This window comes from Molossus molossus, unplaced genomic scaffold (assembly GCF_014108415.1).
Source record: "Molossus molossus isolate mMolMol1 unplaced genomic scaffold, mMolMol1.p scaffold_m16_p_8, whole genome shotgun sequence".
Taxonomy (NCBI): Eukaryota; Metazoa; Chordata; class Mammalia; order Chiroptera; family Molossidae; genus Molossus; species Molossus molossus.
Window position 1 is genome coordinate 44,627,340 of NW_023425402.1, and position 144,179 is coordinate 44,771,518.

General features: G+C 36.1%; 1 protein-coding gene across 5 annotated transcripts; it reads right to left on the minus strand.

Moving 5' to 3' along the window:
* Positions 1-14,943: 14,943 nt before the first annotated feature.
* On the minus strand, positions 14,944-100,019 carry IBTK (inhibitor of Bruton tyrosine kinase). 5 transcript variants are annotated; one of them, XM_036248271.1, is made up of 29 exons: positions 99,771-100,019; positions 91,171-91,863; positions 87,830-87,926; positions 86,488-86,612; positions 82,997-83,107; positions 81,884-82,054; positions 79,947-80,064; positions 79,681-79,861; positions 77,319-77,442; positions 72,468-72,645; positions 69,577-69,751; positions 67,796-68,395; positions 66,860-66,946; positions 65,470-65,552; positions 65,357-65,394; positions 64,822-64,918; positions 58,200-58,301; positions 55,269-55,386; positions 51,298-51,358; positions 50,686-50,810; positions 48,753-48,865; positions 45,189-45,337; positions 42,780-42,943; positions 41,767-41,859; positions 40,989-41,132; positions 27,565-27,714; positions 17,783-17,854; positions 17,249-17,381; positions 14,944-16,463 (listed from the first exon to the last, which is right to left on the minus strand). In XM_036248271.1, the coding sequence occupies exons 2-29, from the start codon at positions 91,489-91,491 to the stop codon at positions 16,332-16,334; spliced, it is 4,062 nt and encodes a 1,353-aa protein (XP_036104164.1). In that variant the 5' UTR covers positions 91,492-91,863; positions 99,771-100,019; the 3' UTR covers positions 14,944-16,331. The 5 variants fall into 5 exon arrangements, with proteins under 5 accessions (XP_036104164.1, XP_036104162.1, XP_036104163.1 ...); XM_036248269.1 differs by having other exon boundaries at positions 15,180-16,463; positions 69,577-69,754; XM_036248270.1 differs by lacking the exon at positions 99,771-100,019 and adding an exon at positions 92,941-92,955 and having other exon boundaries at positions 15,180-16,463; positions 69,577-69,754.
* Positions 100,020-144,179: the final 44,160 nt, after the last annotated feature.

The following is a 144,179-nucleotide window of genomic DNA, read 5'->3' on the forward strand; positions in this document are numbered from 1 at the left end:
AACCTGCCTCTTCCCTATCTTGAGAAGTGAACAAGAGAACTGCTTGGTCAGGGAACTTTTTAAGCCCAAATACTTCAATGCATTGACATAGCTTTGTTGGGGGATTACATCGAGATTACGTTAGAAGTTCTTCTTTCTTGTTCAAAGGAAGAAGCAAGGACGGTGTCCATAAAGCACATTGACTGGTCACTACCTGTGGTTTGATTCCATCTAAGTGTAACCTTAACAATCCTTGGTGAATCAGTATTTTGGCTCTATAAAAAGAAATATAGTACTTGGCAGTCACTTCCTAATTGAAAACATACAAGAAATGCATGGTAAAGGAAAGAAGGTAAAACTGGGGATTCCTTCGGAAAGGAAAGTGCCTGTTTTCTCTTTGTCCTTTGACCCTTGCTCGAGTTCCACTGTGCGCATCCTGCAGCCCCCACTGTGAAGACCTCTGTGAGCTGGGTCTGTCCCTCTCCCAGAGCGCTCTGCACAGTCTCTGCATTCTACCTGCCTCTGGACCGCACACCTGGGATTTGGTGATGTCACACCGCAGCACCCACGGCTCAGATTCCCTGCCGCCAAACCCTCCAGTCTGTCTAATCCCTGGGTAGCTCGTTCCTTTCTCCAATTTGGCCTCCTTCTCAGGATTGGATCTCTGCCTAGGTTTCTCTTTAATTTTGCCAGTTAGTTTCCCTTTTAGTAGACTCTTCACCCTCAAAGACAGGCTGCTACATCCTGAGCATGAGTTAATGGAGGAGGAGCCCCTGATGGTTCTGCCTCACCTCCCCACCCTGCCCTCGCATCCAAACGTGGGTAGGTCCCCTGGGATCGTGGCTCTCGTTTGCCAGCTCCAAGAGCTCCACATCTGTCTGTGCCGCTATTTCCTCACTTAGCTGGAGGATTGTGGCAATAGCCCCTCCCTCCCACATGCGCTTTTTTTTATAGAGCTTTGTATTGTTAAATTATAGACTCACAGGAAGTTGCAAAAATGGTACAGAGTCCCATGGAGCCTTCAATCAATTTCCACAAATGATGATAGCAAAAGTATAGCTGTAGTATATCACAATTATAGGACAATACATAGTGATATAGCACACTATCAAAACCAGGAAACTGACGGTAGTATGTTACTGTTAACTAGACTACAGACCTTACTCAGTTTTCACCACTTTTTAACATCTATTCCTTTGTGTGTGCATATAAGTCTTTGCAGTTTTATACTCTGTATAAACTTGTGTAACAACTGCCACAATCAAGATGCAGAACTGACCCATTGCCACCACTAAAGAGCTCCCCGTGCGGCCTGTGCCTGCGCCACCTCTCCCTCCACACCGAGTCCAGTCTCTTCTCCATCTCTGTTCTTCTGTCATTTTCAGAAAGTTATATACATTACATCATAAAATGTAATCTTTCAAGATGGACTTTTTTTTCATTAAGCAGCAGACCCTCAAGGTGAACCCAGCTTGTTGCTTGTATCAACAGTGCGCTCCTTTCTGTGGATGAGTAGGACCCCATTGTGTAGGCGCCCGGCCACGCAGCTGAGCCCAGGATGGCAGCGGCCGCTGCGCGGTCTTGGAGACAGCAGTGGCCCAAAGACTGAGAACTACTCATCCATACTGTAGGACATTTGGGTTCAAGGAGATTTAAGTTGCTTCCAGTATTTTGCTGTTACACTACGAACATTTCTATACAGGTTTTGTGTGATCCTACACGTTCATTTCTCCTAGATGAATGCCCAAGGGTGCAGTTGCTGGGTGACAGGGTAAAAGCATATTTAGTTTCATGCGGAAACTGCTGAACTAGTTCCCAGAGTGGCTGCACCGTTTTACATTCCCACCGGCAACTGAGAGGCCCAGCTTCTCCATGTCCTCCCTCACTGGCAGTTGGTATTATCGCTATTTTTCATTTTAGCTGTTCTAGTCATTGTGAAATGATATCTCCCTGTGGTTTTAATCAGTATTTTTCTAATGACTGATGATGTTGAACATGGTTTAATGTGCTTATTTGCCATCCATATCTCCTCTATGGTAAAATATCAGCTAATACTTTTTTCCCATTTTATAATTGTTCTTTTTTATAAATGTTGTTCCTTGTATATTCTCCATATAGTCCCTAGCTTGTCGCTCATCCTCCTGACAGGGTCTTTCACAGCACAAAAGTGTTTCAATCTAGCGGTTATTTTCTTTTACAGATTTTGATGTCATGCTTAAGAACTCTGCACCTGTAGAAACTAAGAACATATTTATGTGTGCTTGAATCTGCACGACGAACTGAAATGACTCATAATCCAATTAAAGCATGGGAGCCTCTGGGGGGACCAGGAGGACGTGGATGGGTAGGAGTCACGACTTCTTATCTTTTTATAGTTTCAGTTTTCAACTATGTGAGAAATACAGCATAGGCTTTGAGTTAGATCAGAGTTTCAGTACAGGCTCTACAGATTAGTTGTTAGAGTTTTTGGAAAGTTATTAATTCAGTTTTCTCATCCATAAAATTAAATGTAAAAATAGAAAAAATATCCCAAGGATTCTTATGAAGATTAAATGAGATAATGTATGTGAAAATACTCATTTAATAAATAATGGATCAATTATAGGATTGAATTAGAATCATGAACAAAGCAAAATGTTTATTTTAATATGAAACAGCTCAAACTTTTCCTATTGCTTCACAGTTGTCTTTGGTGACAGGCTGCTCAGTTTTTCTAGGCTTGTTACATTCTCCTGAGGAATTGCAACTAGTGATTTCTGCTTCTCCAATTAATGCTATTTTGATGAGCATTTTTAATGCTCATAATAAGCTGTGTTCTTTACATAACCTAGCAATCTCTGAAATTCTCATGAGATAGGAATTATTATCACTGATGTACAGGTAAGAACCGAGGGCTTAGAGGGGTAAAAGGATTTGCTAATTTGTCTAATTCCAGAGCTTTTATATCTAGCTTTGATGTTAGTGTGATCCAGATGTTTTCCACAGAACTCCAGTCCCTAGGAATATTGCTTAAAAAAGAAAGAAAAAAAAGAAAGAAAGAAATTCATTAGTTAAGTAAATTTAATGTACATTTTTAAAAAGCATGTTGTAAACGCCCTTCTTCAGAGTTTGCAATGTATATCAGCAAAGTAAAGGTCCTGAAAAGTCCTATAGTCTTTAACTCAGCATTTCCCAAACTAACTTAATCACAGGGCTTTTTAGAACTATATAGCTATCAGCACAAGTCAGAATTGGCATTCCATAAACATTTCAGGGGCACTCGTACTGAGCATACATTCTGCCCTGTTTTAAAATGCTTGATATTTCTGTACTATCTAATCCTAATATGAGTGATACCTAAGTGCTACAGTTTCACAAGAACTCTAAAAAAACTTATGTGGCATGATAGCATCTTACCATTGAAAGTAATAATCCTATGGCAAACTTAGTGAATTATACATACTGTATATGCCTTTGGTTTCTGAAGATAAATAACCCTAGAGTAGTAGCAAGTTTACATCAACAACTCTAAGAGCAAATGATTTTAAAAGGACATACATCTCCTTCCTAATAAGCCTGATTTCCCCCTTGAATGGTACACTATTAAAATGTTTCAGATAAAAGTTTAAGTTAAGGTTCTTGGGGGGGCTCTATTTAACTAATCAAAATAAATGTTAACATGCAATCAAGGAATAAATCTATTTTTCTTAAATCTCAGTCACTACCTTTAATTCCAGTACTTCTTTGCTGTTATCTCTTCTTATAGGCTCTTTGAAAATACTATATTATTTTCTGCCACTCTCAGCTCAGGTGTCTGGAGGGACTACCCTTTCCATCCCCTGCCCTTCATTCTACCCTCTTGAATAGTAGCTATTCAAACACATTCTTGGTGGTGAGTGTGATGTTGATGGTAATGGTCTTAGATACATAGTTATGGGCATACATCTAACATGAAATCATACTAAATGCCTCACTTTCTATAAGTTTTCCTTTTGTGATGTTGGTGAAATGAGTCCAGTACACTCTTTAATAGTAACAGCAGCTGGGTAATGAGCCAGCCGAGGCTGCCCCCGCAATGCTGTTCTCAGAAGGTGGAGGAAAATTATCTTTTCATTCCAGCTTGCTGTTATTTCTATTCTCCTTGGACTGGAAATGAAAGGAGTATTAGAGTTATAAACCGTGAATGTTTCTCTATTTTTATTGATAAGTGCAATTAGTAATTTGTTTCAAAATTATTTTTAAAATCTTTAAATGACTTCATTGGAGTTAGGGACATAGGTTAACAAAAACTACTTTAAAGACACAATAGCAATACATTCGTTTTCTCTAAAAACTAATTACAATGAAAAATAAGTTTTATTTCCTCTGTTATGCAAGAAATGAAGAATTGAGTTACAATAACTAGTACAATACTTTGATTATTTTTAATAGAATCGTCTATGATTTTCCTCCTATAGAATACTTTAAAAGATGTCTACTAAGACATCTAATAGTGTCAGGAATACGCTGTCATGAACTGAACTTAAGATACTTTGATATTATCATTATTATTATTAAATATTTTTTCCATTGAGGGTGGATATTACTTCTTCTTTGTCCTAAACTACTAAAAGTATACAAAATACACTTTCATAATATTCTAGAACACATTGTTTCCCAGAACTTTAAGACTGGATCATTAGAGAAAGTTATACTCTCCAGTAGAGCAAAGTTTGGCTTGATTTGAAGTTTGTCACTTAAAGAACAAAACAACTTTATTTTGCCTCTGACTTTTTAAGCTTATTTGGCTCACAATAAAAAGAAAAAGGGAAAACTAAATTGATACATATATTTTGTGAAATTCTGTTTAAATGTTTACCCACCTAGCAACTTCAGAGGTCTTCATATAGAACACAAAATATACCTTTCAGTTCTTAAGCTTACAATTGTGATACAATTCACAACTTAAAATGCTAAACTAATATGCCCTCTGTTGCTATGAATCTGAAAGACAGTGCCTCACTTGGAGACTTTCATTACATTAAGCATGGAAATTTGAACTGGGGAACCCCCAGTCACCCATGAAGAAGCTCTAATTTCTAATTTTGGAATACCGTTAGAGTTCACATATTCTTAAAATGCAAGCCTCAAAATAGTGATTGCAACAAACCTGAGACTCAAATGGAACACAAAATTAAAACCAATTTAAAGAAGGCTTAACTTTGTCCAGCCAGTGTGACTCAGTGGTTGAGTGTCGACCCATGCACCCAGAGGTCATCAGTTTGACTCCTGATCGGGGCACATGCCCAGGTTGTGGGCCCGATCCCCAGCAGGGGGCATGCAGGAGGCGGCCAGTCTATGTTCTCTCTCATCGATGTTTCTATCTCTCTCTCCCTCTCACTTCCTCTCTATCTAAAATCAACAAAGGAAAAATAAATAAATAAATAAATAAATAAATAAATAAATAATAAATAAATAAATAAAATGGTTTAACTTTAATATAAAATCAACCCCAAGCATTCATAAATTTTAACTTATTTCATTAACTTCCTGCTTTGGATTTATGTTATTTACTGACTGCCCATATAGGAGGACCCAGCAATTAATGTTTATTAGAAAAGGGTTTATTCAAGTGCTTATCTACTGCTATAACTATATGGAATATATTGGTAATGTATCAGAATACACAATTTACTTGTCTCTTTATATCACACATGATTATATGATTCAAAAGTTTTCTTTTTTTTGGCACATGCCCCTAGCGGGAACCGAACCCAGGACTCTCTGGTCCACAGACCAACACTCCAACCGCTGAGCCAAACCGGCCAGGACAAGTTTGCTTTTATTTTAACAAGACTAAAAAGTACTTGTTTTCAGGGCTATGAAACAAGATTCAGTATATGTAAATAATCTAAATGTGTGTTACATTCCACCAGATTTTGCCTTAAAATATCTGACAGTTCTAGTGTAGAGTGAAGATAAAGGCTTTATACTTGTACATTTTCTTAAACTGGGTCTGATTTTATGAAGGAAACTTGGCTTAATAATTACAGCTTTCGCCCCGGCCAGTTTGGCTCAGTGGTTAGAGCGTCGGCCCGTGAACCAGAGAGTGCTAGGTTTGGTTCCCACTAAGGGCACGTACCTCGATTGCAGTTTGTCCCCGACCCCACCTGGGGTCATGTGGGTGGCAACCAATCTATGTGTCTCTCTCACGTCCATGTTTCTCTCTCTTTCTTCTTCACTCTCTCCCTCCTGCTCTATCTGAAGATACATGCAAAAATGTCCTTGGGTGAAGATAAAAAAAAAAAAATAATAATAATAATAATAATTAGAGCTTTCACATGTTAACTAAGTTCAGGGTCCTTGTTTTATACAGTCCAAAGTTTTAATATTAAACACAAGCTAAATCAATATACTAAGCAAAAACTGTTTGGTTCTCTTTTTTATAAAGCCATCTACTTACTACGTCTCTTATAATTTTATAATTTTTAAATGATATAAAAGTAACACATTTGCAGAGTTTAGAAGTCAAACCATGCTACGAGTTGTGCCAAAATAGTTGCCCTGACCCCAGCTCAGACATCACTTTTAGCTCTTTTAACTGTTCCTTTTTTTCACTTCAATTTATTTTTAAACCACTTTATTGAAGTATGACTGACATGTAAAAAGCTGTATGTATTTAATGTATACAACGTGATGAGCCAAAGTTTTCTCCTGCCCCCTTTATTAGTAGTATGTGTGTGTGCGTGCACGTGTTAACACAAGATCTACCCATTTGGAAAATTTTAAGCATAACATCTATACTGTTAGCTATAAGCACTATGTTGTAAAGTCGATCTCCAGAACTTATTTATGCAAGATAAGTAAGTTCTGGCTCATTCCAGCCAACTGGGGAAGGAGCATGCACACAAAATCCCTGCAGGGAAAGTGAGGTCATGCTTTGTGAGCTGCAACCTGGAGGCATCCCAGTGAGTGGGATGTTACTGTGGCTTGTCAGGTATGACCTTTGTCATGTTGGGGTATGTTCCCTCTAGACTCACCTTGTTGAGTTTTACCATAAATGGAGGTTGAATTTTATCAAATTCTTTTTCTGCATGTATTGAAATTATATCGTTTTTATCCTTCCTTTTGTTGATGTGGTGTATCACACTGACTGATTTTCACATGTTGAACCATCCTTGCATCCCTAGAGTAAATGCCACTTGATCATGGTGTATGCTCCTTTTAATGTATCGTTGAATTTATTTTGCTATTTTGTTGAGAATGTTTGCATCTAAGTTCACCAGGGATGTGGGCCTATAATTTTTTTTTTCTGTGGTGTCTTTGTCTGGTTCTGGTAACAGGGTAACACTGGTCTCATAAAATGAGTTAGAAGTGTTCCCCCCTTTTCTACTTTTTTGAAGTGTTTGAGAAGGATTGGTATTAATTCTTCCTTGACTATTTGGTAGAATTCACCAGTGAAGCCCTCTGGTCCTGGACTTTAGCTTATTGGGAAATTACTCCTTACTAGTAATCAGTCTGTTCAGATTTTCTATTCCATCATGATTCAGTCTTAGAACTTTGTATGTTTCTAGAAATCTATCCACTTCTTCTAGATTGTCCAATATGTTGGCACATAATTGTTCACAGTAGTCTCTATAATCCTTTGTATTTCGATGTTATCAGCTGTAACACCTCCTCTTTCATTTCTGATTTTGAGTTTTCGTTTTCCTTGAGAAGTCTAGCTAAAGGTTTGTCTATTTTATCTTTTATAAACACACCCACCTTAGTTCCACTGAACTTTTGTATTATGTTTTTATCTCTATTACATTTACTTCTAATCTTTATTTCCTTCTTTCTACCAATTTTGGACTTTGTTGTTCTTTTTCTAGTTCCTTAATGAATAAAGTTAAGCTGTTTGAGACTGTTCTAATTTCTTGAAGTAGGCATTTGTCCCTCTTGGAACTGCTTTTGTTGCATCCCATTCATTTTAATGTTTTCACTTCCATTTTCATTTGTTTCAAGGAATATTTTAATGTATCTTGAGCTCTTTGAATCATTGGTTGTTTGGTAGCATGTTGCTTGATCTTTACATATATGTGAATTTCCCAGTTTTCTTATTGTATTTGATTTCTACTTCATAAAATGGTGGTTGGAAAAGATGCATGATATGATTTCAGTATTTGTAAATTTATTAGGAATTGTTTTGTGGTCCAACATATACTCTATTCTAGAGAATGTTCCACGTGCACTTAAAAAGAATGTGTATTCTGTTGCTCTTAGATGGAATGTTCCATACTAATCTTTTAATTCCATCTAATCTAACATGTCTTTTAAGGCCAATATTTCCTTATTGATTTTTTTCTGGCTGATCTATGAAAAAACTTTTATTTTCTTAACAGTGAATTATAATTAGGACTAGTGAATTTTAGGGCACCTATGGAAATTTCAAAATAATTTTTTAAGTCTTACTAAATATTTTAGATTTAAAAAGTTAGCAATTTATGCCCTGGCTGGTGTGGTTCAGTGGTTGGAGTGTCAGATCGTGCACTGAGGGATCATGAACTCAATTCCTGGTCAAGGGCACATACCTGGGTTGCAGGTTTGATCCTTAGCTCCAGTCTGGCACGTTCCGGAGGCAACCAATCAAGATGTCTCTCTCACATCGTGTCTCTCTCTCCCTCTCACACACACACACACACACACACACACACACACACCTCTCTCTCTTCCCTCCCTCCCTTCCACTCTCTAAAAATCAATGGAAAAAATATCCTCTGGTGAGGATTAACAACAAAAACAAAAAGTTAGCAATTTACAAATACCTCCCTTTTGCTACCAATTAATGAAAAGCCCCTGATTTGTTAATAAACACAATTTAAGGCTTTTAAACTTAATATACCAAGTATGTTTTTCATTCTCTTCCAATTACCAATCCTCTCTGTGGTATAAAAAATAACTCCACCTAGATTATCAAACCTAAAATAGCTTTTCTTTCACCTCAAAATATCTGTCCTCAGTACTATGGCTTTTCAAATTTAGCATGCATCAGAATCACCTGGAGGGCTTATAAAAAAACGGATTGTGGGGCTCCATTCCCCAATTTTCAGATTCAGTAGAATTGCGGTAAAGTTGATACTTTTCATTTCTCACCAGTTCTCAGTGATATTGATATTGCTAATCTAGAGGCCAAACTGAGAACCACTTACCTATGATCATCTTCAATTTCTGCTCTTAATTTCAGAAGAAATAAATAGCACTTGCCTCCTTACCAACAAGTTTTAGTTCATAGTCTTGACTCCATCTCATCCCCATTCTGCAATTATTTCCTCTGTTCTCAGCATCTCTATTCTCTATATGCACTGATTTCTCATTTTCTGCTTTCTTGATATGTAGCCCTTCACTTTTTCAAACACAAAACAAACGCCCCACGTAACTACCATTTTTGTCTCATGTATGTACATGTTTACTGCCAAATTTCTAGGTAAAATGTTCTTGAACCAAAACCTCTACATTTTCAGTCTTTTCTTCATTATTCAAGATTATATCTGATTCAGAGTCCCAGCAGGAAATAGCAATCTTAACCTGGGTAAATTATTAATGGACTCTTTAGAAAAGCATGGGCAGGATTTAGGGAAACTCTAATGGATAATTGCAGTAAGCTAGGCTAGAAATAATGGGAGATCCTTTGCCATTCCTAGATATAAGTGGGTGCGGGAAAACAACATTCACCAAAATCTGAGGAGAGAGTACTGTGTGGAGAGCAAGCTGCCTGATAGGAGTTGTGACCTTTCTGGGAGGAGTGCAAGCCCATAGCAACACTATAGACAGGTGGGAGCAGAAAAAAGATGCTTTCTTTTTCCTCCTGTCAATATGCCAGTATTATGCTAGAGCTCCAAACTGGCTAAAGTGACCAGAGCCAGGGGAAAATGAGCTGGTTAATAACATCCTCAAGTTCAACCTCATGAGACACAGTAGTGGGGAGAATAGAGATGGATCTGAGGTACAAATAGGAGATATCCAGCACAATCTAGCCCTGTTGTTCTTCAGCATCTATTCTTGCCCTTTATTTAGGTGAAAAACTGAACATAGGAATCTGTATACATAGTCCTATAAATTACTATTTCATAAGAGATTGATGTCAATTCATTCCTCATGGACACATGGAACATTCTCCAGGATAGACCATAATTTAGATGATAAAACACATCTCAATACATTTATATGGATTAAATCAATATAAAATAAGTTCTTCAAATTTAACAAAACTAAATTAGAAATCAACAACAAAAGGATATTTGGCAAAATTCCCAAATATTTGGAAATTAAACAATATACCTTTTTTTTTTTAATCCTCACCCGAAGACATTTTTTCATTTTTTGTTCAGATAGAGTGGGGAGGGAGAGAGAGAGAGAAACATCAACGTGAAAGGGACACATTGAGTGGTTGCCACCTGCACGACCCAACCAGGACCGGGGACAAACTGCAACCGAGGTACATGCCCTTAATGGGAACTGAACCCGGGTCTCTCTGGACTGCAGGCCGACACTCTACCGCTGAGCCAAACTGGCCAGGGCTAAATAATATACTTTTAAATAATCCATAGTTCAAAGAAGAAATAAAAGGGAAATTAGAAAATAGTTTGAACTGAATAAAAATGAAAATACAACATACAGAAACTTATGGAATGTAGCTAAAGCAGTGCTTAATGGCAAATTTATAGCTTTGGAAAGAAGAAAGATCTTAAAATCAATAAACTAAACCATTAGAAAAAGAACAGCAAATTAAAGCTAAAGCAAGCAGGGAAAAAATGAAGTAATAAAGATCAGGGTTGAAACCAATGAAAAAGAAAGCAGAAAGACAATAAGGAAAAATCCAAGGGGACCCCAAAATTGATTCTTTAAATAGATCAAAAATTGATTAGATCAAGGAGAAAGGAGAGAAAACAGAGATTACCAAAATCAAGACTGAAAGTGGGGACCTCACTACCTACCTTATATAAATTAAAAGGACTAGAAGAAAATACTATGAACAACTTTATGCCAACAAAATAGACAACTTAGATAAATTGGAAAAATTCCTAGAGATAGAAATTTTTGAAACTGACTCAAGAATATAGAAAATGCCCCCAGGTCAATGTGGTTCAATGAACAGAGCATCAGCCTGCATGCTGAAGGGTTGCAGGTTTTATTCCCAGTCAAGGGCAATGTACCTGGGTTGTAGGTTCAATCCCCAGACCCAGTCAGGGCACATGGTCATGGCACGTGTGAGAGGCAACCAATCAATCTGTCTCTCTCTCACATCAATGTCTCTCTCACTCTCCTTCCGCCTCCCTTCCTCCCACTTCTAAAAATTAATGGAGCCCTGGCCGGTTTGGCTCAGCGGTTAGAGCGTCGGCCTGCGGTCCTGAGAGACCCGGGTTCGGTTCCCGCTAAGGGCACGTACCTCGGTTGCAGTTTGTCCCCGGCCCTGGTTGGGTTGTGCGGGTGGCAGCCACTCGATGTGTTCCTTTCACATCGATGTTTCTCTCTCTCTCTCCCTTCCTCTCTCTCCCTCCCACTCTACCTGAACAAAAAATGGAAAAATGTCCTCGGGTGAGGATTAAAAATTAATGGAAATATCCTCAGGTGAGGATTAACAACAATCAAAAAAAAGAATATAGAAAACTCAATAGACCTGTAACATATAAAAAAATATAAATTGAATAATTAAAAATCTTTCCATAGAAAAAGCCCATACAGGTATCAGATGGGTACTAGACTTATCAGTGATCGCTTCATAACATTATACAACTGTCTAATCACTATGTTGTACACCTAAAATATAATATTGTATATCAATAGTAATTGGGAAAGAAAAAATACCCAGATGACTTCACTGCTTAATTCTATCAAACACTTAAGAAATAAGTGTTATTATTATTAAGAAATAATAGCAATCATTTATAAACATTTCCAGAAAAGAGAGATGAGAACATTTCTCAACTCATTCTATAAAACCATTGTTATACTGATTGCAAAGCCAGAAAAAGAAAATCACAGACCAATATCCCTCATGAATTATAGTAAAAATACTCAATGAAATAAAATCAAGCCCCTTTCTGCATTTCTTGACCTACTTGTAAATCACTGAGCTATATAATTTTGTCTTATGTACTTATCTGTGTTTATGATTCAAGATTTTAAGATTTAAATACACATATACAAAAAAGAAAAGAATGCTTAGTCCATGTCTTCAAAATATACTTAATTTAGTGAAAGATAAAGACAAATAGAAAAATATAAATAATGGCAGAACATGACAAGTACTTTAAAAGGTATAAAGTGTTAAGAGGAAATAATATAATTAATCTACGTATACTACTGTTTGTTTTATTTTTGAGGGGATATGAGAAGAAAAAGACAAAAACTTTATAAAGGAAATATAATTTGGGGTACCATAATCATAAGTAGGTAAAATTTCAATAGGTAGAGAAAAAAGATTTAGGTAGATTTGCATGAGCAAAGCTGGAAGTCTGTTTGGGAGAAATATATGGTCAAGTTTGACACTGCCAGTACATTTATAGATAGAAAAAAGCACTTGAAGGCCAAGCTGAAGATGTATGAACTAAATTAAGGTATAGAGGAGTAATTTAAGTTTTCAGAGCAAGAAAAAGACAAGCCATATGCTTTGGGGGTATTATTTTGGTAGATAATAAGTTTAATGGACTGGACCAGGGAGACAGAAAAAGGGGTCGCAGCAATTAAGGGACTGACACAATGGTTTTCAACCTTTCATGAGTTAGTGAGATCAATGTATTTGCCTTTTCCAATCTCAGCTTTTCAAGTTTCCAGAGGCTATATGACATGTGATATCAAGACAGTGAATGCAGAGGCACATATAAGAATCTAAGTCCTCTACCAAACCAGGCAGTAAAGACCTAAATCTGATGCATGAATTATGTAATTTTACATTGATATGAGAGAGAAACATCGATTGGCTGCCTCCTGCACGCCCCCTATTGGGGATCAAGGCGGCAACCCAGGCATGTGCCCTGACCGGGAATCAAACTGGCAACCTTTTGGTGCATGGGACAATGCTCAGCCAACTGAGCCACACTGGCCAAAACTAAAAAAATTATTTTCATTAAAATGTTATTTGTTAGCATGTGATGGTTTATGATTTTTATATGAATTAAATTTTTAAAATTTGTTCTAATTTTGACTACATTAAATTTGGATACGTGTGATCCATATGGACAAAAGTTCTTCGGGGTCCTCAATAATTTTTATCACTATAAGGGGTCCTGAAACCAAAAGATTTGAGAGCTTCTGAAAATAATTAAAGACACTAAACATAATAGTAATAAGAATGAAATGGTAAAGATAAAAAATCCAAAAGTTCAGCCTGAGTGACTTGGGAGAAAGACAGATTAAGAGATAGGGAAATAAAAATATCAGAGTTTGGCCCTGGCCAGTGTGGCTCAGTAGGATGTCATCTGGTGCACCAGGAGGTTGCTGGTTCAATTCCTGGTCAGGCCACATGCCCGGGCTGTGGGCTCAATCCCTGGCAGGGAGAATGCAGAAGGCAGCCAATCAAGGTTGCACTCTCACATTGATGTTTCTCTCTCCCTCTTTCTCTAAAAACCAATGAACTATTCTTTAAAAAAAAAGACAACAAAAAAAAAAACTCAGTAAACTTTAGGGAAAAAAAAAAAGAGTTTGGGGTGGCAAGAATTCAGTTTTGACACAAATGAAATGCCAGTCAAGCAGCCAAGTGGACATGACATGAAATACATATGGGCTAAGACACAATGTGAGAGTCGTATGTGTAGGAAAGACCAGCTTGTTTTGTTGTCTTGGATCACTTGCCCCAGTTCCTCGTAGGAAAAGGTTGTAGTTTAGTTTCTTCTGAAAACATCTCTTATACTGCCAATTCTGGAAGCTTTGGGGTTAATTTAATTTTACTAAGTGCTTTTTAAATATTTTCTTAGTCTTGGCTATATTTCTGTAGACATGAGCAATTTCTAAGAGGCAGTCTGGTGTAGTGTAGGTAAACCAGACTAAAGACAGACATTATCATTCTCATTACTCACTTTCTCTGGAGTTCATGTTCTCCAATTTATAAGATGAAGGGGAATATGCAAAGATAATCTGTAAGGATTCTTTGGACCTAAATTTTTACAAAACAGCTACCAACCCCCTTGTCATGAACAAACACATATCCCCCAGCCTCCAAGAGTTATAAAACCTACCCAGATATTACCCAGCAATACCTTTCTCAACTAACTGCATCTGTTGTTGTTCCTATGTAAAGGAACAACAGTTGTAAAAGCTACCTCTTCAGAACTTTAAAACAAGTCATGAGTCTTGTATTTTGTCAACAAATTTTACTGTAACTGAGTGGTTGATTTTTTAAATTTTAAGCACATTCTGCTCTAATACCTACTTCCTACCCCTAACTCCGCAACTAACCATCCCCATTCCAGGCTAAAGAGTTCTATGACTGTTTTTGCTTTACCTTATAAACCTCTCCTCTGCATCCCACTGATCCTTTAAGTTGCCCATTGCTTAGATTTTCTTCAATTCTATTAAGTCTTTCTTGAAGTCATGGGATTAAAGATGAATTAATAACTGCAGGTAGGATAATGTCATTGTTGGGGGGGGGGCATTATTTTCCCAGACTTTTTGGTGGCAATGTATCAGACTGCTATCTCCATGGAACTGTTTATGAATTATAGTTTATAGCAGTACTTATCTTACATTTTACTGGCAAAATAATTTTTTTCTAATTAAATTCAATAGGCTATCCCACTACATAAAACTGGCCATAAAATGCAACTGCTGACAGGTTTGTTGAGACCTAACCTAAAGCCCCACAGACTGGTCAGCCTTTATCCCTCCTTCACATCTCATTCAACAAGGGCCCTTTACGACGGGTGCCCAGGCAGCATGAAGTGCACCATGAAAATCATCATCGCTTCATAGCATCTTTATACGTTAAAGATGTCAGTATACATGGAAGAATCAAAGCTTCATATAAATCACTCAGAAGGCCTCTTTACTGCAGCATCAATAAAACAAAATTCATTTCTTTTAAATCCACTCGAACACATAATATAAAACTTTTTCATAGGTGCACTTTAGGGAAACTGACCTTTTCTTAAGTAGTCTAGGAATAGATACAGCATTCCCTTAAAACAAATACTGACAATAGTAAATAGCAATTCCTCTTATAATAGATGCTAATATAGTAGAAGATATCAAACACACATTAGCAGTGATCAAAGATTAATTTTTATTGCACATTTGCTTACATTTTTGCTTCTTTCAGGTGGAGCTAAACCTCAAGTACTGAGTTAGTTTCGGCCATAATTCCATCATCTGAATTACAGCAGTGAATTTCTTGCATGTTCCCCTAAGCTCATGTCCCAGAAAGCATAATATTAACTTTCACAATCTGTCTAGGTACTGGAGCACAGATTTAACATCTTTTAAAAATTTAATCACTCAAGAATAAACCAAACAGCATACTGTAAAGAAAGCAAACAATGTTTATGTCTATTCATATAATCCAGGCTCAAAGAATTTCTGATAACATAATATTGTAAAGGTAACTATAAACCCATCTTCTAAAGTATTTAATTCTTGTAACGTATAATTGAGCATTTATTTCACAAAATTTTAACACTTTGGAAAACTGATTCTCTCACAATTCGGTTTTTGTAAGGTCTCCCCTCCCCACCAAGAAACAACCCACAATGACTCCAAATCTTATAAAGGAACTATTATCTTGGACTAAGCTGTTCAGAGGTGTTCATATTTCCTTTTCACTACTCCACAGTTTAATGCAAATGAAGAATATGCTATCTAAGCAGAAATAATATGGCATTTAAGCAGTTCAAGCTTTAAACAGATTAGAACATAGCTTGATGAAAAAAGACGTAAGAATGGATCATTACTGTAGTAAACACAAAATTTTGGCCATTAATGGATCAAAGGTAATGGCTAATAGTCCTACTTTAAGCTCATCAATGTTATATCAAAAAAGAAGTGACAACAGATATTTGGCAAAAATGTTCTAAATTATTTAACCCAAGTTTTAAAATGGGAAATTATTTTTAATGCATCACTCTTAAATTTTATGCTTCAATCACTCATGTTTTCCTGTTTAGACCTATTCTGAAGAAATTATTCTATTTAAAGTTAATCTAGTTTTTCCTCTCATACACTTTTACATAAAATTACTAAAATCACAAGTCTAAGAAATTTCTTTTTAATCATACAAATGTTTTATGTTTAAACTGCAGTACAGAAATTAGATCTTTCTTACTCTATCTAGAATGATCTGTTACCAATTTGTAAGAACTCTTTTCCATAGCTTTTCTTTATCTCAATCACGATTTATGAAAAACACATCTCAAGTCCACAGCAAACTAGCATCCATGCTTATTCCACACAGGTACTGCCAGTGGTCCCTGTGGGGTTCTTTCAACAATGACAAACTCATCGGGGTTGCCAAATGCCTCATAGAAAACCAATAAATCTTGTATTGCATGTTCCTCAATCTGAAAGGAAGGAAGAAAACAAAGGGAAGACTTGATTTACTTGTTTAATTATCAATTAAGCAGGATTATATTAGCTTTCCAATTTCCTTCTGTGGAACTACCTACCACTTTCTATGAATACAATATAGTGGAATTAAATTAGGTATCCTACTATCCCCTTGGCAAGTAGAAGGCCTGAGGTCTGAGCTAGGATAATCAGACACCCACCTTTCCTTGAATTTTAATCTTGAGCAGAAGAAAAAAGAAACTGAAAATAGTTATTGGAATCAATCCATTCCAGTAGCTTCATTCTGTGAGATAATTTCTGTTACTGTACAGGTCTTTGAACTCTTGCTTCTAAGGTTTCTAGGGCAACTACAGTTCTTTGGTCTTTCAGCTTAAGTCTAAGTAATTTTAATATCCCTCAAATAAATTTTCTTTTCCTTAGGTAAGCAGAATTGGTGTGTGTTGCTTTAAGAACTCTTAATGGATCTTACTGAACTTCTCAGGCAGGTGTAATATGCTAGATAGGGCCAAGTTCTCTATAGGTCCCTTTTAAAACAGTTCAAAGAATCACAAGGGCTAAAAATATTCGCTTTATCATCATAAGTTATTAGTACTAAATTAATTATGCTGAATAGCTCAATACTTAAATTGTTGAATCTCAGTTTACTGTAATACTGCATTTACATTTTAATCTGACAAATCTATGCACCTCCACAAAGCAAACTAACATAATTTTCTAATGATCTAAGAATAAAAGGTAGTGCTTCCCTAAGTTAAACCCACATAGGCATGTTCTTTACCTGAATCAGAGCCAAGGGTTTTTCTCTGCTTCTGATAAGTGCTGCTTCCTGTTGTAGTTCCTCTTCTACAATCGATGCAAAAGTGACTGGCGCCACCACAGGAGGAGCAGCCAGTGAAGAAGATAACCAGGGACTGAAAGAAGTATAATAATAATGAGTTTTCATACATCTTCCTGAAGTTTTGCACACAATATCTCCTATGAAATACCCTTTAACAGTGTCACATTTTTTCCCGGTGATCTACAACATAAGGGGCCTAGAAGCTTTTGCATTCCATTTACAGAATGATGAGGTGAGAAATAGAAAAAAAGAGATCCAATATTTTATTTGGATCAGTGCTGTAGGAAAAACACCAAAAAGTGGGATGGGGCAGAAGCAATATAACAACAGCAAGGTAACTCAAACTAGAGCACAGAGTATTCAGATAATACATTCTATTCAATATCATACTATTCCCCATTTCTTAATATTCTCTTTCAGTGCTAAGCAATAGCCTACCTTTGGAGGTCCGAAAGCTAATCAATTAACCCTTACTTGTGACTGTCTAGAAGTGGTGCATCTGAAATATGGTTGCCTTCTGGTCCTGGGGTACCATGAGTAGAGCATCTGCAAAACAAATGCCAAACTGAAGATTAAAGCTTCTAGTCACATTAGTAAAATTGCTTATTAATATAAATAGGAAAAATTGTAATCTCCTCACTCAGGGACAAATTAATATGTGCAGTCAGACTTACCTTTTAAATTATAAGAAAAGGAAAAAAATATGTATGTACTTATAAAATCTTGTGTATAAAATACCATAAGGGAAGATCTTGCAAGAAATGGTCTATTTTTTTAAAAAATACTGTTCATAAAGCCATTTAGTTATAATGTTGATGAGATGCCACAGGAACTTAACTCTTGTTTTTATCAAAACCCTATGGTGAAATTGGTTTTCATTATACCTCTTTTCTCTTAAAGTTGCAGAACCTATCAATGATATTAATTGATGATGTTAAATGAGTACTTATTGTATATAAAAAACAGATAATAAGCAGCCAAATTTTTTGAGCGACTAATACATAGTCTAAAATTTGTGACTAAAATATAGTAAATATTTTGACAATCTAGGTATTATGGATAGGACAGAAATATAAGACATGCTCTCTATCTTCTAATTACAAACTAGATGAGAAAACAACATATAAAATGGCATATAATACAACAGAAAAGAATTTAAGATAGTATCTAGCAAATTGAGCTCTACTGACCATAAGGACTCCAAAAATGAAAATGATTTGGTCATTTGAGAGGGCTTCAAGCAGAAAGAGGTGTAGGATGAGAATAGGAAACATGCCTGTAAGGGGAAAATTAATAAAAGTATTATAGAGATGGGCGTAATTGTGGAATTTTAGAGTGAGAAAGGGACCTCAAGATTATTCTAGATTAATCAAATGCCCTCTTTCAGCAAAGAGCAAACATAGGCCTAGTCAGCTTTAACAACAAAGTCCGAGAGTGAACAAACAGGGCCTAAAATACTGACTTCCTGATTCATTTATGCTCATCTATTGGATATGTGGCAGCACTATGGGTTTCCAGCTGAAAATCTGGCTGATTAAAACTCAGTCCCCTCCTCCCCCCAAATATACTGGTAGGAATATTTTTAAATATATTTAAGCAATGATAAACAACCTGAGAGTATACAACTGATATCTGTACCAATATGTATAAAGTGGATTCACATTAAGAAATTAACATAATAGGGAAGAAGGTATATGCTATTGGTTTCACTGAGGAAATATTAAAACCAAGAAGTGACGTTGAGAGGATTTTGGTCGTACAAATACATGAACAGGTAAAAGCAGGCTGTTCTCATCAATAAACAGAAGAGTATGGAAGAGATTAACAGGGAAATAAAAGTTAAAATGAAACAGAAAGGCCACAGTGCAAAATGCACTGAAAGCTAAAATATTTAGACCTAATGTGTGGGAAAAGTTATTAAGAATATTTCTGTATACTTACCTCATTTAATCTCTGCAGTACTCTGTGAAGAGAGCATGCATTGTTTCCCTTTTACTGATTAGGAAACTAAGTCTCAGAGTATTATATAATTTGCCTGATTCACAAACTGGGTAAGTGGCAGACACAGAACTCAAATCCAGGCCCTTTTCACTCAGAGTAGTGTGTTTTCCAGTATTTCTTTATCACTAGTATTGCCCTTAGTCTAGAAAACATTCCACTACAAATATCTTCTCTTTCTTTAAGGACTGACTCAAATATCACCTCCTCTATGCTCCTACAACACAATTACTCTTAACAGAGTTTCACACACTGTATTATTGTTTACGCATCTGTTTCAACTACTAGACTAGTCTCTCAAGGTATAAGACTGTGTGTTTCATTCATCTTTGTATCTCACTGCCGAGCAGAACACTTGAAACATAGCTGTTTGTGAAAAAATAATTAGGGAATAAATAACAAGCAGAAAGCCAAAGAATTTTAAGAACGTGATAAAGTAAAAGCAGAAGTTTGTTTTGTTTTGTTTTAAAATTCCTTACTCCTTTGAATTACTGGTAACTGTTTTCTTCCAGATGTAGGTCAAATGAAGTAAAAACAGGTATAGTTATAAGGTTCTTAGTTTTAATGAAATTCTGTGACTTGAAACCTGTTGGATACCTGACCTATGACATTCAAAGTAAGTCTCCAGGATGAAATAAAGATGACCAGGAGAAAAATAAAGCCAAAAAGATGAACTAGAATGCTGTTGGGTTAAGCATATGAGATGAGAATCTAGATTGAAATGGCTGTATAATAAATTTTAAAATTCTGCATTCTGATGGAATAGATAACTACCTTAGAGACTAAATGCAAATTCCCTTAAGTTCTGTGAAAGGACCTAAAGTCATTCTAAGGCTAGAGATTACAGGCTAACATAGAACACACATATAATGACTTAAGGGGTGCTCAAAAATCATCCCGATGTCCAGAGATTGGCTAAAGTGTTTTGAAATTGTCAAAGAAATGGAAAAAAAAATAGTAATGCAGAACCAATTATTACTTAATTGTTAAGAAGCAGCAGCTATAAGCTCTGTCTTAAAAAATGGCATGTCACTAGCTAACAGAACTGAATATTTAGGGTTAAAGTTAAGCAATCAGAGCTTAAATATAACAATTTATCTATGACACCTTTTTAAAATTTATTAAGTACTTTTATATACATTATTAAGCCTTATAATAAACCTACAGGGTAGGCATTCCTGTTTTTATTTCATATATGATGAAGCTGAGGTTCAGGAAGGTTCACAGAGGCCTACTGTATGTGTGAGACTAAAACTCAAATCTATTTCATACAATTATAATCCCAGAATTCTTCTGCTAATGATTTCTCAGTGGATAATCCAATTATGAATTTGCCCACCTTGCTATCAAAATTTCATCTTATAACTGTTAGATAAAACAGAGCTATGATTAAGCAGACATAAAAAAATATTCTAAACTGAGATAATACACATTATTAAGCTTAAAGTATTTGCAACACAGAAACAGACATCCCAATAGACAATCTGTATAAAATTTAGCCTTCTGAAAAGAAAACATAAATATTCCACAAAAATATTCTTTTAAATATTCTTTCAAACTGAAGAACATTACTCTTGCTGAATTTAGACTTTAATAACCAAATTGCTTTTTGTTCATATTGTTGACTTTTAGAAAAAGAATTTTGTACAAGCTTAACTATAAATATTTTTATATAAGATTAGAGCTGATATAACAATTTTTGTCTCACAAGTAGTTTTTCTTACTAATTAGAAACACATGACCACATGTTCCACTCAGAATTATATAAGGAGGTATTTAAGTGAAAGGAAGATGAAAAAAAAAAAACATTTAAAAATGAAAAAGAACATATAAGTAACAATGAAAAACAGAAATTGCATAAAACCTTTTTTTCAATATTTTAACACCCCCAAATAGCAATACCATTCTTGGATTTCCCTAGTCTTAGGAGAAAAACAATTATATTTTCTACCATTAAAACAAGAATGCATGATTGGTGGAATTTCCTGAGATAAACTGTCTCATCTCTTTCCCTCACCCCCAATTCCCTAAAGGACCATAAGCATTCCTGTCTTCTTGCTTCAATTCCCACTATTTCCTCTGTTTATACTGTCCCTTCTCCTCTCTTCTTTTAAAAATCCCATCCTATCTTCAAAAACTTGTGGCAATAAAATGTATCAATATTTTCTCTAATGTTATTTATATCGCCATAAAGATAATGATCAAATATTTGGGATTGAATACAAAATGTATTTATGAACTAATACTCAAGTTCTTCTTCAATGTTTGTATCCCAGTCATTTTCTCCTTCTCTGAACCACTCATCTGGCATTTAATCATATTGCTCTGTGACTTCTTTAATACTGTTAAATTGTACTGTAATTTCATTCTCGTTATTATTTTAACTTCCATGTGTGCATATTTAGACTTACCAACTGCATTTCAAACACATTTAAGGCTGGGCCTGTGTATTATACTTCTATATAAACCTGAGAGATCAGCAGAACGTTGTACATACATCAGGTGTCCCATAATTTAGTACATTAATAAATATTTCACTATATCTGTTATGGTTTATTATTTCCTTTTAAAAATGAAAATGCAAGCTGTTTTTTTCCTCAGATGATAAACAAACAGCTATTTAAAACATCAACTTCCACTTTATAGATGGCATAATAATATCATATACTACTTTAAAATTTCCAAAATAGTACAATAGCATATACCACTTTTCACAATTAAGAACCCTGATGTTATAGCACACTCTAGTGATCAACTATGAAACCACAGATCCTTAATATTTTAGGAGTTCCATGACAAATAAAAATATTTATCCTTGCCCTGGCTGGTATAACTCAGTTGGTGAGCATCATTCTGTGCACCAAAAATTTACAGGTTCAATTCCTGGTCAGGGCATATACCCAGGTTGAAGGTTCAATCCCCAATTGGGATGCATATGAGAGGCAACTAAATGATGTTTCTCTCTCCCTCTCTCTCTAGAATCAATAAAAACATATTTTAAAAATATATATTTATCCAAAGAAAATAAGAAATTTTAATGTATAGTTTTAATATTTAAAATATTTAAAAATTACAGAAATGAACTTAATGCTTCATACTTTAAAATTTACACATCTAAGGAATACCATTTAACTTGCTATATTAGAAACAAATATTACTTGAGACAGAGCTACACTTTATTTCATTTATATCCCATCATTTACCAAATACTCACTGAGCACCTACTACATGCTAGGAAACAGCCTAAGCACTGGTGGTGAACAAAGAGATCAATCTTCCTTGCTCTCACTAATCTATGCAGTTGAATATATAGACATTAAAATACTTGTAGTAGAAAACATTAAACAAAGAATCCCAGTAATAAAAAGTATAAGTGTGAAAACTATGATGAGTGAGAAATGCACTAAGAACATATAGAACAGGAAACTAACCCAGAAAGGGAAGTCAGACTTCTCCAAAGAATATGACTGATTAGAGATGGAAGGAGTCAGAGTCAAAGGGTAGGCAAGTCCAAAGAAGTAAATGGCATTTGAGAAACTAAGAGAAGGCCAAGATGGCTAGAATATAGAGGTCATGTTAAGCTAAAGAGGTTGGCAGGGGCCAGACTAGGTAGGCCTTGGAGACCATATAAGAATTCTAGCTTTTGCCCTGGCCAGTTTGGCTCAGCGGTTAGAGCGTTGGTCTGCGGTCCGGAGAGACCCGGGTTCGGTTCCCGCTAAGGGCACGTGCTTCGGTTGCAGTTTGTCCCTGGCCCTGGTTGGTCGTGCGGGTGGCAGCCACTCGATGTGTTCCTTTCACGTCGATGTTTCTCTCTCTCTCTCCCTTCCTCTCTCTCTCTCCCACTCTATCTGTACAAAAAATGGAAAAATATCCTCGGGTGAGGATAAAAAATAAATAAATAAATAAAATAAAATGCTTTAAAAAAAAAAAAAAAAAGAATTCTAGCTTTTATCCTAAAAGCAGTAAAATCTGCATTTTAAAGAGAACACACTGGCTCAATATATTGAAAGAAAAGAAGAACGGCTATGGCAGGACCAGTTAGGAGGCTCACTTGGATGACCAGGTGAAAAATCACAATAGTTTGAATGAGGGTGATAGCAGTGGAAATCAAGTTTAGTATACACATGAGAAATATTTAAGAGATAAAACTGGCTGTCCCAGTGACAGACTAAAAATTGGTGAGGAAGATAGACATGTCAGACTTGCAAACGCCATTTATTAAGGAAGAAAAATCAGGGGAAACGGGCTATTTAATATTTTGTCTGTATTTTTTGTTTGATTTTGGTTTTATGAGAGAGGTATAAGGAAAACATTAAGTTTGGATTTAAACATAAAGGCTAAAGTGTTTCTGAACATCCAAATAGGATGAAAATATCAAGAAGGCAGTTGGGTAATTAAGTATGAAGCTCAGATGATAGATGTAGGCAGGTGATGCACACTTTGAATCTTTAGTGTGTAGCTGATAACTGAATATAGAAGCTCATGAAATAGACAGCATAGAAATAATACAAAGTGAAATGAGAAGATGACCTGTAAATGAACTTCAAGTACAATGAATCATATTAAAAGTCCATGGTGTTGGCAATATGGAGGTCACTGATAAACTTAGGCTGAACTGTTTCAGTTTAGTAATCGGACTGGAAGCCAGAAAATATTATGAAGTGAGTGGGAGCTGACAGCTCTTTTGAGAAATCTGGCTGTGAAGGGAGTAGGGGATTGGTGACGATAGGCCAAATGCCAGAATAAACTGTGGGGGTTGAGTGAGGGATTGAGCACATGAGAGAGACCTGAGCATATTCAAAACCAGATGGCAAGAATTTAATTAAAAGGAAAGACTGAATATCTACAAAAGAGGGTTAATTCATAGTTTAAGAATTCTGAAGTGTAACGGGGTTAAGATACAAGCAAAGGTATAAATACTAGCCTTAGATCAAAAGGATAACTCTTCTACTGCAAATCAAAAAAGGAGGATAAGATGAATACAAATAGAGGCAGATTTGTGTCTCACAGTAGGAATAAAGAAGTTACATTTCATTCTACATGAAAACATGTTGTAGAGGACATCACTCATCGTACAACTTATAAAACCATTGATATTCTTATATTTTTCTTACATATAAAAGACTATATATACTATAGTCAGAGGATAATAAAATTTTCAAAAATTTTAATTATGTGTCTGAAATTGATGTACTTAATGAGAGATAATGTACATAATGACTATTTTTTTAAATGTTTTTATTGGTTTTTAAATAGAAAGGAAGAGGGATAGAAACATTGATGAGAGAGAAACATCAATTGGCTGCCTCCTGCACACCTCCTACTGGGAACTGAGCCTGAAACTCAGGCATGCACCCTGACCAGGAATCGAACCAGTAACCTCTTGGTGTATGGCTCAATCCACTGAGCCACAATGGCCCAGACATAATGACTATTTTTAATTTTTCAATTACAGTTCACATTCAATATTATTCTGTATTAGTTTCCAATCTATAGCATAGTGGTTAAAAAATCATGTACTTTACAGAGTGGTTTCCCAGCTGCTTAAAGTACTCTCCTGGCCCAATACATAGTTATTACAACACTATTAACTATATTTCCTGTGCTGTAATTTATATCTCTGTGACTATTCTGTAATTATCAATTTGTACTTCATAATCCCTTCGCTTTTTCCCCCCGACCCTCAACCCCTGCCCCTCTGTCAAAAGCCAGTCAGTTCTATCTGTCTGAGTCTGTTTCTGTTTTGTTTATTTTGTTCTTAGATTCCACATACAAGTGAAATAATATGGTATTTGTCAGTCTCTGTCTGACTTGACTTAACATAATACCTAGGGTATTATGCTGTGCAAAAGGTAATATTTCACTCTCTTTTTATAGCAGAGTAGCATTTCATTGTGTACATACACCACAGCTTTTTTATACACTCATCTATTGATAGGCACTTGGGTTGCTTCCATAGCTTGGCTATTGTAAATAATGCTGCAATGAACAGTGCATATATTCTTTTGAATTAGTATTTCAGATTTCTTTGGATATATACCCAGAAGTGGAATTGATAGATCATAAGGCAATTCCATTTATTTTTTGAGGAACCTCCACAGTGTTTTCCACAGTGGTTGTACCAATCTGCATTCCAATCAACAGTGCACTAGGGTTCCCTATTTTCCACATCCTTTGCCAACACTTGTTTGTTGATTTATTGATGACAGCCATTCTGATAGGTGTAAGGTGGTATCCATCTCATTGTGGCTTGGGTTTGCATTTCTCTGATGATTACTGATGTTAAGCAACTTTTCATGTTTACTGGCCATCTGTATGTCTTCTTTCAAAAAGTGTCTATTCAGGAACTTCTGCCTACTTTTTAACAGGGTTGTTTTTCTCATGTTGAGTTGTCTTGAGTTCTTTATAAATTTTGGACATTAACCCCTTATCAGATGCTTCATTGGTGAATATCTTCTCCCATTCAATGTCTTTTCATTTTGTTGATGGTTTCCTTTACAGTGCAAAAAATGTTTTAGTCTAATGTAGTCCCATTTGTTTATTTTTTTTTTCTTGTTTCCCTTGCCTGAGAAGATATGTCCAAAAAAATATTGCTAAGAGAAATGTCGGAGATTTTACTCCCTATATTTCCTTCTAGGAGTTTTATGGTTTCAGGTTTTACATTTAAGTCTTTAGCCATTTTGAATTTATTCTTCTGTATGTTTTAAGAAGGTGGTTTAGTTTAATTTTTGTGCATATATCTGTCCAATTTTCCCAACACCATTTATACAATAGACTGTCTTTTACCCCACTGTATGTTCTCTCTTCCTTCATCATAGATTAATTGACTATAAAGGCAGAGGTTTATTTCAGTTCCATTGATCTATGGGTCTATTTTTATGCCAGAAGCATACTGTTTTTATTACTAGAGCCTTGTAGTATAGTTTGATATCATATAGTGTAATACCTCCCACTTTGTTCTTCTTTTCCAAGACTTCTTTTGAAGTCTTTTGTGTTTCTATACAAATTTTTGAATTATTTATTCTTGTTCTGTAAAGTACGCCATTGGTATTTTAATAGGAATTGTGTTGACTCTACAGATTGCTTTGGGTAATATAGACATTTTAATGACATAAATTCTTCCTACCCATGAGCACAGTATATTCTTCCATTATTAGTATCTTCTTCAATGTCTTATAATTTTCTGAGTACAGGTCTGTTTTAGAACATTTGTTTATAATTATGTATGTAATAGATACAAAACACGTGTGTATGTGTACAAGTGGCACTGAAATGTAGTTAGACAAATATTTTTGTTGTCAAATTGAACAACACTAACCAGGCCGGTGTGGCTCAGTGGATGAACTGAGTGGCCCTGACTCGATTCTGGTCAGGGCACATGCCTGGATTGCAGGCTCAATCCTCAGTAGGGGGTGTGTAGAAGGCAGCTAATTGGTGAATGTCTTTCACATTGCTGTTTCTATATCTCCCTCCCTTCCTCTCTGTAAATAATAAAAAAAAAACCTCAAATATATGCTGAGTAAAAAAAAAAAGACTTTTTAAAAAGTAATACTGGCCCTGGCCGGTTTGGCTCAGCGGTTAGAGCGTCGGCCTGCGGTCTAGAGAGACCAGGGTTCGGTTCCCGCTAAGGGCATGTACCTCGGTTGCAGTTTGTCCCCGGCCCTGGTTGGTCGTGCGGGTGGCAGCCACTCAATGTGTCTCTTTCGCATCGACGTTTCTCTCTCTCTCTCTCTCTCTCTCTCTCTCTCTCTCTCTCTCTCTCTCGTCCTCTCTCTCCCTCCCACTCTATCTGAACAAAAAATGGAAAAATGTCCTCGGATGAGGATTAAAAAAAAAAAAGGTAATACTGAATGAATCCATTGATACAAAACTCTAGAATATACAAGCTAGTCTATACTGACAGAAGCAGGTTAGTAACTGCATGGGGAACAGGATGGGAAAGGGAGGAAGAGATTACAAAAGGGCATGAGAAAACTTCTGAGAATGACTTATATATATTCACTGTCTTGAATGTGGTTGGTGATAATAGTTTGATGGCTATATGCACACATGCCAAAACTCCACAAATTATATACTTTAAATATAAACAGTTTATTATAAGCCAATTATATCAAAATAAAGCTTTAAAAAAAAGACATGTTAATTCCAAATATAAAAGAATGTATAAAATTGACCTCGTAACTATTTAAAGATTATTTCAGAACATAAAACCCCATAGAACATTTTAAGGTAGAAAATGTGTAAATTTATCTTATTACCTTACAACTTTAGGAGCCTGGAGATTTTCAATTCCTTTAAAACAAGCTTTTTTATCATGATCTCCTGCACTATGCCCAGCAATAGATTTTTTTTCTTCTACTAAGAAATCCCAGAATGACTTGGATGAAAATGAATATAGAGAAGATGCCCTGTAAAAGACAACAGAGATCATGTTAAAACATTCAGTTTTTTTAAAGGTCATTGCTGGAAGTCACAGAGCACAATGGAGAGAATATAAACCTAAAATTTTACAATACTATATCATTCCAGTTTACAACAAAGTGTTGGATTTTTTGCTGTTAACTGTGGTGAACTAGTCAAAACTGTGTGATAAGAAAAACCAATAAATGTGTTAACACAGACACTGAATGATATAGCAGTGACATTAATAACAGCTATTACAACTGCCTCAGGGAATAATACAAACGATGCTCAACAAAATAAATAATTATGCTCAGCATAGGAAATGTTACTTCTGCTAAATAATGCTGATAATTTTATTTCTTGATTTGAATGCTGGTTTCACAAGATTGTTCACTTTGTGAAACTTCATCAATCTATACACATATAACTACATTTCTAAGTATATATGTGTTTCAATAAAAAGTCATTTAAAATTTAAACCTAACTTTATATGGACAGAATAGAGGAAATAAAATTTAAGTTGATCTAAATAATCTATAACATAAAATCAGTTAAACCCAACATAGGTGTAATACTTTGAGCATTAGTTAAGAGTGGAATGTATTTTAGAACAATATCCACCAAAAAAAAAAAGACAAAACATTAAAAATTACTATAAAGATTACTTTAGCTTCCAAAGTTTTCATACTTAGATTTTTATGGTATTAGAATCTTTTTATTTAGCAATCAATGTTTTACTTTACAATCAAGAATGTAAAAAGGATTTGCAGGGTGGTAGTCAGGATTAGGCAAACAGCCTCTGTTGCTAGACTGAGTTTAAATCTTGACTCTGACATATACCACCTTTGACCCTGGGAAGTTACTTAACCTCTGTGCTTCAGCTTCCTCATCAATAACATAGAGATACTAATACTATCTCCATCATAACAGTTATGAGGATCAAATGTTATTTTATATATTTAAAACAGTACCTGATTAAGAGAAATGCTATGTAAAGTCTGTTACTATACACAATTTTCACATTTAACAAAACGAACTTATTTTAAGAGAAAAAGAATAAAATGAGAACACAGAAGTTCTGACATGACGAAATATAATCAGTTAATAGGCTTACTATCTGGTTCCTTCCTATAGTCTAAGTTCTTTTTGAATTAATTTTTTCAAGTCACTCAAAGTTATTTTGTACACTGGAACTACACTGTACCCTCAGTATCATATTCGGAATCTGTAACATTAGTCAAAATTATGAACAATAATAATGTAAACAACTTCCTAGTCTAATTTTAATTGTTTTCCATTTTTTTATTTACTCAGGAAAAAAAAATGGCCATGTTAATAAGTGAACACAAACGCTAGATTCCCCAAAAAGTTAAATTCATATTTTGGAGATACCATAAAATCCACACCCAGATTAAGTTCATAAACTACACGGTGGGGCAAAAATAGGTTTACAGTTGTTCCTATGAACAATAATACAATAATAAACTTTCACGTACTCACAACTGTAAACCTACTTTTGCCCCACCCTGTATTTGTGGTACTCCATTAAAAAAAACAAAAAACAAAAAACAAAGTCTTCTAATTTCCATACCTTGTTTGAATAATTCATTTGTACCTGCCTCTGGTCAAACCATATTTGCAAAACACTTTTACATGCATCATCTCATTTAATCCTTACAATAATGATCTTGACACAGAAGTATTTTTATCACCACAAAAAAGTACAACCAAAGTTCAGGGATTTCAATGAACATAAAATCACCAGAGATAAGGCAGAACTGGGATAGAAACCCAATTCTTAATGATCACAAAATTCATACTTTGCCATCTAGTGTAGCACGGCCTTCAATAAGAAACCAAGACAACAACACTTCTTATAAAGTGCCAAAGATAAAGAAGAAAATAATGAAATAATGATGATTCACACTCTGTTTTGTTAACATATGAGCTAAGAATCCATTCATAACAGAATTAACTAAATTATCTTTTACCTAATTTCTACTTTACTCAATAAAGATTAAATGAACACAAACTGTTTCACAAAATTTTTCTCTTAAAAATACAGTAATACATGTTAAGGAAATCAGTTTTACAAGTTGAGTTATTATTTAGGTAAATAATAAGTACTAACATTTATGTATTTATTGTACGATATTGATAGTGCTGTGTTAAATGTGTTCCATATATTACCTCCTGTGAAAAAGGTACTGTGAAATCTTCACAATACCCTTGTGAAAAATGCACTGTTTTTAGCTCTATGGACAAGAAAAGTAAGACAAAGAAAGGTTAAATAACTGATCTAAATTCACATTGCTACCAAGTAACATACCCACGATTTTCTTTATTGATTTCAGAGAGAGAGGAAGGGAGAGGGAGAGACAGAAACATCTATGAGAGAGAACATCGACTGGCTGCCTCCTGCATGCCCCCCACTGGGGATAGGGCCCACAACCTGGGCATGTGCTGTAACCGGGAATTGAACCGGTGACCTCTGGGTGCATGGGTCAATGCTCAACCACTGAGCCACACCAGCTGGGCCAGATCTACGATTTAAATTCAGGCAAGGCTCACTCCAGAACTCCAGCTTAATCACTATACTCTACTGCTGTGTCCACATTTAAGTCATTTACCCTAAGTAAAATCTTAGCTTATTATGAGAGAAATTTTCTTTATAGATTTGTATCAGAAACATGACCAACTAAAGTATTCATGTTAAAAATACTTCATCAAAAGGAACTTAACTGACTTTGACTTTATGACAAAAATTTCCCCTAACACATATATAGAGAACATTTAAAAAAAAAAATTATGTACATATACAAAAGAACCACTCTCCATTTCTTTATCAGTTCCTTTCTCCTCTCAAAAGCATCTATACCTGAAGGTTTCTACTGGTAAACAAGGTAACTGTGGTTTCAAGTACACTGTATCATTAGTCATTTGGGAACATGCTGGCAAATACTCTTGCCAGAAAATCCACTGAAGGTATCCTACAAGTAATTCATGTCTCTAAACAAAGCAATTTCACAACCATGGGTATAAAAAGCCCATGTTGTCAGATTCACCCCTCTCACATAACTCAGGGATTTCTAGTTGTGGTGATCTGTACCTTAAAAGTTATTTTTTTCAAGTTCCTTATAACCTCTCCTTAAGAATAAATATAGGTAACAGTACTTACAAAAGATCAAACTCACATGTTCATTATAATGTACAGTAGTTACCTATAAAATGTCTTAACACCGATTTTTTCAAATGGATTCTATTATTCTCTCCATTGGTCATGCCATAATTTGAAAGTGTGTCTGATTTCCTAAAATTTTATTTTCCTAACTCATAAGCTCTGGCAATTTTCTATCTTAGCAGCCAGAGAAACTTCTCGGAGAAGCATGTGTAGATATTTGTAGCCACACACAAAAAATGATCAAGATTTGTTTCTCAGCTAAAGCTGCCCTGAAAATTTTGCTCTAAAAAGTTTAATAACTGAAATTAGTTTATAACTTATAGGCTAGCTCTAAATGGAATTTGGAAGAATTTACATTCATAAATCAAGCCAGGCCGCAAAAACTGCATTCTTCCATTGAAGATTTATTTATCCAAGTAAAACACTGGATAATGAAAAGTGGCCAACTCCCATACACACTTGGTGTTTTCACATTAGATTTAAAATTCAACTGGCTAGAATTTCATTCCAATGCAAGAACCAGTTATTTTTAATACTTAACTGCCACACCTAACTGCATACAGCAGGAGTATGACTATACACTGGGAAGCATATGGACTAGGTGAATGAATGTGTGAACAAACTAGTGAAAATCCTTATTATAACCAGGAGCAGACTTAGAGGGACAATATGAGATTTGCTAATGAATTGCACATTAACTTTAATATTAAATAACAAATAGAGTATAAAAACATCCAAAAAATAAAATTGCATTAGATAATTTATCAGGATGATGTTCCCTTGAGAAGTATTTTTAAAAACTTAACAAATAAATTACTACCATAATGAATATATTCTATAAATAATCTATAAATTATATTAAAATTTTAATTTCAGATTAATTCTCTACTTTTTCAAAGCACAGTAGTTTAAATTCTATCAACTTTGTTTAGACCAACATTTACAAGGAATATTGTCAGGAAACAAATCTGCTCCATTTTTAATTTCTTCAAGCATAACTTATACCCTATATATCTGATTAAAAATCAAGTGATATACTAAACTTGTAGCACTCTAAGAATTCAAGAAAATTAACCTAATAATTATTTCCATTTGTACTAAATATAAATCAAATGGCAGGAATACCAATCAACTATTTATGTAAATGTGTTCTTAAGATTTCTAACAAATGTTTTCTCATCTGTGTCATTAAGATAAAATTTTCATAACCAAACAATAAATTATATGTATATACATACATACTGACATATACTTACATAGATATATTTTATTAAGTTACCTTAGCCCACTATTTAATGAGTACAAATAAAAGCAGTACACGAATTCAAAAGAATTTACAAGAAATGAATTTTAAACATCCTTCAGATACCAAAACTACAGTTGCAAGAAATCATTAAAAGAGCATAAATGATTAATTTTATGGCAATGCAAATACTTATTTATTTTTTTTATCCTCACCTGAGGACATTTTTTCGTTTTTTGTTCACATAGAGTGGGAGGGAGAGAGAGGAAGAGAGAAAGAGAGAGAGAAACATTGATGTAAAAGGGACACATCGAGTGGTTGCCACCCGCATGACCCAACCAGAGCCAGGGAAAAACTGCAACCGAGGTACGCGCCTTTAGCGGGAACCGAACCGGTCTTTCTGGACCGCAGGCCGACGCTCTAACCGCTGAGCCAAACCGGCCAGGGCTTTCATTTTGATAATTCTAAACAAAATTATCTATAATTAGTCAGTTAGGTAAATTTTCTTGGTATCCCAAAATATATTTCCTTGTCCTAAATCCATTATTCATTTGTTTGCATTTAAATTTTTCAATCACATTTTCATAAAATAAATATATAATAAACATCACTTCTATTTCATAGTCACTAAATTATTTTTCAAGGAAAAATACCCTAATTACATTTTTGGTCAAATTTTTTGGCATCTTTCTCCCTGTGTTTTTAGAATTCTCTTTAATATGCCATAGATTTCTTTTTAAATTTAGATAGTCTCTTCCATGTGGGAGTCTGATCTCGTATTGCTAATACTTGGGAAAATTTTCCTCTAAATTTGAAATCAAAGTCTGAAGTTTCAGATAAATGATTATTTTAATCCTTTCCCCTGAAATATCCTATAAAGTGAACAGGCAAGTCATCAAAAAGGCAAAAAGAATAAAGCATTAGGACAATGGCAAACTAAAACTAGTAATACATATACCTTTTGGAGGATGGAAAAGAGCTAGAGTGATCACTAATGTAGTAGAAATAAAGGAAACCTCAAGCCCAAAACCCTGAAAAGACTCACACATTAGACCCGTCTTATGTATCAAATCCTAAAGTAGGCACGAGGATGTAAATATGAAAAATAGTTCAAAGTTTACTTGTGGAGTGGTAGAGAATGTCAGATATTCTCCCCATCTCCACGTGCTCAGAAAAATGCACCTCCTTTATCTTGGTAGAAGAAAAATGTGACTGAAAATCACTAGTACTAGAGGCAGGAAGGAGTAAACTGTTGTGTAGAGTTTACACACTGAATGGAAATAAGAAAATCTGCATCAAATGGTGAGAACCTCAATCACAACGCTAACTTCCTTACTCTGATCAGTTTCCAGAATGCTGGCAACCAAATATAAAAATTAAAAGGCTCCTCTTTAGAGAAACTGACCGATTCAAGAGAAGAGACATGGAGACACTGACACCTAAGGGTCCACTAAGAATACTATCAAGTCATCTTACATTCACAACTACCAGTCAACCTGCTCCCCACAGGCACACACAGCTTTCAATCAAAACTTAAAAATAAAACATAATTAAAATGAACAAAAACATAGAAAACTATCAATACATATGAATGTAAATCAATGAGTATTTTTAACTTGTATAATTGTAATATGTTTTATTTAAATCATTATGGTCAGCTTATTTAAAAAATTTTTTTCATCTAAGTACAGTTGGTATATAACATTATATTAGTTATATTAGTTTCAGGTGTGTAATACAGTTATTTGATATTTTTATACCTTACAATGTTATCACCCACTAATTCTAGTAATCATCTGTCACCATCACAATACTATTAACTATATTTCCCTTCACCTTTTTCAGCCATGCCCCCACTTCTCTTCTAGTAACCATCCCTTTGGTTTGTTTCCATGAGTCTGTTCTTGTTTTGTTTATATTACATGTATAAATGAAACCAACTGTCTTTCTCTGCTTGACTTAATTTAACTTAGCATAATATCCTCTAGGTCTATCTATGTCAAAAAGGCAGGATTTCATTTTTTATGACTGCATAATATTCCACTGGGTGTGCATGTGCACCACATCTTCTTCATGCATTCATCTATCAATGGACACCTAGGTTGATTCCGTGTCTTGCCTACTGTAAATAATGCTGCAATGAACATAGTGCATATTTCTCTTCTCTCTTTTTTCTGGGATAGTTTGAGAATGGTTAAATGTTAGTTCTTTGAATGTTTAGTACAATTCACCTGTGAAGCCATCCAGTCCAGGATTTTTGTTTGTTGGGAGTTTTATTACTGCCTCCATTTCATGAGTTGTAATCTGTCTGTCCATATTCTCTGATTCTTCCTGATTCAAGTTTGGAAGATTGTATGTTTCTAGGAATTTATTTTTTCTAGATTGTCCAATTTGTTGACATACAGGTTTTCATAATATTTTCTCACAATCTTTTGTGTTTCTTTGGCATCAGTTGTTGTTTTGTTACTGAGCTGTATGAGTTTATTATACATTTTGGAAATCAACCCCTTATTGGATATATCATCTGTGAATATATTCTCCCATTCAGTAGGTTGTCTTTTTGTTTCATTGATGGTTTCCTTTTCTGTGCAGCTTTTTAGTTTGATAAAGTTCCACTTGTTTATTTTTGCTTTTGTTTCCCTTGCTCAAGAAGACATATCCAAATAGATATTACTCAGACTGATGTCAATAGTTTACTACCTATGTTTCCTTCTTAGGAGTTTCATGGTTTTAAATCTTTAACCCATTTTTAATTCATTTTTGTATAAGATGTAGGTGAGTAGTCCAGTTTCTTTTTCTTTTTTGCATGTAATTGTCTAGTTTCCCCTACAACACTTGTTGCAGACACTGTCATTACTCCATGGTACATTTTTACTTCCTTTGTTGTTTGTTGACCACATAAGCAAAGTTTTTTTCTGGGCTCTCTATTCTGTTCTGTTGATCTGCATGTCTGTTTTGTGCCCGTACTACACTGTTTTCATTATTTATAGCTTTGCAGTATGGTTTGAAGTCAGGAAGTATGATACCTCCAACTTTGTTCTTCTTTTTCAAGATTGCTTTGGCTATTCAGTCTTATGTGGGTCCATATAAATTTTATATTTTGTGTTTCATTTATTTTTGCTCTGGTCCTTATTTCCTTCCTTCCCCTTATTTTGCGTTTGTTCCTCTTTTCCTAAATTCTTTAGGTGTAAATTTATTTATTTGGAAATTTTCCTGCTTCTTGAAGTTAAGGGCCGTATAACTATAAACTTTACTCTTATAACTGCTTTTGGGACATTTCATGTTTTATAAAGTGTTTTTTCATTTTAATTTGTCTCAAGGTAGTTTTCGATTTCCTCTTTTACCCATGGGTTGTTTAGAAGCATGTTGTTTAATCTCTACTTTCTTCCTGTAGTTGATTTCTGGTTTCATGTCACTGTGGTCAGAAAATATCTTTAATATAATTTCAATCTTCTTGAATTTATTGAAGCTTGTTTTGTGGCCTATTATGTAATCTATTGTGGAAAATGTTCCATGTGCACTTGAGAAAAATGTGTAATCCAGTTTTTTGAATGAAATGCTCTATTAATTTCTATCAAGTTGAACTTGTTTAATATGGCATTTTATTTATTTATTTATTTTTTTTTTTTATTTTATTTTATTTTTGTTTTATCCTCACCCGAGGACATTTTTCCATTTTTTGTTCAGATAGAGTGGGAGGGAGAGAGAGCAACAGAGAGAGAGAGAGAAACATCGACGTGAAAGGAACACATCGAGTGGCTGCCACCCTCACAACCGACCAGGGCCGGGGACAAACTGCAACCGAGGTACATGCCCTTAGCGGGAACCGAACCCGGGTCTCTCCGGACCGCAGGCTGACGCTCTAACCGCTGAGCCAAACCGGCCAGGGCTAATATGGCATTTAAGGCCTTTCTTTTTTCATTAATTTTCTGTCTGAATGATCTATCCAGACCCCTTGTATTGACCCCTTTAAAATTATATAATGTCCTTCTTTGTCTTTTTACATTCTTTGTTTTGAAGTCTATTTTGCCTGATAAATGTATTACTACTCTAGCTTTCTTTTCATTTCTGTTCGCATGGAGTATCATTTTCATCCCTTCACTTCTAATCTGTGTGTGTCTTTCCATCTCAAGTGAGTCTCATGTAAGCAGAATATAGATGGATATTTTTTAATCCTGTCCTTTGATTGCAGCAATTAGTCCATTTACATTTACATTGATAGGTATGTGCTTATTGCTATTTTGTTCTTTGGTTTTTAGTATTCTTCAGTGTTCCTTTCTCTTGATCTCTTTCCTTTTGCTTTGTTGGTTTTCTTTAGTGTTTTAATTGGATTCCTTTCTCTTTGTTTTGTGCATATGTATTTAAATTTTTTCTTTATTGATTTTAGAGAAAGGAAGGGGGAGAGAGAGAGAAACATCGATGAAAGAGAACATCAACTGGCCACCTCCTGCATGCCCCCTACTGGAGATTTTGCCCACAATCTGGGCATGTGCCCTAATCAGGAATCGAACAGGTGACCTCTTGGTGCATGGGTTGACACTCAACCACTGAGCCACACCAGCAGGGCTGTATATATTTTATTTATGGTTACAATGAGGTTCATACACACATACCTATATCTACAGCACTCTATTTTAAGCTGATAGGCAATTAAGTCCCAACTGCATTCTAAAAGGTAAACATTTTTACTGTCCTCATGTTTTCAATCTTTTTGTTTTGTGTATCCTGATCATTATTGTATAGTCAACTTTGCTACTCTTGACTTAAAATTCCTATCAGTTTTTTAAGTGGTTGACTCACTGAGATTTTTTTTCTCCTTCCTTTCTTTTTTAAATTTCTGGATATGGTCTTTTTTTCCTACATAAAAAAGACCCTTTAAAATTTCTTACAAAGCCAGTTTAGTGGTTGTAAACTCTTTTAGTTTTCACTTGACTGGGAAACTCTCCTTCAATTCTGAATAACCTTCCTGGGTATAGTATTCTAGGCTGTAGACTCCTTTCTTCAAGCACTTGAAATATCTCCCAACACTCCCTTCTGGCCTGTAAAGTTGCTTCTGAGAAATCAGCTGATATACAAGGGAAAACCCATAAGGATGACTTGATGTTGCATTCTTGCTGCCTTGAAGATTCTCTTTTTCTTTTCAACTTTTGCCATTAAATTATAAAATGTGTTGGTGTGGGTTACTTTGGGTTCCTCTTGTTTGGTACTCTCTGTGCTTCAGAAACCTGATGTCTGTTTCCTTCCCCAGACTAGGAAAGTTTTCAGACAGTATTTCTTCAGATATTCTTTTTGCCCCATTTCTCTCTTTCTCCTCCTGGAATCCCTATTATACAAATGTTAGGGTACTTGTTGTTCCCAAGATCTTTTATATTATCCTCATTTTTTAAAATTCTTTTTTTCATTTCACTGTTTTGACTGGTGATTTCCACTATTCCGTCAATCAGATCACTAACTCATTAATCTGTATTAACTAATCCGATATCAATTCCTTCTAATATATTCTTCATCTCTGATTGGTTCTCTACATTTTCCATTTCTTGGCTGATGAGCTGAGTTCCTCTACAATATCTCAAGTTTGTTGAGCATCCTTATGGTCATTTCTTTGAGTTCTTTATCAGGAAAATTACTTATCTCCTCCATTTCATTAGGTTCTTTTGGGATAGAGTGGAAGGGAGGGAGACAGAAATATCAATGTGAGAAAGACACATCAATTGGTTGCCTCCTGCACATCCCTGACTGGGGCCAGGGACTGAACCCAAGACTCTTCAGTCTGTGGGCTGATGCTCTAACTGCTGAGCCAAACCATCCAGGGCTCATTAGGTTCTTTTTCAAGTTATTTCTTGCTCCCTTATTTGGGGGATATTCTTCTGTCTCCTCATTTTGCTTGACTTTCTCTTTGTTCCTGTAAGTTAGAAAGACTAACTCTCCCTCCCAGTCTTGAAAGAATGCTCTCTGTGTAGGCTATGTGTTAAAATAGTTTTAGCAAGCCAGCTGTAGTCAGGATAAGCACATATGTGTGCAGCAGTGCCCCCACTATCTCCACACTTTGCCTGCTGGGGCAGCCTCACATGAGCACATAGTAGTGCCCTAATATCTCTGTACTTTCTCTAGTCAGGGTAGCCCTGCAAGTGGGTACTGCAGCATTTTGTTAGCTCTGCACTCTATTCGGGCTGGTCCCTTGTGCGCACAGTCCACTGGATACATGAATCAGCATCCTGCTGTACCTGTTAGAAGAATCTCTGAGTGGAGTGACCCCTTGTATGCATGCTGTAGAGCTCCTTTGTTTCTGCTAGATCTACCTCCAGGAGGGGTGGCTGAGAATGCACCACGGTGCACTGCAGGTCAGTCAGCCAAAGAACCTGGATAGAGCTCCCACTGCTATCCACATTCAGTGGAAATGTAAACAATGGCACTCATTGTTTCCTCCGGTCCTAGGTTGGTCCCTCAGCTCCTGCAGAGCTCTTTTGGTGCCCTGACCTTCTCTAGGTGGTCCTTCTCTCTTGCTTCTTCAATTGGCTCTCTGGAGAAACTGCTCTAAATATAGGTATAAATTTGATGTGTTCTTGAGAGGGGATAAGTTTAACAGTGAGTGTTGAATAGGACACTATCAGCAAATAAAGATTTTAATAGTTGAAATAAAACATTCAGTAGAAGGGCTGTAAGATATAAGTGTGGAAAATGTTCTACAAAGTATAATAGGAAGACAAAAGTGGTCAACAGAAGAGCAAAATTAAGAAAACTACAGATATCCAGAAAAAGCAATATCCAACTAATGTGAATTCTCAAGAAAATAGTGAAGAGGAAAGTAGCAAGACATATTTTTCCCAATTAAAATTAAAAGAGCCCATCAAGTACCCAGCATAAAATAACCACATCAAGGCACATTACCATGAAATTTCAGAACACAAGGGATAAGGAAAAAAAAAAAAGACCCTTTATGCTTTTAGGGGGAAAAATGGCAGGCAGGAAATAAACTGGTAACATATAAAAACTTAGAAACTGGAATGGCATTAGACTCCCCAACAAGAACATTTTCATAGATATAAGCTCCAAAAATATATGTCCTATACATCCTTTGTCAGAAAATTACTGGAGCTATGCTACACAAAACAAGGAGTAAACCAAGAAACAGAAAAACACAGAATCTAGGAAATAGGGAAATCCCCAAGATGACAGATATTCAGGAGGCTTCCAGTTCAGACCAGAGAACACAGGGTTCTAAGAAAGATACCCCCAAGAAAAGCAAAATTAACAGATTACCTGGTATGTTTCACCATATTGAAAAGAGCTATGTTTTAGAGTTTTGGGAAAAATTAGGAAAGTGTAAAACAAGGAAATATAATCACACTCATAATCTAACTGCCATAAATCTTAACCAGACACAAAAAGGAAGGGACTGCTGTATTTCATTATAAGTGTTGGAGTATTACCATACTATCAAATTTTTAACTGTGTTTTAATGTTATTTAAAACTCTTTTAAACAGGGACTGGAATTCAGCATGTCCATTAGTTAGATTTCTCACTTTGAGTGATCCTTCTTCCTTCTTTTGTTCATTTCCTTTTTGTTTTTAAATAAGGAAACTGATCGATGTCATGACTAAAACTATATTACTAAGCCCACAGCTTTGTCATATGCTTAGTTATTTCTCTCAAATTATAACACATTTAGTATCTCAAGAACTCATTTATTTTTAAATCTTTTCCATGCTTTTGATTAGGGAAAACACAACTCGATATTTTAACAGCTACCCCATAAACCCTACAGAGGCAGTGCCCAAATCTGTCTTATACACTGCCCTACCACCAAACACAAGAACAGTGCCTTGCATATAGAAAATACACAACAAATACTAATAAATTAAAACATTCTATTAAACCGATTCTCTAAAATTTTACATACTCTTTTCTTTTTTACTTGGGTGTTCTTTTTCTGTGATCATGCTTTAGATTTACTAGTGGCTAACCGTCCCATTGATGGCATTCAAAATGACTTACACTTTAATTGGGAAAAATATTTCCTCTTACAAACAGAAAAATGTGGCATTAGAAGCAGTGAAGGGATTTCTCCAAACCAAAGATAGCCTCCAAGACCCTATTTAATGCTTGTGAGAAACAGGGCTCTACTGATCTCCTTCTTGCCCTTCACACTACCAGTGTACTTTCCCTCTAGAATTGATTACCAATTATTATGATATCAGTTCCAACCTATTTTACACCTCTCAAAATTGCTATCTGAACTCTTGGAAGATTATTAGCATTAATGCTGCTGTTATGGATAAATTCTAATAAAGAAAATTTATACAATGTTATAATGACAAGTTTTGATTATAACAATGTAAAGATAATCATAATGCACACAAAAAGACAAAGAAATAAAGGCAGTAAAAAAAGTGTGCTTTTATCAAATTTCTCTATAATATATAGTCATTGGCAAAAGTAGGTTTATGTTCACATGGAAAAAGATATGCAGGTTATGATTGTTAAAATCTCATAATGCTCAAATAAATAATACAAGAGTAACTGTTTCATGTTCTCATAACTATAAACCTACTTTTGCCCACCCCTGTATATTATTTCTCACAGAAAATGAAAAAAATAAGACTGGTCCTTTAAAATGCTTTCACAATAAACACTAATTAAAAAACAAATATATACACACACACACACACACACAAAACTTTTGAAAACCATGATGTACTTGTCAAAACAAACAAAAGAGTTGTCTTTATTTCCCGAGGAACAATTATTAACTAAAGCAAAGAGGAAAATGAAGTATTTTAAAAGATGGGGAAATAAGACCTACAAGCCAAGAACGCACAGATCTATGCTTATTTTACTGAAAATTAGACCATACCATGCATGTGGTGGTTTTGAGTTTTTTGAAGGAGTAGTTAAAGCTGTTTCCATGCTATTCACTCCTGAATTATTCTCTTTGGTAGTCATTGCAATCATTTTTCGTTGCTTCTGAGAAAGTTTAACTCCAGGAGAAATCACTTTGCTAGAAATAAAGTTAAATTAAACCAATTAGTGTCATTACCTCTGAGAAAGTTTAACTCCATAAGAAATAATTTTGTTAGCCTTGGCCGGTTTGGCTCAGTGGTTGGAGCGTCGGCCTGAGGACCAGAGAGTCCCGGGTTCGGTTGCCACTAGGGGCACGTATCAAAAAAGAAATAATTTTGTTAGAAATTAAATTAAACCAATTAATATTAGTTTCTGCTTAATAAAGGTTACAGGTAATTACATTGCTTTCTGTTTATTTGATGTGGTCTTACTATTACAAAATAGCCACAAATTTCAACAGTGATAATCAGTTTATACTATCAATGATCAAGTAATAACTACATATTATCTTCCTACTTACTAATACACTTGAATCAGAACTAGTCCACAATGATCATTTTAAGAGCTACTTTCTAGAATTTAATACTGTACTCCACAAGAGTTGGACTATTAACCCAATCTTTAGCACATACTTAAGAAATATGTTATGGAGGCTAAACTACCTAGAAAAGAGTTTATAATTAACTTTAACATAAAAAGCAGAAAATAACAGAAAAGGTCTGATAGGTCTTTCCAATTCTTTAGGGCAGAACTACAACACAACATTGTCTTTCCTTGTTTATAAAACCAACCCCAAATTTGTCTTTGGTGTAGCTCCACATTTTTGTCTGTTCTCTTCAATTTGCATAATGGTTCTGAGATCCATGATAGGAGGGCTGACAGGGCTAAAAGACATAAAAGGTATTTTGAATGAAAGTTGCTTATATATCTATATCTATATCTATATCTATATATATATACACACATATATAAATAAAATAACTACTATAATGTATCCAATGTCATAATCGTAAGTAATATAATTGACACTCTTAAAGAAAAAAAAAAAAGCCAAGCAATAGATTCATAACTCATCTAATGACTCAACTCAAAGTTCTATTTAAATTCTTATCCTTCAAGAAAAATAAATTTTATATTCTTTCCTTTTATTTTTAATAGACAAAATTCTTACTACTCTCTAATGTTAAAAAAACCCACATTTCATGGAAACTTGGAGATGTTCAACAATATTAGAGATCCACCAGAGGGAGTTATGCCATAATGTGGAAAAAATTCTACAATGTTTAGAAACAGCCAATATATTTTTCTGACTTTTCACCAAACTAGTCTTAAAACATGTTTAAAAAACCAGTCTAATTGTCTGAGTCAATTATACACCCCTGAATTAAAATTAAAATTACTGTACGTATGGACTGTAGGCCTATGTATTCGAGCACCCCAGGAATCCTTTAATACCAGATGCAAACGCTAGAGTCTGGAACGGATTAACCGCGATAAATGAGGGACGACTGTATATACTATCCTCCTCCTAACCCTCTGCCACTCCCAACAAAAGCTGTTATCAAGTTACTATATGTGTGTGATAGTATTCACTGATGACTATAAAGTCAATTAAATTTTGTCTGGAAAAAAAGAGCCTATTTAAGTTGGTTAGTAGTTTGTATGCATTAGGTTAATTTCTGTGTATCTTATTAGAAATCTGTATTAAAATTTTTAAATGTGCTTCATTAAAAATATTCATTTGACTAAAAAAATGAATGATATTTTTCAGACTAACAGGTATGGCACAAAATGAATATCCTACCTGCAAGAGCCAGCAACCCAAGTAGAAGAGCTTGAAGTATCAATTCTATTAATCGGAATGGGTTGTGGAGCAGATATTTTAAGTATTGGTGATTTTTCCCATGATTTTAAATCTTCCCTGAAATATGTAGGAGGTGTACGATTAACATGTGGTTTTGTTTTCCCCTGGAGATAAACAAAAAAATTTAAAGTGAATAAAAAGCAAGCTCCTAGTAGAGTAGCTAATACATAGTTGGTACTTAGTGGTTAAATTATATTAAAGTAAAACCATAAGACAATAATCATCTAGCATTTTCAGTTCAGTTCTTCCATAGATTAGTGCCTTAATCAATTCTCAAATCAAATCCGTGACTATAACCCAATTATGATGAGCTTTGGGAATAATTTTTAGGGAAATAAGTTTGCATATTAAATCCCTACTTACATGAATATTAAACAAAAATATTAATAATTAAACTATAAAAGTTGTTCAAATGAGATATGAAGCAGTAACTTCAAAATTAAAGTCCATAGCACTGGCCTAGAGGCTCAGTTGGTTGGAGTGTCATCCCGTACACCAAAAGGTGTACAGTTCAGCCCTGGCCAGTTTGGCTCAGCGGTTAGAGCGTCGGCCTGCGGTCCAGAGAGACCCGGGTTCGGTTCCTGCTAAGGGCATGTACTTCGGTTGCAGTTTGTCCCCGGCCCTGGTTGGTCGTGCGGGTGGCAGCCACTCGATGTGTCCCTTCACATCGATGTTTCTCTCGCTCTCCCTTCCTCTCTCTCCCTCCCACTCTATCTGTACAAAAAATGGAGAAATATCCTTGGGTGAGGATAAAAAAAAAAAAAAGGTGTACAGTTCAATTCCCAGCAGGAGTGTGTATGAGAGGCAACAAACTGATGTTTCTCTCTCTAAGAATCAATAAAAAATCATATCCTCGAGTGAGGATTTAAAAAAAAAAAAGCCCTGGCGGGTTTGGCGCAGCGGTTAGAGTGTCGGCCTGCGGACCAGAGAGACCCAGGTTTGGTCCGCGCTAAGGGCATGTACCTCAGTTGCAGTTTGTCCTCACCTGGGCTGGGATCGTGTGGGTGGCAGCCAGTCGATGAGTCTCTCTCACATGAGATGAGTTTCTCTCTCTCCTGCTCTAACTGAAGATAAATGCAAAAAATGTCCTCGGGTGAGAATAAAAAAAATAAATAAAATCCATGACTTTAATATGAGACGAAAGTTTAGTAAAAATGTATAATTCATTCTGAATAAAATTAAATTCAAATAATATTGACACTTCAAAAGAAACTCTAAAACTATTGTTACTACCAAAGGTCAAGGAAGTTATTAAAATGGTATTTCCACTGCCAAGACAGATTTTTCTATCCTTGCCAGACATTCACAGCATGCCTTCAGTCTTCTTTAAACATCAACTATATTTCAGACCAATCCAAGAGTTAATATGAATTGTTCCCCAATTTCTACCCTACATTTAAAAAAAATTTTTTTTTACTCAATCGTTGAGGCCTAGAAGATTCTAAGAAAGGGTAAATTTTCTACTGTCTCAGGAATTTCTAGTTCTAATGTTTTGTGTATAGGCATTAGGAAAAAAAATTATTCTGTATCTAATAAGTCAGACATTTTTCTTCCTTGTAGATTAACATTTATGGAATAAAATGTTAAATGATGTCTAAAAAATTACCTTCCTAGCCCTGGCCAGTTTGCCTCAGTGGTTGGAGCCTGTAGACCAAAGAGTCATGGGTTTGATTCTGGTCAAGGGTACATACCTTGGTTGTGGCTAAATCCCCAGGCTTGGTCGGGGCCTTGCAGGAGGCAACCAGTGGATGTGTCTCTCTCATATTGATGTTTCTCCCCCTCCCTCCTATTCTGTCTGAAAATCAATGAAAAAATATCCTTGGGTGAGGATTTTAAAAAAAGACCTCCCCAGAGATGACCAGACTAGGAATTCTGCAGCTTAATGTAAATTGTGCTACATCAGGAAAACTCCATTCCAGAGAGTACTGCTTCAGTTAACACCAAGGAGAAAAGAGACTACAGCATTTGAAATTAGGTTTACATTCAAATCATTTTCCTTTGACAATTTTTAGGTGGTGTTAACTGACACTACACAAAATAATTTTCAAATAATTTAGCTATAAATATATTTTCCAATGTCTATACAGTGTTCCTATACTTTACATCAACATGGATTTTAGCTGCAGAAAGATTAGAAATAAAATATCAAATTAAAGTGCTCAAAGGTGCCATTAAAATCTTTAAACTAGAAACATTACGCAAATTTGAAAAAATTACATATATTTTGTTATGAACCAACCAGGACAGTGTTTTAAAGTAACAACAATAACAAAACTAAAGATAAACTGTCTATCAACCTCAATTTTGAAGTTAAGAAAAGAGTACATTAACAGACAAGTAAAAACAAACCTCAATCTTATCTGAATGAAATCCAGTTATGAAATCAGGGGACTGTAAATCTCTAGGACTACCCACTCCTGCATAGCTTCCTTCAGAGTCTGATGTCAACAGTTCCGGAAGAGATTCCACAGAATTGGTGTTATCAGACTTTAATAATCCTAAAAGGCAAATTTAAAAAAGATTTTTAAACATGTATGTATTACAGTCAATAAACCAAATAAAGCCAAAAAACTTCCATTTATCCAGACTTAACATTTAAATTATAGCCACTATACCAAAATCTTAATAATTTAAACTAGAAAGGGAAATCAGTTGAAATGAAAATTGAAATGGAGATTTAAAATCTAAATTTAAAACAATTTCAATTATATACCAATTATGAAATGATCCTAAGGAAGACAGTTCTTTTGGATCTGCTTTAAAAAGCGATTGAGAATATTTTTTTTCTACATAAAGAAGACAAAAATTAATAAACTCCAGTCCCCTGCCCTGTCACATCTATCTCTCTGTACCAAGGTCTTTGTACCCACACAGAGGGGGATTGGCCCCATTCAGTGTGGGAGGACCCTTATAGCCTTTGTACCTCTCAACTGGTCAGCAGATTGGTCCAGAGGCTTGGCTGAAGCCAAATGTGCTCTGTTTAAGGATTTTCTTCTGGGGTAAGGGATCTGTATATTAAGAGCTATCTTTTATTACCTAATTACCTAAGCAAAAGAGTTGTTATGAAATGTATATACCATTTCTTCTCTTAAGCAGGCAAAGTACATGTCTCCCTGCCTGGTATCCAGATTCATTAGCAGATTAGAGTTATATCGAATATAAACAGAATAAAAAAGTAAACTTTTGCTTTGGTTCATGTGTTTTTCACATTATTTCAAATTTAATAAAATCTAAAGGAAGAAGCAAAATAACCAAAGTAAATATATTATATGGGTTGTAAGTAAAAGGGGTACAATTGATTTAAAAACACATAAAAGATACCACCTTTTATATATTTAAATACAGAGAGTGTTCTTCTTTTGAAAGTAAATGATCTTGACAAGATATATGCCTCTTTTGTGGTAAGCACTGCTAAGATAGAGTTGGGAAATAACATTCAAACTTTTTTCCACCATAATATTTTAAGTATTTTTAAGGGAGGCAAGTTTTTATCTAAGAGAGTGTTATTTAATACTGAAATGCTCCCAGAAGTCAATCAGAATTAAATGTAATAAATAAAGAGGATAACTGAAGTGGCCAACATTGTTTTGGGTAAAAAAATATTCTTCACAGAATGTCTTTTGTCTAACTTTAAAGATCAATGCAAATAAATGTTAAGTCTTTGAACAACTGTCCTTGATGAAATTTGTCTTATACTCAAATTTTCTTCTAGAATAGGTCTTTTTGGCCCCCAATTAAATTTAACCTTGCAATCATTATCTGTTTTGGCTACAGAAAGAGTGGTATAGCAGGAAGAATATAAAACTGGAATTGGAAAATAAATCTATTTCTGTCCGTCACTACCTCGAATCACTTAAGTTTTCTGAGCCCGTTTCCTCAAGTTTAAAGGAAGGGATATACATTTGTTCATTATTAATGTTTCTTCCTGCACTGAAATACTAAAACTAATGCATGTACTAGCAATAACATTTACTTAAACCAAATATCTACTTTTCCATAAGGTAACTAGAAAATCAGCAGTTTCAAAACTGTCTGTCTACCCATTCATTCATCCTTCCATCAATCCACCTATGCCTCCCCTTCTAAGGACTCGAGGTAATTCATACAACATAGAGAGCACAAAATCAGAAACTAACATTTTTAAAGATCCTAAAATAGGAACAGATGTGGTAAATGGAAAACCATTCTTCAGTACTTATCTTCTGTGTTATCTAAAATAACTGCTGTTCCTTATATTATTCCTTTGATCTTCAAGCACATCATTTGTAATATTTTATTAAAACATAAAAGATATTCGTTCTTTGCCCTAAATTACAGCTATTTTTTACCAAAGGAATGCAAAACGAGGTACAGTTGTGTATTTTTCAACACTGCTTGTATAAGGTAGATTAACTATGAAAATATGGTGATTGAAACTGTATCAGGTTATACCTTATTGATATAGACATACCTACTGTTTTTAAAAACCATACTAGTCACATTTCATATTTTGATCTAAAGAAATCATTAATATTTTTTAGACAGTTTAATCTGAATCTAATCAGATGCATCTAGAATGTGTGGGATAGTCTATAATACCAATGACCTGAACTTTTCAAAACAAAACGGTATGAGGGGTGGTATCCTAGTTAAAAGATACTAAAGAGGTATTAATAAGAAAAGACAAAGTCAATCTTGATAAGATACTAGATTTTTTAAAGGCTAAAATGCTATAAAACATTTTTGGACAATTAGGGAAATCTGGATATAGACTGTATTACTAGATAATATTAATGAATTAATGTAATTGCCTAGATGTAAAAATAGTACTCTGGTTGCATAGAAGAATATGCTTATTCTTAGGAGATTCATATAAAAGTTTGGGGGGAAATGTCTACAACTTCCAAGTGGATCAGTTTTTTTTTAAAAAAATGTGTGTGTAGAATGTGAGGAAGATGCGGGAAGGGCTGGCTCATGCAACAGAAAGACTACAAGAAAAAGCAAATGTGGTTCGAGGTTACCAATAAATGTGGATGAAGGATAAAAGGTGTTCATGGTATTTTTCTTTCATCTCTTCAGTAAGTTAAGTATTTTCAAGATAAAAAAAAAAAAAAAAAAACAGGAAAAAATGTTTTAGAAAACCTACACAATCTTTACTTTCAAACAGTCTAACATAATGTCTAAATGCCTAGATAGAGAATGTGTTATATTCTACGACCGGATTCTGTATCTCCTTATGCACATGAATGGCATCTCATGTGGCATTTTCCCTTAGAGCACCGATAATATACTAATTGAATCCATGTGATAACAGTATCTCTGTCATGTTTTATCCACCTCTGCTAACATTCCATAACACTGACCACAGAGTGGTCTTTCTAAAATCATAAATCTTATCCAGTCACACCCTGCCTTAAAAATCCATCCACAGCTAACCATAATCATCAGAATAAAATCTAAATACCTTAGTTTGGAAAACAATACCCTCCAAAATATGACCCACTCCACCCTATCTCCTAGCTGTACACACCCTATATAGCTGAGCCATGATGAACTATATGCACAAGAAATGGGTAATTCTTTCTATTGCCTCTAGGCTTGGGAACATATTGCCCCCTTCACTTAGTAGGTCAATCTGCCTCTTTTCTTGGCTAACTTCTCTTCATTCTTCAAGATCCAGCTCAGGTATTACTTTCCTCTAAGTCTAAGAGATCCTTCCTATCTTCTCAGACTACTTTGCATGTCCCACAGCAAACTTCAGAGTACTTCTCACAAGTACCATCACCTTCTGTAGCAACCCTAAGACAATTTTCTATCTCAGTAGCCCCAGCAAATAGCATACATTAGTATTTAATACATGTTAAATGAATTAGATAATGAATAGAGACATGAAAGATTCGATCCGGAATACATCCTCAAACATTTGCCACTAACCTGTAGATGGTAGGCTCTGAATAATATCTGAAAGGTTATAACCTCCAGAACTATCTGAACGCTTACGTGGCTTCTTTTTTGCTTTTGTTTTGGCCTTCTTGAACATACTTTCCCTAGGAAAAAGCAAACATAAAAGTCATTTTTAAAAAATAAATCAAGATGAAACAGAAGAACTATGCATGTTGAGAAAACATGTAAGGATACACATGCTGTAGTCACATTTATCTATGTGGTCTGGAGCAATTACTCAATTTCACTAAACTTCAGTGTGATACTACTACTTATTCTGACCTTAGTATTTCTGAGAAAGCTAGAAACAAGATGGTATACAAGAAAATTCTTTGAGAAGTAAAATACTACACATATTCACATAAAAGCTACTATGAACTAAAATCTTGAACATGAAATATATGTTGATAACTTTAAAACTTTTGCAAGGAATGCTTAATTCCCTAAATTAAGTATTATTAATCAGGAAAGAGAAAATAAAATCATCTATGAGGACTACAACTGCCTTTTTTTTTAACTAAAAATTATAGATCTCATTATATAATTAAAAAGTTATACAGGTCAGCTGCGAATACTATTATTTTGTAAAGGATAACATTTAGGTCAATGCTCATAATTTTATTACAATGTTTAATATAATAACATGTCATACATCTAAGCCAGATATCTATAAACTTCCAAGTATCCCAAATGCTACCAAACTCTAGGTAAGGAATTAAAAAAAAAAAAAAAAAAGAACATATCTAGAACTCAAGAGCTGTTTTTCAATGAGCTACCCAGATTATTATACATACACACATATCACATATATGTAGTAAATGACATGAACAACCAAAGATTTTAAAAGGTCATGTACCAGTAGAAGTAATTCTGTTAACAGTTGGTAACTGAGTCTAAAACATGAACTGGAAATTCTAAGCAGGGCTTATCAAATGATTAACCCCCGTACTGGAATAATACCTAGAACCTGGGATAATTGGTTGGAGGACTCCCTAATGTAAATCACTATAGGCCACATCTCTTGACCCAGTCAGGTTCTCTATAAAGAGGAATGTAGAGAAGTGGCTGATGTACTCCTTTCTGGAGGACAAATCTCTTTTCTTCACACCAAGGGCGGGGAGCAATCACTTGGATGAATGGGGTTTGAAAAGAAATCAGTGCTCTTCCAAATCCAACCACTCACTCTGGTCTTCATAAATCTAGTACTTCTAATTCTTAAGCCTTTCCAAAATTTTGTGTTAGTTCTTATCTGTTCTAAGTCATTATTGCTCAGCAACCTCTTTCCAACTTTCAAAACTGTCAACATTTTCTGACTACTGTCTTCCCTTTTTCTGTTCTCTGGGCTTTAGCACATTATGCCTTTTTTTTATTATTTTTTTTAATCCTCACCCGAGGACATTTTCTATTTTTTGTTCAGATAGAGTGGGAGGGACAGAGAGAGAGAGAGAGAGAGAGAGAAACATCGACGTGAGAGGGTCACATCGAGTGGCTGCCACCCACACAACCCAACCAGGGCTGGGGACAAACTGCAACCGAGGTACGTGCCCTTAGCGGGAACCGAACCCGGGTCTCTCTGGACCGCAGGCTGACGCTCTACCGCTGAGCCAAACTAGCCAGGGCCTTTTTTTTATTATTTTTAACCTCAGCAGGGTTGGGAAGGTAGTTAAGATAAATGCATTAATTCAACCCAACGTGTTTAACCTGAAGGCTACATTCCCTTCATATTTACATGTAATTTTGTTATATCTGCAAATATAAATTATTCATTTACCTTGTACTATACCAAGGCTAAGAATGAGCATAAAATACATATGTCAGGTTTCTCAATATCAATATAAAAGTGTTCAAGATCTGGAAAGGGGTTGGGGGGGGGGGGAGGCATGGGTAGAAGGAAAGGAAAAGATATAAAGGAAACAGAGCTTACGAATAATTTTGTTCAATATTTATTTCTTCTTTCAAAAAAACATCTCCATCTTCTATTAGTTCCAAATAGCTAATATCTGGTCCATCTTGATATGGTGTGATGACTCTTTTATCCATTGCTGGAATCTACAGAAAAAAAAATGTCACCTTTTAAATATAAAATTTATAAAGATTTCTTTAAAAATTGGTACAGTATTCCATCTGTTTACATATATGGTGACATTAACTAGAAAAAGTCTAGAATGCCTAATAGCTTTCTAAATTTAAATCAAGGGTTGATTAGATTACAAGTTTATTCCATTAAGAATACAAATTAATCTATTTGTTAGGGATCATGTAAATCCATGTTTTTACATTATCCTGACCTTTGGTAAATAATAATAAAAGATTTTGGAACTTTCAATTATAAAGAAATTAAAAGATATTAATCTTATCATTAAATATCTTCATTTTCGATTATCATACTTATCTATGGGATCTGTAAAGAAATACTAAGTCCTATTTTCTAAACGATCCTACTATATTATAATTCATTAGGAAATTATTCCACTGAGAAGTCTGACCTAACAGACTGCTTTAGTTGATAATATCATTGAAAAAACATAAACCTTACCATTTTTCGGTAAAATGCAGAAAGATCCTTCAAAACACCAACACTTAAAACATCAAGTGACCTAACAAGCAAGATACAAAATTTTATCTTAATACTCAAGTTACTTAATACCTGTCAAGATTTTCAAATATGTAGAGATATTTTGTATTGCAGAATAACTTATTTTTAAAGATTTAATTACCTAGCCGCTACAAATTCTTTTAGAAGTATATGTAATCATATATTTCAATAAACAACATGAACACACTAGACAAATATCTTTCAAGCAACTCTTTTTTTTTTTTTTTTTATCCTCACCCGAGGACATTTTTGCATTTATCTTCAGATCAAGTGGGAGGGAGAGAGAGAGAAACATCGATGTGAGAGAGACACATCAAGTGTTTGCCACCCACAGGACCCCAACTGGGCCAGGACAAACTGCTACCAAGGTACGTGCCCTTAGTGGGAACCAAACCCAGGACTCTCCGGTCCACGGGCCAAAGCTCTAACCACTGAGCAACCGGCCAGGGCTCAAGCAACTCTTATAAATCTTTTCTATCGTAATGAAATAGCAAGTACATATTCATTTTTTCAACTTTCACTTTCCACAAATGATAATCTTTATGTATATGAGTGTTTATAGTGAAAGAACAACAGCCTAACTATCAGGATTCCTAAAGTTTATCTAGAATTATCTCTGTTACCAATTACCTGCATGACCTTGACTGACACACTTTACCTGTCTGGGCTTTAGTACCTTGTATAAATTGACATTTGGACTAGATCAATAGTAATCAAAGTAGATTTTAAGGAACTCTCAGGTTCCAAAGATGTACTTGAAGGTATCAGTGAAAATTTAAATCAAAGTTTACATTCTGAAATATATTTTAAACTATTTTTATAACTAATCCAAAACAATTTGCATATTCTAATGTGTACCATATACCAGTTTTAACATTTTGAAGATAATTAACTTGTGATACTATGTCAATATTGCTGTGCCCTCCTTTTTCTACACATATTTGCACTTTTTCCATCAAACACGTTTGATTAGGAACGGTCAAATTTGTACAGATCTTTGTTTTAATGCAAGTTGTACATGTCTACTCATGTAAAATTTCATCAAAACAGACATACCATGTATATGTGCCATCCTTAATGTGAATAGTTCAGCTGACACACTTGTCACAACATAACTGAACAATAGCAGTATGACTCATCATTTTCCAATATATTTTAGATAGGAATCAACCAAAATGTAAAATAAGCACCAAACCTATCTGACAAACATTCTGAATGAGCTTAATTTGGTTAAAAATTGCTATGATTAGAATTACTAATGTAATGTCAGCAAAGAAATTAACTTTATTCTTCTGAAATCCTAGCTAGGCTCTCATACTAAAATACCAGAAGCATTTTTTTTTTCTTTATTGATTTTAGAGAGAGAGGAAGTGGGAAGGAGAAAGAGAACATCAATTGGCCAGCTCCTGCATGCCCCCAACTGGAATCGAACCAGCAACCTCTTGGTGCATGAGTTGACGCTCAACCACTGAGCCACACTGGCCAGACCAGAGCATTTTTAAATGACATTGTCTAATATCCCACTTACTATAAATAGGTTTAAAAAATTTTTTTTCTTTATTGATTTTTTGGAGAGAGAGAGAGAAACATCAATGAGATTGGCCACCTCCTACATGCCCCTCCGATTGGTCTACAACCTGAGCATGTGCCATGACCGGGAATTGAGCCTGCGAACTCTTAGGGTGCATGGGTCAACGCTCAACCACTGAGCCACACCATTAGAATATTGTCTAATATTCATTTGCACTTGAAAAGCATTGTTTACAAAATAAAGCATTAAACTGCCCAAATATTATTTCCTCTAAATTGAACCCTAAGAGGCAATTATTAAAAATCTATTAGTAGAACACTTTTATTTCAATCAGTTTTGGAATTAGTTTCATTAAAGATGATCCTGACTTTGAAAGGTGAGTTATCAAAAACTGTTATCTGCCTGACTGGTGTGGCTCAGTGGTTGAGCATCGACCCATGCACCCTAAGAGTTCGCAGGCTCAATTCCCGGTCATGGCACATGCTCAGATTGTAGACCAATCTGAGGGGCATGTAGGAGGTGGCCAATCTCATTGATGTTTCTCTTTCTCTCTCCAAAAAATCAATAAAGAAAAAAAATTTTTTAAACTTATTTATAGTAAGTTATATAGGTCATGATTGTTTACAAAAAAAGTTTCCTGGTTTTTTTAATCTTTAGTATGAAGATAAAAACAGAATCTATTTCATAAGGTTTTTATAAAATTAACTGTATCTAGGTAATACTTTTAGAATGCTGCCTGGCACATTAGTATTTGTTATCATTAATACTTTTATTGTGGGAGTATTAGTTATTATAATGAATAACACAAATACAGAAATTAGACACCAAAGCTCTAAAAATGCAAACTGACACCAAGATCTTTTATCTCAAACTTGTCCTCACCAAAATGCTCATTTTTCTCACCACTGACTTTATAGTGAGCAAACGTAATAAAATTTTGACATTAAAAAAAAAATCTACCAGTGTGGCTCAGTGGTTGAACACCAACTCATGCACCATGAGGTCACGGGTTTGATTCCTGGCCAGGGCACATGCCCAGGTTGTGGGCCCAATCCCAGTGGGGGGCAGGCATGCAGGAGGTGCCTAGTCGATGTTCTCTCTCATCAATGTGTCTACCTCTCTTCCTCTCCTTTCCTCTCTCTCTAAAAATCAATAAAGAAAAAAAATAATTAAAAAAAATATAAATTTATTTCATTAAAAATTCCACCACTACACATAAAAATAGAATGAAATTTCCAAGATTCCTCTAATTCTACAATATCTATGACTCCTAAATCATAAATATCCAGGTAATCCTCATATAATGAAATATTAACCTATAAAACAGCATATATATATTTAGCTGATTGTTTAATGTAAAATGTAATTTTTCATAAGAAACATTTTAGTAGTCACTGATTTCTACATAAAGCCTTCAATACACCTATCAGCTTACAACAAACTAGAGAAAATGAACTTTTCAGACCATTCCTAACAGCCTAAATTGAACAGGAAATGTCTTAAAGAGAATAAATACACAGACAAAATAGGAACCAGTAACAAATTTTATGCATGCTTACATATTAATTAAGTACTAGTTTTATAGTTTCCAAAAGCCAAGGTTATAATTACATAGTTACCAATCAACCTAAACAAGCAAAGGGATATTTATCCACATAAAAAATATACTTGTGGCCCTGGCCGGTTTGGCTCAGCGGTTAGAGCATCCGCCTGCGGTCCGGAGAGACCCGGGTTCAGTTCCCGCTAAGGGCATGTACCTCGGTTGCAGTTTGTCCCCGGCCCTGGTTGGTCGTGCGGGTGGCAGCCACTCGATGTGTCCCTTTCACATCGATGTTTCCCTCTCTCTCTCGTCCTCTCTCTCCCTCCCACTCTGTCTGTACAAAAAATGGAAAAATGTCCTCGGATGAGGATAAAAAAATAAATAAAAAAAATATATATATATACTTGTGATAATAATGTTCCACAATTTTCCGAACAACTAGTGTAAGCTCCATGGAGGGCAAGGGCTTTGTCTATTTTATTCAGTTGTATTCTTATCAATGGCTAGCATATAGTAGGTGCTCAAATGTTCATGGAACGAAGAAATTCTCTTACACTTTTTTCTACAAAGCTAGAATTATTTACTTTAAAAAAAAAACCTTATCATTATTGTTGAATGTATTACAGATCTCCCCCCTTTTTTTCCCCAATTCCACCCCCTCCTGCCTTCCCCACACTATTATTTGTGTCAATTAGTTATGCATATATGCACAGAAGTTCTTTAGTTTATCTCTTCCCACCCTCCCTTCCCCCTTCATCATTTTTTCACTTTTAAATTACTAATATAACTTATTACTTATAAACAATTGCTTTTGCAATGATCACATATGCACCAACCTACCTTGCTTCAAGTAAAGCTGCCATATTCAGTCCTATGAATTGTAAACAAGACAGTTTCAATTGCTCAGCATTATACATTGCTGCAAATTCTAGTAGCATAGCAGCATTCTTGAGGGTAACTACAAAGAAGAAAATACATACAAAATGAGATAAAAAGCAAATTACCACGAAAAATGAAATACACTTACTTCTAAAGTCATCAGGTTTAAACATTTAGAACAAGAAAAATTGATAGTTTCTTACCAAAAATAACTTATACAAAGGCAAATATAGAACTCATTTTTCATCCTAGTATGGCAAAGTAATTTTAAATTATTGGTCATGTGGAAAAATAAGAGCACATAAAAATTTTTTTAAGCAGAGAAAAAAATAGAGAAGATGCATTCCAGAGTCACCTAAAAGCAAACACATAAGAATCAATAATCTTTGCCCTGGCCGGTTTGGCTCAGCAATAAAGCATCAGCCTGAGGTCCAGGGAGACCCGGGTTTGGTTCCCGCTAAGGGCATGTGCCTCGGCTGCAGTTTGTCCCTGGCCCTGGTTGGGTCATGTGGGTGGCAACCACTCGATGTGTCCCTTTCACATCAATGTTTCTCTCTCTCTCTCTCCCTCCCCACTCTATCTGAACAAAAACTGGAAAAGTATCCTCGGGTGAGGATAAAAAAAAAAGAATCAATAATCTTTCACCTAATATTTTTAGAATATTTTTAACTTTCATTGACAAACAGCTTTCCTTTTCATTTATATAGCACAGAATAATCATTCTCTCTTCTATCAAACTAAATCTATTCTTAAGACTAAGAGAAATTTAATATATCATTCTATAAACTTTGTATTAAGTAAACTCTATAAATTTATGTGGGTATATTTGCATTTTTAAACACACACACATACACACACTATATATATTACCATATTGTTCGTGCCATTGCAGAATCTAGCATACTATACAAGATTCTGGATTTTGTTACAATGATAGTAACTTTATATATGAAGTACATTTTTACTAGAAGACTGTCCCAGAATATCCTACCTACCCAGCATGTAACTTTGCCTTCTCGAACCTCTCCACTTTTTTTTTTTTCTTATTTACTCTGTGTCCCAGCTAACAGAGAAACAACTGTTTTCTATGCCTGATATAAGGTTGGAGGTTTGGTGAATGAACAAAATATAACCTTGAGGTATGCATGCTTGCTGCCTGGCCAGCCAAGGATTGAAGTATGCATGTGAATAGATAAGGTATGCATAAATAAGGGGTTGGAAAGCCGCCCTGAAAGCAATGATGGGTGATATGCCCAGGTGTGAATGAATTTGTTATGAATCTCCTAGAGACAGGAAATATGGCTGTATGGTAAGCAGAGTTGCACTCTCAAGGACTTAATTACCTAAAACATCATGTAACCTAGGGTACCACTTTGCAAATAAATTGGGTTGCATCCAGAGATCTGTAGCATTTGCTCCCTTGCCATGTTCCCCCTCACTCCAAGTAGTGTCTGCTTGTAGTTCATTGCCTTGTGATGACCCCCAGCAGGCTGAGAAGGCTGAGAGAGTCAGCACCAGACTTCCACCATTTCTTTTTTTCTTTCTCCTTTGGAACTCTGTCAAAAGTTACAACTGCAAGCAATAATCGTCTCTGTCCCACTCCTGACTAAAGTTTCAACTAATGAATCCACAGTCTCCCATTTCAAAGAAATAAAAATAGATCATATAAAAATTTTGGAATTGTTCAGTCAGGAACAAGGAATGCCCAATAACTAGAGACCAAACCATTCTCTTGCTAGGTTCTAGGAAGATCAAGGAATTCATTAATAAAGGCAACTGTGCAGTGGGGGCCAAGAAAAAATATCCAAGGGATACCAGAAAAGTGAATTGAACAACTAAAAATGTCACCCATATGGATACTTACACCTACTGCATGTTGCACCCTTTATTTTATACATATTTCCCTTTTCTTGTTTAAAAGATCAGAGCTATTGTTCTTTTTTTGATAACACAGGAGAAGATAGCAGACAGAACTCAAGAAAAGTTTATAAATAAGATACTAGAGCTAAGAGAAACCACTAGGTACTAGGAAGTACAAATTACAAAAATTTGATAGGAAATCACTTCACACTTCCTCAAGTGGCAATGAAGGAGAACAAACATAAGATTAGAAAGTCACAAAACTTTTATATCAGGCTAAGGAAATTTAATCTTTATCCTAAAATAAGCAATTAAAAATATCTGCACAGGGGAAGACAATTACTTCCTAGAGAAAGATTAAAGAGAAGTTAGAAGACAAAAAGAAGACTTAAAAGACTACTGTGACATTATACAGAGGAGATGGGCAACAGTGAATTCACAGAAAAGACTAAAAAGGTGGAAGAAATGTGATGTGACAACTAAAAGAATCTGGTATAAGGGAAAAAATAACATAAAACAACTTCCAGTTTCAAAGTTGAATGTTCAGGAGAAAAGTCAAGCAGTTAACTGAAATAATGAACAGAGAAAGAAATAAGTTTAAAAGAAAAGAGATGTATTTTGATCAAATATATAAATGGTACAGTTATATAAACATTCCAGCAAATAGTAGGAAATAGGCAGCTAAACACAGACTTACAGTCAAGACCAGGGCAAGGGTAAAAAATTTCTGTTTCTAAACTCACCCTTGAAATTCCACAATAAATGTCACATTATCTTTATTACTCATAGTTTTGTGACATTTAAAATATGTATTTTTTTAATTCTAAGATGCACATATTTTCACATACTAGCATCACTGAAATGAGGATGTGCTTACAAATGATGACATGAAATAATTTAAATGTTTTGACATTTTTCATGATAAAAAAAATATTGAGGCATTTTATCATAAATGGCATCAAAAGTCAATAAAATACAGTAATCCTGGACCAACCTGAAAACATGCTAATATCTTAATATAAAAATACTCACATTTTTCAGTTAATGCTACTTCACAAATCTCTTTCAGTCTAATTATGAGAAGCTGATCAGCCACCACAAGAACACTACAAATAAAATCCACATTTTGAGATTCTAAAAAATAAAAGAAGGAAAACAAGCATCACTCTTTATTGCTTTATAAATATAACATCTAGAAAAATAAGTTCAAGTAACTAGGACAGTAAGAGAATTATAATGACTATTTTCTAAATGTTTGAATGGCAGCTATGACAAATAGTAATATCAAAATGTTTCTACCTTTTAGTAGAAAGCTAAAAAGAAACACACCAAAATGCCCTGTTCACACTAGGACCACAAAATGGGCAGCCTGAGTTGATCTTTTTAGTCAAGAGAGCTACTAAAATGCCTGACTTATTTAAAATCTCCCATGTTCTTAAAGAAAAATTTATAAAATTAAGAAACAGGAAAGTCAAATCTCAACATCAAATTTAATATGTCTATATGTGTGTATATATGGGGGAGGAAAAGAGGACGGGGGATGAGGGGTGAATAAGGCTCTTAGGCTTCCTTATTTAAAACAAAATTGGTCACCTAAGAGTACATTTCTTTTTAACTATAGAAATTCTTTAATTTAAAATAACCTTATTGGTCCAGTATACTAATGGCCTTAAGCAATGCCCCTGAGCCATTGCCAGAAAAACAACATCAATAAAAAAAAAATAGAAACACCAAAAAAAGAGGGAGAAATAGTTAAGAAGAAAAAATGAAGGAGAGATGAATGGCAGACTAAGGACTACTTCCAAAATTCCTCTCCTCTACAAAGGAAATGAGAATACTGCAAAAAAAGAATTTTTTTCAAAATCACCTTTCTCAGAATTCTAAAACTTAGCAAAATACTTGCAATAATCTGGAGTGTGGACTCAAGAAATTTAGCTAAATCTTGGTAAGACAGTGAGCTTTGTGATACTGCAGTTTTTTCACTTTATATCCTCCTCTCCCTTCCTCCCCAGTAGTCTGAAAAACCATCAACCATGCAATCACAGTGGTAATGAACAACTGCAGCCAGTGGAGGAGACAGCAATTGTGGAGCAAAATTATTATTTTTTTAAACTGTCATTATTTGACCTGTAAGGCAAGTTCCCTAGAATCGGTACCTACTAGCAGGGCTTGTCTTTAATTGACCTACTGAAAGCTTGCCCAATGTGAACAGCCTCTTCTTTAGGGGCATTTATTAAAAACAATCATCAGTAACTATATCACACTAAAGCTGACTGAAACAATAATAATGGATGGAGGAAACAGATCAAAGAAACTTAAAAGAATAGTTAGGAAAAGAGATGTTATGACTGAATATTTATAATCCACTGAAATGTACATGTAAAAGCCCTAATTTCCAGTGTGGCTACATTTGGAGATGGGGCCTCTAAGAAAATAATCAAAGATAAATAAAATAATAAAATAAGGCCCTGATCTGATGGAATTAGTGTCTTTCTAAGAAGAAACATCAAAAATAGCTCACACTTTCCCATCCCACCTCTATACACACACACACACACACACACACGTACGTGTGAAAGGCCATGTGAGGACATAACAAGAAGGCAGCCATGTACAAGCCAGGAAGCGAGTCCTCAACAAATGTACATAGAGGGGGGTCTGAAAATTTTCAACATATTCCTTTAAATATAAAAGGGCACACTAAACAAACCAAGGGGTGGGGGTAGAGAAACAAACCCTGAGGAAGGAGAAGAATCAGATTTTAAGAGTTGCCACATTATATTATTTAAATTTCCAGTTTTCAACAACAAAAATTATGAAAGAAACAAAAAAAAAAAATGTAAATATGGTTCATATGCAGGAAAAAAAGTAGCCAAGAGAAACTGTCCCTAAGGAAACCAAGATGCTGAACTAAGAGTTTAAAGGAGCTAAATATGACCAAAATACTAAAAGAAATAATATCTAAAAAACTAAAAAGAATTATGAGTATAAAGTCTCATGAAATCAATAGTACTAATGAAAACAGAAATTAAAGATAAAATGAGATTATCCAACCTGAGGAATAGAAAAAAAAGAATGAATAAAAATAAATAAGAGCATTAATAGGCTACGAAACACCATCCATCATACCAAGATAGAGTCCAAGGAGAAAAGAACTATCTGAAGAAATAACAGCCAGGGAGGAGTAGGGAGAAGCAGAAATAAAAGTACAGAAGTTTTGTCTTTGATTAAAGTTAAGTTGTGATTAGTTTAAAATAGATTGTTATAATTATATGATGTTATATGGAAATCTAACGATAACCACTGAGCAAAAACCTATAGTAGATACACAAAAAATAAAGAGAAGGAAATAAAAGCATACTACTACCAAAAAAAAAATTAAATCCCCAAGGAAGACAGGAACAAAGGAACTATAAAATACTCAGAAAAAAACTAATAAATTGCCAATAATACCCCCTTCCCATCAATCATTACTTCAAATGTAAATAGATAAGATTCCCCGATCACAAAGTGGCTGAATGGATAAAGAAACAAGATCTAACTCCTTTTATCTTTAAGCACACATAGGTTGAAAGTATAGAAAAAGAGGTAATAAAAAGAGGAGAGCAGGGGTTGCTATATTTTTATGAGACAAAATAGGCTTTAAGTCAAAGACAGTCACAAGAGACAAAGAGGCTATTATACAATGATAAAGGGGTCAATACATCAATAAGATATAACAACTGTAAAGATATAGGCAAACAATACACTGAATCTAAATATATAACAGAACTTTTAGCAAAACTAAAGGCAGAAATAGACATCAATATACAATAGTAATAATGGAGGGCTTCAACATCCCACATTCAAGTATGGATGGATCATCCAGATGGGAAAATCAATACAAGAACAGCAGACTTGACCAACACTATAGACCCAATGGCCTCAACAAACATGCAAAACATTCCATCCAACAGAAGCAAATAGATATTCATCTTAAGTGCACAGGAAACATTCTACAGAATAGATCATATGTTAGGGCTCCATAAGTTTCAACAATTTAAAAAGATGAAATCATACCAGGTATCTTCTCCTACTACAAAGATTTTTAAAAACCTAGAATAACAGGACTAAAATTGAAAAATTCAGGAATGTGGGATTAATCAACACAGTCCGAAACAGCAAGTCAAAAAAGAAACAAAGAGAAAGCAAAAAATATCTTTAAGACATATGAAAATGGCAGCACAACATACCAAAACTAATAGTATTAAGCAAAAAAAGTTCTAACAAGAAAGTTTATACTGATAAATGCCTTAACAAAAAAGAATTCAAAAGAACAACCTTAAGGTTTTTACCCAGCAAAGAACAAGAAAAAGAACAAAGGAAGCCATTAGTTAGAAGAATAAAGGAAATAATTAAATTACAGCAGAAATCAATGAACTAGATAATAAAAAAAAAAAATGAAAAGATCAACAAAATTAAGAGTTGATTGTTTGAAAAGATAAACAAAATGAACAAACCCTTAAGTAGACTAAGAAAAAAAAAGAGAGGACTCGAATAAAATTATAAATGAAAGAAGAGAAATTACAACTGATATCACAGAAATGAATTGCATTCATATGATAATGAATTGCACAATCTAGAACAAATGAATAAATTCCTCCAAATGTACAATATACCCTGCCTGAATCATGAAGAAATAGAAGATCAGAACAAACCAATAACAGAGTAAAAAGACTGAATCAGTAATCAAAAATCTCCCCCAAAAAACTAGAAGGCATCATGAGTGAATTCCACCACACATTTAAAGAAAAATTAACACTGACCCTTCTCAAACTCATCCAAAAAACTGAAGAGGAAGGAACACTCCCAAACTCATTTTATGTGATTAGCATTATCCTGATAGCAAAGGCAGACACAATACTACAAGAAAATTATATAACAATATCCCTGATAAACATACAAAAATCCCCAACAAAATATTAGTAATCCAAGTTCAACAGCATATAAAAATATCATACACCATGATCAAGTGCGATTTATGTCTGGGATGCAAAGATGGTTCAACACAGGCAAATAAATAAATATGATATACCACTTTAACTGAATAAAGGATAAAAAAATCATATGATCACCTCAATTGATGCAGAAAACAGATATGAAAAAATTCAACATCATTCATGATCAAAACTCTCAACAAAATTATGTATAAAAGGAATGTACCTCAACACAATCAAGGCCATATATGAAAGGCCCACAGCTAACTTAATACCCAACAGTAAAAATATGAAAGCTGATCACCCTAAAATCAGGAAGATCTATCTATTCACCACACTCTGAAAGTCCTGGTCAGGGCAATTAGGCAAAACAGCATCCAAATTGGAAAGAAAAAAGATGAACTGTCTCAGTTTGCAGATGACAAGACCTTATATATAGAAACCCTAAAGATTCCACCAAAAACCTATTAGAAGTAATAAACAAATTCAGTTAAGTTGAGGAATACAAACCAAGAAAAAAAATTAATTGCTTTTCTATGCCCAATGAACTATCCCTAAAAGTAAGAAAAAAATCCCATTTACAATTACATCAATATAAAACACAGAAATAAATTTAGTCAAGGAGATGAACAATCTGTACATGCCGGAAACTACAAAACTTGGAGAAGAATTATAGAAAAAGACATAAATAAATGGAAAGATATACTATGTTCATGAACTGGAAGAACTGATATTGTTAAAATGTCCATTTTACCCAAAGCAATCTACAGATTCATTAAATCCTATCAAAGTTCCAATGGCGTTTTTCACAGGAAAAAAGCAATCCTCAAATTGATATAGAATTACAAAAAACCCTAAATAGCCCAAGCAATCTTGAGAAAAAACAAAATTGGAGGCATGGCACTACGATTTTAAACTCTATTACAAAGATATAGTAATCAAAAACAGTCACGTATTAGTATAAGAACAGACGCATAGACCAGTGAAACAGAATACAGAACCCAGAAATAAACCTTCATATATAGAGTCAACTAATTTTTGACAAAGACATCAAAAATACCAAATGGGGCCCTGGCCAGTTTGGCTCAGCGGTTAGAGCGTCGACCTGCGGTCCCGAGAGACCCGGGTTCGGTTCCCGCTAAGGGCACGTACCTCGGTTGCAGTTTGTCCCCGGCCCTGGTTGGTCGTGCGGGTGGCAGCCACTCGATGTGTCCCTTCACATCGATGTTTCTCTCTCTCTCTGTTCCTCTCTCTCCCTCCCGCTCCATCTGAACAAAAAATGGAAAAATGTCCTCGGGTGAGGGAAAAAAAAACAAAAAAAAACAAATGGGGAGAGGACAGTCCCCAATTTTTAGGAAAACTGAATATCTGCATGCAAGAGAATGAAAATGAACCCACATCTTATACCATATACAAAAATCAATTCAAAATGGACTAAAGACTTTAAGGTAAGACATGAAACCATAAAATTCCTAGAAGAAAACAGGGGGAAAGCTCCCAAACATAGATCTTGGCAACAATTTTTCAAATATGACACCCAAAACACATATAACAAAAGCAAAAATAAACAAGTGGGATTACTTGAAACTAAAAAGCTTCTGTACAGCAAAAGGAAACAATCAACAGAATGAAAAGACAGCCTTTGAAATGGGAGAAAATATCTGCAAACCATATCTGATAAGGGATTAATATCCAAAATATATAAGAACTCGTATAATTCAAGAGCAAAAAAACAAGTTATCTCAATTTTAAAATGGACAAAAGACTTGAATAGCTATTTCTACAAAGAACACATACAAAATGGCCAACAAGGTATATGAAAAGGTGTTCAATGTCACTAGTATATAATCATCAGGGAAATGAATATCAAAACCACAATGAGATGTCACCTTACACCTGTTAAGATGGTTGTTATCAAAAAACAAAAATGTTGATGAGGATGTGGAGAGATTGCTTGTGCACTGTTGGGCATTAAATTGGTGCAGCTACTATGGAAAACAATATAAAGGTTCCTCAAAAAGTTAAAAATGGAAATACTGCCCTTGCTGGTTTGACTCTGGTTAGAGCATTAGCCTACAGATGTAAGGGCACATGCCTTGGTTGCGGTTCTATCCCCAGGACTGGTTGGGTCCTGCAGGAGGCAACCAGTCAATGTCTCTGTCTCTCTCTCCCTCCCTTCCCCACCCCTTCATCTGAAAATCAATGGAAAAATATCCTCGGGTGAGGATTAAAAAAAATAGAAATACCCTATAATACAGCAATCCTACTTTTGGGTATTTAGCCCCAGGAATTGAAATCAGAATCTTGAAGACATACCTGCACTTTAGACATCTTATCTCAGGGGAAAAACAAGCAAGAAAGAATTTTTGTAGACTACTGGTCAAAACTACACTTCCTGTTGTCAGTTCCTCATCTCAATCATAAAAGTAGTTGTTTATGAAACTTTAAATCTAATCTCAACCATCAAATATAGTTCTTATACAGTTCATTTTCACATAGGTAATGAAAACTTGCTTTTTCCACTCCTTTACTGTTAGTAATCATCCCCATTGCTAATTCTAAATAAAGCCTCAGTTGATGACATGTTTCAATTAAGAAGAGAAATTAAGATTCATGTTGATTTTATCATTACTCAATTATATCTTAAAGCTCTAAAATACCGTAACTCTTATTAATACCTTTTATCACCACAGCTTCATCAGTATAGAGGTAGTCCAAAATAACTTTCAGTATGTCAGAATGTATTGGCATTTCCAGAGGTGCATAACTGGAAGCCTAAATAAAATAAGATAAAATAAAACAATTTTAAACTACAAAATACTACTAAATTCTGATTGAGATTGGTACCAAAAATTTTGAAGAGGAATCACATCAAATGCAAAAGACTATAACATATATAAAACGCAAAGCTAAAATGAGATAGTTTTACTTTTAAATGCCTTATAGCATGAAAAAAGATAAGAAAAATTGAGAAAAAAGAAACACATTTCCAAATCTAGGGAAATTTTTATTTAAGTGGCTTTTCTGCAATAATTTTCATTTCTAAGTGTTGCTATTTTCCAGCAGGCTTAAGCATATAGTACAAAAACAAAAAAACAAAAAAAAAAAAACTGAGTTAAAATATCAGGTTCCATTTTTATTTTCTTCGGTATATAATATCCCCAAAATCTAAAGAAGTGTTGTTACTAGCCTAGGTGGTTTCTTAAATCTTACCTCGATCCATGAGCTATTCAGCATACTATGAAAATATTCTGAAAGAAAAAAAATGCATAAGAATAGTGAAACAATACTAAAACAAATTAACAACTAAGAAAAGGTGTACCTACCAAGTCTGGCACAAAGAACACATTTATGACAAGGAAATTCCTTTCCATCCACTGACTTCATGGTCACATCACAGAGAAATGAACTGCAAGAAAAATGTTTAATTAAAGCAAGATCCATTTATTAACATGTTTAGCAAATAAGAAAATTCATTCTAGAATTTGGCTTAGCTTTTGACTTTCTCTTCATTAAAGGCAGCAGAGAATAAACAACTTGAGAGTATACAAGTATACACTTTAAGGAAGATAATAAAGGCCTTACAATAAAGATAGTATTTTAAAAGAACTGATTTCAGATAAATATTCAAAAAAGTATTTTTTCTAATTTTGCTTTTTCATTACAGGCTAATGGTTAATAATATAATGGTAAGTGACATCATAATTGAAGGTCTATAATTCACTTATTTGTACAATCAATACTGCACTAAGCATAATACAGATATCTCTAGTTTCTCTTTCTCTAAAAACTTTTTACCTATAAAGTATAAATACCTAAAATCAAAATATTTAATAACAAGTATATTTACTACTGAAAAGATTTACAAAGGAATCATCTTAAAGATGAAGAGGCATAATCAGTTCGGTGTTGTGGTTAACATCATTTCCTATAGATTAAAAAAACAATACAAAATTCGGGCAAGAAAAAAATTGTTTAATTCCTTTCTTAATAAAGTACAGTAATCAGAAAAATGAATTGTACCAATATCTATTAAACAGTTAATATTTGCCCTGGCCGGTTTTGTCCAGCGGTTAGAGCATCCGCCTGCAGTCCAGAGAGACCCGGGTTCGGTTCCCGCTAAAGGGCATGTACCTCGGTTGCAGTTTGTCCCCGGCCCTGGTTGGTCGTGCGGGTGGCAGCCACTCGATGTGTCCCTTTCACATCGATGTTTCCCTCTCTCTCTCTTCCTCTCTCTCCCTCCCACTCTGTCCGTACAAAAAATGGAAAAATGGCCCTGGCCGGTTTGGCTCAGCGGTTGGAGCGTCGGCCTGCGGTACAGAGAGACCCGGGTTCGGTTCCCGCTAAGGGCGCGTACCTCGGTTGCAGTTTGTCCCCGGCCCTGGTTGGTCGTGCGGGTGGCAGCCACTCGATGTGTCCCTTCACATCGATGTTTCTCTCTCTCTTCCTCTCTCTCCCTCTCACTCTATCTGAACAAAAAATGGAAAAATGTCCTCGGGTGAGGATAAAAAAAATAATAATAAAAAATAAAAATAAACAGTTAATATTTTATCCATTTGCTTCAACAACTCTTCAACATTTCCAAAAATGAAGAATACTAGCAAAGGTAGGAGTGTATCTACCTATGCATTTTCCTTCATATGTAAGAAGAGTTCTATTTCCACACTGAGGTCCCAAAATCTTGAGATAAAAATTTACCTTCATTTCCTAACTTACCATTTTTTCTGATTTAGCTTTGGTTTGTCAACAGTTTTCTTGGCAATAACATTAATTTTTTCATTTTCAAATCTGACTCCATCTAACCTATCAACAAAAATAGATAAAAGTTAACACTTGGTGTATATATTCACCTACCAAAACAAACAAGCAACAAAAATCCAACAAATCAGCTTACATCTGAACATAATTATAGAATTTATATCAACTAGAAAAATATCTCCCACTCTGTAGTAATGAAATAATCATACATTCTCCTTCAATTTTACTTAGAACTCAAAAGATACTAAATATCATTATTGATCCCCCCAAATAATAATTTTTAAAAATCAAGCTATGGCACAAAGCCCTTCATTGTTTTTAAATAGAAAATATACACTCCTCCTCTGCTCCCAGCCGACAACTAAGGTTACACTGCCATAGGCAACATAAATACCTTAAAAACTAGAGACTCTCAAAAGGTCTGGTTATTATAATATGACAAATACTGTATTAGCCGCTTTACATGTTACATGACAAAACTGCACTATAAGGTCAATATTATTCCTCTCATTTTGTATACTGAAAAACTAAAGTTCAAAGAAACTAAGAAATTTGCCCCAGCTAGTTATAGCAAAGCTAAGAGACATATGTGGGTCTTTCTAATTCCAAAGACAGTAAGTACTCTTTCCAACAACCACACTGCCTGTCACTCCAGATCTCTGTTACACGAATACCACAGAGAGCTCAAACCCAGTAATAGCCTTCCCATACTTGCATGTTTAATCTAGGGAGTCCCATAGAGAAAGCTTTAGCAGAAAATGGAGAAGAGAAAAAAAACATGTACCTCCTTGCAAAAAGGGGGATTGGAGGAGAAAGAGTAGAGCAGCAAAGGAAAAGATCATTTTTAAAAGGACATAATAAGATACAAGAATAGATATTAAGAAGGAGTCATACCTATTACTCAAATTACTGAAACCAAATTTCTTTGCAACATTTTGCAGCAGCATTACAGGATCCTCTTCCCCAACACGTTTTACTTTTTTGGAAGATTTGGGTTTGCTGTTCCGCTTTTCACTAACTGCATGTGCTTGATTACTTTTATAAACTTCAAATGCTGACTTCTGATAATCTTCATGGGAATTCATTTTATCCAAATGAGAATTCAGAGTGCCTTGATATTCGTCTGGTTTTTTGTTTAAGTTAATTCTTGGTTTGAAGCCATCAGTTAAAAAGTCACAAGTATCTGTGTATATAAATTGTAAAAGGTATTCAAACAAGTCAGGATGAACCTTCTCTACCACAAAGAGGGGGCATCCTGCAGAATCTTCGTCTTTCCGGTAAACATCTGTAAATTCTAAAGAAGCACCATCTGAAAGGAACAATTTCTGAAAAAAGTCAGAACGCAATGCCAAAATATATTTGTGAGCAGGAAAGATTCTGTTTCCAACTTGAAATGTCACATCATGGATACTGTCCATTTCATCTGTTTCCCTCAACAGTTTGCCAAACTCTTCAAGAAAAGATGATGAAGACACAGCTGGGATTTCATAAAGGCTAGAAATGAAACAAAATTCACTTGTACTTTCAAGAAAAAAAAAAGTTTAAAGCATCCCTAGCCAATTTCTTTTTTATTTACTAAACTTAGACAATTTTAAATTTGGGATTTCCTAAAATATATGAATACTATACAGTCTTAGCTACTGTATCACCCTTTAAATTTTTCTATTCCTTTTTCTGTTTTCTTCTCCTAAACTAAAATGATAAGAATTGAGTTTTCATTTGAAAGCACTGTTCTCTTTCTACAAAAAAATGCCAGAATATAAATTACAAAGGACTATTTCACAGAAATTTTTAAAATGATAAAAATTATAACTAAAAACAAGTACAGTCCTCAATCCTTTCCTTTTTCATGTCCATTTTATTTTACAAGTAAAAAAAAATAAATACATAAAGAACAGAGTAAATACTTCAGGTTCCAGATCCCAGAACAGGTCAGAAATTCAAGAAGATAACAAACACAACAACATACAATTGGTCTGTAACCCTGACTCTTTCAGTACTCAACGAATGCGATCATAACACCTTCCCAATCTACATTTTACCCTTCCAGATACGGGGATCAACCTCCTGGTTTGCCTGGGACAGGGAGGTTTCTCAGAAGATAAAACTTTCAGTGCTAAATACAGACAGACCTGGGCAAAACAGGACAGATGGTCAACCTTATTTCTAGAACTTCTTTCCTTTTCAATAGTACCCTTGATATTTACCTTAACCTGTCATCTACTAATGTGACTTAAAAATTTGTAGAGATTCACAATGCCCTACAGATGACTACACTACTTCATTTATCAATTATCATCATATTCAAGAGTCAGAAATTATTGCAAACTACATAACAAATACTTATACTATATTTCTCAGAATCTGAGAATATAAGAGTACATCATCACAAAGTACTAAAGATATAAATTTTGTGTGCCTATATGTAAACATATATGTATTCATCTTCAATGTTTTCAATAAATATCAGTTTACAAACTAAAGGAATACTCGTCATTTCCAATATAACAAATTCCACCTGTGAGTTATCCTGGTAACATGATTATATGTCTAAAATCTCTGTAAGACATGGCAACAGCTCTTCAATTAAATTTGGTCCAGGAGCTATGGAAAACAAACAAAAAAACCCAGTGATTATTTCTTCTAAACATGAAATGTAATATATACAAGAATACCTTGTTTTAGGATCTGACTGCAGAATTGCAAAGTTGCATCCATTTGGATCTGTGCTGACGCTAACAGCTCTATGGGTAAAAGTAAGTTTTTCAAGTCGAATTCTTTCATATACACTATTTATATCAGAGACATAAGACACATCTGATGAGGAATTATGAAGGTTTGATAAAATCTCTGCTAAAAAGAAAAAAATAAATTCCCATTAATCAAGGCTTTATTAAAATGATTTAGGAGTAATAAAATAGAAAACCAATTAGGAGAGTATGAAAATATCTTCTATATGCATTAAGTCCATTTGAAAGATTACATCCTCTTTCTCTTTAACCCAATTAGCACCCTATATATTGGTTGTACTATACACAAAATTTTGGTGGGTCAATTATCAATTAACCATGAATTTCTCCCTTTCAATAAAAGTCTTACACATTACAACCAAAGTTATCTTTCTAAAAAGCAAATCTAGTGTTAAACTGGCCTTTAAAATTCCCAGTTTGCATGTAAAATATATAAACTTGGCATTGTCATAATTGATTGCTTATTTGTTCCCTCCCTTCCTCCTCCCCCTTTCTTCCATTTGTTCGTAAATATCTGAGTGACCACACTATACTACTGTAATATAATACAGTGATCATTAGTCTGTCCATAGTGATACAGTAGTGAACAAGATAGGCATGTCCCTGCCTTCTCAGAGTACACTTCTAGCAGAAAAGACAAACATTAAACAATGATAATATCATTACAAGTCATATCAAGGCTATGAAAGAAAAGTATGAAATTTGAGTGCAAATGATTCTGCCTACAGTATGAAGAATGTTTAAAGTAAATAAAATAAAAGACTAAGAGATTATTTAGAAAACTAAGAGTCTAGGAAAAAAATAAATGATATAGACTGAGGTTATAGCAATGAAACTAAAAAAGTGAAAAGATTTCAGAAATACTTGAGACAAAGTAACAATATTGGTGACTAACTGGAAGTAGAGGGTGAGGAAATATGGGGTGTCAAAGATAACCATTTACTTAAATTGAAACAATGAAAAACAGATGTGGGTGTGTGAGTTCAGTTTTAGGCCACTAAATATAACTAAGACACAATCCTAAGGACTTCAACATTTATAAGTCTAAATGGCATTCTGGTTACTCTCTCAATTTCACTCTATTTCATTCTGGGAGGGGAGTGGGGAGGGGAGGTTACTAATCTTCCCAGCACTCAGTTATTCCAATTTCTATACTCTTAAAAAATGTATGTGCATATTAATATTTGTCTCCATGAACTATAAATATTTATATACATGTCTATGTCCCTACAAATTTATGAGTGTCTTAGAATAGGATCCCATTGTATACATTTGTGTATTATTAAAACCTAGCCCTATATCTGGCATATAGTTAATATACCTTAAATGTTTACAGAATTAACTAATTTATAAAGAAATAAAATAAACAAATAAATAATTATCCAAAAATCATTCCTTTGTAGCTTTATGATTTTGAAAAACATGTTTATAATTTTCTGAATAATTATAAATGTTCTTCATATACTTTTAGTATACAATAATTTATTTGTTCATTTAACAGACAACTACTATGTTCCAGGAAATATGCTGAATGCTAAGGATATAATATAATATACATGGTCCTTGCCATCTCCTAAGTCTGAGAGGACACGAGCAAATTTTAAAAATTACTCACAAAGATAACTACATAAAAACAAATAAAAATAAGTTGGATGATGAAAACACAAAGGGGATATTAAAAGTGAAACATGATAACTCAGTTTAGATTGAGAAATCAGTGTAAAACATCTCTGATAAAATATAAATTAAGCTGAGATGTGAAAAATCAGGAAAGGTCCTGGGACTAATCACAACTGAACAAGACTGAAACCCTGAAGATCAATGTGACTGCAGAGAGGTAGGTGAAAGGGAGAAAACTCCAGATGAGTTCAGAGACATAGACAAGAGTCAGAGCAGGGGCCTTACAGTCCATGTGCTGGTGATGGGCAAACCATTAAAGAATTTTTAAACACGAGTATTAGGATCAGACCTTAAAAGCTCATTCTAGTAGTCACTTGTAACAGATAAAAAGAAACAAGAGTGGAAATAAGAAAATTATTTTTTCAGTAATTCATGTGACTTGGGCTAGGGTAAATGTAAAGAGGTAAATCTAGTTTTTCTGGGAGAAAAAAAAATCAACTGATTAAGTTAAAAAACAAATTGAGTAATCTACAAGTTTATAACTTTATAATCAGATAATTAAGAACAAAGTATATAATGAAGAATTTCTATTTTCACTGATGGCATCTTAAGCTATCCTTTATATTCATCAAGAAATAAAAAAAAAAAACTTCAATTATTCAGCAAGTGTTTAAAAACTTACATTTTTAAAATTCTCAATGAACATAAAAACTTTATTCATCCTGTGAATTTCCTCTAAATCATGAGATATACTTTTTAAAACTTTAATTTTATATATGCAAGTATATAAAAAACAAAAGAAAACAAAAATATAGTACAAGCTTCTAAATTCTCAATTTGGGAAGAAAAACAAAAAAGGGATCTTGGAAGATGGTTCACAACCAGCCAGGAAGATTTTTGTTTGTTTTTTGACTTTACACTTCCCTACTTCTAAAGTAAAGGCTAGCAATTAGCAATAGTGAGCCACTGTAACTGAAGAGACTGTACCATGACCTCAGGGTATGCCGAGACAGATAAAGTTGAAAACTCCACATTTAAGTAGATCAAATTCCTTCTATTTACCTGCACACTCACAAACCAAAATCAAAAGAAACATAAAAGTAAAACCTAAGAACACAATTAAATATAATAAATCTTATGAAATTAAAAGTTAACTGAAAGGAACATTCATGTGCCATTCACATATATGAACTGACCTTTCTTTTCAGAACTCTTTCTTTTTTCTTCAAACCATTTCCCTCTAAATCCTTCTCCATCCTGTGTAACAAACAGAATTTCATTCCTATTTAAAGCAATATCAGAAATGAAGACTTGACGAGGATAAGCCCATCGACACTGCTTCAGAGAACTGCTGACTGATCTCCAGCAAAACACCTAAAATAAACCAAATTACATTGGAAAATGAAGCAATATAACATCTTATCAACCAAAAATTAAAATCAAGATGTAACGTTTCTAAAATAAAAGCTCTGATGGATATGTTTCAATGTTCATTCTTCTGCAGAAAAACAGTCCACAAAAGTCAAGATGTTTTTAAAGAACTATGTCTTTCAGAAAAAGTACATCAAAGCAAACAGGAAGCATTAAATATGCTTCAAAGACACTCCTCTTAAGAAGTAATTTTCAGTATTGCTTGTCTTGGGCATATAGATCTGCTACAATGCTAAAGAAAAACAAAAATCTTAAAGGTAAAACTTAGATATCGCACTTGTTGTAGTACCATCTATTTACAAGAAAAATGAAAATTATCCTATGAAAATCCAAACTTGATTCTAAAGAAAAAAAAGGGCCCTAGCTGGTTTGGCTCAGCAGTTTGAGTGTCAGCCCACATATCAAAGAGTCACAGGTTCGATCAGTCAAGGGCACATATCTTGGTTGCGGTTCAGTCCCCGGCCCTGGTCAGGGTCATGCAAGAGGCAACCAATTGGTGTTTCGTTCTCACATAGATGTTTCTCTCTCTCTTTCCTCTCTTTCTCTCTCTCTCTTTCCCTCTCTCCCTCCCTCCCTCCCATTCTGTCTGAAAATCATTGGAAAAATATCCTCAGGTGAGGATTAAAAATAAAATAAAGGAAAAAAAGATGTATGTATAACTAAATTATATAACTAAAACAAAATTTTACAGACAGAAATAATCATCACAGAATTCAATGGCTTCCTAGTAGTTCTGCAAACCATACTGTTCCTAAGAAATGGTTAAGAGCTCTGCTCAAGGACATTGAAAATGATGGAGATGGGGTGCTGGGCTTCTCAATCCAGCTTTAATCACAGCAGACAACCCTTGTATCTGCTTCACAGAATGACATTCCAAGTGAAATTTCATTTGAAAAATTAACACTGCTAATTTTAAAAGTTCAATCCCCTCATAACTAAGAAAGTAAAGCACAAAATATATCTGCCAAAGTCACTCAAACGTTATGCACACACAAAAAGAACTATTATTGACTGAGTGATTCCTGCAGTTTGGTTTTCATAGTAAGACTAATTTTACAGAAAGTAAATATCCAGCCCGGCTGGTGCAGCTCAGTGGGTTGAGCATCATTCCATGGACTGAGAAGTCCTGGTTCAATTCCTGGTCAGGGCACATGCCCAATATCAGGGTCAATCCCCAGTTAGGGGCATGCAGGAGGCAGCTGATTGATGTCTCTCTCTCACATCGATGTTTCTATCTCTCTCGCTCCCTTCCTTTCTAAAAAATAAAAACATACATACATACATACATGTATACATTTATACATGTATATATATATAGTAAATATCCAGAAGTGTAATTAGATCCATATTAATATAAATGAAACACACCCGAAAGTCAAATTAAGTTTTTTATACTCAAGTTTTTATGTAATCCCATGCCTCTGCTCCCTGCCATTAGTACAAATTAGAGCTCTAATTATTATTTTTTCTTTTCTTTATTGATTTTAGAGGAAGAGGAAGGGTGAGGTAGAGAGAGATGGAAACATCGATGAGAGAGAACAGTGATTGGCTGCCTCCTTCATGACCCCACTGGATATTTGACCCACAACCTGGGCATGTGCCCTGAGGAGGAATGAAACTGGTGCCCTCCTGATGCAAGGTAGACACTCAACCACTGAGCCACACCGGCCAGGCTAGAGCTCTAATTCTTAATTATACTACCCTCTATTAAAATGATCAACTACAGTAGACTTATGCCTGTAGTGTACCAGTAGGTGAAGCTTTATAGTTTTAATTCTTCACATTCTAAAATGTCAAATTTACAGCACTTTACAAACCTCAGAAAAAGCATTCTTATTGTATGTAAATTTTATAAGTAAAAAGCAGAAAGCAATCTGCTTTTCTAGTCACAGGGTAAAATTTTTTCAGTGTACTAATGTTTAACATATATTTTTTAATTAACAGTTTTATTAAAGAAATATACGAATATGTTTGCACAGTGAACTAAATTTAAAACTCTATAGTATTTACTTAAATGAAAAGAGATAAGATAGTTTAGAAATATATTATCTTTTATTTATGATAGTTATAATTGTTGCATAGATATATGTCATGTGTACATTTGTTTAAAACTGAATCTGGGGGACTTCCGGTCAAGATGGCAGCGTAGGTAAACGCAGTATCGTGTCCTCTCACAACCACATCAAAATTACAACTAAACTACAGAACAACCATCATTCAAAACCACCTGACATCAAGGTGAATGGAAGTCCTACAACCACGGAATTAAAGAAGCTGCATCGAGACTGGTAGGAGGGACGAAGGCGCAATGGGCTGGTCCCACACCCACGTGTGGCGGATAAAAATCAGGAGGACACCTCAGCTAGGAAGGTCCTCCCTGAGGACTGAGGGGTCGCCGTCAGCATCAGGTGCCCCGCTTGGGGTTCCTGTGCCAGGATGAGAAGTCCCCATAACTTCTGGCTGGAAAAACCAGCAGGAACTGAGGCTCAGGGAGACTGAGGCGGCTGGAGCCCAGGCAGCTCCTTAAAGGGCCCGCACACAGACTTATCGGACTCTCTCCCTCTAAGCTTGGAGGAGAGGCAGCCAGAGGGGCACCAGAGACATACAGGGAAGAACTGAGCTGTTTGGCACTGGAGCGAGGGCTGGAGAGGGGGCTTTCTCCAGGACAAACGTGCTGTCAGAGGCCTTTGTTCCTTTGGCCAGCCCTTCCCTGGGGCGTCAGACAGCCACCATATCTGGGACTCCAGCAACCGGGATCACACTGGTTGCCCACCCTGGTGATTCCCTGAGGCCCCGCCCCATACAACTTTCAGGCCCACCCAAGCTGTTACCAGTTGCTTAACCATAGGATTGGCCTGTCTTGGATCCTGCTTCAGGTTTTCCTAAATTCTTTCAAACAAGCAGCATCTGGTCTCAGCTAGCCCCATACCTCTTGTTAAGTAATACACAGACAAATACAGGGAGGCAGCCAAAATGAAGAGAAAAAGAAACAGGTCCCAAATGAAAGAACAGAACAAAACCCCAGGAAAAGAACTAAGCGAAATGGAGATATGCAACCTAACAGATGCTGAGTTCAAAATACTGCTTATAAGGATGCTCAATGAACTTAGTGAGAACCTCAGTGAACTTAGTGAGGGCCTCAAGAGCATAAAAAAGAACCAGTCAGAAATGAAGGAGGCACTAACTGAAATAAAGAACAATTTACACAGATTTAATAGTAGAGTAGGTGAAGCCAAGAAGCAAACCATCGATTTGGAATCTAAGGAAGTAAAAAACACCCAATCAGAACAGCAAAAAGAAAAAAGAATCAAAAAAAATGAGGATAGTGTAAGGAGCCACTGGGACAATTTCAAGCGTGCCAACATTCACATTTTGGGGGTGCCAGAAGGAGAAGAGAGAGAATAAGAAATTGAAAACCTATTTGTAACAATAATGGCAGAAAACTTCCCTAACTTGGTGAAGGAAACAGACATACAAGTCCTGGAAGCACAGAGAGTCCCAAACAAGATGAACCCCAAGAAGCCCACACCAAGACACATCATCATCAAAATGCCAAAGGTTCAAGACAAAGAGAGAATTTTAAAAGCAGCAAGAGAAAAGTAGTTAGTTACCTACAAGGGAGTTCCCATAAGACTGTCAGCTGATTTCTCAAAGAAACTTTGCAGGCCAGAAGGGAGTGGCAAGAAATATTCAGAGTGATGAAAAGCAAGAACCTACAACCAAGATTACTCTATCCTGCAAAGCTGTCATTTAGAATTGATCACCATATAAAGACTTTCCCAGACAAGAAAAAGTTAAAGGAGTTCATCACCACCAAAGTGTTATTATATGAAATGATGAAGGGTCTTTTTGAAGAAAAAGATAAAAATATATGAACAAACAAAATGGCAATGAATACATAGCTATCGACAATTGAATCTACAAACAAAATGAACAGGCAGATTAGAAACATTCTCATAGATACAGAGAACATTTTGTTGGTTGCCAGATGGGAGGGGGGTTGGGGGAATGGGTGAAAAAGGTGAAGGGATTAATAAGTACAAATTGGTTGCTAGTCTGAAAAACCTCAATGGGAAGGGGGTTGGGGGGTGGGAAGAAATAAACCAAAGAACTTATATGCATAACCAATGGACACAGACAACAGTGTGGGAAAAGGCGGGAGGGGGGCAGGAGAGGGGAGAAGGGGGCCAATGTGGGGAAAATGAAAAACATCTGTGATACATTCAACAATAAAGATTAAAAAAAGGTCAAAAAATAAATAAAACTGAATCTGGGGGAAATTTTCCAATTATGCATCTAATTTTAATATAGCCTGCTTAACATTTTTTAAGAGTAGTTACATAACAGCTCATATTCTATGTAATTCAGTATCGTTTATCAATACTGTGTACATATAAAACAACCATAAAAATCTCTTACTTTTTCCATTTTAAGGACAGTAAAAGATATTTTAAAATACCAGCTCCATACTAATTAGAGTCCTGGATGTCAAAATAAGTTGAGAAACAAAGTCAATTGAAGTCATCACTATCACAGAAAAACATTTACACATTATCAGATCCTCTACAGCTATCAACTGACAATATTACTACACTTTCGTGTAAACATATACTCACCCTTCCAGCTCCATCCATTGCAAGAATACAAATTTTTTCACCCTCGTTTTCTTTCAAATGGTCAGGATCAACTTTGTATTCCATATGCCCCCCAGATACAAGAATCTTTTTCAAGTTTAGCTGTCTGGGTTAAAAAAAAAAAATCTAGATTAATATGTTCTCTAAAGTACACATGTTCAATTTTAAAGAAATTACTATTCAAATAATAACCTGGGGCAATTATTGTGAAAGGTGAAGTTAAGACAATTTAACCTTTGGTACCGTAGTCCCTCCCTTTCTATAAGTTTCCCCTCTACAGTGGCTGTTTCTATGGCAGTCCTTTCCTCCCCAAAGCCTCTATCCACACAGATACACACATTAAAAACACCTAAAGCCCCATTTGCTGAGGCATGCACTCACTCTAGTTTAAATAACGGTTAAGTCTAAAAGCTTCTAAGTGCATTTACATTTTAAAAGAAAATAAAAAATTATAACCTCAAAATAGAAATCCTTAGTTTCAAATATGGACAACCCTAAATAGATAAGCTAACATGAAAATCATCAATATTGTTAATTTAATAACTCATCCACTAACCATACATTTCATTGTATCTGAACATGTGATATACCTGTAGTACTGTGTAAAACCTGCCTGCTGCTACTCCAATGATTATCTTCCCTCTCTTTAAGATATTTTGCCTGCATTTAAGATTTTTTTTCATTTCAAAATTACTATGTTGTAAAAATCTGCAACAAAAGAATTTTCTTAGTGAAAACTTGGATATAACATATTTATGCAATTTAATGTTATCGGGGCAAGTTTTATGTTAACTAAAAATCTAATATTCCACAAATCACCTCATACTCACAAAATACCTAGTCAGTTCTAAGAAACATTAATGTTCACATTTTCATGTTTCTTTTTTTTTGTACATGCCCCTAGCACCAGGGATCCTCTGGTCCGCAGGCCGATGCTCCAACTGCTGAGCCAAACCGGCCAAGGCATCATGTTTCTGTAACTGAAATATGACCTACAATAGATAACCTTCCAACTGTTATCATAGAAGTTGTAACAAATTGATTGACATTTTTTGTTCATGAACTAATCTCAGAGATGGTATTTATTCTCATTTACATTAGCAAAAGCACTTTTCAATTTCAATGCCTCATTGTTTTTAAAGTTAGATGGCTACTCTAAAATTCCTGCACACTACTGCTTTAACTAATTGAGCTATATTCTTCCTGGGTCAAAGATCTAGTACTCTACTTGTATTTATTACTATAAGTTTATAATAAAAAGAAATATTATATAAACCAGTAAGATATTAGACTGAAAAGAATGCTTTCTATAAAAGTTAAATACTTTAGGCCCAGCCAGTGTGGCTCAGTGGTTGAGCATCAACCCATGCACCAAGAAGTCACTGGTTCGATTCCCAGTCAGGACACATGCCCAGATTGTGGGCCCGATCCAGTGGGGGGCATGCTGGAGGCAGCCAGTCAATTTTCTCTCTCATTGATGTTTCTATCTCTTTCTCCCTCTCCCTTCCTCTCTCTAAAAATTAATAAAGGAAAAAAAAAGTTAAATACTTTAGAATGACATGATAAATATGAGTAGCAAAAATAAAGCTGTTAAATCAGATATGGATTAATCAAATACAAAAGATTGAAAGTGTGTGAAAATTATAGGATTCTGCACTTAATTTACTTCACAATTGTTTTTAAGCCCTTGTTCCTTAAATCATTCTCAATTAAATCACAAGTGACACATTATAAGTATGACTTATGCAGGGAACTCCAATTGATGGACCATCCATACTTAAACCTTCATGTTATAATTCTCCACTTTAGCTGGCTTTTAGATTAGCCAACCAACTGCTACTTTACTGAATGCTACTACAACATGCTTTCAGATAATAGCTACTACAACATGCTTTCAGATAACAATAGACTATACAAAGATAAAAAATACATCAGTTAGGTAAAAACACTTGGAATAGGTCCATGGTATATGATTAACTACTTTTTAAATAAAGAAGTGCACAATATAAAAAGACACACATGAACCAATGATGATTGTATCACAAACCAAGAATTATAATTAATCTAGTTCTGTATACCAGAACCATAAAAAAAAGAAAATTTATGTGATATTTAACCATGTTACCATAATTCGGAAATACTGTTTTGTAACTTACAAAGAAGTTTTACATATATTCATTGGATGCTTTTCAAAAGACTAAGATCATCAAAGATAAAGCTCCTGACTTCCCCCTCATTCTGTTTTCTCCATTTGGCGTTTTGGATTATAGCATAAAGCAGATACTGATATTTGCTAGAAGACTTGATTATTCAAGTTATGTTTCTGTCACAGAATTACACATACTTCGAAGCCATCTTCTTGCACTGATAGTCTGTAAGTAAGTAAACATCTCCTCTTGTGGTAACACAGACTGTGGCCCCATCACTTGCAGCAACCAAAGACAGACTGATGTCCTTATGATGAAGGGCAGAGACTTGACGAGGAACAGTTACACACTTTTCTCCATTGGGATCTAGTAAATAACCTAAAAAGTTACACAAATAAATCACAAAATATCCATTTTGAGAACCCAACTTACTTTTCAAATAGTGTCATCAAAGATTTCTTACCCAGTTGTCCACCATTTAGTCCCATAGTGTAAACAGCTTCTCTAGTCCATAGCACTGTATGAAACCTGCCTGCTGCTACTCCAATGACTGTCCTTCCTTTCAGATATTTTGCCTGCATCTATTCCAAAAGACAAATAAGACTGCAGTTTACTCTATGTCTATGAACTAGTAGAATTTTGTAAATATTCAGCGGAGCAGAGAAGCATATATATGTTACCAGTGCCCACTCAAGTGCTAATGGCAATCTTCACTAATAAATGTCAGCACTAAAACCCCAAATCTTCTCTAAACACATTTTGATACAGCCACTTTGTCAGAAATTTTAATATATAAAAAGCAATATGCAAAGCAGGCATTATTAGAAAATATGGTGCTTTTAAATTTGACATATCCAGGGTCTCTCACCAGTGGCACCAACAGCATTTTGAGTCAGATGATTCTTTGCTGTGGGGGACTGTCTTGCGCATTGTGGGAGGTTTAGCAGCATCCCTAGACTACTCACTAGATGCCAGTAGCAACACTCCCACCCCTTCCCCCAGCCGTAATAACTAAAAATGTCTCTAGACATGGCCTAACGGCTCCTGGGAAGCAAAACTGCCCCCAGTTAAGAATATCAGATATGTCCCTATCAACCTAGAGCTCTGAGGTAGCCACACCATGAAAATAAGAATGGGAGAAAAAAATCTACCATTCCTAAAGAAGTCTACAAAATGATTAAATTAGCCACAACCTCCAGTTAAAAAGTACCACAGAATGGATGCCTTTGCTGGGTGGCTCAGTTAGTTGGAGTGTCGTCCTGTACACCAAAGGGTTGCAGGTTCGATTCCTGGTCAGGGCACTAGGTTCGATCCCTGGTCAGGAGGCAACCAATCTATGTTTCTCTCGCATCATTGCTTCTTTCTCTCTCTCTCTCTCTCCCCTCCCCCACTTCCTCTTTTTCTAAATATGACCTCAGGTAAGATCGGGGGTGAGGGGGAGATGCGGGAGCGTGCCACAGACTGGAGACTACTTCCAATTATTTTGGGTAATTTCTACTGTTCCATTATTCATTTCAAATGAAAAAAATCATTGGATTTAAAAGCATATTAATTAAAAATGTGTATCTAATAATTTTAAATCCAGAAGATTAAATCCAGTGAAGAAATTTAACATCTGAAATACAAAATATTATGAGCCGAAAACATTTTTTTTTAAATATGTTTTTATTGATTTTTTTTTTTTAGAGAAAGGAAGGTAAAGATAGAAACATCAATGTGAGAAACATCAATAGGCTGCGTCCTGCACGCCCCCTACTGGGGATCAAGCTGGCAACCCAGGCATGTGCCCTGACCAGGAATCAAACTGGGACCTCTCAGTCCATGGGACAATGCTCAATCCACTGAGCCACACTGGCCAGGCTGAGCTGAACACATTTATTACGGGTGATCATTCCAGTCCCAGTTCTGTGTACTAGTTCTATGAAGTTGAATAAAGGGTACCTTCACTTGTTCAAATGGGAGGGGAAAGAAGAACAAAGAGCAGAGGCTTTTGGACCTATATCCCTTCACATCAACTTGCCAGGTGTGATTTCTGTGCAGGGGCAGATTTACCATGAAGCCAATTAAGTTTAGGCTTCTAGATGCCTCACCCCCATAGCCCATTTTGTATTTATAAACTCAGTGTTTTTTTAAGGAGGGCCATAAACCCCAAAAATCTGGGTTACCCTTGGCTTATGAATACTTAGAAGTTAATCTAAGGCAGTTGGTACCTAATTTCCCAAGAGCTTTCTTTCTTACTCCAAACAAATGCTACTTTGTACTATACTTAATTTCTCCTGTGAAAAATATGTATCACTGAATAGAAGTAAAATAAACTGCTCTGTCAATACTTTCCATCTTTTGGTCCAGATAGGTTTTATAGCAAATAAGCACCTTACTGTTTAAAAAAAGAGAAGCTACCTGTCTGGGCACATTACAACTGGAAGGTGGAGGAATAATTCCTAATTGATGAAAAGTATTGCGACCAAATGTATAAATACATCCATCTTCAGTTAATACAACAGTGTGATCTTCAGCAGCTGCCACTTGGGAACAGTTATGACCACTCAGCCCTTCCACAAGCCTAGGGATCTACAAAATAAAATTAACTTTAGTATATTAACCATTTATATAGAAATACAAATAGAATCTAGTGATACTGTGTCTAAAATGACATGACTTGTATATGGCTCTATCATGATAAATTCTACAATTCAGCAAGGAGCAAATGAGTTTAACAAGACACTGGTTTATTAGTAAAACACAAAACCCTAGTAAGGCATTTCAATAAAATAATTTTATTCAACAAGTGATTTTTGAGCCTTTATTATACACCAAGTGAAAATTTGTTTGGTATGAATAAAGAGAGCTCTTCAGCCAAAGAATTAATTGGTGTATTGAAGCAATAAATAAAAATACAGGAAACAATGCATTCCTTCAATGAGACATTTACCAGCTATTTGATCTCAATCAAAACTCTTAACCTCTCAATAGTTCATTTTCTTCACCTGAACACAAAATAATAATAGCATTTTAGATGATAATTGGATTGGTGTTACAAGTAGATGAGTTAGTAACTATAAAACACAAGAGTTTCTGGCACAGACTAAGCAATCAATAAATAATTGCTATTATTACTATTGTCACTGTGTATAAAATGAGGATAATAATGTCTATAACCTCACAGGGCTGTTAAGGCTTTATGAACAATGCCTAAAATATAATAAACCCTAAAAATGGAAGCTATGATAATAGCTCTCTCTCCTTTTCCAAGGACCCTTTAAATGACAATAAATATACCAGTAGTTCCTTCCCAATAACTTGCTATAATAAAATTTCACCTGAATACTTTATAATTTTGTATCATATCTAAGTCCTTAATTTGAATATGATATGCCAGAAAAACCACTGCTTGTTAAAAATCTATTATCAATTGGCACATTATTTTCTCCTTACAGTTGGTTAAAAGTTTTTCGTAAAGGAAGCTTCTAGTTTATCAAAATTTTACTAAAGTTACCTAAACATTTCAATTACCAAGCATGTCTGTTCATCTCCATGGCCTAAACGTCCTCCAGGACCATGACCACAGGTGTAGATTTGCCCTCTCTGAGACAGAAACACTGAGTGAAATTTACAAAGCACCACCTATGGGAATACAAGAGAATATTATTAAAATTCTCCAAATATCTTTTATTTTACTTAAAAACATAACAACAAATTATTGCTAACTATTTAAGCTAGATGATGGGTACATGGGGATTCAAACTATTCTCTCTACTTTGTACAAGTTTAAAGTTTTCTGTAATAAAAATTAAAAATATACATATTTTATTTTAAAACTATGTCTAAAAACAGATACAAAAAAAAGAAGAAATTAAGCATGTTACCCACAGAAGAGACTAAACATGGGAAAATGCAAAGCTTAAGTCTTCAACTGCAAAGAGTAATAACCAGTTCTTTCCCAAACAGCAAGAACTAAGCAGAGTGCAATATGAAGCATAAAGATTACCAAATAGTGATATATGTTATTAAAGAAAATAATGGAAATGTCTTAAGGTAAAAGTATTTTTTAAAAATATCAACTACACATGGGGAATGTGGGGTAGACAGTATGTCCACTTTACACCTCTAATTTTGTGTAATACATCTTTAATATCACACTTACATATGAACATATTCTTACCAACAGACAAGGGTACTGAAATGGTTGAACTGCATCAGCAAAAGGCAGTAACTAGAAACCAACAGAAGTTTCAAATATACATGTACTTACACACATAACCCTCAGGGCACACTGTACTATTTTTTTGATGCTTCTAATGTGCAGTATACTTATTTTGTGTTACTACCATTTAACAATCCCTTTTTTCTTTTAAAAATAATTTGCATTTCTATTCCTTGTGCCATCTATAAACATTTCTAACTCAGGATACTAAAAGATGTTAAGAAATAAAGAAATCCTAGAATTATTTCCCAAAAAGTGAAGTTCCTTTGGAAAATAAGAAAATTTTAAGCTTAACTGCAAGTTCTATTTACTCATATCCTTAAATCAGTTGGCAAGTTCTGGAAATATATGTGCCTCGCATAAATAATGCAAAAAGTCATTATCTCATTGGGCTATGCCACCAATACCTGAAAAGTCTAAAAATAAAATTCAAAATTATATTCAAATGTATAATATAGAAGGTTGGAATTTGAAAGAAAAAATCACTTTATGAAACCAGAAATAATATATTTTGTGCAATTTTATATTCAACATTAGAATGCCATTCTATAATTTCTGACTTCTACTATATTAACCACTACTAGAACCTAAGATCTTCCACTTTAAAACCCCTAACTTTTTAAAGAGATAACTGATCATGGCTTTTCATCTTTTTTTTTTTTTATTTAATTTTTTTTTTTCTGGTGCGTGCCCCTAGCAGGAACCGAACCCGGGACTCTCTGGTCCACAGGCCAATGCTCAACCGCTGAGCCAAACTGGCCAGGGCATGGCTTTTCATCTTAATTCTCAGGAATATATTATGCTAATATTAACCATCTCTATCCCATGGTAATTAATTCATTTGGTACTACACTACAGAACCAGCCCTTTTTCAGTAACCAATAGGATTCTCTATACAGGGGCAGGCAACAGGTTTACAAATACAAATAAATGATACAATGATTAATAAATAATAATACAAGAATAAACTGTTTCACATACTCACAACTGTAAACCTACTTCTGCCAACCCCTGTAACTGGTGTTCAGTAAATATTACCAATAAACTTGCTTCTTCTTTTCTGACTGAAATTTAGGCTGCTTTTCTTCCTTCTCAAATCTATCCATAGTGTCTGTTTCAACCTTCATTCTGTGGTAAATAAAATCCCTTACGTCCTTAAAAATCTCTTCACAAAACACTCTCACTTCCTTGCCTTAAGTGAAACATAGCTTTCCCTTTGGGTGTACTGTTGCGTCCATAACTCTACTAAATAGAATGTGCTCAATTTTTCTATAGCACATATATTCTAGGATCAGAAGATACAATCACCCTCTAGTTTCCTAATGGAACCATTATTCCTTCACTCTTGTGTAAAAACCCCTACTCCTGAAAAAAAATCTCAGTTCATGAGATCTGACTTTGTCATATACTAACTCAGAAAAGGAAAACAGAGCCCTGACCAGGTGGCTCAGTTGGTTGGAGCACTGTCTCATACAACAAAAGATTTTGGGTTCAATTACTGGTTGGGCCCATATGGAAGGCAACTGATGGATGTTCCATCTGCCACCCCACCCGCCACCAAAAAAAAAAAAAAAAAATCCTCAGGTGAGGGGGGAAAAAAAGGAAAACAGGTATCTCTTTAAAGTGCCCCAAATCTGATCAATCATTAGTGGCTGCTGATGGGTGGAATACCATTTTAAGGATTCTGAAGACCGGTTCAAGCTCAGTTAAACACACATATACACAGTGGTACAAGAAAGATGAGTATGTCAACAGTAGTAAAATCCACAGAAGTGGTAGATAACATCCAGCATAATGATAGAAGACCAAAGACCAAACCTTTACAATTATATAAATTAATTTACAATTACTTATATTTAAAAACTCAGGTTCACATACCTAAAACTAGTAACACTGAGTTTAGACAATGACTTCACTTGAAAACAACCTGAAAAACTCTAATTTTTGTTAAAAAGAAACAAAAATGCCCTGGCAGGTTTGGCTCAGCGATTAGATCGTCGGCCTGCAGACCAGGGAATTCCGGGGTCAGTTCCCGCTAGGGGTATGTACCTCGGTTGCAGTTCGTCCCCGGCCCGGGTTGTGGTTGTATGGGTGACAACCAATCGATGTGTCTCTCTCACATAGATGTTTCTCTCTCTCTCTCTCTTCCTCCTACTCTATCTGAAGATAAATGCAAAAATATCCTCAGGTGAGGATTAAAAAAAAAAAAAAAAAAGGCTAGAAAATCAACAGAAACTCTACCTTTTGTTGTTGTTACTCCTCACCCAAGGATATTTTTTCCAACAATTTTTTTTTTTTTTTTTTAAGAGTGGAAGGGAGAGGGAAGGGGGAAGAGGGGAGAAAGAGAGACAGAGAGAGAGAGACATCGATGTGAGAGAGACACATCAACTGGCTGCCTCCTGCACCGAATGAGCTGAGGATGGAATCTGTAATCCAGGTACATACCCTTGACCAGGAATTAAAACCTGTAACACTTCGGTGCAGCAACCAATGCTCTAATCACTGATCCATGCCAGCCAGGGCAGAAGCTCAACCTTTCAAAAATTAAATATTTGTACAGTGCCTTCAAATTTCTAACAGTGCTTGACAAATATCTCATAGTTTTACACCATCTTACATAGTTGTATATATGTTTAAGGCTAACAAAACCTAAAATAAATTAGTTCTGTTGACTGAATTCCTCATTCAAATATATTATCATACCTTCAACAAAGTTAACATAATTGAAATGCAAAGATGAGCTATCAAATACAAAAGTTATTTTAATCTCTAAAAGTACTTAGATTGTACTTCAAAATACCTGCTTAATATAAACTCCGCTCCTAGAAAACAGATCCACCAACTCTGGATGATATTTGCTATTCTGGCTTCCATGACCCAGGGTAAAATTTGTATTATCTCCCCAAGTGTAGACATCTGTAGGATCTGAAATAAAAATTAATTTTTATACTTCATATTTTAAAACAAATGTTAGTGTAGTTCAATATAGATATATTCCACTAATCATTTTACTTCTCACATGACTCTTTACAGGAACTAGTTTACCATATTTAGAAAGATGTTGCCAACATTTTTTCAAATTATGAATCTACTAATATGTTGCATAATTCTAGGAACAGAAATCAGAAAATCCAAATCAGCACAAGCCTGCCTCAATGTAAGCACTCTAATATTTGTTCTTTGTTTCCAAAGTTTAACTAGAGTTTAAAGTTTAACTGCCAAATGAGTGAGATACCACCTGCCATATCCACTTAGTCTCCATGAAAATAATAGTTATTTAAACATAAGACGTTTTTAATACATATATAAAGGTTCTAAATGAAGCAAACGTGATATTAATTACTGTTCCTACAAAAACATTAACTTCCAATAGTTTTCTCCTGACAGATGTAAATAACACTACGAATTAGGGCAGCCATTAAATTGGGATAAAACTTAATCACAGCTAAGTTTATAATATGAACCTTCATTTTTATTTTTGAAGGCTCATATAATTCCTTTATTTTTATTTATTTTTTTGGTGGTACGTGCTCCTAGCAGGAACCGAACCCAAGACTCTCTGGTCCGCAGGCCAACCCATAACCGCTGAACCAAAATGACAAGGGCTCATATGATTCCTTTAAAACTATAACCTGCAATATAGTATCCAAGGTAGAAATAATAATGAAGAATGAGTCCTTTCTTAGTTTGATCACTAGTTAAATGCAAATTATAGAGTGCCCCACTTAAAGCTCTTCTCTTTTTCAGTCAATTTCTATTTCCAGAGCTCAAAGGGCAAACAAATTAGAGAGATAAGAAGTAGAAGAATATGTGGGTAGAAAAATTATTTCCTTTTACCCTCTACCTTAAATGTTGATGTTTCTCTCTAGATGCACATTAATGACTTTACAGTAGTTACAATTCTAAATACCTTCCCTCTTTAGGCCGCGTTTTACTCTTATAGACAAAGATTAAAATGGAAAGATGCAAAATAAATACGTGTTCCGAATGGAGAACCAAAATTATCAAGCAACACATACCAAAGTAACTGTTCTTTGCAGATATACACACACAAATTTCCTCAGATATTTTAACAAGGATAAAATTTCATTAAAACTTTCTAAGCTGTACCTTAATGGAATATATATGTGGAGTTTTCTTACCAGTATTTTTGAATACTACATGAGTTGGTCTATCCTTCATTACAAGATCCAAAGCTGACAAGCCTTCTTTATCTTGAATATACAGACTAACACCATGCTAAAAAAGAAAAAAATGTATTTGTATGTATTTTAACCATTTACCGATAATCAGTGACTTCTTATTCTTATTTATCAAGACCCCAGATGATTAAGTTCATATGTACATTTAAAAAATAAACATGTAATAATGATTATCTCTTATGATTATACACATTTTTTTAAAAATCCTCACCTGAGGATATTTTTCTATTTATCTTCAGACAGAGTGGGAGGGGGAGAGAAAGAGAGAAACACTGACATGAGAGGGACACAATTTGCCTCCTGCATGACCCCAACCAGGGCCGGGGACAAACCCGACTAAGGTACGTGCCCTTGACCAGAATCGAACCGATTAACTCATTGGTCCGCAGGCTGACGCTCTACCGCTAAGCCAAACTGGCCAGGGCCATACACATATTTTTAACTAAGAGAAATCAAATATCCAATTCTTGGTGGACTAAGGAAGGTCTAGAAAATATGAATAGATAATATTTAAAATAAAAATGAACTAGATATGAAAAGTTTTCCATGGTAGGGTAGTTATGGTTGCCAGAAAGATCCTAGTTCTGAGTCTGTCAGTGTGCATGCACACACATATACACTTCCTGGTATTTAAAGAGCAATATTCCATGTCCAGGTAATGGATGTAAGACTTCAAGGCAATGGCAGAAAAATACTTATGTTAGGATTTACTGTACATAAATATAGATTAACTATGCTCCATATCTTTTTGCTTTGAATTCTATTGTATCTATTATTGACATTATGACAATTATATTTTTATTTCTATTTGTGTGACACGTTTTCATGTTTTTCCTTAAAATGTTTATAGCATTGCTTAATTTTGGTCTCGTGTGTGTTTAAGGATGAATTTAAAGCAAACTGGAGTTTTATATCTCTACAATTAAAATTGAATCATAAAATAGAACATTCTGTCCCACTTAATTAAGGCAGTTAGCACACCCTTTTCCTATCACTACACTTTCTGTCTTTTAGTTTATAATGGGGGAAAATGGACACAGAGAGCTATGTTCAATTCTTATTACTGTTACTTCATTATAGTTTTTAAAATATAAAATGTATTCCTTTTCAAGAACAACTTCTAATATTTTCTGGTAGTTTAATAAGATATTGAACAATTACTAAGACTCATCTCAATTTTTTTTTTCCCCCTCACCCGAGGACACTTTTCCATTTTTTGTTCAGATAGAGTGGGAGTGGAGAGAGAGAGACAAACATCGATGTGAAACAGACACATCGAGTGTTTGCCACCCACACAACCCAACCAGGGTCGGGGACAAACAGCAACCGAGGTACATGCCCTTAGTGGAAACCAAACCCGGGTCTCTCTGGACCGTAGGCCGATGCTCTAACCGCTGAGCCAAACCGGCCATGGGGTGACTCATCTCAATTTTAATTGGTGCAAGTCGTCACTGCCTGAACACACACAGCGTTTGCCTGGATAGTTATAGGCTGAGATGAAACATTAAGTTTTTAAATTCTAATTGTGACATGTTGGCACTCTATTTTGGGTTATTCAGTAAAGAGAAATCCCCTCTTACCTAGTAACAATGGATTCTAATAAACTAAAACCAATTCTAACTTCATTATGTTCCAGGTGGTTATAATACCTGATTTCACAAGGACTGTCAATGAACAAAAAATATTCAAGTTAGTGAGCAAAGAGAACAAAAATTAGAAATGATCTAAGATCTTAACAAATTTAAAACTGTATGTTGCTTACTGTTTCAAAAAAGTTAAAACACAGTAAATCCATGTGGGAAGAGCTAAGCTTGGCCTTTTTCATAGTATGAAGGGTAGATTCCAGGGCAGAGTGTTTCAAGCTATGAATGACAAACGGAATCCCAGAAACTTAGATCCCTGGAGGGTTTATTTTGTAAGTTTTGTCAATTTATTCTAAACTTTATTTATACCAAATGGGCACTAGTAAGACTACATACTCTTGTATTACCCTAAGTAGCACAACCCACACAAAGGACTAGGGACATTTATTTGGATTTACAGTTCCCTAGAAATGGTATACTCTGACACTTTAATATGTACATCTTAAACTCTAAAAGGAGGAGGAGGAGGACCAATGTGTACTCTATCCCATTTCTTTAAAAATCAACTCTTGCCCTGGCCAGTGTGGCTCAGTTGGTTGGAGCGTTGCCCCATGCACCAAAGGGTTTCAGGTTTGATTCATAGTCAGGGCACATACCTAGGTTGTGGGTTCCATCCCCAATCTGGCATATATAGGATGCAACTGATCAATGTTTTTCTCTCTCCCCCTCTCCCTTCCCCTCGAACTAAAATCAATAAAAAAAATCCTTGGGTGAGGATTGAAAACTCTTTACATAGCCCTAAAGAGTAGATAAATTCATTAGCTTATTAAAAAGCATCTTATTATATACCAGGTTCATACGCCTGAGAATTTCATGCCAATGCTCTACAAGGAGAAAATGGACTTTAGACACATCTATTTCACTAGTAACACTATTGGAGATGTCTGTCTGCAAATACAAAAAACTATTTTTGTTTATTTTGACTGTCTTCCCCAAAAGCAAAGCCTAAGATAGAATGGCATGCAGGTAATTTCCTTGGGAAGACATTCTAGATAGCAGTGCTGAGACCAGGAGAGTAAATCAAGGAAGACCAAAAAGCAATACAAGGATGTGTTACCAAGTAGGCCACTGTTAAAGAAGCTAGTGCATGATCCTATCAGGACATTCTGGAAACCTTATAAAATATATTACAGAAAAATTGTCCAATCAAGGGACAGAAAGAGGAAGGAAGTATATATACCACCGGTTCCCCTTCCTCATTAACAGAAAGTCACTCTACAGGGGCTTTAACTCTCTCATACTTTTAACTGGTTATGCATTTGCAAAGCCCTGGGACATAAAATCAGAGGTACACAGTACATGCCAGGAATAAAATGCATATTATACCTATACAAAGTTGCTAGAAGCCTGTGCACAACTGATCACCACAGCTATGGCTGAAATAAGAGATGAGGCCAAGATGACATGAAGTGGTTCAGTAGAAGTATCTGATGCATTAATCTTCCCAAAGCGGTTAGGAGCTAGGATGAATTACTTTAATATGGCTCTCTGGCTATTGCTGCCCAATATTACCAAAAAGTCAGGATTAAAAGAATATCTTAAGACTACATAATTTTTGGTGGGATAAAATAGGGACATATTCTACTCTCCCTCTTTCAAGAAAAACATAATAGTTTTAAATAAACAAATTACACTTACCTTCAATAGAGACCAAACACAATCAATATGTCCATAAAATATGCTTCTGTGCAAAGCTGTCCATCCTGACTCCTTGTCTTTCACCAATGGATCCACTCCTTTTTCAATAAGCCATTCTAACACTCCTTTCTTCCCACAGGATGAAACAAGATGGAGGGCATTTCTGCCAAAATCATCCTTGATAGTTGCAGCATTATAACAATGACTGGAGAGAAAGGCCTTAATTTGGTTTTCACTCCCCTTGGTTACCACAGAAAGGACATCCAAAGCATGCTTCAAGGATCGACACTTTGATGTGCAGTCAGGGATGGAAGAATTCATCCTAATTGTTTCTATACTGCTACTTCTTCAGAATAAGACTAATTTTTAAAAAATGAAAAAGCAGGACACAAAGGTGCTACTCAGAAAAATTTACAGAGAATAAATGGCCTGTTTAGGATTATAATTTAAATCCTCATGGCAAGAGTATAAAATTATAAATCTTTATACAACTGATTTTGGCACTTAAATCAAAAAAATTATAAATAGCTCTATAAAGTTTATATCAAATACAAGTTCTTTCGTTTTTTAAAAAAATAGCTTTCCAGAGTTTATAAATTATTCCTGGAGTCAAGCACCAAGGGGGAGTGAGGAGGGGAAACTCCCCCTCCACACTGTCTAATCCTTTTAAATATCCATAATTGCAAGGGTGACCTATAAGAGAAGGGGAAAGGAAGAGAAAGTAAAAATACAAAATCTCACTCTCCCCAAGTACTTTATAATACAATTACCTCCACATTTAAGTCCCTTTAATTCCTATTTCAAAGAAAGAAAAAAAAATCTGACAACTTTCATCTTCACATCTGTCGTATTCTAAATCTACATCAGTCATCCTCACCTTTTTTATAGTCTCGTATTTAAGGCTAACCTCTAATCTATACTCTAGAGTCCACCTCTTTCCTTCTAAAACTTTTATTCCTTCTCCTTTACACTCTTCTGGCTATGTCTCCAAAAGTTATAAATATACTTAATAAATCTACTGTCTTTATAGGAATCTCAACCCAAACGTTTATCCCTTAAAACTGAAATACCACCACCACAATAAGCAACACTCTCATCATTTAGTTTTTACTAAGTCCCAGGCACTGTGCTAATTAATGTTCTCTCTACTTAGAAAGTTCTTCAACATAGGCAACAATAATTAAAGAATAGGTATTAGAACAATTGGAGAGCTATATGGAAAAAAATGACTTCAAATACTTACTTTATGCCTTAAAACCAATATAAATTCTAGATGGCTTAAAGAGAAACATAAAAAATGACATAAAAGCACTAGACGGAAATATAAGGAGACTCTTTTTTGTAATCTCTAAGTATGACCCAAAAGTGAAATCTCAGACATTTCTCATAGCAACATTTTTTCTGATATATCTCCTTGAACTAGAAAAATAAAATAAACAAATGGGACTATATCAAACTAAAAAGTTTTGACACAGCAAAGGAAACATTAACAAAATAATGAGACAACTCACTGAATGGGAGACCATATTCAATGATACATATGATAAGGGTTAATATCCAAAATTTATAAAGAACTTAGAAAACGCAACACACACACACACACACACACACACACACACACACACACGCACCCCAAGCAAATTGAAAATAGGCCAAGGACCTAAATAGTCACTTCTCCAAAGAGGACATAGATGGCCAACAGATATATAAAAAGATGCTCAACCGTAAGAGCAATGCAAATTAAAACCACAGTGAGACATCACCTCTCACCTGTCAGAATGGCTATCATCAATAAATCAACAAACAAGTGTTGGTGAGGATGTGGAGAAAAGGGACCCCTCCTGCACTGTTTGGTGGGAATGCAAATTGGTGCAGCCACTGTAGAAAGTAGTAAGGAGTTACCTCAAAAAATTAAAAATGGAACTGTCTTATGACCCAGTATTTCCACTTCTGGGAATTTATCCAAAGAAACCCAATTCGAAAGAATATATGTACCCCTATGTTCACTGCAGCATTATTTACAATAGCCAAGATTTGGAAGCAGCCCATGTGCCCATCAGTAGATGAGTGGATAAAACAGCTATGGCACATTTACACAATGGAATACTGTTCCGCCATAAAAAAAAAAAAGACAATTTTACCCTTTTGATAGCATGGACCTGGAGAACATTATGCTAGGTGAAATACGCCAAAGAAAGACAAGTACCTTATGGTTTCATTCATATGTGAAATTTAATAAACTGAACTACCAAGCAGAATAGAGACAGACTCATAGACAGACAGCCTGGGGGAGAGGGGGTGTCAGTGGAGGGATTGAGCAAAAAAGAAAACAAGAGAGAACTCATTGACATGAACAACAATGTGACGATTGCAGAGGGGGAAGGAGAGTGGTGGAGGTGGAAGAGTATAGAAAAAATATGAAATAAAGGAAAAAAATTAAAGTTATAAACAAAAATTAATAAAGTCAATCAGTTTAAAACCTACATGAAAAAAATTGTAAAGACAAAAGAAAGAGAAAAATCTTCCATTATAATCTTTACAAATCATTAGGCCACTAATAGAATAGAAGTCAAAGTACATGACCAAATTTCTCCCAAAGGAGAAAATTTAAATGAATTTTTAAAAAGAAAAGAGGCTTATCTCACACAAAAGAAATGCAAATTAAAACTATGAGCTACCATTCTTTTATCTAACAGAATGGCAAAGATTAAAAAGGTTGATATTACTATGTATTGATAACATTGTGGGGAAATAGGAACTACACCATGGCTGATGAGAATATAAATTAGAACCACCTGGATAGAGAGCAATTTAGTAATATTTATCAAAATGTAAAATATAAATTCCTTGTGACCCAAACAATTTTACTCCTAAGAATTTATCCTTTAAAAATATATCCATGTGTAAAATGGCATAAGTACAAGTACACTGACTACATCATTGTTTTGAATAGTAAAGCATGGACAAAAACTAAATAGTTAAAAGAAATACGGTATGTCCATGCAATAGAATATTATTCATGTATCAAAAAGAATGAACAAGCTATGAAATTTCTGATAGGAAATAATCTACAGGATTTATCATAAAATGTATTTTAAAATGAGATTCATTTGTAATATTATCTGTGAGAAAAATGTGTATGTAGGTACATGTTTATGAAAGGTGTCTAGGAAGAATACACAAGTAAATGGTTAATAATGATTGCTCTGGGGAAGGGCACCAGTGGTTGGAGACAGGAATGGAAGGCAAACATACTCTTTACTATGAAGCACTTTTTATGCTTTACCATGTGCAGGTATACCTATTCAAAAATAAATGTCTAAAAATATAAATAAATGCTAATATATTGATTGGAGAGGCCACAAGAAAGTACAGAAACTCAACCATCATAGATGGGCCTCTAGCTTCCATTTTTCCAATATGCTACCCTATCTGTTTTGCTCTATTCAGATCTGAAGAAATGAAATATCACTTGTCAACTACTTGATAATCAGCTATTCTTGTTCCTTCACTCCCTGTTAGAAAACTAAGCACCAATACATTAGAAATTTTATAAATCTAGAGTGGACTACTTTATACTAAACATTACTCATAATCTTTTTCCTTATCATCTTCTAATTATTTCTCTCCTCCTGTCAGTATTTTTGTCCTCTGAATTTTAAATTAGTCAATTCTTTCATAATGACTAGATTTTTAAAGCTTTTATAGTCAAAATTCTACATTAATTCTCTTCTCTAAGTTATAAAACTTATAAATACTTCTAGTCCCCAAAATACTTTTTTCATTTTAATTTGTTTTGTTGTTGTTGTTTAATTGATTTTTTAGAGAGAGAGACAAACATCAATGTGAGAGAGAAACACCAATAGGCTGCTTCTTGGGGATTGAACCTGCAACCCAGACATGTGCCCTGGCCAGGAATCGAACTGGGACCATTTTATTTTTAAAATACTCTGAATGACAGAGAAAAGTTTTTAAAAGACTATCTGGCCCTGGCTGGCATGGCTCACTTAGTGGGGCACTGTCCCACGGACCACACGAATTCCTTCCTGGTCAGGACACATGCCCTGGTTGTGGGCTCAATCTGTGGTGGAGGATGTGCAGGAGGCAGCTGATCGATGTTTCACTCTCACATCCATGTTTCTCTCTTTCTCTCTCCCTCTCCCTTCTTCTCTGTCTAAAAATCAATAAAAAAGCCCTGGCCGGTTTGGCTCAGCGGTTAGAGCGTTGGCCTGCGGTCCAGAGAGACCCGGGTTCGGTTCCCCGCTAGGGGCTCGTACCTCGGTTGCAGTTTGTCCGGGGCCCTAGTTGGTTGTGCGGGTGGCGGCCACTCGATGTGTCCCTTTCACATCGATGTTTCTCTCTCTCCCACTCTGTCTAAACAAAAAATGGAAAATGTCCTCGGGTGAGGATAAAAAAAAAAAAAAAGACTATTTGACCCAGCTGGCTCAGTGGATTGAGTATTGACCAATGGACTAAGAAGTCTGAGTTCGATTCCCCATCAGGCCACATGCCCGGGTTGCAGGCTCCATCCCCAGGAGGGGACATGCAGGAGGTAGTCAAATGATGTTTCTCTCACATTGATGTTTCTATCTCTCTCTCTCTTCCTCTCTCTCTAAACAATAGAAACATTAAAAAACAAAAAACAAAAAAACACTATTTGGAGGGACATACATGAGTTTACTATATGTATAGGGGAAACTTCTTTTTGCCAGACAGATACAAAACATTCACATCTGCATTGTTTACTCCTATTTCAAACTACACAAAGAAATGGAAGCCCTAAATCTAACTAGTCTTTAACTATTCTGATTCCCCATCTGGAAATGATAGCACAGAACTAGATGATTCTTTGTCTTTCTAGTCTGTAAGGTTTATAATTTGATACAGTCCTTATAAAAATCATTCCCTTTAAAGTACTGATTTGAACCACAAAGTGTGTGGGAGTTAGCTGACATAAAGAAAAAGGTACCAAAGTTTAAAAACGTTAAAACTGAAACACATGGTATATGGCAAAATTCAAATTTAGTTAATTTCATTCTGTTGAGGCTCTAAGATTTTGCCATTATTGTGTTTCCAGTGTCTTCATAATAGCTGAAATGAACTACTTATTGGTGAATTCTCAAACTCTACATGAAAGAATTTAAGATACAGCAGAAAAGAATTCCCTTATTACTATATGTAATTTAAACATTTAAAGGAAAACTAAAACAATATTAAATATAAAGGTGATAACATACTGAAGTATAATATATATATATAGAGAGAGAGAGAGAAGCACATAGAGATAAGTACTATGAACATTAACATAGAAGTGACTAAGAGCTAACATTTATTAAAGTCCTACATATTTGGATTCAAATATAGTAATGCCAGCTGTTACCAATTATGTAACTCTAAAAAAATTACATAATCTCTCCAAGCCCTCAAGTCTGAAAATGGAGACAATACCACCAACCTGAGTTACTGTAATGATAAAACTACTTAGCATGGTGCCTGGCACCAAATATGCATTCAAGAAACAGTAGTTTTACTATTACTTCTGCAGCAACAAAAAGTAACACATTTTAATCCCAAAGTTCATGTTTGACCTTCAATACCTCCACAACCTGGTTTCCATGCATATTTCTGCAATGAAACCATGAAACCGATGACCTCCAAATTGCCAAATACTTTTGGGTACTTTCAGTTCTTATCTTACTTGATTTCCCCATTTTTGAGGCATCACCACCACATTCTCCTAGGGAATCTAGAAAGGGATGCTGAAAGCATAGGACCTCTCTCCTATCACTTCTTCTAAAAGCACTTCTCTTAACCTTTAAATGCTGGGCTTCTCTCAATATTCCATCTTCGGTCTTCTTTTCCTCTCTACTTGATATTCTCCTTGGGCAATTTCAATCTCTCATGTTAGACTTTAACCCACATGCTCATAATCCCCAAATCTGTTTCCTGCCCTTAAGTCGGTCCTGAATTCCAGGCCCATACTTTCAATGCCTAGTTTAAATCTTATTTATGCATTCAACAAATGCTTATTGAAAGCAAAAGAAAGAAAGAAAATAAATATTAAGCATCTAGTACATACTGAATATTTTACATTGCAGAGAGATTAAGTAAGTCATCCAAACCATACCACCAGTAAAAGAGGAGTTAGAATTCAAACACAGATCTGTTTAATAGTAAAGTCCAAGCTATTTCTACAACAATACACTGCTTTTCCAGTGCATCCACAGTAGGGCACAGGTATTGGGAATACAAAAATAAATGGGACTTAAATATTTGAGATAAATTATAAATACAGGTTCATGAATAATACTTAAGTGAAAACACAGCTCATTAAACAACTGCATTGACTAAACAAAGTTTATTATCTATTATCCAGTCTCTACCACTAAAGGATAGCAGTTTGGTACAGGGGTCTGATTTTAAGCCAGTAATAAAAATATATAATGATTATTTACCTATTACAGTGAAGATAAAACAAATGACTCATAGGAATGGGGAATGGCCAAGAGGAGTCTAGGGAATATTTCCCACAGATGTTTAAACTAAGACTTAAAGATGAGTACATGTTTTGTACGCATAGCTATGGACACAGACAACAATGCAGGGAGGGGATCAGGAGGAGGGTGTCAATGGGGGGAAAGGAGAAACATCTGTAACAAAAATGAATTAATAAAAATAAATAAATAAATAAAAAAGATGAGTACACGTTTGCCCAATAAACTGAGGATGGGTGGACATCTGAGGCGGAATGAACAGTAAATATAAAAGTGCTAGGAACATCTTGGTCCATTCTGAAAATTTCAAGTAATTCAGAAGACAGAAGTAAGGCCTAATATATACACAAGGATGAACCAGATTATGAGCAGCCTTATCTGCCTTTTTTTAGGGATAAAGAAAATGAGCAATTCAGAGACAAATTTAGGATCTTGAATTGACAAGATTTGGTGATAACTCCCAGGTTTCTGGCTTAATTATAGATAAGGCAACCAGGAAGAAGAGTAAGAAGTAAATACTCTGGTAATCAGAAAAACAAAACAAATTTAAACAGAGAAACAAATAAAATTTAAGGCTGAAAATGTGTTTATTTGATGAATATGAGTTGAAGAAGTACAGCTGGCTATAGGCAGCTGTTCAACCTTGAAGACTGGTCCACTACAAAGGGGTGAGCCAGTGTAGGCTGGGCCCTCAACAATGGCTCACAATCCTACTTATGCTTGGTTAAGAGTTCAGCTATCTTCCTAAAACACAAATCTGATCATGCTAGTCTCCAACATATCCAACCAACAGGCATACTTCAGAGATATTGTGAGTTCAGTTCCAGACCACCACAATATAGCAAGTTGTAATATTTTTGCTAGTAGAGGGTCTTGTCTTCAATTTGTAAAAAACATATGTGAGGTGCAATAAAGTGAACTGCAATAAAACAAGGTATGCCTATATTTCGTGTACTAAGAATAGCCTTGTGACTTCAGGAAGAGGATGCCAATTAGGCTTGGTGACCATGTAGCTATAAAGTTCAGACTCTGAATTCAGACACCTGAGCTGGTAACCCGGGTACACCCCTCATGAGCTAAATGACCCTGGGAACAACACAATTTCCTAAGCAAAAATCCTCTCTCTTGTAAAAAGGGAATAACAACTATTTATCTCCTGTGTTGTTCTGAAAAATAAATGAGACATTTCATTCATATGTAAGCACATAACAAATGTTAAGAAAAAGGGGGGAATGGGGGGGGGCATATTGGTACACAGGTCAGAAAATGGCCTAACTATATTAGAATCTTTCTGCTTGGAACGTTTTTCAACCAAACCTTTACAGGGCTGCCAACTTGCCCGTGGCTTACAAACATCGAATCTTTTCATCTTGCACGTGTACAAACACAGTGCTTTACATAAACTTATTTAAATCCTTTTTTCACCTCGGTATTACCCCTGCATACATGAGCAGTTTGGCTCTGCAGGGAGAAAACTGGTGTGGAAGTTTAAGTAACGCATCTAAAAATCACAGATAGAAAAGAGGATTCTAGATTCTACGTCTTCTACTCTACCAAAAAAAAACTCCCTTAAAATGCAGTAAGGAAAACTTCCATGAGAAACAAAATACTGTTGGGGAAAAAATGACCCTTATTTGTAACCATACAACTGGTTTCCCACTATCTAAAACGTATTTAGAACCAGACAACACGATAGGAGAACAGAAGCCCTCGACCCTCCCTGGCCCCCATCTCCCCAGAAAGAGCCGCTCCCTTTCCTCAGTCAACTCGGACTGAATGTCAACGCTAGCAAGCCCGGAGGGGACTAAAGGTGTGTGACCCCAGGCAGGGGAAACCGCCCAGAGGAATGGCTTCCAAGTCTCGGCTCGAGGCTGGAAGGGAAGGGATACAGGACAACTTTCTCTGCCGGCAGGTCCGCAGCTAGGCGGGACAGACAGACCGACCATTCATGGGCGGGAGGCGGCTGCGGGGACCGGGCTCTACCCCGCGCCGCGCCTCCTCGCGAAGCCTGGCAGCCTGGGCGCCGCTGGGTCCCCTCCCCGCGGTGCCCCCGCACCCGCGAGTCCCGCCCACTGCCCCGGCTGCAGGGCCGCGCGGAGCCCTCACCAGTCGCTAGATGAAAGTGCGTCGGCGCTCTCCGCGGGGTGGGCACACAGCCACGCAGGAACTCATCCTCAGTGATGGCCACGGGAGGAACCGAAGGGCGCCAGGAGCGGAGCGGGCCCAGGCCCGGGGCTGTCAGGAGGCAGAGGCAGCGACAGCCACAGCTGCGACTACCGGCACCGAAGAAGAGGAGCAGGGAGAAAAGGCCGGGGCGGGCTGCACCCAGGAATAAGACGGGCGTTGATTGGCTGGGGTTCGTGTATGCTTCGTGAGGATTGGCTGCTTTCTGCTCAGAAGGTCTCGCGTGGCAGCACCTCAGCTTTGGCCTTTGCCTGGAGCCCGGAGGGAGCGTGACCCTGCGGGGTCGGCTGTCGCCCAAGTGGACACGTTGCTCTCCCGACCGCTGGAGACTAGAAATTCAGAATGAACCCGGGAGACTTGGCTGAATGCCTTGGGCAGCCGGTCACCATACAGCAGAGCCAAAGGCTGGGGATCTTGCACAGAAGTGTTTCCTCCCGTCGCCCTACTAGTGGGGTCAGTGGAAAGCCAAGGGCGCTGTCCGAAGAGACGCAGCCTCACCCTCCGTGGCTTACTCATGCACCTAGACCATCTGTCAGACCCTCCCTCGGTCAGAAGGCGTCCCTGCCCTCTTTGGTCTACTGTATGACCAGCTGCCAACCCGGTCATTCACCAGGTCACGCCACTAAGTGCCCGGCGCCAGGCTTGCGCTCCCCTTTAACTCTGCATCCAATGAAGCGTTTTAAAAGTGGTCAAGTGGGAGAAAAAATATTAGGGAGGAGAGAAAGTAGCCAATAATCGATACTGGGATACCGAACGGGAAAGATACAGCTGCGGAATGCCTCAGACGGTAGGCACTCAGTAAATGTTTCTTCAAGGAGGGGCGCTGTGACTCAAGGACAAACACTAGGAGCTACTTGGCCACACAGCTCTGCCACGCTGTCAACGATGCAAACCCTGTAGCCTCTATCTATGAAACGAAGGAGTTGGACTACATGTCTTAAGGGCAGCCTGTTCAGCTTGACTCATTTTTGCAGCCTTCCTTGTGGAAGACCAAAGCCATAAGGCTGGTTAGGGAGAATAACTCTCTCTCCTGTTGCTCTTTCCAATACAACATTCTCTCTTTTTGCTCCTTGTTCTGGATGCCCTACTTCCTACTTTAACATGTAACAAAAACCAGTTTGTAATGTAAAAGTTTAGTCATTTTGAAAGTAAGCCATATATATGTGACTTATATAGCCATGAACAAAGAAGGCAGTAATGGCAAATAAAGTTAATAATGTAATTAAATACATTGACATAAGTTCAAATCTTTTATCCGTTTCTTATTTGAATCTGGGCAAGTTAATTAGCTTTTCTGAAGCCTCAGTTTCCTCATTTGAAAAATAGGGGCAATAATGAATTTTAGGGTCATGAAAATGTAATTATATGGATAGAGATGTATAACACATAGTAGAGTGCCTACACACAGTAACACATCATAAATAGTAAATGTTAGTTCTATAAATAACTATTTCCCTAGCAGTGGAATTATTCCAGTCATTCATTTTAACAATTGGCAAATGCCAGGCACCTGTGGTAAGCACTGGGGATCCAATAGTGAACAAAAATACATATAGACCCAGATAATATTAAACATAAGTATAGATTGCAACTTTTACAAGTACTACAAAGAATAGTATGATAAATTGAATCTAACCTTCCAACGAGGTGACACTAGAACTAAGATTTCAAGAATGTGTAGGAGATAACTAGATAAGTAGGAAATAAAAGAACATTCCAGACCAAACGATGTATAATTACTCCCCATTTTTCCTGGAAAATTAGATGCCTTCAAAGATATTGGTTATTTTCAGGACAGAATATTGAAATAAGTAGGAAAAAGTAAAAACAAAATGCAATTAAATTTAAAAAAATGCATTGTAGATGTGGTTGGGGAAAGAAGAGATCAAAATTAGTCATTTTGTTTTTGGCTTTTTAAATGTTTTGTTTTGTGTTACATAAAAGAAAGAGAAATATACCAATAACAATGATTGTCTCTGAAATTATTGATGGTTCTTATTTCCTATCAGTTTGAATTTTATAACTTATTTTTGTTTGCAATAATTAAATGTTACTTGATTGATTTTAAAAAGTCAAAATTTGGCCCTGGCCGGTTTGGTTCAGCGGTTAGAGAGTTGGCCTGCGGTCCAGAGAGACCCGGGTTCGGTTCCCACTAAGGGCACGTACTTCGGTTGCAGTTTGTCCCCGGCCCTGGTCGGTTGTGCAGGTGGCAGCCACTCCATGTGTTCCTTTCACATAGATGTTTCTCTCTCTCTCTCTCTCTGTTCCTCTCTCTCCTCCCACTCTACCTGAACAAAAAATGGAAAAATGTCCTCAGGTGAGGATAAAAAAAAAGTCAAAATTTGGAAAAATAATTGACCAGAATTTCTAAAGTAGACTTAAAGGAAGAAATCAATCTGGAGATGGCATTAGAAGACTGCAGTAATTTAGAAGGGGAGAAGTAGAAAAAGAGTAGTCCAGGCAGCTGGGGTGAAGTTGGAGGTGAGGCCAGAGTAGAGCGCTGCAGAAATGGTTTTAAGCCACATAGCAATTGCAATAAACTCCCTAAATGCCATTTTCCCAAAATATATTAATAGGGCTATCTATAATCAATATATATTTTGCTATTATTCAAATTGTGTAGAGATTGCCAGGGTTGTCCCTACTTCAGCTGGCGACAGAGAGAAAATATTAGAACTTGTATGATTTAAAAAGATCAAAACCCATACATGATTAGGTTCTGCAGAATGGGTATTACTACAGGAAGGTCAGCAGTACAGCTGGCCTAGAGATGACTAAAATCTTATTGTTGGCTTTATTCTCTTCTACTCTAGACCATCTCCCACATGAAAAACCTTGGCTGGTTATAGCTTTTTGACACACACTTCAACTTTGCCATTAGGGAAGATAGCATTGAGCCCTCTGCCTCAAGCACAAAAATTGCAGTGGCCCCTGATGGGCTCACATTGGCTCAGATTAAGCAAGGAGTCAAGGTATCATGACTGACAACCTCTATTAGAGTCATATGGTTGAAGCAGAGTGTAGAGTAGTTCCTCTATAGAAGGCAGGGAATAGGGCAGACAAAACAATAGACAACTATTGGGTGTTTCTGTATTATTAGATGCAGGAGATATGGCCCCAGCTGTATTCTTCCTATGTAATGATTAGCCTTCAAATCCTCACTTAGACAAGCTACCTCCTCACCAAACTGCGAAGCGTTCCAAGATGCCCTTTCCTAACAGTTGTTCCCTCCTCTCTACTACTTCTATAACTTATATTACTGATACACATTATATTGTTTTTAGATGTATTAGTTTTACATGTGGATGCAGTAAAAACAAGGGCTCAGAAAACAGACTGCCTGGATATAAATTTTACTTCTATTCTTACTTTCTGTGAAACCTCAGGCAAGTTACATAACTCCTCTAGGCCTCGAGTTCTTTGTCTCTACCATAGGATTAATAGTACTTCCTTCATAAAGTTTTTATGAGGTTTAAATGAGATGATTATCTGTAAAGCTCTTAGTAGAATACTTCACACTTAATAAAAGTTGACATACCTCCAACTCTTCTGGATGGATATATTTACAAGAGAGAGTTTGAGGAGAGGGATGGAAGACACCAGGAATGACCCACAAGATGGCAGTGTTTGAATACAACCTTAGAACTGTATAAGCTTGAAAGCATAATCTACCAACAAATCTAAAAATTCAAGGCAAACACTGGAGAAATTTAAGGCAAATTCCAAGCCTACGTGAAACAAGCAAAACTTGTGAGAAATCAAACCTATGAATTTGATAAGCTTAGCATTCTTTTATAATCGGGACTATCTGAACTCACCAAGCTCTTTCTCCCCCTTTGTTATGATTGAGAATCTTACTTAGAATTACTTAGAGCCCTGGCCAGTTTGGCTCAGTGGTTGGAGCATTGACCTGCGGACCAGAGTCCCGGGTTCGGTTCCCACTAAGGGCACGTGCCAAAAAAAAAAAAAAAGAATTTCTTAGAATCCCTTCTTTACCTATGTAGAGGAAGAAAGAAACTTTTCTCTCTCCTCAAGGTTCTTTTCAGCTGGTCTAATCAAACAGATATGAAACAGATTAGCAAGAAAAAATAACCAAGTTTAATACATACATATATATATGGGAACCCCAAATACATGAGAGTCAGAGACCCCACATACACAAGAAAGTTAAGATACAGAGAAAATGAGCACATAAGACATTCTGAGCAGGGGCAAGGTAAGGTGCCTCAGGGGCTTCAAAGTGTCATTGCAGGACCATAGGAAGAACAGATGTTTAGCCCTGGCTAGTTTGTCTCAGCGTTTAGAGAGTATCAGCCTGTGGTCCAGAGAGACCTGGGTTCGGTTCCTGCTAAGGGCATGTACCTCGGTTGCAGTTTGTCCCTGGCCCTGGTTGGGTTGTGTGGGTAGCAACCACTCTATGTGTCCCTTTCACAGTGATGTTTCTCTCTCTCTCCCTCCCACTCTATCTGAACAAAAAATTGAAAAATGTCCTCGGGTAAGGATAAAAAAATATATAAAATAAAATTGCTTACATTTTTAAAAAAAAGAGCAGATGTTTAATAAATAGAAGTTCATCCTGCCCTACAGAAAGGTCAAAAGAGATTATGTCTGATAATCTCTTATTATGGGCAAGGCCCCTAATTCAAGTTCTTCTGGGTAGTTAAGGGAGGGGCAGAAATTTCTCTTGAGCCTACAGCTAAAGTTGCCTTTAGCTCAAAACCATCTGCATACCACAGAGGCACATCTTGGGGTGACTAGTTTTGAACCCTCACACCTAATTGCATAATTAAACAGGCTACTATTACTAATGCTTTCTTTAAAAAAAAGAAAAGAAAAGAAAAACAACTTTGATTTAAAATGGCAGACTGGACACATACTGCAGCTTTCTCTTCATGCCACAAATCCTTAGACCTGGCAGAAAAAGATATATTTAAGATAATTAAGTTCACAAGTGCATTGGAAAATAAGAAAGTTAGCTTTTGATGGTCCAGAACTTGTGAGAATTCCCTGAAAGATGGATAGAAAGCTGGACTGGACAGAAGGAAGGATTGACAGCTCCAAACAGAAAGAAGATGAGGCTGCTATGAAAGGTAGTAGCAGCACCAAAACTATTTCAGATCTAGAGGTGGGATTAGGAGCAGGAAGGAGTCCAGACTAACTGGAGTACCACAGCAGAAGTGATCCAGGTGAAGCTTCCTTATCCCCCATTCCACGATAGCAACAGAGGTATCTGTATCTGTCTTTAGGTAAAATATAGAACAGTGCTCATGTGGTTGGTGACACATGGAATAATCAGAAACCTCTTATGCTCAGAAGCCTAGCTACTAGCTCTTTCTGTTCAGCAGCACTGCACCCCCTTCTCCATACCTATATTCTATATTGATGACAGGCATTCAGGTGGTGGCAACAGATCTCATTCCTCGCCTCAGGGAGAGAATATAACAGACACAGCCTTCTCCATAAGCAATTTTTTAAAATAAACCTCAAATACACAGATGATCACAGAACCAAGAATCACCACATATATGAGGAAAGCCAATATCTTAAGAAACATAAAGTTAAAGATCCAAGAAGTTCGGCAAATCTTAGGCATGATAAATACAAGACAACTATGCTTGGAAACATCATAGTCAAATTGCTGAAAAGCAAAGATATAGAAAAATCTGAACACGCTCAGAGAAACATAGAATAATATTTTATAAAAGGATTAATGATTTGAAACCCCAAGGATTTCACATCAGAAACTAAGTAGATGACAGTATATCAATATCTTAAAAGTTTGTTTGTTTTTTTTAAATTGATTTTAGAGAGAGGAAGGGAAAGAGAGAGGGAGAGAGCCCACAACCTGGGTATGTGCCCTGGTCAGGAATTGAACCCACCATCTTTTGGTGTACAGGACGATGCTCCAACTAACCGAACCACACCAGCCAGAGCAGTATACCAGTCTCTTTAAAGAGATAATCTTTAAAGACAATCTAGAATACTTTCCTCAATAATTAGAGCAAAATGATGATATTTTCAGAGAAACAAAAACTAAGAGAATTAGTCACCATCAGAACTGCTGCCTAGAAATGTACAGAAAGTTATTTGGCCTGAAGGGAATGCTGCCAAAGGGAAAAATCAAAATTATAGGAAAGAAGGAAGAACATGAGAAATGGAAAATATTCAAGGTAATACACTGAACCCTTGTTATTCACAGATTCTGTATTTGTGAATTCATCTACTCACTAAAATTTATTTGTAACCCCCAAATCAATACTCATTGCTTTCACAGTCATTCAGGAACGTGCAGAACAGTGAAAAATTCCAGTCGCCCAGTGTACAGATTCCCAGTCCAGTCCCAGCTGAGTTCAAACAAGGCAATGCTCAGCCTTCTTGTTTCAGCTCTCACAATGTAAATGGGTGTCTTTTCATGGTCAATCTAGTGCCACATTTTTGGCATTTTTATGCCTTTTTCTTCATGATTTTGCTCATTAAAATGGCCCCCTCAAAGGTAATGCTGAGGTGATATCTAGTATTTCTGAGTCCAAGAAGGCTGTAAAGTGCTTTATGGGAAAATACGTGTTAGATAAGCTTTGTTCACGCATCAATTATAGTGCTGTCGGCCATCAGCTCAATGGTAATGAATCAGCAATTTATATTAAATATGATGTCTTTGAACAGAAACACACATAAAACAAGGTTGATCAGTTAGTAATATTGTGACCAGAGGCTCACAGGAACCTAACCCTGAATTTCCCCGGAGTGATGATTCAGTGTTCACTAACTTGATGTTTGTAATGACTTTATAGAACATTACTATAAATAATGAGAATCCCTGCATATAAAAGTTGGTTTTGCTATCAATACCTTTAAACACATGACTTCAATGCAAAAACTATGATACTGCCTTTGAGTTTATTATGTATGTAGACACAATACAAATGACAACTATAGCCTAAAGGACAGAATAGAGTAAGTAAATGGACCTATACAAAGCCAGGTTTCAATATTTTACATGAATTGGTAAAATACTAATTCAAGTAGACTGTGTAAAGCTAATAATGCATATTGTGATCCCTCAAGCAGCTAGTAAAAACAAAATTAATGGAAAAAGGTATAGCTAAAAAGTCACACATAAATTAAAATGCAATTATAGAAAATATTTAAATAATCCAGAAGAGGTATGAAACCAGAAACAGTACAACAAAAATCTGATGGAACAATTAAATAACAAATAATAACATGGCAGAAATAAATCTAGCCTTACCAATAATTACATTAAATGATTAAGTGCTAAACACTCTGATTGAAAGGCAGAGATTGTTCAAATAAATTTTTTTAAAAAAGACCCAAGGCCCTGGCCAGTTTGGCTCAGCGGTTAGAGCATCGGCCTGCGGTCCGGAGAGACCCGGGTTCGGTTCCCGCTAAGGGCACGTACTTCAGTTGCGGTTTGTCCCCGGCCCTGGTTGGTCGTGCGGGTGGCAGCCACTCGATGTGTCCCTTCACGTCGATGTTTCTCTCTCTCTCTCCCTTCCTCTCTCTCCCTCCCACTCTATCTGTACAAAAAAAAAAAAAAAAAAGACCCAAGAATATGTTGTCTAAAAGAGACTTACTTTAAATATAAAGAAGTATAGATGGATTGAAAGTAAATGGATGAATTGCCCTGGCTGGTTTTGCTCAGTGGTTAGAGCATCAGCCTGCAGACAAGAGAGTCCTGGGTTCAGTTCCTGCTAAGGGTACATACTTGGTTGTAGTTTATTGCCGGCCCCACCGGGGCTGTGTGGGTGGCAACTACTTGATGCGTCCCTCTCACATCGATGTTTCTCTCTCTCTCTTCCTCCCTCTCTCCCTCCCATTCTATCTGAAGATAAATGCAAAAATGTCCTCGGGAGAAGATTAAAAAAAAGAAAAAAGAAAGTAAATGGATAGAAAAACATATATCATAAACATAACAAAGCAGATTATTATTATAGCAGAAAAATAGACTTTGAGACAAAATGTTATCACCAAAGATAAAGATGGATATTTAATAATGACATAAGGGTCAATTCATCAGGAAGAAATAATGTGTATGTGCCTAATCATAAATATGTATGATCCTGATAATAGAACTTCAAAACACAGGAAGTAAAAATTGACAGAACTAAAAAAAAAATAGACAATTTCATAATCAGCATGAGATTTTTCAGCACTAGACAGAGCAATTAAATGAAAAATTAGTAAGTTTGTGGGTGATTTGAACCACTTTGACCTCTGTGATGGTTAATTTTAATGTGTCAACTTGGCTGGGCCATCAGGTTCCCAAACTTTTAGTTAAACATTATTCTGGGTGTCTCTGTGAGGGTGTTTCTGGATGAGATTGACATTTAGATCAACAGGTGGCGTAAAGCAGATTACCCTGCCTAATGAAGAAGGGCCTCATCTAATCCTTTGAAGGCATGACTAAAACAAAAAGTCTGAGTAAGAGGGAGCTCCTCCTGCCTGACTGCCTCAGAGCTGGGAGAGCAACTTTTTCCTGCCTTTGAATTTGAACTAGAACATCAACTCTTCCTGGGTCTCAAGTCGGCAATATTTCGGTCTGGAACTCACACCAGACTGAGCAGTCTGGAACTGCTCTCCTGCTTCTTAGGCCTTCAGACCAGAACTGGAATGACGCCATTGGCTCTCCTGAGTCTCCAACTTGTCCACTGCAGATATTGGGAGTTACCAGCCTCCATAATCACGTATGAGCCAAGGTCTTATCTCTCTCTCTCCATATATATTTATAAATCCCCACATCCAGTGACTGCAGAATACCTGTTGTTTTCAAGTGCACATGGTCCATTCAGCAAGACATACCATATACTGGATCTTAAAACAATTTAGTAAATTTAAAAGGATTGGACTCTTATCACAGGAAACTAAATTAGAAATCAATAAAAATAAGATCTAGGAAAATTCTAAATATTTGTAAAACAAATGAGATATTTAAAATAATTCATGAGTTAAAGAAGAAATTACAAAGGAACTTAGTATTTCATACTAAATAAAAATAAAACATATCGAAATTTGCATGATGAAGCTAAAGCAGGGTTTATATACAGAAATTTTTAACTTTAAATATTTGTTAGTAAAGAGAGATCTAAAGTCAATGACCTATGTTTCCACATTAAGAAGCTAGAAAAAGAAGAGTAAAGTAAATCCAAAGTAGGTAGAAAAAAGAAAGTAATAATCAAAATAAGAGCAGGAATCAATTAAATTGAATATAGAAATACAATAGAGAAATATAGCAAAGCTAAATGTTATTCTTTGAAAATATCAACAAAATTGATAAACTCCTTGCTATAGTTAGTAAAAAAATAAATAAAAATTGAGGACTGTGAACAATGTCCAAGGTTTGAGATTATACCATACTTACAAAGCTAACAAATTATACTGTTTCATGGGTGCTGGCTTTACTACAAAGGGCATCAAGAAATATAATTTGAATAAACAGATCAATAGATGATAGATATGTGATAAAGCAAGTATATTTAAAATGTTAATGGTATAATCTTGGTGGGTATATAGTTGCTCACAGTAAATTCTTCCATGTTTGTTGTATGTTTAAAAATGTCAAAATAAAAAGTTGTAGGAAATGAGACTTAAAAAACATAAATCAATTACAGCACATGAACTTTATTTGGGTCATGATGAGGATACATAAACTGTAAAATGAAAATTACTATATACTAGGAGAAATTTGAACACTGACTAGTTACTTGTTCATTGTTTTTATGCCTGCCCATAGTCTCTGCCCTTCCCATTTCACTGCCTGTTACCCAAACTCAGTTACCAGCACCTGTATTTCTTTGCATGAGGTTTTCTCTGCCCGCTGAAATCCTCTTTGCCTTTTCCTGTGGCTGCCTGCAAGTGACATTTCTGCCAATGTCTAACATAACCTTTCCTTTTTCTGTCTCAATTCCCCTACTCCCCATCTCAAGTAGACTATTTGCACTCAATTCAAGTCTGTTTCAGTATCAGATTCTGGAAGAATCCAAACAAAGTGTGACATTGGGATACTGGCATTTTAGTTATGTTTAAAAAAAAAAAAAAAAAAGAGTTCTTTTTTTGTCAGTTGTGATTTTTAAAAAAATTTTTTATTAATTAATCAGAGAGAGAAAGGGAGAGAGGGATAGAAACATCGGTGTGAAAGAGAGGAATCGATGGGCTGCCTCCTGCACACCCCTCACTAGGAATCAAGCCTGCAACCCAGGCATGTGCCCTGACCAGGAATCAAACCAGGACCTCTCAGTCCATGGGACGATGTTCAATCCACTGAGCCACACTGGCTGGGCTAAAAAAATAAAAATAAAAAGAGTTCTTAATTTTTAGAGATACACATTGAAATATTCACAGGTAAAATTATACTATTCGGGACTTGCTTCAAAATAAGCAAGAGTCAGTGGGAGAATAGGTGGAGATATGGATGAAAAAGTGACAGCATGATAATTATTAAAGTTCAGTGATGGATGTGGGTGTCCATTTACATACTTCTGTTACTTTATAGATGTTCAAAATTATACTGAAAATGACCTTTAGGGACTAATGAAGATAAAACATGTGTTAGACCTGGGCACAAACTCTGGCCTGGGCGCTGTTCCTCAGGCCAAGAAGATTTGTCTAAGGAAGATATCGATTCAAAATTTGACTAGAGAACATGCACATGAACATAGTAACCTTATTATAATAGTCCCAAACTAGAAACAGCCAGAATGTCCCTCAATGGGTGAATAGTTAAATAAGCCAGGGTATATCCTTACCTTTTTCAACAATGAAAAAGAACTAACTATTGATATATACAATAGCCTGGATGAAACTGAAGGGTAATATGCTGAGTGAAACAAACCAATTTCAAAATATCATACATTATTCTATTTACATAACATCCTTGAAATGACAAAAGTATAGAGATGGAGATAGATCAATGGTTGTGAGGGTTTAGAGACAGGCTGAAGTAGGTGTAACCATAAAAGGGTAGCACAGTGAAGATCCCTGTGGTGATGGACCATTTTCGTATCTGGATTATAGTGGTGGTTACGTGAATCTATACATTTGTATAGACCTGTACACAAAGACAACACACGCACACATGCACAAATGAGTACATATAAAACTGGTGAAATCTGAATCTGAAATAAGGTCTACAGATTGTACCAATGGCAATTTATTTTGAATTTGAGCTATAGTTATGTATAATGTAACTATGAGGGGAAACTAGATGAAGAATACAAGGGACCTCTCTATATTATTTTTGCAACTTCCTGGGAATCTATAATTTTGGCAAAATAAAAAGGCTTTCTAAAAAGTAAAGAAATGGAAATCAAGTTTGTTTGTTTGTTTTTAAGGCAGCTAGGGTAGAGGCCCTAGCAGTTGCATCCCACATCCACTGTTGACAATGTAAAAGTGCAAACTTCCATTTCTGCAAAAGAAGAAAGGGTAGGGTCTTTATTGGGAAGCCTAGTGTAGCCTAATATTTGCAGGCATCTAGACTGCAAACTTGATTATACAGCTCTCTTAGAGATTGGATAAGGTGCACAACATTTTAATACATTTCTTTTTTGCTTCAACTAGATAATGTGGACTCTCTTGTTTGCAGCTTTGAATGCTGGCTGATTTTTATTCTGATAGTTTTAATCGCATATCTTTAATTTTTGAGAGATTTTGAGGAGTGATAAAGCTAAAACATATCTCTGCACACTGAAGCCACTAAGAAACTGGTATTAAGCTAGAAAGTAATAAATGGATATGTAATACTCCTAAAGAATGTCTTTGTTGTGAGCCTGATTATAGCTGCTTTGTCACCTCTAGAAGCAGAGAAAACTGAAGCCTGTGCTAGCTTGCAATTATTGATGGCCCTCACCTTCTGATTTTTGGGTTCTTCTGAAATCCCTAAGAAACCAGAACTCTGATGTGTATGTCTGTGTCCAGGACACAGATTTTTCTTCTATACCTCACTAATGGTACACAGTGCTGCTCTCTGTCACACCCTCTAAGAGTGGGCCACACTGGTTCTTAGATGGTAGGAAGATGGCCTGGAAAACCCTCCTGCTATTAAACATAGCTTCAGTAAGCGCTCTGAAAGGGGGATGTTGAAAGGAGCTTTACAATTACCCTACACTGGAAGAAAATCAGGAATGGACAAGAAGATAAGCAAAGGACCAGAAAAGAAAGCAAGAGAAAAATGAAACATTGCCTGGCTGATTGAGCGTCGGTCCATGCCCCAAGAGGTCGCCGGTTCGATTCCTGGTCAGGGCACATGCCCAGGTTGTGGGCCTGACCCCTGGTGGGGGGTATGCAGGAAGCAGCCGATTAATGTTCTCTCCCGTGGAAGTTTCTATCTCTCTCTCCCGCTTCTCCTCCTCTCTCAAAAATCAATAAAGAAAAATTAAAAAAAAAAAAAAAAAAGAAAAATCTAGTTCAGGAAAAAAAAAAAAAAGACTTATAGAAATTATCTTAACCTAAATAAAAGAAGAATGAGGAAGAGAGCCAGGGCAGGATCTTAAAGGACCCCACAGTCAAAATTTCCCTTATTACTTTAATTACTGCTTTGTATTAAATGTGTATGGGGGGTTAGGACCCTTGTTGGTACTGGGACCTTTACCCAATTCACTTATGTTATAATATGAAGACATTAATTTACAAGGTTTACAAAAGCAGGATGGCAAAAACAACTTGATTTCAATGGAATTTTTCTTTGCTCCCAAACAGAAACAGCAAGTTTTATTATACATTTATCTCGGGATACTAGTTTTACATTTGCGAGTAAAATGTAACTGAAGAAGCACTTCCTAAAATTTACATAAATGCACAGTGAGCCTTCCCAGAATGAATATGATAGAGAGGATCATCAGAGGCTCACATGCTATGACTTGTATAACAATTATTTATTTTTTATTAAATGTTTTTATTACATTTTTAGAGAGAGAGGAAGGGACAGAGAGATAGAAACATTGATGTGAGAGAGAAACATCAATTGGCTGCCTCCTGCATGCCCCCTACTGGGGATTGAGCCCACAACCTGGGCACATGCCCTGACAGGGAATCAAACCAGGAACCTGTACCTCTCAGTCAATGGGATGACACTCAATCTACAGAGCCACACTGACCAGCACTAATTATTTCTTCTTTGTCATTGTTTCTTCTATATTTTCTAAAACTTTTACCATTACATATTTAGATTTTTTACCAAAAGAAAATGCAAAGCAAAGCAAAACAAATAAAAAAAACAGGAAGTTGGGGTAGCTTGGGGTGTGTCAAGGGCCACCATTTATTATTATCATTGCCTTCTTTTCTTTGGTACTTTCTAGTTTAGGAGTTACTTTAGTATCCATTGTTCCCCATTAATATTTTTGGTTTGCTATAATAACCCTGAGAAAGAAGTAGGGACTCAAATTATTATCAAAAAGTTTAAAATGAAAAAGATGATGCCCAAAGGGGTTAACTGACTTGCTCAAGGTCACAGAGCAAGTAACAAGATCCCTCATCTCCCACATCAGGAAACCGATTATTAAACCTGCTGCCCTCTCTAATGCTAACAGATTAAATGAGAGAAAAGAGAGCCCTGGGGAATTTTCTCTAATCACCCCACATTAGCTGAATGTCACAGATTGCATTCTAGTTCCCCTCAAATCCCACTGCACTTGCCATCTGTAAAGTTCACTTGAGCTCTTCCTCATATTTTGACTTGTCTTGCCTTTCAGAGTTTAATAAATGAATGGGTGAATGATGTGTGTGTGTGTGTGTGTGTGTGTGTGTGTGTGTGTACTCCCTAATAATATAATTCAAGTATTAGAAACAGAAACCTAGACTTTTGTATTCTCACAAAATTTAGCACAGTACAATGCTTATAAATAGTCTGTTATTTGAATTTAATTAGATTAGATAATAGTCAGCACGGAAAATACACATGTGGCACTAAGAAGATAAGTTAGAGAAAAGGGGAGTTTAGTGAAAGGTAGACCAGGCACTTTTGTGCCTATTAAGGCCCTTACCGTCATTTTAATCATTCTTTTACCAAGACATTTAATTCCCCTGGCCTTCTTGCACATGCTAAACTCAATCAAAGCCCCTTCCTCACTCCTTACCTTGGTTAGGCTAGAGACAAGGTTACAAACAACAGAAAGATTAACATACATTCGCTTAAATAATAAGAGTATTTGGACTAAAATGTCTGAATGGCACAAGTGGGGTTTGATCTTGCAGCTAAAATGATGTAGACCAAGCTTCTTTTTCATTCAGCCTTCCTCAGGGTTGGTTTCCTTCTCAGTCCAGGCATTGCTCCATTGCCTTCTGGTTTTCAGATGTGCTGTTAAGAATTCTGATGCCATTTTTGTTCCCAGTCCTTGGTATGTGACACATTTTTCCTCATTAGAGGAAAATTCCACAATAAATTTTCATCATTCATATCCAGCAGGAAAATGCAAACATGTGTCTCAGTATTCACAGTAAAAATACTAGGTCACATGCCCACCATGGAATCAATCACTCTGGCCAGGTAAATTGGAAGTACTGATGAGTTTAAACTCAGTTCTGTGTTCCCATATTGGAGCTAGAATGAGATCAATTTCTCTAGAATAACATGAATCCCAGATGGAGATTAGTAGCTATTGAAAAGAGGGGAAAAGGTACTATAGAAATAATTAACATATGTTCTCTACTTTCTTTCATCTTGGCCGATAGATATTAGTAGAAGAAATCAATCATTTGTAATGCACAAATGAAAATTTGTGGTCTCCAATGTCTGAAGAATTATATTTAATTAATTACCACCACCCCCATATTTCACTCTCTATTAAATGCTTTTCCTCAGTTTATTAATTTGATAGAGTATCTCTCTTCCTATAAACAAGTAAAATTCATTCAAACCAATGCCATTTAACTATTAATACCCAACTAAAGCTCAAATCTGATTAATAAGTTCTAACACCCCTTTACCGAACACCCCTCTGTTCCTCATGGTGTTTTCCTCCCTTGCAATAAGAAATAAAAGCAACTTGTTCAACTGAAGTTGTGTTCCTGGTGGTTTTTGGCTAAAGGGTGTTAGCAGTCCTTACCGTATCCATCTAAGTATTCACTGAAATTCATTGAAGCATACTCTAGTTCTCTTCTGAGTTACTATAACTCATTTCTGATCCTATCAGTTCCATGCCTCATATCTCTAAGAATAAAGTGCAAATATTTTACCCTGGACTGTGACTCAGTCCTCCCCAACTCTAATTCCATGCACCAGCCTGCATGCATTTCCTTCCAGCTCTTCTAAACCATTTTTTTCTGGCATGGCCTTTGGACTTCTTCTGATGCCTAGGGATCTTCTTCATCTAGCTAATTTTTACGTATGCTTAAAGACTTGGCTTAAGCATTTCTTCCTCTGAGAAGACTTCTTGAATATCTCCAGGAGTCATTAGTTTGTGTCTATTTCTTTCATAGCAGGTATCACTGAACTGTATTTACTTACCTGTTTTCTCTATAAGACTACTAACTTCTTAGGTCCACAACCTTGTCTTATTTTTCCTGATATCTTTCTGGCAGTGGATCATACCCAGGGTTCTTCTCCTGCGATGTTTGGAAATGGAAGTGGGGAGTGGGATTAGGTTGCTTGGGAATTGAGAACTGCTTTGTGGATATATTAAAGATAATAACTATTTTGCGATTTACTGGACAGTCCTGCATTATCTTCCTCAAACTACCAATAGTATCTCCATTAAGAAACATCATAGGTTCACAATGGGTGTTCATTTGTTCAAGAAATGAATACATGAACATGAGTAAATCAATAAAGTAATATAAAAATGACAGAATAAATTAATGAATAAATGATGAGGGAGAAAAGCAGCATGTATTTGGAGAAGAAAGTGTTCTCAAAGGGAATGCCTCTGTTGGGAAATTTATGCTCTTTGAAATTTTCTCCTTGTCATAGTCACTGTCCCTTTCCCCTGGGGGTTGTGAGTGCAAGGTGCAACGTGAGTTGAAAAAAAATTAATTAAAGTGAAAAAATTCAAATGAAGATATCTAGGGTGGGAGATAAAACCAGGCTATTTTGTGAAAAGGGAGGTATTTCTATAAAGCTTCTCAGACCATTTGGCCTATGACATTTACCTCACCTTTTTCTAGACAAGTCCTCTTAATTCTGATTTGAACTTCATATTCAACCATTTAACCTAAGGCCTATTACTTGCTGTTTATTGTTGCTGCAAATTAAAACCCACAGGGAGCAGATATGCACTGTGGTTTTATTTGTCGATATAAGTACTGTGTGACTCACTTCCTCCCTTCAGGGGAATTTTAGCTGGGTAAAACTTTTCCACAGCTCAACTTTTCCTAGAATAACTTTGTCATTAAAGACATAGGCACTGAATCAAAAGCTAATTGAATCAAAACTGGGGTAATTTAATCTGGAATTCTACACCCATTTACTGCCTAAATAATTGGTACCATGTGTCTTTTATGCAAGGATGCCAACTGTTTCTGGGTCCCAATACAATCATTTCTAGTTTTGAAGGCAGTATTTTAAACTTCCTCAATCTGTTCACATGACATAAAGAAGATTTCAATATAATACCAACCCATAAATGTTAGCGGGTGATTATGACCTCACATGTACTTCAAAAATTAAGAGGCTCCTTTAAACATGTTTTTAAATTTTAAAATATTTTCATGGAAATATTTTTCTAAACTTTTGATTTTACTGAAGAAAAATAGCAGCAAAGTCTTCTCACAAAGATGACCATGAAGGACATCTGTTCATCTTTAATAATTATAGACCCAGCGTATCCCCAACTCTCAGTATTCTATTTCTTCATGCACTGTTTAAAAGGAGGGGAGAAACCCTTTCTACCCATTATTATTCTTTTGAGACCTATCAAATTGGTAAACTACTCCATGTTGATTTATTAATGGAAGCTAATGGCTGGTAGAATATTAAAATAGCCTTTCACAGATGATGTCTTTTTTTTCTTTTTTTTAAAGCATCTTTTTTTCCTTTATTGATTTGAAAGAGAGAGAGAGAAACATCGATGAGAGAGAACATTGACTGGCCACCTCCTACATGCTCCCCACTGGGGAGTTGGCCCACACCCTGGGCATGTGCCCTCACTGGGAATCAAACCTGTGACCTCTTGGTGTATGGGCTGACGCTCAACCACTGAACCACACCAGCTGGGCATGATATCTTAATCCACTAGTAAATTTAATGGTGGAAATGATTTTAGGCACTTACAGTAGTTCAAGAAAGAGAAATATGGAGATGGACTGAATCTAAAGCAAACAAGGCCTGGAGTTATTCAATTTATATTAATGCAGTAGAATACGATTCTATGCAAAGATCACATCTTACTTTGCAGGAAGCTGCCATCTTTACTTATAAACAAAGCTGACTGGGTGTAGCTGAATGGATGCAAGAATTACACTAAATACCATGAAGCATACCTAGTGAGCATATTACATATATAGGCACGCTGATAGCTATTGCAGGAGATTTTTTTAAATGCAACTTAAAATCCAGTATAGGGAATAAGACAGATGCAATTTTCAACATTTTTCATCTCATGGAACACATAAACTAATAACTAAATTCTGTGGCACATGAAAAATTTTTTTGCGTGCCAATTTGACAAATAGGTATGATTTTGATTCATTCACACTGGACAGCTATTGTATTGGTTAATGTCATTTTTTTATTTGACAGTCTAAGGGAACAGAGGTCAGTGGCCCTGACTGAACAGTCAGATATTGCATGTTTTAAAAATTCTTGCAGCACACCAATGTACCATTCCATGGCACAGCAGTTGAAAATCAGCGAGATAAATACATAACTATTACTGATGGTAAAATGAAATACAGTACTGCCATAAAAGAGACACAATGGAATTGTGGAGCTGCAAAAGAGAGAGATCACAATCAGCTGAAGGGACCAGAAAAAACTTCGAAATAGAATTATTTGTGAAGAAATTTAGGCATGAATAGGATTGTATGGAGCATCTAAAGGCAATCTCATTTCCATGATTGCCAATGTAGGGAAAAATTGTGAAAGACTTTAAAATGGACCAAAAAGATTACTGGATGACTTCAATAGTAAAGTAGGTGAATTAGCCAATTCTCTAGAGTCACTGGGCCTCTCATTGCCTTGGAGCTATTTTACAACTCTATAATTTGTATATTAACTGATGGAATGCAGATATCTCCTGTTCTCAGACATCAAATCTAGCAGTCTAGTCCCTCCCACCACCTCGGTGGCGGTTCTTCCCTGGCCCTGGTCGGGGCATGTGCAGGCAACCAGTCGATCTCGATCTCTCTCTCTTTCTCTTTCTCTCTCTCTCTCTTCCCTCTCCCCGAATCTATCTGAAGATAAATGGAAAAATATCCTCAGGTGAGGATTTTTAAAAAATCTATATGCTCTAGAAGTATTTTTTGGACATCACAGACATGCTCGTCTTATTATTTAGAAGTGGTGTGAGCCCATGCAGCCCACTGCCCAGCATCTATGCCTCTTCTACTTGCATATCATTGACCAGAGTGGAGCAGAGACTAGCAGGCAGGCTCTGAGATGAGGGCCCTCTTAGGTATAGTTGCTATTCTGCCTTACTATTGGGTGTCATTATTACACGTTGAGAGCAGCACACAATAGCATCTTACAGGTTTTCAGAAAGCTCAAGAACTAAGAGAAACCAGAATAACATATAAGGAAGCCTGTTCTTACTATATCCCCAGGAAAACTCTGAGTGAATGTCCACCCAGAAAGAAGAGAAAGAAATGCCAACACAGATTATGTATCACTTTAGTTGAATCTCTGCATATGATTTGCTTACAATTTTTTCCCATATTTAAGGCTGCAAGATAGTGTATTCATTACGACCTTGCCTCATATCACGTGCAGGTTATGTAATTATAAGATAATTAAACCACCTTCATAAGATTATATATGCAAATTAAATTATTACATTTTAGAAATTGGCTACTCGATCACATTCAGTTTCTAACCCATAATAAACTTGGCATCGCTAGAGAGGGTTCGGAACAAGACACCAACTGAGCTGAGCGTTGCTTGGCATTCTTCCACTAAAATTCCTGCTGTGGAAGATTGGCCCTTTCAAATAACACCAGATACTAAACTGGTATTTAACTTAAAAATCTGTAATCAACAAAGATCTCAACAACCACTTAAATTTTACTGCATGTCAAGTCTAACTACCAATTATGAAATAGCTGCTAAAACCATCAATAAAATGGGAGTACATAAACTGGGGTGGGGGGTGGGGGGGTGGAGACACATAGGATCAAGAGATCACTATCTTGTTGCTGGAAGGAAATTTTTATGAAGGCATACCTTGGAGATATAGTGGGTTCGGTTCCAGACCAACTTGATAAAGTGAGTATCGCAACAAGGTGAGGTGTAACTCTTTGGCTGGTGTAGGGTCTTGCCTTCAGTTGGTAAAAAACTCAACATCTGTGACATGCAACAAAGCAAAGCTCAATAAAGTGAGGTATGCCTAGAGTAGATTAACCGAAATGAAGAACAGACTTTTTGAGTCCTTTTTATTGCATGCAATTCCTTAGGTATATCTCATTCCGTCACTCTCATTCTAATTAACATGGTAAAAAAATAGCATCCTAAAACCCATCATCCTGAGAAGTTGTTTATTTTTATAGTTATGAGTATTAATGAAGAAAAGATTAAGACCAAAGATACCCTTTGGTAAGTGTCAGGGAACTATGGAGGAAGATCAAGTTTATTTAAGGAGAAATTTCCAGATGAGATGTATTATCTCCGCTGGTATTGCAAAAGGTCTGAGAGTCCTCCATTTAACCATCCCCTACTATTCAAAGCATTTTGAACTTGCCCAGCGTGTATTATATTTCAATTCACTGTCATGTCTATTAGTTTATCCACAAGATCATGACAGAATGAAAAAAATCCACAACTGGACGAGGTCCCGAGAAACTCAAGGGATCCATCTTTCTCACCAGTTGGGAAGCAGGCAATGACTGATGCATGTAGATTTGATCAGCCTCTCAGCACTGGTAGGAAAGGTATGAAGGGGAACCCAGCTAAGAAAGGTATGTGAATAACAATAAGACGTTCTATGGAAAGTAACCTCACAGGGTGATCTAATCATAAATTCCTAACAGGGCAGGTCATAGTCATGCCGCAGGCCTATAACTTCTTTAGTGAAATGTTTTAAGCCAGCTCTGTCCATTGTTCTTGTGTATCTTGGTTAACACACCTCTGAAATACCAGAAGTAATACCCATCGAAAGGGGTATTAACCCTCAAGAGACCACATATCGTATTAACTATTTTGTAATCTAATCTTCATCTTGCTTTCTCCAATCTTCCTTAAATTCCCCTCCTTAATTTCATATGCATAAAAGAAGGTGCAAAACTGTTCTCAGGAGCATTTAAAATCTTGTTTCCCAGCAGATGTTGTCAGTTTGCCTCCAATAAATGTTTATAAAAATTCTCTACAGGTTTGGATGTTTCTTACGTCATCTGGTGGTAGCACTTTGGAAACAGCAGCTGGTAAGTATGGATCAGGATGGAGACTGGGCCCTGGAAGTTAAAGCCAGCCTTGACTACAAGTTAGAGATCAGTCTTGAACAGGGCAAGCTGATCATGGAAAACACAAATAAATTACACAGTAGTTTCTGATTCGGCTATTATATTTCTAATGTTTATTTTCTTTCTACATGTGTAAGGGGAGGGTCATTTATTGATTTTGAACTTTGCTAACGGTGAGCCAACCTCTAAAACTCTTTATTGTCATCATAGATGCATATCTGTATAACAAATGTAATTAAAGAAACCTTTGTGTCTTCATATTCATGTATTTAAAATTTAAGAGCAATAGATTTAAGTGAGAATAGTTGGAAGAAGGATACTGTTACATTTTAATTGACATGAACATTGCAATTTTCTTAGTGTATTAACATTGTTCAATTCTCAGCAGAATCAGTGTTTTGTTTTAGTGAGATAGACAGAAGAGGATTGGCAAGGAAAAGTCTAAAAATTGAAATACCAAGGTAGTAATTCCTCTGGATTTTCTGTTTTCATCTTTTTTTGTGGGGGGAGGAGCTCTCCGCAAAGCAGATTAAAGCGTAAAACTCTCATTGACACCAAAAAGAGCTCCCAGGACTGAATTATCTCCATAGGAGGTTTTTTAAAAACTGGAATTAAAATTGGAGATTGCAAACCAGTCCCTAATAGGAGCATTTTTTTTCCCCCTTCATTTAAAGGATCCCTAGATGAAACAGAACTTTTAAATATATCTGCCACTAGATGGCACTAGATAAATACCTTTTTTTTTTTTCCCCCTTTCTTCCCAAAGACTAGTCAGGAAGGAGGCAAAATATTAGGAAAGATAATCCATTTAGTGTTTTTGAACTTGCCATCGTTTATTAACTTAACTAAATCTTTACATTATAACCCTAAATATCTTGTAACAATTTGTCAATACCTTAATTTTCTATCAGCAAGCACAGTTCCATTGGGGGGAGGTTGGCTCAAAGGCAGCTTTAGGTTTGTTATTGGCAGATAGGAAACTGAATAATAAGAGAATAAAATTGACAATATGTGAGAAAGCAGACAGGAAAAAGAAATGCATTTACAAGAAAATGTATAATCTTGCATTTCTTTGGTTTTCATTAAAACTGCAGGAGCCCCAGAAGACTGTCGGTTTAATGTTCTATCAGTAGTTCCATAATTTATTCTTTTGTTACCCCATGAGGATTGAAGACAAAAAGGTCCATGCTAGCAGGAGACACAGGAAGAGATTACATATGCAAATAATTCTGTGGCTCTTATACCAGGAGAGGGTTTGTCTTGTAATATTTCTTTTAAGTCACACAGAGAACCCTTTGGTTGCTGAAAAAGCGGGATTGTGAGGCTAAAGAGAGAGAAAAAGGAAGAGCATATTTGAAAGTGGTATGCAAAGCTATGATGAAAAGTCAGAAGTGTGATAACTGCAGTGTCTGTGATAGTTTTTTAAGAGCTAAGAACTGAGGGGCTGGGAGAGTGGGTAAGGAATACAAAGCAGTTTGGAGAAGCAAGGTTAAGTATATTCAGGCCTGGGGAATTGAGGACATCTTGGTCATATCCAGACAACATGTAATTCCTGGGACTGGCAGTAGGAATAACCCAGGTCACCTGCCTCCCAAAGGCAGGTTTGCTGCTTCTTGACTCCCCTTCCCAGCAGCAGGCAGCTGCTCCACAGAGCTGAGGTGCCGGATGTTGCTTCCTCCCTACAAAAGACAAAAGGACATAGAGGAAGGATTTTAAAGGCATCAAAGAACCTGAGTGGACAACCACGTCCCTGTAGCTAGCAGTTCTACTAGTCCAGGAAAGTCAGGCAGGAATGGAGAGACAAAGGAGCTGAACTTTTGGGGTGGGGTTGGGCGAGGGGTGGAGGAGAGCTGATTTGAATGAGTCTTCTTCTTCCAGCACACAGTCACACAACATTTTTTTTATCCTTTGTATTTTAGCTTACAAACATTAGTTCCTCTGAAAAGGTCACTGTGCTATTCCGACAGAATTTGTGACTCCCAGCAGCTGGGAGAACCTTGGAACCAATGAAAACAATTAGGAGAAGAAGAAAAAAAATCAGAGTCATTGCAAGGCCAAAATAGGGGGGAAAAGATTAACCTCTAAATTGTTTTTTAATGACAACAAAAACACAACATTTTTCTTTTTTTCATAACCTTAATAAATTCTACCTATCATTTACAACAATTCTAAGGTGTTCTAAAGACACTTTTACATTAGAAAATGTTAGCTTGAATTATTTTAGGAAAGACATGCCCTATTCCAACACTGAAAGTTATGGGAAAATCCATAGGGGAACATTTTTTACTCTCACTAATGAAGAAAGAATCTAATAAGGATTGCTGAATTTTGGAGATCACAGACTTGTGTTTATGCCTACAATGAAATATTAGGTTACTACATCAGAAAAGCTTTGGTTCATTTATTTTGACACAAGTATTTGAAATAATTTCGTTTCCTTGGTAAATGGTCTGTAGACTCTTCAAAGTGTTGTGAGCTAAAATATTATTAATGTGAATTCACTCAATGCATCTCATAATTTTGTAGAGAAATGAGATGTGAACACTGCATTTTATGGTGGCGAACACTGGAGGAGGGCAGCAGGGAGAGGAACAGGACAAACAGTGAGGTTGAATTCACGGGAGTTCAGAGCAAGAAGGTGAGAGGGACCAGCAACAGGGCAAAAGAAGTCATGAAGCTTGGATTTTGCTATCAATTATCATTAAGTTCAGTTTGAAAAAGAAACTGTGATTAATAAACACAGGCACTAGTCCCTATAGAGTCCACAGCTTGCTCAATGAAACTCCTGTTAGCACTGTGAAGAAGGCTTCCTGGTATAAAATATTGGCATACTGACTTTAATCACAACAACAACAACAAAAAGTATAACCATTATCCACCTAATTCCAAATAAGCACAGAACACAGAGTACCTGGGAAACTTTTTTCAGGAGTGAAATTTTGAGGAAGAGGAAGTCAAGTTTGGAGACTATGGATTGAGTTTCTGTCCCACAAGTTGAATTTGGTGCCAGGACCCAACGTGTCAGGTGACTTTTTGCTCTGCTTCTGGGGAGTTCTTACTTCTCTACCTGAAAGTGCTTCTCCTCTGTTCTCCCACACTGCCCTTCCGGGACGTCACCCTTGGGCCCTCTCAGACACTCCTTATCCAAATTGCACATCGTTTCCGGTTGTTCTCCAGCTTACTTTAGCACGATTCCTATATACAGCTTTATCCTTTATTGAACTCTAAGCCTCTTACAGACTGTGACTTTGTCAGAATTATCTTTTCAGATAACAGATGCTCAAAAATATTTAAATCACCTAATCTCCATACAGCTCTAGAAATAGCATTCCACATGAACTGTGGGCACATTGCTGGGATTTTCCTCATAATTCAATATGACCTAGTTCCCATGTGTGAACTTCATTCACTATAATCTAGTTCCCATCCTCATCCATCCAGTATTTCATTAAGTTTATGTTGGAAGTCAATTCTAACATGACTCCACTCCACCACCTCCCCCACCCCACCCCCATCCCAGGCTGCATTAGGGAAAACTACTCTCCGGCCCAGAGCTACGGTGACCAATGGTTCCAGTTCGTGCAGGACTGAGAGGTTTCCTAGGGTGTGGGATTTTCAGTGCCAAAATGAGACAATAGCAGGCAAACTAGGATAACTGGTCACCCTAACACTGCTCCTCCAGTCCCCTGGAAATACTTGTTAGAGTTCTCACAAACATACAGTAATCTTTAATTTTCTTGTTTGTCTCTCTCAATAGACTGAGTTTGTCTTTCTGTATTCCCTTGCACCTAGCACGGTGCCTGGTACTTAACTGATACTTTAAATGCACAAAAGAACAGAGGAATGTAAGGAAAGAGAAGGACAGAACAAAAATTTTCTTTATTTCTCCATGAGGAGGAGAAACATCCTTTCTGTATATCAATCCTATCACAGGAGGTTTTCAGAGAAATCGTAGTTACTACTGCAGCCCAGATAGTCCAGGATAACTCTGGTACCCTCTTCCAATGGGAGAGGCCCAAGGAGCACATCACAAACTGCCCACTCTCTTCTCTTTATGAAAAAGTCTTCGTTCCCCCTTCTCCTACCCTGGGAAGACTCCACTGCTTTCCCTCTGGGCTTCCAGAGCACTGAATGTCTTCTCTGCTGCTTTGAGAGCATCTTGAACTATCATATCTCATTAATTTTTGGATCACCAGAAGCCAGCATTTTATCTGTACATGCTCAAAAAAAAGAATAAAAAAAAATGTTGAAAGTACAGGGGAGTTTATTCACAAGTATTTCATAAGGTAGAAGTAGAAATGAGAGGAACTAAACTTAAGGACGAGACACTCACAATGGTAACATAGATGAATTAAGCACTCTTCTGAATTCATTTTATTTGAATCCCCACAACAAATCTCCATCCTTAGACAGAGCAGGAGGGAGAGAAGGGCGAAAAGAGAGAGAGAAACATCGATGTGAGAGAGACACATCGACTGGTCACCACCCACACTACCCCAACTGGGGCCAGGGACAAACTGCAGCCGAGGTACATGCCCCTAGCAGGAACCAAACCCGAGACTCTCTGGTCCACAGGCCAACACTCTAACTGCTGAGCCAAACCGGCCAGGGCTCTCATAAAGTTTTAACTATCCCCATTTTATAAAGAAGAAAATTAAAGGTTAAAAAGATTATGTAATTGCCCCAAAATCACATAGTTCATGAGTGGTACAGTCCAATCTGGCTTCACATTTCATTTCATTGTACTTTCATCTAGGGAGAGATTTTTGACGTGGACAGTTTTAGTACCACATTTGAAGAAAGCAGGAGTTTGGAAAACTGGCTCCCAGTATATATTAGAGATGGAGAGAGCGAGTAGACAAGAAATTCCAAGGGGGTTTATGTTATTAAAACAATCTGTGGCCCTGGCCGGTTTGTCTCAGTAGTTAGAGCATCGGCCCTGCGGTCCAGAGATGCCCTGGGTTCAGTTCCCACTAAGGGCACATACCTCGGTTGCAGTTTGTCCCCACCCCGGTTGAAGTCATGTGGGTGGCAACTCACTTTGGGAGTTGCCCTCCATTTGCTAAATCCAATTCTTGGACATATAGCTAGCAAGATGTACGGCAAGCATATATGGAAGAGACTCATAAATATTTTAATCAGAGAAATAATAAAAGCCTATAATTAAGTCTGTAGGCCTTGATTCAATACCATAGAATACATGTTCTTTATTTCTATAAGAAAAGCTTTTGAAAGGTGAAGGAAACATCTTACTTTGCTGGTAACTAGAATCATTTTGGAAGTTTTGCCCATTTCAAAATAATATTCAAATGTATTTAGAGTCTTTGCCTTTAAAAATACCCATGCAAGTTTTCTCTGACAATGCAATCATGTTCCAATGTTTTTAAGAAGTATCAGCCTTGTAATTATATTTGATAATTACATACTGACATATACTGTACTAAGAATATTAAGAATAAAAACTTTCTTAATGTTTAATATCCACTTTTGACATTTTGTCTTTTCTGGGATGAAATAATGTGAACCCAAGATAGCTATCAATTTAATTAAAACAGCAGTATGCCTGAGTTTTTAATATGAAGATTAGTTGGACATTGATACCTCAGGCATAGCTGGATACTTAACGTTAATATGAAGACAAGAACAATTTTTATAAACAGCATTTATATTTCAGGTTTTCCAGATTTCTTTTACTATGGAAAGGGAAAGAGATCAAAAGATAATGAAAAGAACATGGGTTCTAACAGAAAGAACGCATCTGAAAAGGACTGGAAGTACAGAGATGTGGTTAAGCCCTGCGGCACCAGACCACACTGGATGGAGTGAACATTAAACTCACCTCTGCTTAGATTTATGCAATTTTCCTTGTCGTTCTATCTTATTCTGCTGCTAGTATGGTCAATACATTCATTTTAATTTAACTTAACTTTGTTCTATCCTTATGTAAGCGACATGATCAGTCAGATCAGGAATTGGGCAGAGAGCCACTCTCTAAGAATCAGGTAGATTGTTGTGATAGACGCCTGTCCATTTCAAGCTAAGCTGTCTCCAGAAGCTTTCGTTTTTCTCTACCTCCTCCCATCCTCCACCTGACCTCAATCCTTCACAACAGATCAAAAAAAGGGGGGGGGGGATGTCTCTGATGCTTTTTGAATCTATTTTAGGCAAATGGATCAATATATACTGAATACCAACTTAGAGAAATTAGAGACCTTTACCTTCTTTTGTATTTTTCCAAATATTGATCATTCTTTATTTCTTACATTCAGGGAAAGTAATGGGTAGAAGGCAGCAAGCCAAGTGGTCTTAAGGGGTTAAAATTACATGAAAACTAACTCCTCGTGTTGGAACATCAATGAAGAGTGCGCAAGAGGTGTGAATAGTGTTGGTGGCATCTAGAATTGAGGATGTTGCTGTGATCTGAAGATCCTTAGGGAGCTATAGTTTTGTTGGACGCACCCTAGTAAAATTGTGAAAGAGACTAATAATTTAGGCTATTAGGTAGCTAGGATTTATTGAGTACTTCCTGCCTATCAGGCATTTTCTAACAAGGTTTATTTTATTTAATCTTCACAATTTCCCATTGTGAGGGATACACTATCATTATTTTTGTTTTACAGATGAGGAAAATAAGTCACAGAAAGGTAAGTTGTCTAACATCACACAATTAGTAAATGGTGGAGTACTTACTGTCATCGCGTCTACCAAAAAGGTCGCCAGTTCGATTCCTGATCAGGGCACAGGCCCATGTTGCGAGCTCCATCCCCAGGGGGGGCATGCAAGAGGCAGCCTATGGATGTTTCTGTCTCAAATCCAATGTTTCTCTCTTTCTCTCTCCCTCTCCCTTCCTTTCTCTCTAAAATCAATAAAAATATATTTTAAAAGTACATTAGAACACAGGAAGAAATAAACCCTCACATATATAGTCTAATGAGCTTCTACAAAGTATCAAGAACACCCAATGAGTCAAAGACCATCTCTTCAACAAATGCTATTGAGAAAACTGGATATCCACATGCAAAAGAACGTAGCTGGATCCTTATTTTATAACATATACAAATACAAAAATTAACTCAAAATGAATTAAAGACCTAAATGTAAGACCTCAAACTATAGAACTCCTAGAAAATAATATAAGGGAAAGCTTCGTGACAATGAATTTAGCAATAATTTCTTGGATATAATAACAAAAGCACATGTAACAAGAATAAATATAGACAAATGAGACTACATTAAACTTTAAAACTTCTGTGCATCAAAGGACACAATCAACAGAGTGAAAAGCAACCCACATAATGGTAGAAAATATTTGCAAATCATATATCTAATAGGGGTTAATATTCATAATATATAAAGAACTCCTGCAACTCAATAATAACAATAACCCTAATTAAAAAGTAGGTAAAGGACTTGAATAAACAAATGGCCAATAAGCATATTAAAAGATACAAATGCAAATCAAAACCACAATGAGATGTCACCTTAGACCTGTTAGAATGACTATTATCAAAAAGATAAGAAATACAAGTGTTAGTGAGAATGTGGGAAAAAGGAAACCTTTGTGCACTCATTGTAGGATGGTAAAATGGTGCAGCTGCTACGAAAAACAAAATGGCAATTCCTCAAAACAGTAAAAATCGAACTACCATATGATCCAGCAATCCCACTTCTGGGTATATATCCAAAAAAATTAGAAGCAGGCTCTCAAAAACGTGTTTGCACATCCGTGTTTATAGCAGCACCATTCACAGTAGCCAAGAGGTGAAAACAACCCAAATGTCTATCAACAGATGAATGGATAAATAAGCTGTGATCTATACATACAATAGATTATTTATTTAGCTTTAAAAAGGAAAGAAATCTTACACATGTTACAGCATGCATAAATCTTGAAGACATTATGCTAAGTGAAATCAGCCAGTCAAGATGGTGATCACTAGCAAATAGTGTAAGTTCTCCTCCCCTTAGCAACAGCAGAGAAAGTTCTCATAATCTCTCCAGGTTCAACAGCCACTGTTTCTCTTGTTCCATGGCTTCCCAGAAGGTGATGAGTCAATAGATAACAACAAGAGAAATGGAGCAAGGGCTTCTAGAGAGGAGAGATGATAAGAGGAAATTCTTGGTCACTTTCAAGATTCTTTACATGAAGAGTTCCAGAAAGCCCTGGGAGTTGAATATGAAAATGTGATTGCAAACCAACATCTGCCACAGCATTCCAGGAAGACAAACAATGTGTCCGAGACTGTGATTGAAGTGAGTGGGCGCTATAGGCAGAGGTTGCTCAGGAATCCCTGAGATCTCTGGGTGAATAATTTCATAGTTTGCTATGCAGAGTTTTCTGTTAATTAAATCTTTTAATATAATTCTGTGACATGAATTATCCAATTGAATTTCAAATAGTTCTGGGTTTGGGGAAAAGAAGAAGAATAGAGAGGGAATTACAACACTGGGCAGTATTATATGAAATTAATTACCCACAAGGAATTTATAAAAGATTGACTACAAGGATGATTGTCTTCAGCCATGATTTTTCTGTTCTTTATTATTTGTATTTCTGACTAGTGAATCAATGTGATATTTCGGCAAAGGCTCTGACAGTCTTTAAAGTTCTTGCTTTTGTGTTAAATAAAGATCAACTATTAATCTCTCTCCTGCTATTTTTAAATATAATGCAAAGTCATATCATCAATGACTGACAAACTGTTTTTCTTTTATTTTCTTGACAGAATAACAGAGTTGTATATATTAACTTAGCACACACACATGCACACACATGGAGACCACTTTGTAGTGACAAACAAATTGGCTGGGTTTCAAAATTCACATTTGGGTAAGTTGATTGAAACTTAGAATGACTGCATGTATAAAAATATTTTTAGAATGTAGTTCTTTTATAATAAGGCTCCCATAGGACACTGGTGTCCCACAAAAAGTTTTTGAAGTAAAATACAAGAGGGGAATGGTCTTTTCTCAATTTTCAAGGTAATAGAATTATTGGATATCATTTACTTGGGTTTAAGGATTTTGCCCATATACTTAGTCTCAATAATAAAAAAACATCTGAGAGATTACTATGAGCTAAGTGTTTTGCATACATTATTTTATTTAATCTTTGCAAGGGTCCTATTTTATAAATAGAAAAATTCAACTGCCTAATTTTCCCCAGCTGCTCAAACACTAGGTGATCAAGCTAGTACAGTAATATTTAAACACGTCCACAAATTCTTTTGCATTTCTCTCATTGAGTCTGTGTCTCCTTCCTTTGAAACTGGGCTGGCCTTAGTAACTCACTTAAACTAATAGAATCCAGTGGAAATATCAGTGCATGAATCCTGATACTACAGAAAAGGTGATATAGCTTCTACCTGTTTTTTTGTGATGCTTATTTTGGTAGAAGCTAATTGGCATGTAAGAAATCTGACCATCCTGAGACCTCCATGCTAGACAGGTTCATATATAAAGACACTCAAGTCATTAGCCAGCATCAACTGTCAGCCATGTTTCCAGAACAGCGGGGACTTCAGATGCCTGTAATTCCATGTCTGAATGCAAATGCATGAGAGGCTCCAAGTGAGAACTACCTTGTTATGTTAGTGTTGGGGCAATTCATTATGCCGTAATAACAATCAGAACAGCCAATAATAGGCTCCAGGTCTGTTGGCCTCTAATGCTCATTTAAAGCTATAAGTCTTAGTGTTTTCCTTAACCATTTAATACTGCTACTACATTTTCACAATAAAATCTAGTATGGGACTCAACTTAGCATATAATTATATATTAAGTTGTTTAATTAAGACTATGCAGAGTTCTTTGAGTTCTGCAAAAATTTCCCTGAATTCTATTATATTTCTTAATAAAACACTCAGAATTTTAGAAATAATGACCAAGTTCTCATTTACTCAGCCAACATTTATTGAGTACCTACTGTATATCAGGTAGTGTAAAAACTGCTGTATATACAAAAATGAATTAATATGAGCTTCATCATCTTGCCCATGATGGAGGGTTGGGAGAAAAAGGGAAAAGATTCACATATAAACAAATAGGACAACAAAATAAGAGTTCTGTAATACAGGAAAGCACAAGAGATGTTGGTTGAGCAGTCTAAAAGTTTACTTTCTCAGATGGTTGGAAGAAGGAGGGGAGGGGGGGAGAGGAGAATGGAGAAAGGAAAGAACTCCCTGGGCTAGTTAATCTACAATACTAACCTCAAGTTATTAGTTGAGACCCTTTGAGCACTGACCACTCAGAAGGAGACTGGAGAGAAGAATCCAAAGGGCAAAAGTTGAGATGGTCTTCTGGAAAAGTAGATCTGGCGAGATATTAAGCTTGAGAGAATCCAGAAGTAGGCATCGGATGCTATTCTGTCAGGAGTTTCAAAATTAAAGATTGCCTGTATTCAGTCTATTAGACATTAACTTTGGATAAAAGCATTTTCTTTCTCTCATTCATGTTTTTTTCTCTCCCTCCCTCCTTTTCTTTTTCCCTCCCTCCCTCTCTCTGGCTCATTCACTCTCTTGCTCTTCCTATAAAGCAATAGAAATGGTTCTTACTCTTAAACAAATTTTTGTTTTTAGAGTAATGACTGAGTTGATATCTATGGACATTCCTGATTTCCTTGCTAAGAAAAAGAAATGCTTCAGGGAGTTATCATTATGCTAGTAGTATTGGTTTATATTTAAGAATAAGGGAAATATCTCTTAATCTTTGTTCAAGGGAGCTATTTTTAACACATTATATCTCTTGCTCAATGAAGTAGCAAGTAATGTGTTCTCAAGTGCTTGTCTCCATCACATCCTTCTGGGAAAGCTACCCACAGCTAGAGACTGCCCTGTTTTATTTAGTTAGTAGTTTTTATACCCATTTTTATTTCCTTACCTTTTGTGTATGTGTATGTGTGTGTGTGTGTGTGTGTGTGTGTGTGTGTGTGTGTATGCACCTGCCCAGCCTCCTTCCCTTTAGAAACTGTTTCTTAACAGTTGGGGCTGTCAATCACACATCTGTCCTGCCAGGAGTGAGCCTATGACTCAGGCTAGCCAATAAGAGTATTTGCATTCCCCCTCAAACACAGAGACTGGTCCAAGGATGAGCATGTGATCCAAGCAGCGCCAGTGTTTTCCAAGGATTATTATGGATGATCAAGAGCAGAGGTTATTTACTCGTTTAAGGTCATGGACAACAAAGACTATGTAAGTCTGGTGTTATCAGTACTCATCTTCCCCATTGGTAGGCCAGCCTACAAATTAGAACCAACATAAAAAAAAAAATTTAGTAGATGAGTCGGGTTCTATGCTGGAAGCTACCAACCCGTGTACTTTTAGGTTAAATAAGCTAATAAATTAATTTATTCTGGCTTAAGCGCATTTTAATTTTTTTGTCAATTCCAACCAAGAGTCCTGGCTAATTAAACTCATTCTTGTATATGGATTAATAATTCTGCAAACAACTTTAACTTACCATATGATATACCATCCCACTAACCTCCTTCCAAACTCCTCGACATATTCATTCAGTGTGGTGTGACTTTTGGAAGCAAAGGCTTTGAACACAGACAGAAAATATTTTAATATCAACTTTACCATGTACAAGTTGTATGTCTTTGAGGAAAGCTATGATTTCTTCAAACCTGTTTTTTTTCTGTAAAATAGAAATAGTTTAGCATGTATCTTCTAGATTTTTTTTGTTTTTGAGATGATTAATATGAAGCATTCAGCTCAACCCTTACTGGAATTTAGGATCTAATTAAATAATTATTTGGTCAGTTATTTAAATACTTCTTCTACAGGCTCTCCTGGACACCAAAAATATGAAGGAGGAGCTTGGACAATATGTATGTCCAAGGAAACTTCTCTTTTTTATTCCCCAAGTTATATCAGAGTTAATTTTATAGAGGAAAGTATTCTCCACTTAGAAATTTCATGGTACTCTCTGACACCTTACTATATCTCAGGTACATGAAGGTCAGAGCCATATCTTTATGCTAGGATTACTCCCTAGAGTTGAAGTAGTCACTGACTCATCTAGGGAGTTGGGTTAAACTGAAGTTTCGTCTACAAATTCTTTTTTCATTTTCTTTGCAATTGCAGACACAATCAGATGAAGGGCAGGCAGCAGGCCAGGTTGGCTGGAAGTGCCGAGGGCTTTATATTGCAGCATCCATTCTAGGCAAAGAAACAAAGATATCCCCTCAAATCAGTACTCAGCCCTGAAGAAAGAATCAACCCTGTATCCTTTCTCCAGCTTTTGGGTATCTGTTTTTGCCTCACTGATTTAATGTAAACTCTTCTCTTGGTTGGTTGAGAGCTTGAGTTTAGATGTAGTAAAAAGAGAATTTAGAGTTCAAAAATGTATACCCTCAATTGTGTTTGACTTCTGGAGCTTAACTTGACTTCTGGATTAGTTGTTGCAGGTTAGTTTTATGCTTCAAAAACTGCTTTTCTATTTTTTATTTATTTTTTTAAAATAATACAGAGTGTTTCGAGCTAAACTGTGATGAAAAGGAGGTAGGAGTCTTGGTGATAAGACCGAGGTGAACACTGCTTGAAAACTTCCCTTTCTCCTTGCTCTGCCTGTAACTCAGACCTTTTTCCAGAAATAGGGAAGGAGGTGAGGCCTAACCTCCATCTCCCCAAACCCTGACAGTGTATTAACAGGGGAAAATTTCTGTATGAAGTAGTTTGACAGTAGTTGCTTCTGCCTTCTGGGAAGTGGGCAACAGTGGTTCTTGATCTTCCTCAGTTTCTGCTTTCAAAGTTACCCCAAATAAAATGCAATCTGCTTATTCTTCATCACCTATCCCCATGCCATCTGTTCTGGCCATTGGTAGGGAACCCCTACATTTTAATTCTCAGGGGCTCCCCTGTCCTATGGCCTCTGGTTGGGTTTGGCTCATGAGAAGTACCAGCAGGAACTTGGAAGGCAAGAGGAATAAGGGGTCAGGGAATTTCCTCCTCCTTTCCTTCCTGCCTTGGTGCCTGTAACCCCTAAGATGACAGCTCCTACTGGCTCGTCCACAGCTCCAGCTGTCAACAGGCTCAGAGACACCCTTTCCTTTCCCCACTCCTCTAGGCCTTGGGGTGTAATGGCTTCCCACTGTCACTGGGCACCTCGATGCTCCTTATTGTTTTCTCTACCCTGTCCATACTTCCAGAAACAGTCCCTTAATTCAAGTCTCATCAGTGAAACCCCCTTGAGCAGAATATTGATCTGTGCCAGGACTTTGGCTAATGTACAGTTAAATTAAATATTGTTTGTTTGCTATGCAAACACGATGTCAAGACAAGTTGTCTCCATCCCTGTCAATTAGACCAAACTTACAAAGCCCCTTCTACATAGAATTTCTGAAACTCTCATGTGGAATGGCATAATTCAATCCCAGGGTAAATGGCCCTTTTTAGGAAAACATCAGAATGAGATGGTTATCTTGGTTAAGAAAGGTCCCCTTGTCATTGTCTGAGAGAGAAGCAGGGGAGAGAGAGAAGTAAGAACATATTTGTGTTTCTGGGAGAAACTTTAAAGAGAGTAGTAAATAAGTAAAGGTCCTGAGAAACAGGGAGAAAGGAAAGCAAGGAGGGTCATGGAAGAGAGGAACCGCAAAATATGGCAAGAGACAGTGAGAAATTCTCAATAGTGGGAAATGCCCATAAATGCCAGGAATAGTGACGACTGAAAATGTTTCAGGGTATTTTGTGTTTTCTGTTGAAATTACTGTTGTTTTTCTTTCACCATATCCTCTCCCACCAGGCTATCTCTTCCTCAAAACATCAGTTAAAGTCAGCTACAAATAACAGCTTTGTGAAAGTAGTGCTCTAGGGGGCATGAAAGAAGAGAGTTGAGGTCCCCATGGAGCCCTTCAAGGAGAACTGCAGCTCTACTCACTCTGAGAGGTATGGTGTAGAGAGCAAGCAGCTGGGAACTGGAAGAATTGTGAGTCCTTGAAAAAGCCTCAAAGACATTGGGAGCAGAGAAAGGACTTCATTCATTTTGAGGGATATAAAATGGCATAGCACCAGAAGGTTGGAGAGCTGAAGGATATCTTGGCTGGAGCAGTTGGGTTGCATTTGAATACTATTATTTAATTAATATGGAAACCCATTGTGATGATGGACGTTCACTGTTAACTCTACAAGGCAGGAATAAGATTATGTGAAGCTTAAATAAATTAGAACAAGAACAAAAACACTAAGAGTAACTATCCATGAAGGTGTGTTTCTGAGTTTGAAAGTTTAAAAACAAAATTTCTACAGTAGCAAGCAAACACGTGAGTGTTTACACTGAAAAATAGCAAATTTTCTCCAATGCTTAGAATGGTACCTGACATAAAGTTATTGCTATATGTGTGATTCAAATTAGAAATATCCATAAATAAATAACTTCTTAACAGATAAGACCATAAATCTACAATAGGATGGATAGATAGATGATAGATAGATGATAGATAGGTAGGTAGATAGATAGATAGATAGATAGATAGATAGATAGATAGATAGCAGGATGGTTAAATAGATTTAAATAAAATATTAAATAGTAGTTATACTTTTATTGTTGTTGCTGTTATTGTGATCTGGGCATGATTGTCCAAAAAGTGTCCCTCTTTCATTTTCCTGCACTCGAATCATATATTCTGATTCTCTTAAAGGTCACATAGCTACATATTCCAAGAAATTCAGATTTAAGTCAAGAACACAAATGTAACTATGTGTTCATGATCTACTGAAAGCACCACTGACGAAAGAAATAACTCATGATATTCACAGGAAAGTTACTATAATAAATGTAATTCCTGTGTACTAAGTGCAAGACCACATTTCAAACACTTTAGATGCATGTCATATTCAGAGCTGGCTTCCCACTATTATCCCATTTCACAGATGAGAAAATTGAGGCACAGTGTAATTAATTAACCTGCTAGAGTTTTCACAGCTAGTAAGCAGCAGGGCCAGAATTCAAACCAAGAGAGTTCAATTCCAGAGCAGAAGCTCTCAATGACTAAGTTGCCTAATCCTAAAGGTAGAAATAACAAGCAGGTAGATATTCAATCTTGGTCCATCTTCTTAAATATTTTGTTGTCAACTTTGGGAACACAATTCTAAAACAGCATAAAATCTGCTAATTCTTTACTTATCACTGAATATGGAAAGGCAATGAACTAAAAGGGATTTATTCATTCTTTCAACAAGTATTTAGTGAGCACATACTAAATGCCAGAAACTCTTCTAGGCATTGGGACAATAGCTATAAACAATGTGAATGAAATGTATGCCTTCACAGAGTATAGATTCTAGTAAAAAAGATACAGGCAATAAACAAAATAAGCATAAATGTTATGAAGAAAAATAAAGTGGAGAAGAAGGATGAATAGACAGGTAAAGTTTCAACAAGAATGTTGTTCACTTGTTTAGAAAGCCATGCAGAAAGGAAATGAAATCTTGCGTTCATCTCTTCACTTCTATTCTCCCCTCCACTAAGACTTGAGTGGGAGTTAGATCACCACAGGAGTCTGCTAACCATAACTTTATAAATTCACTGTTCTACCAATACAAAGCCAGAAGTGCTGCTATTACGTTCTCACTGTGCCTCTTCAAAACCCTTCTCAGGTTGCAGGGCCCTGCTATGCAGTGCCGCCCTGTGCTGGGGTGCGCCCACATGTCTGTGGTTCCTGAAGGGTTCTTTGAAGCCAGAGCAGCTCCTCCACCTGCTCACCTCTCCATTAAAGTGAATGGAGACTTGAACTTCATCAGATGCCTTGGGCCCTTCAGTGTCCTTGCACACAGCACATTTGGCATTTCAAGAGATGAGGTGGGTTTCCTGAGGCTTGATCTCACACTCATCTGAAGTTAAGACACTGAATAGTGAGATTTTTCCCTTCTCTCTCTATTTTGTATGTATGTGTGTTTGTGCTAAAAAAAAAAAAAAAAAAAAAGCTACATTTTGTAAAACCTACAGAGACAATCATTATGGAGGAATAAAATCATGGTACGAGATCATGCTGATCAAACGTGTTTTTCTATGGATTCTCATAAATGGTTTAGCCGAAACACTTCAGAATAACAGGCTCCAAAACAGGATAAATAAAATTTAAGCAAAATACTCAGCATGAAAAGAATACATTTTAATTCACAAAAGACTTTATTTCCACTCTTTAAAAAAGTCGTCAGACATTCTAAATGGCCATCATTTACCTGTTTTCTCTCTGCTCCTTGAGGAAGTCCATTTACTCATTCAAAAAACATAAACACGACCTACTTGTCTGGTTTTGCCAATCACAGAAAACATAAGCTAGAATCCCTTTGTATCACTGTGGGGCATTTTTACACGACCAGTTCTCATAGTCAATGCCTAATTTCAGTCCATTTAAACACAAATGCAGCATGAGCAATGTTAACAAAAATACATTCTCCAGGAGCATCCTCTCCATCAGATTACTCCTTCTTGACTCTGTTTCTTCCTCCTCCAAAGGGAGGTAGCAATGATCACCATTCCACCGTCATCTTCCCTCTTCTATGCTTTATTTTTGGGTTCTCAAACTTTAGAGGAAATAGGGATCACCACAGAGCTCATTAGACACAAATAATTTGGAATTCCTCCTCCTATTCTGAAGATGTTTTTAGGAACACTTTTTATTCTTTTCTCCCCGGCCTCATTGAGATAATTGACATATAACATTGTGTAAGTTTAAGGTGTACAACATGATGATTTGATATATGTGTGTATTGTGACCAGATCACCGCAATAAGATATATTAAATCCATCACCTCACAGAATTATTTTGAGTGTGTGTGCATGTGGTAAGAACTTAAAGATCTATTCTCACAGCAACTTCCAAGTACGCAATACAGTATTGTTAGCTAAAGTCATCCTGTTGTACATTAGATTCCATCCTTAAGATTCCCATTCAGTAGGCCTGGGTCAGGGGCTGACCCAGGAATCTGCATTTTAAACAAGCATTCCAAATGATTCTGTTATAAGGTGGTTTAAGGACCACAATTTCAAAAACAGTGTTAGTGGCAGCAAAATGATTTCTTAAGAGAAGATCTACAGAAAATTTTAGATTTCAGAAATGTTCAGTATAGAATGAAGATTAAACTTAAGAACTGTGGAAACATAGCATTATGGAATGTTCAGGCTAGGGAGGAAGATCATTCCGGTCTAATGCCTTCATTTACCTCGCAGATGAGGAAAAATAGGCTCTGAGAAGTTAGGTGACATGCGCAAGGGTTTATAACAAGTCTGTGGCAGAATCGGGGCTAGAAATAAGGTCTCAGCTCCCTGTTTAGGTTTCTTTCCCCCACTTTATATCCTAAAACGAAGTATAATTAAGAGGATTAATTACCAAAGTTCTTTTTTAATTTTTTAACCTTTAGAAAAGCTCTAGAGTTTCTAATTGTCTCTCAAAATATAGCTCCAGCCTATTTAAACGTTTTGGAAGGGTAACAAAGGAATTCATTTCCACAAAAGCAGAAAAGAGCACAGAAAAATACAGCTGGTAGAGGACAAGCTTTTCTCTGTGAAGAGATTCTAAACAATGATTTTATGTTTTAAATACCTGTAATTAGACCCCTCTATATAACCACTCCAGTCTCCTTTTGGCTTTTCCATATAAAATCTTTTTTTTTTTTTTTTTTTTTTCACAGCAAGGTCAAACTGGGTCTTGATGCATACATGATGGGCAAGATGGGTGTATTACGAATGTTAGTTAACACAAGTAGTTATCATTATTTTCAAGTTCCAGGTATTAAGTACCTACTATGTCAACATAGTAAAATACTCTTTGGACATTCACATGTTAAGCTCTTCTCTATTTTTATAAAATAAAAATAAAAAATGATTTCAAAGTTGTGCTGATAGTGGTTTTTCAGGAAATGTGTAACTTTTAAACATGGCTAGTGATTTCCATGTGGAAAAAGATAAACAGGAGTAATGTAAAATTATTATACAAATTGTACTGGACTTATGTGTAGTATACACACCCCAGACATTTTCTTTTTCTAAGAGAATCAGAAAGTAAGTTGCACATTCAGAACTTGAAATCTGACATTTAAAAAAAAATTTTTTTTTAGGTTAATCCTCACCTGAGGATATTTTTCCATTGATTTTCTAGATAGAGTGGAAGAGAGGAAAAGGAGAGGGAGAGGGAGAGAGAGAGAGAGGAACATCAATGTGAGAGAGACACATAGATCGGTTGCCTCCCTCATGACCCCAACCAGGCACGAAATCAAACCTGCAACCCAGGTACGTGCCCCTAACAGGGAATCAAACCTGAGACCCTTCAGTCCACAGGCCGACGTTCTAACCACTGAGCAAAGCCAGCCCGAGTGATATATGACATTCTTAAAAACAGAAAAGTTTCCACTTTTTTTTCACAAAAGAGACAGCAGAAAGAGCACTGGTGTAGGAACCAGGTGACAGAAGGCCTGGTTTGGCTGCTGTCACAAGTTTTAACTTCAGTTTGCTCATGTGCAAACCTATCTGACAGATTGTCATGAGGCATCTATGAGCTTATGATTGTGAAATGATTAAATACATAACATATTGTTAGTTAGTGACTGATATGTTTATTTGTAGTGAAAACAGTATTAAGAATGTTATGATGTGGTTTAAGGAGGAAATGGTGACCATATTTACCATTAAATAACACCTATTTCTGGTGGAAGAGCAGCACTCTTTTGCAAATGTAGTGTTACATAAAGAATGTCAGTAATATTATTCAATTTGCTTCCTCGGGATCTTGGAACCAGCTTGTAGGTGCTGACTAGCTCCAACCCTCAAATCTTTATTTCAGGCAGGAGTTAAGGCAGGAAGGAGGAGGAGAGACACCAGCTGCAGGGAAGAGGAACATGAGTAGGGAAAAGTGATAGTTACACCCTCCCTGCTCGTTCATCAATTTCTTGTACATAAATCCAAACTTAAGACTGTCCCTAAGTAGACCACTTACTTGCTTCTGTAACTTGTCAAATCTAAGTCACTAAATAAGAAAAAACAGTAGCAGTGGTCTGAATGCCACTTAGCCATAATCAGAGTTTTAAGCAGGAAGGAATATATTTTTAGGATTCTTCTTAGGTGATTCTGATACCTAACCAAGTTTGAGAATGAAAGCTATAGATGACCTAATTAAGTAGTCTCAATCCCTGTTTGAATCAACAAGGGATTTACAAAATAACTGCCCAGATATTTTATTGAGTTGGGTATTAAGATTTTTGTAACATCTCCCAGATATTTCTAATGTGCAGCCCGGGTTAAGAGCAACTGGTCTAGTTTAATTTCTTATTCAGAGAGTAAGCTGAGCCCCTCTCCTCTTGAAGAAAGTAAATAATCAAATTTCTATAAGCATATGAAAATATGAATACCCAGTTTAACTCAAAAACTCTTTATTGATTACCTACATGTATCTGGCATAAATCCTGGTCCAAATTGCCTTATCAACTCATAGCAGGATGAAAGCAACTCAAAATCACACAAGAAAGAACAAGGCAAAGGCTGTAGAGCAGAAAAAAGCAAGGTGTTTTGGTATTCCAAAGAGCTGAGAGATGACTTGAGGTCTTTATCGGCAACATGGCAGATGACTCCTTAAAATCAGAAGATGTGAACTTCTGAAAGCTAGTGAATTGTAGACCTATGGAGGTGTAGATAATAATATATCAATACAGCAATTCTACCTCATGCTTTGAAAGTTACCTGGCTTATCATGAACACTTGAACTACAAAAATGTCTTGAAAGAAATATTGCTATAAATATGGATAATCTTTGATTTATTTTAAGTGTTTCTTTTAAGTTACAGAATTGCACTATTTTTAAAGTCCTGAAAATTAATTGAGAATGACTGCAAATCATGGCTATGTGGTTGTTCCTGGATATCTTTTTAAATACTTTTTAAACTTCCCAAATATATTCTAATATGTCACTACTGCAGTCTCAGGAATACCAATCTAGTTCAGGGTCTCATCACTGACCAACTCAGTCATCTCAGAATCTTTTCTGATTCTCTTTCCTCTAATCTCTTACCTCATTCAATTTTTTCTACATATATTTGTGAAGTTAGTAATTCGAAAACACTTCTGTAAAATGAAGCTTCATTTTGCTATATATAATTTCATAGTACCCACATATATTTTTCTCCTTTCAAAGTTTAATTATTATTTATCAAAGTAATATATGAAAATAATTTAAAAATCAGTGATTGCAAAGCTTACAAGGGAACAAAGCTCTCTCTTGCTTTATCCCTTCACATTCCAATTTCTGCCCCCCAGAGGAAGTCACTTTCAACTATTTAGTGGTTTCTACAGGTATTATTTGAGATGATGTTACTTCTATATTTTTTTAATCCTAACCCAAGGTTATTTTTCCATTTATTTTCAGACAGAGTCGGGGGTGGGGGTGGGGTAGGGAGAGAAAGAGAAACATGGATGTGAAAGAGACACATTGACTGGTTGCCTCACCAGGGTGAGGGATGGACCAGCAACACGTGTCCTTGACCAGAATTGAACCTGTGACTCTTTGGTCCACGGGCCCATGCTCTAACCACTGAGTCAAACAGGTCAGGGCTGCTTCTAGATTTTTCACTTTTAGACATTGCCTATTGATTTTTTACTGTAAAGGATACATGAAAAGAATACATGTCCTGCCCTGGCCAGTTTGGCTCAACGGTTAGAACGTCAGCCTGTGGTCCAGAGAGACCCGGGTTCGGTTCCCACTGAGGGCACGTACCTCTGTTGCAGTTTGTCCCCAGCCCTGGTTGAGTTGTGCAGGAGGCAGCCACTCGATGTGTCCCTTTCACGTCGATGTTTCTTTCTCTCTTCCCCTCTCTCCCTCCCACTCTATCTGATCAAAAAATGGAAAAATGTCCTGGGGTGGATAAAAAAAAAAAAGAATACATGTCCTCTTCCTCCATTCACCTAATATTGTTAAAATAATATTTTTTATTTTATTGGTATAACTGGATAAATATTACTCAACACTGAGGCATAACTTGTACCATGACTACCTTTCATTCGGTGTACAAGCATTTATTTTCTCTGTGTCTGAAATTGCCTCAGTTTTGAATTTGTTTAATTTTTCAAGTACATACTGAGAACTAATTAATTCCTAAATATGCTGCCAGAGCTACAAAAGTTCTCTCAATATGGTCAAATACTACAGCTAAATCTTTTAGTTTTTCTTCCTCCTCCTCCTATTCTTCCTCTCTCATCATTCCTTCGGGACTTCTGTGCTGTTGCTTGAGTCTTGTCTGGTAGCTTTCCAGACCTGGGCATAGCTGTCCTGGGTCTTCCTTTATTATCTTCCTAGGATTTCCCTCTGACTCTCTCCGGGGTAAACTCCTTTGCTTGGTGAACTACATCTCTTTCTTTAGTCCTCCAGAAGCTTCTTGAAAAAGAATACAAGAGGAGTCAAGTTTTGCAACCCTGCATGATTAAAAATGTTTCTATTTTCACCCTTGATGCAGAGCCTGCATGTAAAATTCTAGGCAGAAAATTATTTTCCCTCAGAAATTTGGAAGCATTGCTCTATTGCCTTCTGGTTTTCAGTAGTGCAATAGAGAATTCTCATGCTGTTCCTGTTCCCAAGACTTGGTATGTGACCTAATTTTTATCCCTAGAAGCCTTAGGATTCTAAAATTTCAAAATAGTTTGGCTTTCATAAGATCTTATATTTCAGGAGAGGCAGGCATGTGCGGTGCTTAGGAACATGGATTCTAGAGCCAGACTGCTGGGTCTGTCTGTTTAACTAGCTCTATAATATTGGGCATTTACCCAGTTTCTCTGTGACTCCGATGTTTGTAAAAGGAGGATAATACTAGTCCCCACATCACAGGGCCTTGGGGAGGATAGTAGTAATACTAAAAAATGTTTAGAACATAACTGTAAACATTGGCTATTACTATTATTATTATTTATTTATTGCGCTGGACATTTAGTAGACTCAATTTGCAAACTTAGATTTTCATTGCTGGGACATCTGCTTGTGTTACTTCTTTCTTAATTTTCTCTCCATCATTTTTTTTTTTTCCATACTTTATTTCTGGAAACCTTGTTATTAATGAAATTTCCTCAATCTTGTATTTTACTCCAATGTCTATCATATACTAAATAGCCAATATTTTGTCTTACTTTTTAATATATGTATATATTTGAGTATGTACATGTATACATACACACACATATATAAACTTTTTTAAATAGGTGCAATATTTTCTCCTTTCTGAGGATATCTGTTATCAGATTTGTTTTTGAAGTTTTCCTATGCTTTTTTTTTTCTATCTATTATGTTACAGGCTTTTCTCTGGTGATTCTTATCTGGTGATTCTTGGCTGTCTATTCATATTTCAAAGAGAGGCTTTTAAACTCCAGGAGTTGTCACCTGGTGAGTTTGCTGTGGGGAGATTGGGGTGGGGTAGGGATCCCCTGAAGAGGCAAATGAGTCCCTGTAAATGTTAGTTTCTGTAGATCTTTGATATGGAGATGGTCAGTTATTTCCAGTCTCAAGCCTGACCTGGCTACCAGGGAGCTGCGCTGTGGTAGGGGTTTTTCATGCAGACTCCCACACAATCGCCTTGTTTTCAGTATGGTATTTCCTGGTCCAACCTCTCTACTCTGTCTAGAATAAGTCCTAAAGCTTACACAGTTTGAGGGGCCCTCTTTGAGACAAAATAAATAAAATTATGAAGCAAAGTTAAATATAGGTCCTCATGCAAGTGGGGAGCCTGAGGCATAGGCTTCACAAAAATCCCAGTAAACCTGGCTCTTCATCCTGCCTTCTCCCAGGTGCTGGAGGGACATTGCCTGACTTCACTGGCTGAAGAGGGCCTCTGGGAATCTGCTGCTTCTAGTCTTTCAATTAATTCTCTAATTTTTAGCCTCACCCCCCACCCTGGTTCTTCAGGGATAATGAACATCTTCAAATCCTGAACCTCTGTGGCATTTACAGTTCAACTGGTGCATTCTTGTTGGGGCATCTCTCACTGCAGGGGGTCCGGCTTCAGCTTTCCCACCAAGCTGTCCTCTAACCTTCATTCATCTCCTTTCCGTCTTCTGGTGTCCTGTGGATAGCACGTAGCTGCTGTCATGACCCACTCTGTTCTCTTTGTCATAGTGGTTTGATTCCCTTTTGATTCCTTTGCGGCCTTTTCTGTGGGGGTTTTAGGAGATTGTAGAAATAAACAACCAGGCTCAATTTGCTATGTTTAATTGGAAGTCTCATTCTATCCTTAGATATTTTTATGTTTGCCTTGAACTCTACTATTTTATTGTCATCTAAGTTAATTCATTATAAAACTAAACATTTATTTGTACCACACGTCTGAAAAATAAATACCTCATTGTTTTCACAGTCTGGTTTATTTATTTATTTAGCCAATAATTCAGTCCAAAAAGCTGGTGGGCTCCCATACTAAATCAAGCTGGGAATAGTCTGTGAAAGAAAATATACCAGAACATGTCTATAGTTTTTAAAAACAGAATTATAAAAGTATGCATGTTAATAAAGAAGTGTATTTTAAAATCCCTATGTTACTATTTTTTTTCATTATTAAATGTATTGTGGTGATATTGGTTAATAAGATTAAATAGGTTTCAAGTGCACAATTCTATGATAAATGATCTGTATATTGCAGTGTGTGCCCACCACTCAAAGTCAAATTATTTTCTATCACCAAGTATTTGACCCCCTTTACCCTTCCCTCTGGAAACTACCCTCACCTCCTTCCCTTTGACACCACCATACTGTTGTCTGTGTCTATATTTTGTTTGTTTTTATTTGTTGCTTTTAGTTTTACATCCCAC

What these genes read in the sequence shown, in the direction of transcription:
- IBTK (XM_036248269.1), bottom strand. Translation starts at nt 91,491, where the DNA reads ATGAATTCTTCCATCCCTGACTGCACATCAAAGTGTCGATCCTTGAAG. An exon ending in TGTAGTATTCAAAAATACTG is followed by an intron (nt 86,613 to 87,829) that starts GTAAGAAAACTC and finishes TTTTTATTTCAG; the next exon opens with ATCCTACAGATGTCTACACT. An exon ending in TCAGAGCCTACCATCTACAG is followed by an intron (nt 45,338 to 48,752) that starts GTTAGTGGCAAA and finishes TTTGCCTTTTAG; the next exon opens with GATTATTAAAGTCTGATAAC.